Genomic DNA, 144,179 nt, shown 5'->3' on the forward strand with positions numbered 1-144,179 from the left:
CCGGGATTTACACTCCACTTGCATCATTTCCATTTTGTTTATCATGTTGTGTGTGACATATTGATATGGATTGTACATGGAAGGGGTCTTTGAGACCTTATCAGTGTGATTCCTAGTATTTGAAGGGATGGGAGATCCATCATATGGATGGCCGAACCCTTCAAGAAAGTTGGGCGAAATTTCCAAAATTTCTTTACTCCCATCTAGGAATCCTATTACCAATTTAGAAAACTGCATTTTCAATGTTCGTTTTTGTAACCAAATTGGACCAAATCTGAAACCAAATTAAGGGAGGGATATACATGAGACGGAATCCACGCAAGAATGTTCCTCCCAACATAGGTGTTCACGCCCAATGAGAGTACCAAATCCTCCCTCTATAGAAGATGACACAGCTTAGGGTGAGGCATGATCGGCAGGTAGTTCTTCACCAAGAACTAGTGATTCTTCAGTAAGAACCGAATGGGATAGTGAGCATAGCTTATAAATTGTTTCTTTTGGCAAGAAACAATATCAAGATCAAATCTTAATCCAATCCAAGAACTGGAGATTGAACAGTGTAGGGCAATAAGAGCAAGAAGAAAAAGAGCAGAAGGCAAGAGCAGTCTAACTATATTGTCTTCTCTCTGTATTCAATGAATGTGTATTTGGAGGTTTGCCCTTCTCTCATATTTATAGCCTTAAAGAGAAAATTTCCTAATCCCATTAGGAGTTTCCTAATCCAAATCTTTTATTTAGATCTTGACTCTTTAAGTGATAAGGATAATCTCTTATCTTATATATAGATAAAGATCAATATTCCTAATCGAATTAGGAGTTCCTTTGATCCTAGTCTTTATTTGGATATGTACTCTTTAAGTGGATAAGGATAATCCCTTATCTTCTCTACTGATCCAAATCTCATATTCGCCCCTATTTAATTAATCTAATTAACCCAGTTCGAAATGGGCTTTTAGGCCCATTAAGCTTTAAGGCTCACTTCCTATTTAATGATGGCTAGCTTGGCTCTCTTTGTATGGCGTGCGACCCAATCATTGATCTACACATCAGCCACATGGGTTCAGCCTAGCCTCTGTTACAAGGCATGGCTGAATTCATTGCTGCATAGAATGAACCCCTGAGTCCATCACTATGGGTTCTTAATGGGCCCAACATTTACACTAAATGGTCTTACACTTAACCTCTCAGCCCATAAAGATTAAACACTGCCTAACAAAAGAGGACATCTCTCTCGGCTGCAAGGTGTAGTGCTGCACTCTCTACTCACATGGATCCTATGAATTAAAACATTTTGCAAATATTTTGAAACCATAATATATATATATATATATATATATATATATATATATATATATATATATATATATATATTTATATAAATATATTTTGCAAAAACAAATTTCAACAGTTAAAATCAACTGCCAGTAGTTTAGATTTCTATTAGATAGTGCATCCCCGATCATTTACTTTGCTCGATAAAGGGGTTGATCTTGTCACTATGATCACCCATTCAGATGAATTCTCGGACTATCCCAACATACACAGGTTTTGACCCCCTCTAAGGATCTCACTGATTGGCATATCAAAGACAACACAATCCGACGCCTAGTGCAGTATCATAATCGAGTTTAGGGGTCAAGTGTAATATTCAAGTTTTGCCCATCTATCTCCAAGGTCCAGGGAAATACTGAAATTTTGGTCTGGTTCAGGGTTTCAAGAAAATCCACACTACATATACCTCAGGTTTCACCTTAGCAGCTGAGACAAACCACCCCAACCAACTTAGCAGTATACCAGTGTCAGCCTTGGCAGGATAAATCTCCCCAGGTCTATCCAACGGTTGTGAATGTTTTAAACTAACACGAGTCTCATATGTGTCAAGTTTAAGGGTATTACACAGAAATACACCATAATAACATGAATCAAATATGTACTTTATTCATTTATAATAAATGTCATAATGTACATCATGCTTATTGGAACTAAGGACATACACCGTCTAATAGTATTGAGACCTTATTGTAGATTTAGTAGATAAAGCCAGTAGAAGACAATGTTTGGTATCCTTATCAATGCTCGATATTATTATCAATGTTTTATAGGTCACCGATAGGTCATTATCAACTTCATTAGTGACTAATTTTATTCCTTGTTCAAGTGTAAATGTTGATTAAACAAAACAAGTTTTGTCAACTAGTGATGTCCTTCCTAATACTCTCCCTAGGTCCCTTTCCCTTTCCCTATAGGTCCTACCACTCGTTGACAAGAATCAAGGAAATGCAAAGAAATCCAATCTAATGCAAGCTAACACATTAGAAATATATGCCATTGCAACACGTCATATCCTTAATCCAATAAAGAGATAATCCAATCTATATCCAAAATATGTTACACCATAATAATTGTGTTCATCCCTCAGCATAGTGTACTTGTTTTGCACCCCCATTACAAGTATTTATATCATTAATCCAACCAAAAAAGACTGTACAGTACCATAAATTAAATAGCTTGCTCTTTGAGCAAGGAAAACCCACCAAAACTTCCTTAAAATCCTATAAAATTACTTCCTTTCCAACTTTACAAAAACCCAAAAGAATAACATGTATAATGTCCCCAAATGCATCACTGTTAACTAACGACCAAGTAGTGAGATATCATTTCCTCGAACTTGATTCACCATTCCATAACTCATTCCCGTGTCCTTATGATGTACCCTACACCAACCATAAAACAACAAAGGCTATTATTACTTTACAAATAGGAGGACTAAGAGTGAATGAGAGAGAGAGATAGAGGGGGGCTGAATTCAATATACCTATGATGGTGGAATCACCCTTCCCCTCTCCCTAACAAGCATCCTCATCATCCGTTCCTGGCTTGCCTACATCATACACAATACAACTGGGTTGTTAGATTCACCACCAAATGACAATTTCATTGTGTTATCTAACCAAGAATACTTGCGTGTTAATATTTGATGGCCTATATAGTGTAAATGAAGTTCTGCCCCCACTCAATCCATATTCATTGGTGTTTGACTGAGTTGCCTACATATAACAATACGAGTCACAATCTATTGAGTTAGTGCATCAAGATTGAAGACACACGTTTACTTGTGATTGATATTCTAAGAGAGGATGTTACCTATCCAAGTGTGTGTTGGTTTGGTGATGGCCCTGCTAGTGTCCCACCGTTACCTATTCCTCTTCCTCTATTATATGCATAATGCTATTGTATTTTGACCAACCTGATGTGCTCCACCACCTCTACCCATTCAGCCATTCCTATTCCTCTTCCATATGTACTTGTATTTTGACCTTGATCGATTAGATGTGTAAGCCTAACTATATCCATTTCTATTCCCCCACCATTCATACCTAGAGGTGTAAATCAGGCCATGTCACTCGTGGTCTGCTCCGATATAGTACGACGACATGTGAACTGTTCCAAGCCCAGCGCAATGGTCCAGGCCGTATTGGACCTAGGGTTCTAGGTCCATGGGCCAACACGACTCAGCCTGTGGCACGACCCGTGGGCCCATGGCGGGTTACACTCAACCTATTGGATGCCCCAATGACTAGTTTCAACTTTTTGGAGTTTTTCTACAGAAATACCCTTCAACAATTATAAACAACTATATAGGGGGTATTTGTATATTTTGGTTTTAGGGGGAGAAAGAATGACATAAATGCCCCCCAACAGCTATATAACAACTAGTTTGGGGGCATTTTGAGTAAAGAGATAAATAACTTTACAATGACCAAAATACCCCTTCCAACAACTAAAAATCGGCTAGTTTTTAAGGTATTTTGGGTAATTAAATTATTTTCAATTCCTATAAATAGCCTTATCCTCCACGATTCTCATCACACCAATTCAACAATTCTCTTAATCTCTTCTCTATTTATCATACTCTCTCAAATCTCAATCTCTCATACATTCTCTAATTCTCCAATTCTCAACTTTATTGAAATTTCAATAAAAAGAAGGCTTGCTCAACAACTCAAGTATCTCAACTCTCAAGTTAGCAATTTGGGAGGCTTGGACTCTTGGAGTTGAAAAGCTTCAACCATTGAAGTCGAGTTAGGTTCCTAACCAGCAATCTGGGTAAGTACAATTAAATTAATTTTTATTTTTTTTAGAATTTAAAAAAATGTCGGAACCTACCAAAACCAATTCTCCAACATGTTCAATGTTGACGATATTCAGTCACAACATGGTAGTATTAGCACCGATATGGATGCTATTGATATTGATGGAACTTCCACCCCTAGTACTAATACTAGGGGAAAGAAAAAGAATGCCACTAAGTTGATTAGCCCGGTTTGGAAAATATTTAAAATAGATGGGGTTTAGAGGAAGGGAAAAAGAGTTGTTTGCCAAAAATGTAGGAAAGACTTTATCTATTGTAGCAATGGTGGTACTGACCATTTGGGCAAACATTTTCTCACCCATGAGAAAGAAGAAGAAGAAGAAGAAGAAGAAGGGAGAGAAACAACACAAACACAAATTGGACCAGGGGGTTGGTACTTTTAAATATTCTCAAGAAAAAATGAGGCAAAAATTAGCAAAATACATTGTACATGCTAAACAACCATTTTTGTTAGCTGAAGATACTAAACTTGAAAAATGACTACACAATTTTATAAATCCACAATTTAAAAAAGTTTCTAGGAATACTATTAGATTAGATGCTTTAAAAATTTTTTATTCATATAAACAAAATTTAATTTATATGTTATCAAATCTTAATTCTAAAGTTGCAATTACTTCTTATATTTAGACTTCTACGTTTAACATGAGTTATATTTGTGTTACTAGTCATTTTATTGATGAAAATTGGCTTCTAAATAAAAGAATTGTAGGTTTACTAGGCTTAAATGACCACATACTGACTCAGTTATTGTTGCAAGTATTTTAAATACTTTACATGCTTATGGAATTGATAATAAATTATTTTCTGTTAGTTTAGATAATGCTAGTAATAATGATTCAGCAATAAATATTTTAAAATCTCAATTAAAAGCATGTTTAAATGGTAAATTATTTCATATCAGATGTGCATGCCACATCTTAAATTTATGTATTCGGGATGCTTTAAATATTATTTCTACTCATATTTCTAAAATTAGAAACTATATTATATTATATATATATATACATATATATGTATTAAAAGTTCTAGAGCAAGAAAACAAGAAGTTAAATATTTATGTCAAAATTATGGTTTAAAATATAAACATTTTATATTAGATGTTAAACATAGATGGAATTCAACCTATGCTATGTTAGAAAGTTGTATTTCTCACAAACAAATTCTTAGTGATTTTTATAATGCAAAAATGCCTATTGATATTATATTTGAGGATAACTAGGAAATGATAATTTGTACAAGAGATTTTTTAAAACATTTTTATGATGCAATTAATGAATTATCGGGTATTTATTATCCAACTAGTTGTAATTTAATTTATCAATTAATGATGATTAGTGATTGTTTTGCAAAATATAGAAAGAACCCACAATTTAAAAGTATTATTGAAGTAGTGGAAAAAAATTCAAAAAATATTAGCAAAATATTTCTCCTCTTTATTGCTTAGCTATAATATTAGATCCTAAGATTAGGAAAGATGGTTTAGATATTTTACTTGAAACATATTATGAAAATATGAATATTGAAATTGGAAATAAAAAAAGTAATTAATAGTTTATTATTTGAAATATATAATTTATATTAATTTGAAGTAACAGGGAATAATAAAAATTTTACAACTTGTACAACTACATCTTCCACTTTTGAACTTGAGCCCAGTAGTGGAAGAGAACAACTTTTTTATTTAATAAGTAAGAAGCAAAAATCCACTACCTCGACAACAAGTTCATTTACTGAACTTAATTTTTATTTATAAGAAACTTTTTCTACTTTAGGTAATTCTTCCTTTACCTCGGATGGAATAAATAATTTTGATATTTTAGCATGGTGGAGTGAACAAGCAAAAATTTATCCAAGTCTCACCGCCATAGCACGTGATCTATTAACCCCTTCGGTGTCTATAGTTCCATCGGAATCTTGTTTTAGTGCAAGTATTAGAGTGTTGGATGACAAGAGAAGTTGTATGAATAATGAAAGTCTAGAGACATGCATCTACTTTAAAAATTGGTTGGATGCTAAAGATAGATTACAAGACAATGAGGGCATGACACTACACCTGATGTTTCACCTAAAGCAGATGATCAAAGTCAAGAACAATAGGAGAAAATGATGAAGTCAATATTTTTTGTATACTCAATAGTTGTATAGCATTTTTTCAAATTATTGTAAATTTTGTTTTAATTTTATTTAATTTGTTTGATATTTTTTAATAACGTAATTTTTATTTTCCATTTGTAACTATATTTTAATTTTTATATTTTATTATTTTTTTCCATTTTCCAATTTTCATATTTCACTCATCCAACCATTGTATGCTTTGTATCATTCAAATTTAAATGAGATGAAAATCCTACTTTTCTTCTAATTTGTTATTCACCTTGAGTCTTTGTCTCTTTGGCTTCTTATTTGGTTAAGTAGTTTTTTTCATTTCTTTGTTAGATTTCTTATTTTTCAATTAGTTTCCAAAGGAAAGTTAAATATTTCAGTTTTACTTAACAAAGAAATAAAAAAATCAAAATTGTCATAAAAAAAACAATCTAGCCTGGTTTGGCCTATGCCCAAGACCCGGCTTGTGTTTCAGCCCGCCCGACCCAGGCCTGCGGCACAGTACGGCACGGACCCACACAGGCTTGGGCCATGGGCCGTGCTGAGCTGACCTCCAAATTATCCCTAGGGAGAGTGACACAATCGAGGACAACCTACAGGCCGATACGGCATAACCCACACTTTACGTAGACTGCAGGCGAGCACGTTTTACACCAGAATTCGTACCTACATTTTAACCAACTTGATGTGCTCGACCACCCCTAACCATACATCTTCTCCCACCCAATGTACTTGTATTATGAACAATCTAATGTGCACCACTCCTACCCCTACCCATCCCCACTCCATTTGTTGGGATATTTTGACTTGGCTATGCAAAATAAATATTGTTTAATTAGTGATTAAAACAATAATTGTAGTTGCATTCCCCTATCCATACGATGCCGTGATGAAACAGATTGACTAATTAACTTGTTCTAAGAAATTTGTGTAAGAACTTATTGTGCCCCACACCCATGCCCCTACCAAATGCTGGCACACCGTTACTTGACTGTCCGATCTATTCATACAAAGAAAAAAAAAAAAAACATTTCAACAAAACGTAAGACTTGATTGGAAAGTAGCTAAACAAATGAACTAAATAACTTAAGCTTATTGTATAGTTTACAAAACACAAAATAAAAAATATAAATCATACTGAAGGCAAGCAACTTCAACAAAACATAAAAATACCTATGAAATGGTTTACCTAGTGTTGATTATTATTGACCTGATTGCTACCTCTACCCTAACCCTTGCATCTTTTGTGGTTGTGCCCTTCAGCCCCACAAATTGTACACCTCTTCTTCCTAAACCTCCTAGACGCATGACCACCAGAAGTGAATTCATGTGGTCCCTTCCTCCTACCCTTCTTTGGCCTATCAAGTTGTTTTCGGAAAAGTGGTGGTTTGATTGGAATACCTTTTGTCATCGGCCATTGTGATTCATTGGGCACTGGCAACAAATAATGATTGTATGTCCTCAAGTATCTACCATTTTTGTACAATTGATCAACATAGTCATATATGCTGCCTTGTTGTGATTGAATGCATGCAATTGCATGACAGCATTTGCATCCCTGTTGGCCTACAAATTCACAACTCTTCTTCCTAAATGTTCAACTTCAAAATTCCCATTACCAGGATACACAGAGAAGCAATTCCAAGCCTATGCCTAAGCAATGCCCAATTTCTTCTGGACATTAGGACATACTAGCCCCTTGTCCTTCCTCAACTTATCCTGTCTTGTTTGCACTATTGTCATCATTTTCCTTCTAATGGTATTGACAAATGATTATAGGCTTGCCTCTGCAATCTAAAATCCACTTGTTGAAAGACTAAAAAATTGTTGCAGATATCATCACTCCTAGCATAGGTTCAAAAGCAAATCTAGACCATAGGTTAAAAGGCACGACCCTTAACCACTCATAAGCTTCATATCATTGTTCAAGCTTTTCAATTTATCCATATGCCACTAAAACTCGGGGTAATGTATGCCATTACAACACCCCAAAGACTATTCCTGAGGTGCTTTCCCTTTAACTGAGTATTGAAATTAGCATACATGTGTTTAACAAAGAACCTGCGATTAGCTCCTAAAATTAGAGTCTAAAAATACTCCACCAGCCCCTATAAGAAAAAGATTGTGGACATTTAGTATTTTTGATATGTTAATTAGTAACAAATGCATTGCAATATAAATATATAGATGTGGTATTGCATATACCTTTTGCAATCTCGCCCAATGAGTTAATGGAGGGGTATTTTGGTTAAATACCACCTTTTGTGATGTCTGTTGAGACAGAGGGGGCCTTTGTCTAACGACAAAAGTTCAGAGGGGTCTTTATCGCAAAAAAAAAATACAAAGAGAACTTTGTCACAAACCCATAGTAGGGGGGTCCGTGTAATCTTCTTCTTCTTCTTCTTCTTCTTATTATTATTATTATTATTATTATTATTATTATTATTATTATTATTATTATTGTTATTATTATTATTATTTTATTAAAATGAATAAAAATCAACCCGTGTATTAGAAGGTTTAGACCTATATGGCCCAAGTGGTTTTTTGAAAACAAGTTGTGTCTTCTTCACTTACATGTTAAGCAAGGCGGTCTTGAGCTCGGAGGTGTCTACAGGTCAGTTCGGCGAGTGTATCCCGAACTGTTACAAGGTGGGTCAGTTCGGCGAAATGTATCCCGAGCTGTTACAGGGTCAGTTCGGCGAAGTGTATCCCGAGCTGTTACAGGGTCAGTTCGGCGAAGTGTATCCCGAGTTGTTACAGAGTGGGTCAGTTCGGCGAAGTGTATCCCGAGTTGTTACAGAGTGGGTCAGTTCGGCGAAGTGTATCCCGAGCTGTCACAAGGTGGGTCAGTTCGGCGAAGTGTATCCCGAGCTGTTACAAGGTGGGTCAGTTCGGCGAAGTGTATCCCGAGCTGTTACAAGGGTCAGTTTGGCGAAGTGTGTCCCCTTGTTCCCGCCTAGGCTTGGCCCCTTTTGTCGAGCTGTTGTTTCTGCCACGTGTCACATAATAGAGAGGTCGGGCCAAATCTTCCTTCATCAATTGCCCCCCACTCCTTGCGTCAAGGGTCTTGCCATGGTGCGGGGAGTTTTCGCGAGGTAGCAGGTGGATTTGTCCCGTCCTTCGAACCTTCACTGCACAAGACGCTTTTGCTAGGGTTCTTTCGGTTTCCGAGAAGGCTGGAAACGTGCTTAAGAATGCTGGTGGTTGTGACAGCGCGCATTTTAAATTTCAAATCAATTCGCGCCACTAGGGAGTGACAGTAGGTCATTTCAAAAAGGCGCGCTACTGCTGTACGTGCGCGGGCGACTATCAGGGAGACGTGCGGCGCGTCAGTTTCGGAAAGACGCGTGTCGAAGCGACGTCAGTTTCAAAAAGACGTGCGCTGACGTTTCACTTTTTTCGGAAAGACGTGCGCCAATCACGTCTCGACCTTAGGGGTCGTGCGGTCAGTAGGAACGTGGGCCGTCGGATCGTCTTCGATATACACGGTCGATTCTTGGTTACTGTAGCTATAAATAGTGGGGGACCCCAGTCGGTTTGTCACTTCTGCGGTTTGTCTACTGAGTTCGCGTCCAACCTTTCAGCTCGCGTCAAGGCTGGTTATACAGTCTTCACGGTTCTTTGGCTTTGTTCTCAAACTTTCCGGTGAGTACTTTCTTGAATCCATCTTTTCCCCAATGTCTAGCTTTGATAGCTCAGATGATTCTTCGAGTAGGGCCGACGTAGGTTCCACCAACCGAGCCGTGTCCCCAGACTGCCTCAGTGATCCTGAGGTGGAGCTTGAGGACTATGAACCAATAGGCCGAGTTGCTTCGGGCAGTTTGGCGTCTACCTCCCGCGGAGGTCGGATGCAAGACAGGTTTTGTCCTTCGACCATGATGCTTGAGGGGCTTCAATCCATACTTCTGTCTTACAATCTTCCTGGGGGTACACATATTTTATTCCTTCGGGTAGCTTTCCTTGGGAACACGGTCCCGACGAGATCGTGATTTTTCGAGAGCAGCTCGTTGCAGGGTTGCGACTTCCTTTCCATCCCCTTCTCGTCGAAGTCATAAACCACTTTGGTGTTACCTTTGGCCAGTTTCATCCGACCTCTATTCGGAACCTGGTGGGGACAATTTCCCTTTTTTGCGAGCAGAACTTCCCCTTAGACTTAGAGATATTCTCCTCTATCTTGATGCTCAAGAGACAGGCGGGTTCTCTTCCTGGGGGGAGACGGGCGTATTACCTTTCTCCTCGCCAGGGTTTTAAGCTTCTGCACGATCTTCCTAATAAGGTCCCGGCTTGGAAGCGGGACTACTTCGGCGTGCGAAGTGCACAAGGATGGCCCTTTCAGACCGGGTGGGGTGAGGTCGCTCCCGATTTGGGCGTAACTCTTGATAAAGAGACGGTGAAGGGTCTCCGGCAATGGGCACGGCAAGGCTTAAAGTGCCACCACTACTTAACGGAGGCCAAGCTTATTGCAGCCGGCCTGAGTTCGGGTAGGTTTCTAGCTATGCGGTTTCTTGTTTGCTTTGTTCTTTCATTTTTTCAGATATCGAACTCGTTTCTGCAGGTGTGATGGACGCGGAGAGAACTCGTGGGGGGTGCTTGTTTCAAGGTATGAAGAGGAAGCGAGTCGCCAAACGAACTCGTACCGAGCTGCCCCTGGATGAGGAGCCCCAAGTTCCAAACCATACGCCAGAGGATCTACCCAGGGAGCCTGAAGTGACTCCACCAGTGCATGAGACTGCCGAGGCGCCTTACGCTGAAACCACTCATACGGGCGCTCCTGCGTACTCAAGTGCTCCAGCTCACTCCGGGTCTGCTCATACGTGGGCTGGGCCCTCAAGTTCGGGAACTCAAGGGGAGTTTAGGAGCGTGTTGACGCCGAACTACGCTCTTCAAAAGAGTAGGGACGCTACTTTTCCCGAGGAGGTCACGGTGTGGACCGATCTTCCCTTGAATCAGATCGCTTGCTGCGCCGTAACACATGCCATGGTGGTAAGTTAGATTCTGTCTTCCTTTTTTATTCTGTTGCTTCTACTGTCATTTGCTCACTTGTTTCTTTTGGTAGGTGAATTCTTCGATTCATGCCTTGGCGGCCCAAGTGGAGAGGAGCCCGCGACAGGCGCGAGCTGCTGAAGCTGCCGCTCATGCTGCTGAAGAAGCCTTCCGTGCTGTAGAGGCAAATACCCAGGCTGCTGAGGCGGCTGCTTATGCTGCTGAAGAGGCTGCTCGCGTCGCGATGGCCAGACAGGCGAGGTCTCAGCGTGACGCCGAGGCCATGGGGGTAGTTGTCAAGCATATGGCGGAATTGAAGTTGGATTTGCAGCATCAAGTCGAATATCTTCAGGAGGACATCAGGGAGAGAACACAGATTTTTTCCCAAGGCATTGAAGACGCCAAGAAGAAGGCAGTTGAAGACTACATTGCCTCTCCACGTTTTGACAATCTGATGGTGGACTCTTACAGGAGGGGGTTCAAGTTGAGCCGGTGGATGATCCGGAATACGTACCCCGACCTCGATGTAAGTGCCATAACCACTTCGCGTATAACTCAGGAGATGGCCAATGCTGCCGATGGCGAGCCGGACTCTGAAGGAGAGGCAGGGCCTTCGGGTGTTGTTGAAGTGCCTTTCGATGGCAAAGAAGTGGCTCCGGGCATGTAAAATTTTTTTTTTTCCAATGTACTGTTTCTTGCAGTGGAGTGTCTTTTTCCCCTTGCTCATCTTCCCCGAGCTGTTTCTTTGCCGGATTTTTAAATTTCTGCGGTTTTTTATGCCGCGAACTGATTTTTTGCCGAGCTGATAATGTGCTTTCTACGTCGAAGTTCCTCGGCTTGCCTTGTGACACATAGGGCCTGATTTCGTCCACTTCGCTAGGTGGTTTATAGGTAGTATCGCCTTAAGTTCACAATGTTCCATGTTCGAGGTACTCATTTGCCTTCCAAGGTTTCGAGTTCCTATGCGCCCCCGAGCGCTGTTTTTACTTTATAGGGCCCTTCCCAATTAGGTCCAAGCTTGTCGATGCCGGGTTTGGGCACCATAATCTTACGGAGGACCAGGTCGCCGACTCGGAAGCTTCGTTGCTTTACTCTGCTATTGTAGTAGCGAGCTACCTGCTGTTGGTATGCCGCTGTTCGGATGTGCGCGAGGTCCCTTACCTCGTCCAGTAGGTCGAGGTTGGTGCGTAACTCGTCTCCGTTCGTCCGATCGTCGTATGTTTCTAATCGCAACGTTGGTATTTTGATTTCCGCCGGGATCACTGCTTCAGTGCCGTAGGTGAGGTTGAAGGGGTTTCTCCCGTGGCTGCTTTTTCGGTCGTTCGGTGAGCCCATAAGACACTTGGTAGCTCTTCGGCCCACAATCCCTTAGCTCGATCCAGACGTGCTTTCAGTCCACGCAGGATGGCTCTGTTCATTACTTCCGTCTGACCGTTTCCCTGCGGGTACGCGACTGATGTGAAATTTTGTCGAATCCCCATGTTTTGGCACCACTCTTGGAACTTGATATCCTCGAACTGTTTGCCGTTGTCGGAGATTAGAAGCCGAGGTAACCCAAACCGACATACTATGTTCTTCCAAAAGAAGTTCTGTATGTTTCAAGCCGTAACAGTTGCCAGAGGTTCGGATTCCATCCACTTCGTAAAGTAATCTACTGCAACAACTAAGAATTTTCTTCCGCCTGTTGCTGGTGGGAATGGCCCTAGGAGGTCGATGCCCCATTGTGCAAAGGGCCATGGGCTGGCGAGGTATTTGAGGTCGGAGGCAGGTTGATGGTGGATATTAGCGTGCTTCTGACACTTATCGCATTTTCTGACGAGCTCGATAGCTTCTGCCTTCATCGTTGGCCAGTAGTATCCTTGTCGAAGTGCCTTTTGGGCGAGTGCTCTGCCCCCCAAGTGTCCGCCGCACAGGCCTTCATGAGTGTCGCGGAGTACGAACTCGGCTTCGGTAGGTCGCAGGCAACGCAAATAGGGGAGCGTGTACGACTGTCGGTATAACCGTTCGTCTATTATGACGTATTTGGCCGCCTGGCGTTGCACCCTCTTCGCCGCATTGCGTTCTACAGGGAGGGTTCCGTCTATCAGGAAGCTCGCGAGTGGATCGATCCAGCTCGGCTCTGCTTCTAAGACGGGAGCGACCTCCTCTGTCCCCCCGAGAATACTAGGCCGAGGTAAGTCCTCTATGTACACAGTTCTCATATTGTTGTGACTCATACTGGCTAACCGGGACAGGGCGTCGGCCTCAGCGTTTTCTGACCTCGGGATTTGCCTGATAATGTGTGACCGGAAGTTGAGCAAGGTTTCTTTTACTTTGGCCAAATATGCGATCATGGAGAGATCGCGTGCTTCGTATTCGCCGGTAACTTGGTTTACCACGAGCTGAGAATCGCTGCAGATGACCAAGTGTTTTGCCTTTAACTTTCGCGCTAGGTCTAGCCCGGTGATCAGCGCTTCGTACTCTACCTCGTTGTTGGATGCCGTGAACTCAAAGCGTAGTGCGTATTCTAATTTTGTGCCACCCGGGCCGCACAAGACTATTCCAGCTCCGCTGCCTTGCCGGTTCGAGGAGTCATCCACGTGAAGGATCCAGGGCTCCTCATCCCAGTTCACGCTTCGCCTGACCAGGAGAGATGCCACACTGGCTGCTACTTCACGGGGTTCGGACTCTATTGGCTCAGGGGCTCCGGGTTCGCCCGAACTGGGGACCTCGGGCTTGACCTATGGGGCTTCATGGCTGAAAGTGCACTCGGCGATAAAATCTGCCAAAGCTTGGGCCTTGATAGCGGTTCTTGGTTTGTACTGGAGGTCATACTTGCTGAGTTCGATGGCCCATTTCGTCAGTCGACCGGAGACTTCAGGTTTGAGTAAAACTTGTCTAAGAGGTAGGTCAATTAGGACGATGACGGTGTGAGCCTGGAAGTACGGGCGGAGTTTCCGAGCTGCTATTACTAGGGCATATGCTAGTTTTTCTATCTCCGGGTACCTTGCCTCTGCTCCCTGCAAGCTCGGTTCAGGTCGGTATAGTCGACGCACATGCGCCACTTGCCGCTTGCCTTTTTTACCAACACCGGGTTGGCCACCCAGCTCGGGTAATGGACTTCCCTTATGAAGTTTGCTGCGAGGAGCTTCTCGACCTCCACATCGACCGCTCTCCAGCGTTCTGGGGCTAAGTTGCGTTTCTTCTGTCTAACGGGTCTGACTACAGGGTCAGTATTAAGTTTGTGAGTTATCAGTCCGGGGCTAATGCCGGGCATGTCAGCCGCGGACCAGGCAAAAATATCTAAATTTTGAAGTAAAAAACTCACCAGTTCGGCTCGTAGGGGGTCTTCGATGGAAGCTCCGATGCTTAGTGCGCGAGCTGGGTCCGTAGCTGAAGCCGGGATTACGACTGTTTCCTCCGTGGGCGAAGCTTGCTCCTCACCTTGCTCCGCAGGCCGCTCCAGTTCGAGGTCATCGGCCACCTTGGTTTTTCCCTTCAGGGCGGCAACGTAGCACTTGCGGGACTCGAGCTGGTTGCCCCGTGCTACCTCTATACCAAAGTTCGTAGGGAACTTCATGGCCAAATAGTAGGTGGAGACCGCCGCCCGTAGGATATGCGTAATCGGCCACCCTATTATGGCATTGTATGGGGAGGGGGTCGCGACTACCAGGAAATCATGGTTGAGTCTGACTGCACAAGGCCATGTGCCGACTTCCACATGGACAGTTACTTTTCCGAGGGGCCTGACTTCCTCTCCGCTGAAACCTACCAGGGGAGTGTTCGCGGGCTTCAGCTCGCTCCTCTGTAACTGCAGCTGGTCAAATGCTGATTTGAAGAGGATGTCTGCTGAGCTGCCCAAATCTACGAGTACGCGCCTAACCACGAAGTTGTTGATCCTTAGCTTAATGACAAGCGCGTCATCATGGGGGTAGTGGACTCCTCGCGCATCGTCCTCCGTGAAAAAGATTGGTTCTTCGGTCTTTGGTCTCTTTGGGGGGTTCCGTTCTTCGAGGGCCGCTTCACGAACTGAAGTCCGGGCTGCTGCCGAGGTACACCCCGCTACCACCGAACCTCCCACTATTACATGGATGGTTCCCCGAACTGGCCTCTCTTCCGGAGGCTGCTTCTGCAATGGTTCGGCAGGTCTGTTGCTAGACTCGGGGGCATCCTTTTCGTGCTCCCCTTGCCGACCTGCTTTATTGTTATTGTTGTGTTGTACAAAGTTTCTCAAGTATCCGCGACGGATGAGCCCCTCTATCTCGTCCCGGAGGTTATTACACTGTTCGGTGCTATGGCCATGGTCTCTATGGAAACTACAATACAAATTCTTATTTCTCACGTTCGGATTTCCCTTTAGGCGAGGTGGCCACTTAACGTACGGAGCATCTTTGATCGTCATTAAGATCTCTGTCCGCCTCGTGTTTAATGGCGTGTAGTCCGTCCGAACTGCTGGGGGGGCCCAGAATGACTGGTTCGGCTTCGGCTCCCGGGTCGGGTTTTTCCTATTCACCGGGCTGGGGAGCTCGCCTTCTCTCTTTCTTTTCTCGTTCCCGCCTTCGGTTCGTTGGTTGATTTCTTCCTCTATCCTCATGAACTTATCTGCGAGTTTGAGGAATTCGGCCACGGTTGCGGGCTGGTTGGCCACCATTTGCCATTTGAATTCTTTGTGCGTCACCCCTCTTTTGGCCGCTGCGAGCTGCACTGCGGGGTCCAACCGCGGTATCTGCAAGCATGCTTCGTTGAATCGCTTGATGTAGCCCCGAATGGATTCTCCTTCTCTTTAGACTACTCCGAAGATGCTTTCCTCTGTTCTGGGGCACCGTTGGCTGGTGACGAAGTGTGTGGTGAAGATCTACACGAACTGGGCCCAGCACTTTATCGACCCGGGGGCTAGGTTCCTGTACCAAGTGCGGGCTACCCCCCTGAGGGTGGTGGTAAAGGCCACGCACATGCACGATTCGCTGGCCCTGGCGAGGTGCATTTGGGACTGAAAGGCGTCAACATTGTCGTTGGGGTCGAAGGACCCGTCGTACTTGTCCAGAGGTGGGAGTTTGAAGTCTTTGGGTAAGGGGACCGCTAGGAGTTCCGATGTGAGGGGGGAAGGAACCAAGAGAACCGGGGCAGCCCCTACCTCGTCCGAGCTCGTGTCTTTGCCTCTGAAATCCGACAAGGCGCTGGTGGCGGTTCGGCAACTTCGCCGGTGCCTTCGCCGTTGAGCGGGCCTTGTGCTGGCGCTACTGGCCTCCATGTTACCGAGCTCGATGGGCCCGGAATGCTGGTAGTCTGCCACCAGGGCATTGAATCGGTTTTCGGTGAGCGGGAGCTCGGGCTTGGAGCGTCGGGGTGCCGACCTCACAGGCGAGGTTCTCGACCCGCCTGCGGGTTGCGAGGCGGGGATGACACTTTTCTCTCTTCGGCCTGGGGACGAGGCCTGGCTATTGGGGTGGTTCTGGGGCCGGGAGGCCTTCGCCTGGCGAGGGTGCCCATCCTGCAGGGAGGCCTTGACCGGCCTCGGAGCGGGGTGGCGAGGCGGAAGTAGTGGTTGGTTCAATGGCAGTTGGGGGAACTGCTGTTGATAGTGATACTGGGAGATGTTGTGTAGCACTTGGTGCTGGTGAAGCTGGTGTTGCTGGAACTGTTGCATTTGGGCTTGCATTGCCCGCATGCACTGCATCAGGTCCTCCAACCGGTTTTGGCTAGCTGCCAGGGGGACGACAGTTGGTTCAGTGAAGGTTGTCTCAGTGGGGGGAGGAAAGGGGATGCTTGTGGTAGGAAGGTTTACGGGTGCCACTGCTTGTGGTGCGTTCAAGATGGGGATCCCATCCGCCGAAAGGGGGATGGTGAACTGTCCAACGCACACTACGGGGACCTGAAGTTGCTCCCCGGTGGCGTTTGTCTCCGTGCCACGTCCGGTGTTGCTGGAGGAGGCCATGAGTGTTGGGGTTTTTGAAGAAAAAGGGTTATCGAAGTTTGGAGGGAGGCTTTTTGAAGCAGTTTCCCACAGACGGCGCCAATTGATGGAGCACGATCCGGCTGGTCTTAGCTGTCTACTGCCTTGCTTCCGAACGGGGTAGCAGGGAACCTGAAATGGAGGAGATGGGAAAGATCCGGGGGGAACCCGGTGTAGAGGCTCTAAAGCTCAAGTTAGAATCCTTCAAAAGCAAGGTAATACCAAATAGCGCAAAGTTTGCATACCTCCGTTGTCGGGGGGCAGGTGGCTCTTATAGTCACTTCGTGCACTCGTCCCAGGGCCTTTGTCAGGTCAAGTGTGATTACCTTTGTGCTTGTCAATTCAGCCATCGTCCTTTCTGCTGAGATAGAACCGTCACTGCCTAACCGTCATCTAACTGGAGATGGCGGTGTCAGTGGTGGTGGCAGGTGGCCGTTTAGGGTGCTACCGCCAAACGTTGGATCCCAAGTCAGTCAGGCGCGGCGCCCTTGGGCACGAACTTCCTCAGTGTCAGGCGTGGTACGACTTGTTTGGTTTCGGTGCCAAGTGATGCAAAGTGCTGAGCGAGGCGGTCTTGAGCTCGGAGGTGTCTACAGGTCAGTTCGGCGAGTGTATCTCGAATTGTTACAAGGTGGGTCAGTTCGGCGAAGTGTATCCCGAGCTGTTACAGGGTCAGTTCGGCGAAGTGTATCCCGAGCTGGTACAAGGTGGGTCAGTTCGGCGAAGTGTATCCCGAGCTGGTACAAGGTGGGTCAGTTCGGCGAAGTGTATCCCGAGCTGTTACAAGGGTCAGTTCGGCGAAGTGTGTCCCCTTGTTCCCGCCTAGGCTTGGCCCCTTTTATCGAGTTGTTGTTCTGCCACGTGTCACATTAGAGAGGTCGGGCCAAATCTTCCTTCATCAATAGGTATTACGTGGGTTTAAAGAAAATAAAATCAAAATTCTAAGAAATTAGTAAAGCGATGGGAGAACAAGGAGAGATGTGCTAACATGGCACATCCTATATTATATATATAGATAGATAGATAGATAGATAGATGTGTGTGTAGATTATGAAAATGCTCATTTAAAACTTGTATTTTTTTTCGGTTTGACCGTGATGATGCCAAAAAATCATGATACTAGAAAAATTTATAACCAATCAACTTGCATCAAAATTCACAAGGGTTTTTAGTTGATCAAAGCCCTTTTCGTATCATGTCTTTTCGACATCATAGATTTCTCTCCTCTTTTCTTTGTTTACATTTTTTTTGCTATTTTTCTCTTTTTCTTTTTATATTTTCTGTGATTTTTTATATTTTTCTTATTCATTCTTTGTTGAAGTTCCTTTTTTTTTTTGCAATTTCCCAATTTTTTCTCTGTTTCTTATTTTTTGTATTTTATCAATATTTTACAAAAATAAAAAATTATGATACTATAAAGGATTTGACCAACCAAAACTCCTTGTGAAATTTGATGGAAAACCCACCCAATTGGTTTTCACCTTTATGATGCCTGTTTCTTTCTTTTTTTTTTTCTTTTTTTTAGTGTATGATGTCGATTGATTGGTTACTAAGTTTTTTTTCGTAGCATCAATGCATCATAGTCGAACTCTTTACAAAAAATGGTCTTAGAAAAAAATATTTAAACATGCACGTGACATTGACATGAGAATCTTTTTTAAATTAATTAACAGAGAATGTTAACGGTAGAGTCAAAGTGTTTGAATCTTCAGGGTGGATCATTTTCTCAAAGAACGTTTGGGGGATTAAATGTCACTAACCCAAAATTTAGTGCAGAATTGTGTAATTTGTCTTAATTTTTATTATTCTATAATTTCAAAAAGGAAACGAATGAAAGGCAAGAAGAAGAGACCATGCTAGCGATACGCAGAGAACGTGAGAGAATGCTGAATGCGAAGAATGCGAGGGGCTCAGAACACGCAGCGAGATATAAAACTAGAGAACCAAATTAGGGTTTCTTTCTCCGAATCTCCCTTCAACTTCACCAGGTTATTTCATTGGAAGAAAAAGAAAAACCTTTCAATTTGTACGCGTAATGGTTAATTATAGATCCCTCTGGTCGAGCTTGGTTTGTTTGATATTGTGTTGGTTGTGATCCGATTTGAGTCGTTGAAGTTTGAATTGTGTGGCGCAGTGGATGTTATTTTGAATTCTCTGTTATGTCTTTGGTTTCGTGTGTTATTGTTTGTTGTGAATTTCGTTTAGGTCTTGGTTGGGATTTCCTTTCTGTTTAGGAGTTTGCAATTGAAGCTTTTTGGCGTTCTGGTGCGAGAAATTGGCTCATTGGTTCGTTTCGGTTTTATTCGGCTCGCATCGAATTCATGTTTCTTTGTATGGCTTACGCGCAGATTTTTACCCGATCTGTGTAGTTCAGGTCCTCTTTTTTTTCGTCTATAGATTTATTCTAAATGGTTTTGCATTGGAGATCTGTATCAATTTCTGGAATTGTCAGATTATTGTGTTTTCCGATGCTTTCTTCCTGTAAGATTAGTTTTACATCGACTTTGCGATTTGCGGTGCAATAATTTTTTGTAGTTATTCTAAATGGTTTTGCATGGGATTTCTCGTTTGCCATTTTTCTATTATTTCAATTCCCAATTTGCTCTGTAGAAGCCTGTTTCCTTGTCATTTTGCTGTTCTCTCGGAATGGATATTTAGTTAGCAAAAAGTTTAGTTGTTTGCTTTGAGATCGCAACATGATAAATCGACGGATTTGAAAGAAAATGCTAGGTGATTAAAATCAAGTTATGAATTAAAAAAGAAAGAGTCTACATTGTCATGTCATATTGGTCTGCCAGCGGAGCTTCTTATATTTGAGTCAGACACCTTTGTCAGCTTCGTGTTATTTGCAATATCCAGCTGTTCCCATATTGACATAAGATCTCATGGTTCTGCTTCTTATCAATTTTGCTGCAGAACCTAGTAATGCCATGTGAATCCTACTCATTGAGTTTGACAAAACAAGGTCAAAAGTTATTAGATTTGGGAAGATCATTTTATTCAATAAAACAATTTGGACTCTATTTTAAGATATTTCCATTAGAAGCCATGTTTCTGCGGTGCTAATTCCATTCATTTTAAAGGTTATCTTCTGAGTTACACAAGAAAAGAGTGATAATGGTTGCAAACCTCAATGGTCTTTTCTCCTCTTACTTTTTTTTTTCATTCCTGGTATCTTCTGGTTTCTGATTTTTTCTTTTCTTTTTTATATTTCATTTTCTAGTGTTGTCTGTTCTTCTAATTTCATATTCCCAAGTGGTGATATTCTAAACACACGCTTTATTTTCTGGTTTTTGTTTTTTTATTTCATTTTCTAGTGCTGTATGTTTTTTTGGTTTCATATTCCTAAGTGGATATTTTCTAAACACACGCTTTGTGTTTTCAGGTATCCCTCTCAAAGTTTCTTTGATGCTGGACACTGTTGAATGAGTAGAAAAACTAAGCGGAGAAAAGTAAATTAGGTTGGCAATGATAGATTTGTGTTTTTCGTTCCTGAGGATCCTTACCAACCAAGATGGTCAAGGACGTTTTATTTTTGGATGGTTGGTAACTGGATCGTTCGGACTTCTTGCTCTTATATATGCATTCCTTAAGTGGCAGAAAAAATCCTCACAGAACTGGGTTAAAGCTGCAGCAAAGGCAAAGAAAAAAGTTTGGAAGAGATTAAAGGTTCCTCTATCGCATCATACATGGATAGAAGACCTTTCTTATGGGGAGCAGCCGTCCACATGCTGTGTGTGTTTAGCTTCCCTGGCGTCCTCACAAACTCTAGGTGTAAAAGTAGCACCGCACGTTCCTCTTCATAGGTGCTCTGTTTGTGGTGTAGCAGCACATTTCTATTGTTCCCAGTTTGCAGCAAAGGGTTGCAAGTGTGTGGCTCAAGCTGGCTCATCAAATCTGTTGCATCATTGGTCAGAACGATGGATTAATTTTGAGGAGAACTCTGAGATGTCTGCTTTCTGCTACTACTGTGATGAACCATGTTGTGTTCCTCTTCTGGATGCATCTCCTACCTGGCATTGCTTATGGTGTCAACGCTTTATACATGTTAAATGTCATCCCAAAATGGCAAAGGAATCAGGTAATATTTGTGATTTGGGTCCCTTTAGAAGGCTTATCCTTTCTCCACTCTCTGTGAAAGAAAATGATGAGGCAGCCACTACCAGTGGAACGCTGAATTCTCTCACTGAAGAAATTATAGCTTCACCCTATCATGGACAAATTAGGAGAAGGCGCCAACGAAACAAAAGTGGAAACACTCGTTCTGGTTTTTATGACTCCCCTAGCTTTAAAATCAAGGATGTCCCTGGTGAAAATATAGCTCCTGCATATGTCCTTAATGAGCTTCTTGATCTTGATAAGTCATCCAATGGAAAGAACAGTGACCACTTATTGAAGAAGAATGATAGAGAACCTAGTATTAAGGGTTCTCAAAATGGATTGCTGGATAGAAATGGGGTTAATAGTGCCTTTGGTCGTGTTAAGAGTTATAAACTGGTGGATTTGCCACAGGATGCAAGACCTCTTCTTGTTTACATCAATACAAAGAGTGGAGCTCAGTATGGGTCTTCTCTACGGAGGAGATTGAACATGCTATTAAATCCTGTCCAGGTGATTTTTTTTTTTTTTTGTTTAATCATATAGAATGTTCTTCATTATTGGATTGTTTACTGATGCTTTTATGATTTTATTATATGCTGCTTTCTCTGATATCCATTTCTAGAATGTTAAAATAACTTGCAAAAATCAAGGTAGGCATGTCATTTATGTATTTTGGTATTATTGAATGGGCGTTGTGCTGCTCGATGTGTTTGCATTAACCAACTTGGTAGTGTTGGCCTAGGAAATGACATTAAATTTTGAAGAAATTGAACTTTCATATCCAATTTTCTAAATTAAATTTACATGTTGAAATTGTACACTAAAACTTTAATACTCAAGATTTTGTGACAAGCTAGTCATTTTAGTTCCAAGTTTCAAACCTCATGCAAATATCCCTTTGGCATTTGACACTTGCAGCCAGCAGTTTGCATAGAAAATTTGGTGCGCTCAGTGACTTAACTTGATTTTAGTGAAGATAGGCTTGGTTGAACCTTTTCTAAAGCCTCCAAGACTTGGTCATGTCATACATAATTTAACCAAATCTGTGATGACTGATGAATCCCAATGTGCCATCTGAGCTTTCCTAATTGACTTGTGAAATGTAATGCTTTTTAAAGTGCATCTCACTATGAGAAAGAAAATCTTCTTAGTTGAAATTTAGAAATAGTTCTCCTTAAACTAATTCCCCCTTAGAAGGTTAGTTGGTTTAGTTTTGAGTTATAGGCATTCATTGAACAGGCTGAAGAATCCTTATATTAACTACAAGTTAGCATGAATTTATACATATGGTTATCTGCTCCTTGAATAGGATCCATCTTCTTGTAGATCCTAGATTTCATGCTTTAGTGGGTTGCCTGAGGTCCTTTCAGTGGCCTTACATTGAGATTATGATCTGTAGTAGTATAGTTGGGTTTTTTATGTATACAATAAACTGATCTGTCATTATTCTTCTTATAGAGGAGCATCAATGTATTTTCTCCTCATTTGTTTTAGACCTAGTAAGATTTTGGGATTGGGGGTTGTGCAACTTGATCAACCAACCAGTATTCTCTGTTTTACGTTGTCTTCTCCTCCTCTCTCTTCTCACTTGGTACACTCTCAAAGTTCACAGCTAGTAAAAATTTGTACTAGGTATGAGATTATTGACAAGTTGGGTATGAATTGATACTTTTGCACCAACTTGACAAGGAGTGGAGTTGTAGGTGTATATTTAGGTTTTTATGTATACAATTTAGTGATATGTCATTATTCTTCTTGTAGAAAGGTACTAATGTCTTTCCCCCTCATTTGTTTAGAACCAATGAAATATCTAGAGTGGGGGTAGCTTGACTTTGTCAACCAACCTATATTCTCTTCTTCTTCCTTGCTTTCTCTCACTTGCTACAATTAAACATCACAAAAACAAGTCATATCTCTAACAGAAAATCAACTCGTTCTGCTGAAGGGTACCTTTATTTTAGTTTTTGTTTTCTTAAATTTTAGGATGAGGGCTTCAACAGGTTTCATATTTTTTTGCAGGAGCTCTCTCATTATTTCTCTCCTGAAATACGTCCTTTTGGGGCAGAAAAGCCTCAATCAATTGTACTATTGTTCTACATGGATCTTTCTACAAGCAAAATAACTGTGAATCCTTATTGCTTCAGAAATTATACATTCACTTTGTATTCCTTGACCTTTGTCATACATTTTTTTTTTGTCGGAGTTAAGAGATTATTTGACTCGTGGATTCTGTTCAATGGACAGTTATAAAAGCAACAATTAAAATACACATGGTTTGTATGTTGATTCATTGATATCAGATCTTTTATAATTTGTAGTTAACAGCAATATATGAATTAAACATAATTTCTAGATAATATCATTTATCGTAATCTTGGTTTTGCCATAATCAACTGCAGATTTTTGAACTCAGTCCTTCCCAGGGGCCTGAGACTGGGTTGAAGTTGTTTGATGCCGTTCAGTATTTTAGGGTTCTGGTCTGTGGTGGAGATGGTACTGTAGCATGGGTTCTTGATGCCATTGAGAGGCACAACTTTGAATCTCCTCCACCTGTTGCCATACTTCCTCTGGGCACAGGAAATGACCTGTCTAGGGTTTTGAGATGGGGAGGAGGTTTGTCTTCTGTTGCAAGACTAGGTGGGGTAGCTACAGTTCTTGATGACATTAATCATGCAGCAGTGACAATGTTAGATCGCTGGAAGATTAATATCAAAGGAGGAAACCAAGAAAAGAGTCCTAAAAAAGCACAATCAAAGTTCATGATGAACTATTTGGGTATGCTTGCTGATGTTATTATTGTTATTTTTTGCTTGAATCTGTTTACCACTAATAGGAATTGTATTTTTTTTTTCATTTTTCTGCACAGGTATTGGGTGTGATGCAAAGCTTGCATATGAATTTCACTTAAATCGTGAAGAGAATCCTGATAAATTCTATAGCCAGGTACTGATATTTCTTTCTTGTATACTCCAATTACATGTTTTGCCATGTATTTGCAGATCTTTCTTCAAACACTGATATGTTTAAGTCTAACTTTGGATGGTATGGTATAGCTTTTCTGTGGCAGAAATCATTTTGACATTATAAATGATGAACTCGAGTATTAAATAGAATATTGCAATACAGTATCACTGATGCATTACAGTTCAAAGTTGTCTCTGACAATCTAAATGGTTGCCTTCCAAATGAAGGTCTAGCCGTTAGACCAAACTATATTGGTGACTGCTTGATGATCCAAACTGTAAACTTTTAATTCCAGCAGGATTCTCAAAATATTATCTAAGAGAATAGGTTATAAAACTTTAAGTGCATGCTGCTACCATGTTTTATTGGCTTAAGTGTCAATACGAATGTGTATGCCGAACCATTACTGTGGCTCCCCATATCCATGTCTCTGCTATTTAAAGTTGTATCTCTTTTCTATCTTGTAAACTAACCAATTTTTCACTTAGCAGTTTGTGAATAAATTACGTTATGCTAAAGAAGGTGCCAAGGATATAATGGATAGAACATGTGCAGATCTACCATGGGAAGTTTGTCTTGAAGTAGATGGAAAAGATGTTGATATCCCTAAGGTGAAGTCATAACTCCTATGATGTTTGATCCAAAACTTTGTTGCGAAAGGTATATGGTTTTTCTTCAGTTCCTCTCTTATCTCATCTCTTTTCTTTTTTTAATCTTTATTCAACAGGATGCTGAGGGAGTAATTGTGCTCAACATTGGCAGTTACATGGCTGGAGTAGATCTTTGGCAAAATGACTATGAACATGATGATGACTTCAATCTTCAGTGCATGCATGATAAGATGCTGGAGGTTGTTTCTGTCTGTGGAGCATGGCACCTGGGAAAACTTCGGGTATAACTTTGCTTCTAACTTTACCTTCACCTTTTATTTTCTGCCCCTGTTAATAAATAAGTAATAAACAGAAAAATGCAAAGTTGAAGGTGTGCTTCCAGTATTTTTAGAACACCAATGGTCATGAATGCCATTGCTTTAAAGAGTTCGTAGTTTTCTTTGTTTTTATAAAAGTTCTATTGAATTTTCTTAGCTCCCAAGGCCCAAGCTAATTTTAAATGCAATTTCTGTTTATTGATTCACGAGGTCTTTTATCTTCTGCAGGTTGGGCTTTCACAGGCTAGAAGGCTAGCCCAAGGAGAGGTTATAAGAATAAACACTTCCTGCCCCTTCCCTGTTCAGATAGATGGGGAGCCATTTATCCAACAACCTGGTTGTATAGAAATTACACATCATGGACAGGTATATTTTCTCAAATTTCGCACAGAGACATGTATTAGCACATGCACATGTGAACACATATGGAAGATGTGAAAATAATATAATATTTTCATGGAGTTGAGTTTGCTACTCAGGTGAGCCTTAAACACAAATGTCCAGAAATACAATCTGAATTTTGAAGTATCTATGTTACATACCTAGGTTATGTACAAAGATGAATCTTAAGATTAACAGCCAGAACAACCTTCTATGACTGTTACTCTCTCTTTTTTCTGGTAGAAAGGGAAAATGACTGTCTCCTTTACTAGAGAACTTTCAATGCTATGGCAAGTGGCATATGCTGTGAATTCAAAGCACTTGCCTCTCTGAATAAAAGACATTCAGGGTTCAAGTGGTTACCATTAGCAACATTTTCTGCACAATTACCTTCTGTTATAATGGGATAAATCATCAAGATATAGGCTTATATGCACAACCGTTAGAATAAAGGTTTACCTGGGAAACAACAGACCTGCTGTTTCAGTTGAGTTCTATTTATTTTGATTTAATCAACCATAACCTGCTTAAAATGCTAGTTCTAGCTTCATTTTTTTTATAGTTCATGTTAATCATAGCTTCATTAAAAATTAAGTGCATGTTCTTAGTTTTCAAGCGAGTCTGTATTTGTTTCACTTATCAGATGTTCATGTTAAGGAGGGCAACTGAGGAGGAACCCACAGGGCATGCTGCTGCAATAATGACAGAAGTTTTGGCAGATGCTGAATGCAGTGGTGTAATTAATGCAACTCAGAAGAAATTACTTCTACAGCAGATGGCCATTCAGCTATCTTGACCACGGCCTCTTCATTCTACTAATCTGTCATAGCTACATTTGGTTACCTAATCTTCTTCTTGATCCAGTGTTCTGGGACATTAGGTTTGTCTTTTTTTCCTACATGGAAGCAATTCTTGTAAATGCGTGCTTGTGTGTGGGAGAGAGTCCCAGAAGATTCAAGAATATAGGAGAAATTCACACTGTTGTAAAAATATAACCAATCCAAAGAAAAAGGGAATGCTTAGAATCAGCACTTGTTTTCCCTCTTGTTTCTGCTTGAATTTTGGAGCTGTTCAATGTCATATATATATATATATATCATGGTTTTAAAAAACAACCCGAAAATGGAACAATTCTGGCTACCAGTTTCCGGGTCGATGGTTTGACCATCCAATTCGAACAGGCGGCCTGTTCTGACAAAAATAAATAAAAATAAAAAAAACGGCTAAAAACCGTTGAACGGGTCAACAGTTTGACTGTCCGGGTCAATGGATCGTTGACTAATTCAACAGTTTATATATATATATATATATATATATATATATATATATATGAAATTGAAGACTGTAAACAAGTGGAATACATTTACTACAAGGGTTATAAAATGGCTTAACTTTCAAATTATCAAGTAGTCTTATAAAGCATTCGATACATAAATTAAATAAACCATCTAATGGTAGGGGTGTTCTTTGTTTGGTTCAAACCGCAAAATCAAATCGAAACAAACCAAATTTGCAGTTTGGTTTGGTTTATTGGACTTTATAAACCAAATCAAACCGTACACCGATATTATATATATACAGTATAATTATATAAATAAATGATGTATAAATATTTTATTTATATAATCTACCTAAATCGAATGTATAAAATTATAAATATATAATAAATTAACAAAATAAAAGTTCTAACTTCTAAGTTTTAATTTTTAGGGGTGCCATTTGGGCCTTTTAATTGTTCAAAGCCCAATAGAATCAAAGAATGGTCCAAAGTTCCCCAAACCATATTAGAAACTACACCATACCATAACAAAATGGTTTGGTTCCATGTCAAAATGAATTGTTTTGGTTTGGGAATTTCTCAAACCGTAATTTACTGGTTTGGCCTAAGATTCTCTAAACCACATCAAAGCAGACCATGAACACCCCCATCTAAGGATGTCTCAGTTGGTAATTTCTCTGGTTGGTTGTAATGGAGATAGGTGTAAAATGTGCTGGGCCATAAAATGGGTTGTACATGGTCCACATGCTACAGTACTGTGTCTGCACCCCCGGGCCGGGCTGGGCTTATTATTTTTCCAATTTTTCCTTAAACAATTAGGGTAAATTGCTAAAACCTCCCCTGAAGTTTCTGATCATTGCTGAAACCTCTCTTGAAGTTTGGTAATTGCAATCACCTACTGAACTTTTTAACACAGTTACAAGTAGACTCCCTCTATTAGAATCTTCTAACAAGAGGCATGAAAATGTCCAAAATACTTATTTTCCAAATTTTTTGTTCATATCAATCCCTTCCCCAGGCCCTTCCAATCTCTTTTACAAAATTGATTTAATTTCAAATTTACTCTTCATATCAATCATTCAAAGGTAAAATGCAACCTTGAATTCTCTTATTTTCTTTTGTCGTTCATAAAGTTTTTATTGTTTTTTTTCCTATTAAAATTAACCTCAATAGTAATTGCATAGGTATTTTGGACTTTTTTCATCCCTCTCCTCTTGTAAGAGGATTCTAACACAGGCGGTCTACTTGCATCTATGTCAGAAAGTTGAAGATCAGGGGAGATGATTATAATTACCAATCTCCAGGGGAGGTTTCAGCAACAATCAGAAATATCATAGGAGATTTTAGCAACAATCAAAAACTTCAGGGGATGTTTCAGCAATTTATCCAAAAAATTATGCCAATCTATAGGTTGGGCCCGTGCCTCCCTCCCCGCTCTGGCCTCTGGGGTGTTATGGGTATAGAGGACCGATTTGGGTGGCTTGTTGCCGTTGGTATGTTATCTGGTTCGCTCCAGCATTGATGTGGAACTGGATCCCGCAATCACCTATTTGGGGAAAATAGTGATGTGTCCCCCCCCCCCCCCCCCTTGGTCCAGGCTCGGGCCTTAAGCCCTAATTTTAGGGCTGGGCTGACCATAAATCCGGCCATTCCACCCGACTTGCACCCCTAACCAGCAAGCCCAGTTGTCTTGGGCCAAGAAACAACCAGACCCATTTCCATCATCACCAACCAAGTGAATGAGATGAGAGTTCCAAGTCCAGATCTGCTGACCACAAGATGCTGGCCACAATATATATCGGGAATATCTCTCCTATTTTAAGTTGTCATATATGTTCTCATATGTACGGCTGTAGTGTCTAATGGTCAGGATGGTGTTTGGATCCGCTGACCACAAAATGCCCACTATATCTTGTGAACAACACACTACAGCAGCACATTGGGAACATCTCCATGCTTTGTGGTCAGCATACGGGACATGAGAGATCCACCAATTGGGAGTTGAAGAGCACAGCATCCTCGATGGAAAATTTGTGGGTCCCACTATACCAGCCACGTCACGAAAGTTCTTCACTTCTTTTTTTCCTATGAAACTCTCTGCAAATCTGCTATCTCTTAGCTTATCTTTGGATTTTTTTTTTTGGGATTATTGCTGATAAATAACAATTTTTGAGTTTTATTATCAATAAAAATAATCTTTTTAATATAACTTATAGAATAAGATTATATCAAAAAATGGTAGAAATACTGTTCATCTCCTTCCTCCTTCCTACACCGAATAAATCTCCCTATACCAAATACAAGAATCGGCAGTTTAATTGATTTAAAAGTTTTTAAACACCAAAAACTGAAAAAAAACCTCAATACCAACTACTTTTACATAAGAGCATGCTTGAGAGTTGAGATTTTATATTGCATTGATGTGAAGACAATTGACAAATGGTCTAGAGATAACTCCTGAGCCACTATGTTTTCCATAGTACTTGCTTGAAGTTGAAGGGCCTTTTTTTTGTAGTTGGCCAATGGGATTTTGTTTCTATGTTCATGTTCTTTTTTTCAGATTTATGTGAGCTTTACAGAAAATTTATTTTTCCTGTACTCGGATAAGTGATACCCATCTCCCAAGTGGACTCACATAGGGGGAAAGTTGACAACACAAATGGGACAGAATTGTACCTTTTAATAATAGTTTTTTATTGATAAATTGATAATTTTCTTATTTACCTAAGAAATAAAAGAACATGGGTAAATGCACTTGACAGATAAGTATTTCTTAAGAAACACTTGCCTAGATAAATAACTTCCCAAAAAGCAAATGGGGACATAGAATCCATTAAAACATGCATATAGTGTTTTTATGTGTATCTTAATTTTTTCACCATTTCTAAAATGTGTCCCAATGTCTTTAAAAACTGACTTTCTGATATTCTTTGGGTTTTTAATATGTTCAATGATGCTGAAGGAATTGGATTATGGATGCAATATGGGTGGGTAAGTACAAATAGGTACAAAACAATACAAAATATAAGGTTTTGCACTCTACATATTTGTATTTATATTCTTTCCAAACTGAGCCTTAAGGATGCGCTCTCTTCTGTCTATACGTTGATTTTGATCTTCCATAGGATCTTATTGTTCTCCTTTGATAACTATTGCTTCTCTTCCTGCCATTGTTTCTCCTATACAACCCATGGTTCTTGGCTACTTCCTATCTGTCTTGTCAATTGCAGATTTTGAGTTTCCACAATTAGGGGGTGTTAGATGACATTGTTATTTTTGTTTTTAAAAATAAAAGCAACTGCCACGTCAGCAAAATTATATTGTTTTTGCCAATATGGCAATTGTTTTTATTTTAAAAAACAAAACCAATCATGTTGCCGACTACCCCTAGATGTCGAGTTGGATTCTAACTCATCGCGATTTCCTTCACATGCTTCGTCATCCTCTGTCATTCATGAAGCCAAAAGCTTGATTTGGTGTTTTCTTATGCAACACCAAGTTATTACTCCCATGCTTCCAAAGGTCCATTTCATGAAACTCAAGACAGATCAAGCACAAATTACCTTATGAGAAGGGACCTGAAACTTTCAAAGTTTTGCTGTCACTAGGATTTATTTAGAGCCTAAGTAGGTTCTCATTAGAACTGTCAATGGGTCAGGCCTGGTTTGTGACAGGTTTACCAGTCCCGAATCAATTATTAATCAGTTCCATAAGACAGACCCAAAACCGGAACCAATTATTAATCGAGATGATTGGGTCCGACCCGATTATACCTTTTTTTTATGAAAATAAAAATTACCATTCAACCACAAAAGAGACCCAACCAACAAGCCTCTTCAGCAAAATACTTACCCCGACAAGCTATTTCATGGGCTAAGAGATTCTTCGATCTTACACTTTAAAGCTACTAAAGAGTCTGAGAAGACAACAATATTGCCGGGCCAAGTCTGACCCGGTTATACTTGACATCTATAATACAACCTTAATAAAATTATTTGACAGTAAAATAAAACTGTTTATATTTTGATAAACAAGGGTTTTTAACCAAGAAAACTAGAAGACCTTATATACTATTGACTATATACTCGGTTCGGGTCTTAATCCGTTCAGAATGAAAAGAACCGGTCCGGGTCCTGACTCAATTATTAATGAGGACAAAACCACAGAAGCAGACGCAACATAATCATTTTAGTCGGTCCGGTTCTGTTGAGTAGACCCAACCCATTGACACCCCTAGTTCTCATGTATAACAAAACCCACTCATTCTCAACTCTCAACAACGTTATTCATTGAATGTGGGCCTGGTTAGAGCATCCTAGGCCCGTTCCCAGACCTTAGTAACTGGGACAAGCTCTGTACAAAAATGTACTGAGGGCAGGACACAGTGATGCACGAGAGCAACTGGGCCAGCCTGGGGCTACAGTAGATGTACATGGGCAGCATGACACACCCTAAGCCGAGCCTGGATCTTTCAGCAAAGAGTAGTCCAGAGCTGAACCTGTCACATGTTGCCAGAGGCTGAGACTGCCCTCCAGATACTGACCACCCTAAATCAAATCAACTATGGCTTGTTTGTTTCTTGTCACTTCACTTCAACTTAAGTGGGCCTCACTTTTATATTGGACTCCAAAAACAGAGCCCCATAACGGCCCATGGGCTCCTTCCCCCACATGAGCCAAATAAGACTTCCATGGCCTTATCCCTCAGTTGGTTTTTTTTTTTTTTTTGGTTCTTTAGTGACTTCAGCTGTCTTCCCACAAAAACAATTGTCAAATCCACACCAGAAAAGGCCCAATATTAGCACTTGGCTGCTCCTTCTCCTGGAATACCTGATCAGCTTTAAGTGGGTTGAGGCCCACACTTCTCAGGTGGGCCCTGTGGTACTGCAAATCGTGGGCTTCTTCTTTACTTCTTTCTCCCATGATAAAACAATCATACCCGAATGATTATGCCCGTCAGATTGGGAGACTCCTTTTGATATTATTTTAATTTAGGTGTGTTAATGGTGGGAGAATCCACCATTAATGCGACAGATCAGGTGGTTACCATCATTAAATAGAACCCAATTTTGGAATAAAAGATCGCCTTTTTAGATAGAGTATGAATGGTCCCACCCGACTGCTGTACTCCATCTATCCATGCAGAAATTGTGACCGTTTGCTGCAAGCTTTCAGCACTGGGACCCACATTTCGCCTACTCTTTCACTCTTTTAATTGTGAAAACCATCATGCAATAGATGATGGATCAGTGGAGTTGTCAATGGGTCGGATAGATCTGACCCGTTACCATCCCTAGTTCGGGGATCTATTATCTTCCACAGAACTTCTATACACGTGGCACCCACCAACTGGTGGCCACCTTTGGGAGTAGCTTTTGACCCGAACCGTATGCCCTCCAGATAGATACGGGTTATTTCTGTGCAGTTTGATTGGTAACTCTCGGTAGCCACCCGCCATGGCCTTACCATTTAATCTGGCTTTTGAAGTGACCCGACCCGAGTTGTTCTCAACCTTGCTTCGGTAACACGGTCCGAACCAAAATATCGCGCTCGCCGAGATAAGCGTGATATCTTTGCACCGGGGAGCCCGCCATTTCTCCCTCCCGCGCTTAATATCCCATCATCACCGTCATCATCATGATCGCATAATTGAAAGACGTGGTCCCACTAGAATTTATCCAATAAGATAAGAACACGTAGCAATCCTGTCAGCAGCCGAAGAAGTCCACGTGGGCCTGTCCCCTATGGATGGGACCCACACCAGTAACCTCGAAAAGGGTCCCTTCAGAAGGTCTGGGCCCCAGCGGAGGGAAAACGAGACCGTACGCCGAGCATTAAATTCGAGCACGTGGCGGTGCCTGCGGCGTACGATGAGCGGGCGATCGTAGCCGTCGATCTGGAGGAGTGTGAAGACCGATGCAGCGACGTGGTTTGACTCGCGACGCAGGGCTGTCAAATTAAATGGCAATCGAGGGGTTGGCAGCGGAGAGGGTTCGAAGCGTCGACGTCGCCGATTTAATCGTTCCCTCGTTACTCGGGCTCTCCTCGTTTCCCGATCCTCCGCTCCCGCTGACACCGACACTACCGGTCTCCGGGCCTCCTCATCTCACCGTCTATTTGTTATGCTTCAACGGCCCAGATCTGTCTATTCCTAAATCGCCGTCTTCTCCTAGACGTGTTTCACGGAAGACCCTGTTACCTCGATAGATCTCACCCAAACAAGAAAGCTTGCAACGAAAAGGAGGCGCGGGAGGATAAATAAAAAAAATAAGGATACTGAAATTTTAAATAAATACATGTTCCCTGTATTGCCCATAAATCAAGGATTGTCCAAACAAAGAATGGGCAGACACTATGATATTAGCTTTAGGGTTTTGAGTGGTGACCAATTCAAGAGTATAATCATAACTCTCCCCCAACATTTTTTTTTGGTGAAGCTCCCCCAACATTTAACATCTATACTATATAAAGCGAATCCTTGCAAGGTTCAAAAAGTCGATATGTATTGGCTCGTATCGGCTGATATGTATCATATCGGGAGCCTTCTAACAAATTCAGGGGGTGGAGGAGTCCTAAACCATCCCTAAACCGATTTTAAAAGAATAAATAAAAAGTAATATTGATACATCCCTATCGTCGTATCAGGCGTATTGATATTTAGAACCTTGAGTATTGGTTTTAGTGAAAGTCATAAAAATTAAATTTGATCATGTAATGTTTGTTTATATTTTACTTTTTATTCGTAGACATGCATAGCACATGCCTTTACACTATATTTAGAAAAAAAATAATGTCAATTCACAAGGAATTGATCGATCAACAAGTATGTTATATTAAAATAACTCATGAAACCTTACAAAATATTGCATTCATAATTTATTGGTTTGAAATTTTAGACAATAAGAGAAATTGTAAGTTTTTTGTTTTGATTTTTGAGCCAACAGGTGATTATACACAAGGGATTCTCATTGTTTCGATATGGTTAATTATCAACAAAAAAAAAGATATATGAAAATTTACTTGAGATCCTGATTATTTAAGAAAGGGAGAACAAATGTAAGGTTCATGTGAATTGGGTAATTGGTTAATTGGCCAATTTGGGGAGTGTTCGACAATATGGTTGGTTTTGCTCTTGAAAACAAAAACAACTGCCACATCAGAAAAATTATATTGATTTTGCTAAAGTAGAAGTTGATTTTGTTTTCAAAAATAAAACCAACCACAAACACCCCCTTAGATGTTCCCTTATCTAATGGTTACCCATGTTGGACCCTATCAACATTAATTTGCAATTAATGGCTAAAATAAAGTGGTTGTTCAATGAGGACATGTGGATTATTCTAAGGTGTAGAGCTTGAAGAATTTGAGGGATACAAAGCTTACATATCACTAAACATTAGGCATCATCTATTAGGACTGGAACTGCCCATGATGTGTGTAGGGAACCCTCTAGACTTGGCTGGATTTTCAATTGTCCAGTCCACATCAGCAATGTAACCCTCTTGTTTCAGCTCGTGGTTTCACCAACAAATATTCTCCGTTAAAAGTTTTAACTTTTCAATATAAAACTTGAGCCCACAAAAAGTGTTCAATTTGAACAAATGGCAAGAGCTTTTAGAAAAAAGTAAGCAGGCCATGAATATAGAGTGGAGAAGGAATAAATGAGTACTCTTGAGCTCCAAATTAATATGCCACATGGAAGATTCTTGGTTCATTTAAGGAAGCTCACTAAATGATCCAACCAACAGACCCCATGCAGATAAACCCCCATAGGGTGGGACACACAGTATTGCATTTGTTACCATTTGAGAGTGGAATCAGACATAAAGAGAGAATGGGAGAGAAATGGTGGTCTGTTGTAACTGTTTTACTGTTTTTCTTTTTCAAAGGTTTTAATTATTGTCCATTACATTTACAAAATTAGCCCTGTCTACCTAATCTTAGGCCCTCTTTAAGTATGGGTAATTAATGAAAAACAGAAGGCAAATATGAGGCAGACCTCACCAACATTCTAGGAGTGTCACTTCACTTATATAGTAATAATAGAAAAAGATATATGAATTTTATATTGTCACCAATTTCCATTAGCATTTTCAACTTGATATTTATTATTTTTCCAATTGTTATCTCTTCAAAGCCAATACTGTTAAAAAATGTTTTTTTTAGCTACAGTCAACATTTGTTGTTTTGTGCTTTGTTATCTAGATTTAGGAGATTTGTGACAATTAGACAGACACCAGCGCCTAATTGTATTAATTAGTTCAAGCAGCTAGCTAATATGAGCTGGACATGTGAATTCACATAATGTGATTGTCTTCATCTGTTAAGTACAGAGATCATGCCCCTAATTACATTATAGGATTAAGTGTTCAAGAAGGATGAGCTCTTAACTTGAAGACAGATAATATAGAAGCATCTGAGACCAAGGAACTAGTTATCTATCAAACCCATATACATCCCCACAAAACAAAAATGAAAAAACAAAAGAAAATTTTGGACCTAAAACCCAGCATTACAATTGAGATAAAAATGTGATATTCTCTATATAATTCCAATAAAAGCATCTTAGAGTACTAATTAAGCACAGAGTAATATTAATCTATCAAATCTATACATCCTACCAAAAGAAACAGAAAAGTTGGACCTAAAACCCAGTACAGTATTCCAATTGAAACTACAAGAAAAAAAAATGTGATAGGCCTATTAATTCTTCTCTCCGTCCTTCCAATTCTATGAGGTGTTTTGGAAAAACCTTCTGCTACAATAAAACAAAATGATCAAACCTAGACATATTATAATTAAAAAGAAAAAACTAGACCCTTGATATCCATATAGCTGGTTCCCATAATATTAATTAGGTTTTAAAGGTGAAAAAATAAAAATAAAGCAGGGAGGGAGAGGCTAAAAACCTTCAACTTTTTTTTTGGGGGGGGGGGGGGTGTGGGGGGAGGAGGTCACAACTTCACATTCACCGTGGTGAGACAGGGCTTGGTGGTCAACCGTACGAGGGAATTTAAAGCAGGGAGGGAGAGGCTAAAAATAATAAGGTAATGATGATAGAATCATAAAGATGGGTGGTGAGCTGTTCAAAAACTTTTGGATTTGTCATGTTGTGGTGAGCGTGTGAGAGATATTGTTAACGGGAGTAGCAGGTAAGAGGTCGGTGGTTGACCGGCAGCAACAGGTGTGAGTGGCTGTGAGGATCTGAGGATGAGTGGATGACGACCTGGGAAATGAAAGAAAACATTCAGATAGGGTTAGGAGCTGAGGGACTGCCTACTACTGTGCTTAGGGTTTAGGTTAGTTTTAGTAAGCTAATTTTAAGGGTCTAAATTCTGAAATGGAGAACACCCCCCTTCACTCAAATATTAAATCCCACTTACTGATTGTGTTGTGTGTGTGAGTGAGATGTCTTTCTTCAAAACGAGGTCTCAACCCTTCTACTCTCTCTCTCCCCTTGGAGAGTCTATAAAGCTTTCTGGGTTAGGGTTTTATAGAGGGAAAAAGGGTTGTTCTTGGTGTTGTTGCTGCTGTTGAGGGGAATGTTGGCTGGCTCGAGGCTTTCAGTTTCAGGGGTAGCTCTCTGAAGAGAGGTGAAGGCGTCGGACCAGGCTTCATTCCCCTCAACCATGATTATGTGTTGGTTCTGCTAGCTGTTACGCCCTCTTTAGCCTCTTCATGGTGTCTCTTTCTCTCTCTCTCTCACTCTCTCTCTCTCTCTTGTGCAGTAGAGATTAGAGATGTTTCGTTTAGGTTGGGTTGAGGGGAATGTTGTCTGGCTCGAGGTCACGTAGGTGATTTTGTAGATTTTCCTATAGTTTTTCTTTAGAGTTCTATGGAAAGTTTGGATTCAATCCCTAAGTGACCTCGGACCAGGCTTCATCCCCGTCAACCAACATATGCTATCTTCTCTTTTCCATCTCTCTCTGTCTCTCTCATGTTTTCTCTCAAGGTGAGAACACATCAAACTTGTAATCGCAAATTCTCTCTCTCTCTCTCTCTCTCTCTAAAGCTTTGAATTTACAGGAATTTTCTTTGATTATGAATTGTTGATTTGTTTGATTCTGGCTTGCAGTGAATACCATTAACAAGGTCACTAGTGCTCGTCATTGACTTTGTGTTCTTATTGCATATTTCAAAGTAAATCTTTCTTATGGTTGTCTTCATTATACCAACTGGACTACATGCATACAGCTCTCTCTCCCTCAAGGTAAGAAGTTGCAGAAATTATGATTTTTTATTCTAATTTGCTGTGAATACTACGAACAAGGTCACTAGTGCTCATTGACTTTGCTCTTGCATCTTTCTTTTTATTCTTTTTTTATGGGCTTGCTCGTTTTATCCACTGGAATACATGCACAATGATCTCTCTCTCTCTCTCTCTCTCTCTCTCTCTCAAGGTAAGAATTTTTGGAAATTTTCTTTGATTATGAATTGTTGATTTGTTTGATTCTGACTTGCTGTGAATACTATGAACAAGGTCATTAGTGCTCATTGACTTTGTGTTGTTGCATCTTTCTTATAAGTAAATCTTTTTTATGGGTTTATTCTATCAAATGGACTACATGCTTGCAGATCTCCTCTCTCTCTCTCTCCCCCAATCAGAGAAAGCAATTCTTCTTTCCTACTCGAATGTAAATTATGATTTTTCTTTTATTAGCTACCATGGCTTTCTCTTGATGACTTAAATATCCATTTATCTGGACAAGATGCACGGTTCAGTAAGACCTGATAGATTGAAACTCTCTAGCCTGCATGCTACTATAGGTTTGTAGGCTTCTAAGGCTTTACAACAGTGACGCTATTCTTCTAGCTAGCCTGTTGGGTATCAGCTTTTCATATTTACCCATTTATCACCACAAACTACACCCAGGTAAATACTAAGCTCTCTCTCTCTCTCTCTCTCTCTCTCTCTCTCTCTCTCTCTCTCTCTCTCATCTAGACACTCAACAAGCCACCAGTGGGAAGACACACGATCGACTTCTGATCTATGGAACCAGTCATTGGAAGAGAGGTCTGATCTGATGAATGAACATTAAACAGACAATACCAGCAGGCATGATGAAACCCTTGATCGGTAAACATTTATTTTCATTGAATATGGTATTTGGTGCATTTGATATCTTTACATATTTAGACTATTCTTGTCCTGATTTGCAAACTGTCATTGTTAAATTTGGACTCTACTTTCCATTCTGAGTTGTTAAACTTCCGATGAAGGTGCTGATGACCACGGGATATGGAAACTAAACTGTTGAATTTACTTGTTTTTTTTTTTTTGTTATGATATTGTGACTTGGGAGCATTTAAGTCCCCAAAGTCATGTGGAGTCAATGAATGAAAGAGATGCCATAGATAGATTTTAACGATAAAAGAAGCGAGTTTCGCGGTTACCAGATTTTGGGTCTTCCTCCTTTTCTACTTGCTGCATCTCATGACGAATCATCAGCCCGGCCATGACTCTGTCTGATGATGCCAACCCAAGTACCCAACCCAACAAGAGAGAAAGAGAGAGAGAGAGAATGGTGCATTAATGAGGATTGTAAGAGGTTGAAGCCTGTAGGCTTTAGTTTCCCAGTTTCCTTCCGTAGAAAAGCTCCTGATCAGCAATGGCAGTTCTCACAGTACTGATGTGGCCTTTGAAAAACCAACATCAATAGTTGAATACATCAGTTTTGAGAGAGAAAGAGAGAGAGAGAGAGAGAGAGTCTTGTCTTCTTGACTTGTGTTTATTATTATTTTTTTCTTTCTTTCCTTTGAATTAATAAATGACGAAGATCTGACGTTTCTTGGAAAATGAGACAGAAGTCACAGAACGCAAGACTGGGTATCGTCCATGACAACAATCTTCGAGAAGAAGACCATCACCTTTTCTCTGGACAACTTGGCCATCCATTTATTATATCAAACTCCATATAAAAATACATTTGAAATCTTATCTTCAAGCTCACCAATGAATTTAGTACATTTTTTACATCCTCCGTGACATGAAATGATCTTTGTTTGCATGTTTGCCGTACTCTCGAGTAGTTGTATTGTTTAAAAGATTAGAGGGAGAAGAGAGACAAACAGAGAGAGTCACGAGCATGTATTGCCTAAGGCAAGCAGCCTACGTGTGATAAACGTTAGATGCTTTGTACTCTTGTCTTATTCATTTGGGTTGAGACTGCTTCACTGTAACTTGTTCTTTCCAACTACTCTCGCTTACTGTGGCTGATACTTCATTCACTGTTCATGAGTTCATCATCTCTCCTGCTATCTGTATTTCTTCTTCCTTCCCTCTCCTTCTTCTTCTTCTTCTCCTCCTCCTATTATATGGATGAAACTGATGATGAAGTATGTAGGTACGAGTCAACAGATAATTGACTGCACGGTACGTTTATAAGTTACCCTAAATTTGGTGGAAAATGCCAAGAAATCGGACTACTCAAGCTGATGATTTAAGATCATCAATATTGGTAAAGTGGGTCCTACCCACATACTCTACTTACTATGCCAGTATGCCACACAGACCAACTCATTGATCCTGACCTTTCATCCGTTGCCTCTCCATGGGCCCACTGGGGTGCTGCAGCACTGCTTGGTCCCCACTCCCCCATCCCACCACTCGTACATATTTATCTTACTGTGTAAAAATAGAAACAACTTGAGATGCTTTCGGAAGTCTCAGTCGAAACTGGAAACAAGGAGAGAGCCAGAGAGGTGGGTTGATGATTACTAGGCTTATTGGGACTACGTGACGACTATTTCTTTTCATCTCTGTAAAGATTCGGTGCTATTTAGTGCACACACAGAAAAGCTTTTTGATATTCATCTCATCATCATTTCGCTTTTATCATCAGTGATCGAGAGATTTTATAATTTATACAGTAAGTAGACAAAAGAACTTCACTACTGAGCTAGTAGTGACGGAACTGACAACAAGAGAGACTACTGCATGATAGAATTAAGAATTCTTTGGCCCAGCTTTACTTGGGTGTGTCACCGTGTTATATATGGTACAGTCAGAAGCTTTATGTTAGGTTTTTGACTCAACGTTTTACTTATTGGCTTCAACTATAGTTCTTTTTTCTTTTTTTTTTTTTGTTTTTTTTTTTTACTTTACGCCAGCTTCATCTAGAGTTAACTTTCATTAATTTAGAAAATACCCATAATATAATGTAATTAAAATTTCAAATATTAAATTTATTTTGCATTTTACCTGTTTTTTCTGTCTAATTGAATCATCAGAGACCTTTTATTCAATACATGTGGTATATATATTAACAAATTTCCACTACTTTGGAGATAAAACAATACCAGAATACAAAGAGATCAAGCTATGTCTTTACTCAACTATATAAGAAGGTTTTGAATCATCAAGACCTAATTGTTTTATGGAAATGTGATTGTACAGGACCAATGGGACCACAGCAAGAATTTGAAAAATAGAAAAGAGAAAACTACAAACAGAACATAAAGATCATGTAGTTTATGGAAGACATGAAAAACAACATAAAGCACTAATGTCCATAGAGTATAATGAAAAATTCAAATCATTAAAAAATCCAAAGAAAACGTGTCTTCCCAAGGATAAGACTTTCTCAAAATCACTTTCTTAATTACCAAGAGAAACACTTTTTGATTCTTTCCATCTCATAGAAGGACCCCTATAGTAGTAGTACCAGAAAAAGCCATGAATTACAAACCTATGTAGAACCACTAACCCAATAATAATTATTGGCTCTTACCTGGTCTGAAGGAATTGTGTCCAACCAAGTGCATTTTTCAGTTAAAAGTTAGGGTTTAAAGATTTAGGGGTTTAGGGTTTGTGGTTTAAAATTTAAGGTTTTTATATAAAAATCAAGAGGTTATTGGGTGAAACTTGAAAGCATCCGACCATTTCTCCCCAATAACCAAGTAAAACATCAACAAAAAGACATCCAAAAGCATGTATTTATAGATGCAGAAGAAGTTTTCCATCCTATAAGAAAACTCCAACAAAAGGTGATAATAGTTTTCATAAATTGTCAAAAAAATTAAAGACTTATTGGGTTGTCTTGGAATTCAATGCACAAAATTCTAACGATTTTCACATTGAATTTCATCAAGTTACTAAAATAACTCCAATAAAATGTAATCTTAGACAGTTGCAGGGAAATCATAGCAATCTTCTTTTTCTTGGATCATTGATTATATTAATACCCCGCATAGACTTCAATGGACCACTGGATTTGATGAAACTATATTTTTTCTTAAACCAAAATAACTCTTTCATCAACTTCTCCAGCCCAAACCTGTTGGTAAATCTTTCGTATCACACCTAAACTCAAGATCTAAATTAGACCCTAAACCTATTAGTTTGAAGCCACTTGTGGAAAATATAATTATATATGATAGATGACACCACAAGAACAAATAGAAAAAGAAAATGACAACGAAAAACAAGAATTTACATGCTTTTTTCATGATTATGGTCAGAAACAAATAAAATAAATCACTAATATCCAAGGAGACTGTAATAAAAATCCAAACCTATAAAAGCCAAAGAAAACTCTCTTCCCAATAACAATGCATCCTTCTCAAAGCTACATATTATAACACTTATCTCATCTCACAAAAAGGAAATTACCCAAAGAAAAAAAAAATAAGAATCTAAAACACAGGATGCAACTTGTGTAGAATCCCTAATAATAAATGAAGAACCCTCAATGAGGAACTAAAGTCTCACACCAAAAAGATATCCCACAGCATGTATATATATTTATAAATGTACAAGGACCATTTTTCTTATACCAAACAAAATACCAAGAAAAAAATGGTATTAATTCCAAATAGGAAAACTACCCAAAAAGACTTAATGACTTTCATTGGAATTCAAATTACAAAATCCTAACAATAACTTCACTCTTTCATTCACAATCACAAAATCATTAGACTACAATATATTAAATGCACACAAGCAGCAGAAGTAATCTCAAAAAGTAAATCAGTTTCTCTATTTAATACCCAATATCAAGAATATATTCATTTGTAAATTCCTTCTAAACTAATAACTCAGAATCTTTCAATAAACACAAAGCTCTTTCAAATTTTATTTTTATTGCAAAGAGTAATTACACAATAAATTTATTTATATAAAAATAGATGGCAGGTAACTATGATCCTGGAAAGACTAAAAACAAGCACAACATTAAACAAAAATAGAGATGAGCTTCAGTCAGTGCAAGACCCATTCGAACACCGTTCAAATTAACAGTCTTTAATTATAGCCTTACATTGAGAATATCTCCGTACTAATGTGCTTTATTTCATGGGGAGATATTCCCAATGCAAGGCTACAAAAGCTGCTTGAACGGGCCTTTGCACTGACTGAATCCAGTTTCACAAAAATATGCTTCAAGTGATCATAAGGTTTTAAAAGTTAAAATCGTGATGAGTTAGATGGCATAGAAGATGATATGGCAAATTTGATTACTGATAGTTACATGCATTTTACTGATATAATTTCTTTTTTTTTTTTAAGAAAAGGATAAATTTCACTCTCCCCTATGTTTTCAGAAAACTTTCAACCATGCACTTCCTTTATTTCTCAAAAAAAAAAAAAAAGATGTTCTTCACCTCCTATGTCCCATGAAAGGAAAGTGCTCAAATAGAAATACCTTAAACTCAGTTGGCAAAAAAAAAAAAAAAGATCACTATAAATGCCATTTTTATAGTTGAGTCAATACAGCACAACTTGTATTGTGATAAAAACTAAATCAATGAAATCACAATGCACTCATCACAATAAAAAAAAAAAATCAATTGGTTCAAAGTTGATTTAGTTTGAATTTTAGGTAGTTTTTCAATAGTATAAGCACTTTGGAGTCATTTTCATCATTATGATAAGCCCAAACAATACTTGGTTCATGCAAAATTGATACATTAAATTGCTCTATACTGTTTATGTCCATGACTAATTTCAGTGCTCTCTCTAGATTCAAATCAATGGGTGTCAATGGATGCATTATTGTTTGGGTGGCATATGTATTTGACTTTGGTATATATGAAGAAGAAATTGAGCAGAGCTACTAAAGTGCAATTTATCCTAAATACTTATTTTGTACAGCTATTGAAAGGTATCTGTCACGTTTGGTCTTAGGGAAATATTTAAACAGTTTATAGTAATAAATTATGGTTATAATCAGGATCTTGTACATGCATATTTTCCCTGCAATCAATATTTAATAAATAAAGAACTATAATCTATTAAAATTTTCAGAAACCACCTTGGTTTCATGGTTTATATATGACTACTGAGAAGGCATGATATCAGAAAAACTTGTAACCAATCAACCCGTATCATAAAAATGGTAACCAACCATGGTATTTATCAAAATTCACCAAGGGGTGGGATTGGTTAATCAAAGCTTTTCCAGTATTATCTCTTTCTAGCAGCATAGATTTTCCATTAATATCTACTAAATAATAATTTTATTTAATTTTGTGTTGCAAGTTGAAGGACCTAGAAGGGATGGGGGTAAATCAAAAAGGACATGGGTTGAAGTAGTAAGAAATGAATTAAGTGTCCATAATTAACAAAGGATAGGGCATTCAACAGAACGAAACGGCAAAACAAGATTCATGTATGATGTAACTGACCCCAAATAGTTGGTATAAGGCTTGGATGATGGTGGTGAGTCAATTATGTGTGTAGCATTATATATAATAAATCAACCATTAAAATAAGGACCATTGTAATTTAACCTTCAGAGTTGTGAACCTCTATGGTTGCTAGATGTTTATTTCTGCTCGATCCATTTGAAACCCTAAAAATAATAATAATAAAAAAAATAAAAACAGAAAACTTTTCAATCTGAATGAATATTTTAGCTATATATATTCCTGCGTCTTTTATGGAGAAAACAAACTCTGCCCCCAGCTTTACATGGAAACATAGAGTTGAGACTTAAAGATATCAAAGATAACATAATTAACATCTTTGGATTGAGGAGATGGAAAGATATTCTAACAATCAAACGAATATAATAAAAGGGTCCCCATAGCCTGAGTACTTCATGTTTTATCCATCAAGAGTCAAGACCCTCTTACTAATATGATCCATTTGGAAGATTATATTTTGGAACATAGTGAAGCTAAATAAATGTAATAATTTATTGAAACTTTCCTTTTTATTCATTTACTTTTTATCTTTAACTTCTAAAATAAAGTGAAAACTTTAATGCTTTCCCATTTCAGAGGGTCAAGATGTACCTGACAGGACTTTGATAATTTCATTTTCTCTTTTTTCTTTTTTTTTTATACAAACTGATAATAATTTGATTGATGAAATCCAAAATCCCCACGTACCATATTTGGACTCTAATCAGATCGACAAGACAAGAACCTGATATGGGATCAAGTTATGAGTAATATCACCACCAATCGATTTGACAAGATAAGTCATACATATTACAAAGGAAATTGATTCAGTGAGCCTTTTTGCTGGTTTGGATGAAATTTGAATAAAAAGTAGTTAAACATTTTTTTTTAATTAATAACCTCTTAGGTGGGACCCATCTCCCGGTGCTCATACAACAAAGCAAAATCAACAATATTTAGGTCTAAAGGCGACCTATGACTATGAGGCTAACAGTACTACCATCATTTAGGTCAACCTTATTTCAATAATTTTCACCAAATAAAAACCTTTTTGCAGTAATTAATCTCCCTTTTGGATGATGTGTGGGTTCATTTAATATCGACTCTAGCATTTTATCAAACGGTTATGATAGTGTTTTAAGATCCATTTATTGGTCAGGTCTGGTCCTCCTGTCCTACAACGACAGCTTTAATTTGGTTAGAGAAACCTTGGGCACAGGGGAATGTCCGAAGGTAAGTATTGAGAGCTTGAGCATCTTGAGCACACAGGCATGAACAAATGATGTGCAGTGCAATGCATGCGCCAGCATTGTCATGATAAACTATTGATCACTTAAATCTAGGTATGCCGTCTATTGATTAATTAATTACTTGTTTGGTAAAAGGAATTAATGTTGATGCTTCAAGCTTTTAAAGCCTACTGTTACAGGATTTTCAGCATTTAAGGGCTAAAATTAATGGCAGATAGATTATAGACCATCAGTCTGATGGGGTTTCTGTCTATATATGTAAGTTGTTCTATGGTTTCCTTGCTTAACATCATGAGCACTATATACCGCATTTGAATTATATTGCATCTTTTTCTTCCTCCCTTTTTTATCTCAATCCTTCAAAACTGTAATGGCTAGACCTGATGTGGAAACAAACATGGACACCCATTTTAATCTGTCACTAACTGCCACTTGTATCTGCTGCATCCTTCATATATAGCAAACTCTTTTTAAATTTTGATTTAGCATATTAATTAGTTTCATTTTTACTTGTTATAATCAATGTTTTGTTAACATAAATCAAAAGAATATTAAAAACCCATCATTAATTAAATACTCTAAAGTAAACAGGAGGATCATATATACTCACTTTGATTGCTGTGAACCCTCATCATGAAACAATCAAAATTTTTGTACCACTGCCATTGATTGCTTTAGTGAATTGGGAATTGGGTGATCTTTTTAATTAATTAGTGTCTACTGTCGCCTCTTAATGTCCTTTCTATCTGAGACCATCATTTTTTGAACAGTTAGAGAGCTGAGTGAGTTGTATCAAATATCTTCATTTTTAAAGTTGGTGTTCACCATTAATTATTATGTCTATCATCATGTACAACCTTATGAGTTTGATCTGATATCAATTTATAGAAGAGTAATGTTAGCCAGTTCTGGGGTCCATGTTAAGCCCAATTGCATCACCATGTGATGGATGTGCAACTCAATGAACCACAAACTGGTAAACAAATAGGATTAAAGAGCTTGGTGGTTATTTTCTTGCTCTCCTTATATTGCTCTTAGATTATATTCTTAACTTAGTCCATATATAAGAAGTGCAAATATCTATAGCCATACCAGTTGGGTAAGTGTGAAATCTATATATACCCCGTGATCGATCAGCAAGCAATAGAAGACAACCCACAAAGCAAATAGAAGTGATTCACCAAATTAAAGTTGATATCAAGGAGATAGAGAGCAAACTTATCGCAGAACCAATCAACCAATAAAGGTTCTAAAAACTTTAAATGGATCAAAGTAATTGTTTACTTTTTAAAGCGCTCTCCAAATATTGCAAAAGATTATTAGTTCTCATTCGACTAGTCCAAAACCAAAATAAAAAAGTCTTTTCTGGCATTATGTATAGTAGTCTTCTTAAATGTAACTAAAGAACTTTACCAAAAAAAAAAGTGAAGAAACTATGTGAAGATCAAAATATATCTTAAGGAGAAGCACATAAAATTCTTTTCTTTAACAAATTTGATCATAAAAAACAACAATTAATCGTTGTTGAAAAAGGGTGCAATGGCTGCCTTCTGGATGTTTTGGTCAAAAGGATTAGGCATTGATTTACTAATTCGTTTTCTTATTTATAACATCAAAGGCTCTCTGTATTAAGCTTTGAATGATTTACAGCCCACCCCCTGAAAAACAATTAGCAAATAAGATGGCTTTCTCGTAGCTAGAGTACTGAATAAAACTCGGAAACAGTCTTTCCAAAAAACCCCCAAAGAAACAACTTTCTCAGGACCTAATTAAATAAGTTCCTTACTAGAATAATCCGTGTTGACAGGCTTAATTAAGTCGTTACCCTTATTTATTGCAATCACATCCATATCCTCCCAAAGTGCTTTCTGTCCTATGATCCTTAATGCATGCCTTCAAAATTAAAAGGAGGATCAAGTCTGATTGACTAATTAGTATTTAATTGGACGAGAGAAACCACATTTGTTAAGACTGAAATTGCCTATTATAAGGTTTACTGGGTGCTTTAAATTCCGGCCAGTGAAAGATGGATGATAGCTAGGCTTGTACTGCTGAAACTTGTTTTTACATCCACCTAGCTACCAAATAATCGCCAACTGTAGTTCTGTGGGCTACAATATAAAGCCCTAGACAAATCAATCAAGTGTTCTCTCACTGAGATTCCTTAACTCATAATAAACTACTAGTGTCTAGATGGGGACCAACCATGCATTTCTGATCAATGGAAGCTTGAAAACAATGTTACCTTAATAATTAAGCTTTGCTAGCTATTATGCTTTTGGATGTACATGCCCACAGCAAGCTCATAAAGATTACTATATTCATATAGCTTCTTTTTTTTTTTTTGTAAACTATATCTATATTCATATAGCTTCTAGTTAAGAGGTTTGTTTATTTTGGAGCTCCTCTCTGGATGAACTTGCTGTCTCTCCATTTCTTTTGTTGAAATGAGGGAAAGTAACCTTGACACTTATTATTGAACAAAGAAAACTTTGGCAAATATTGGTTTCCAATGCATATGAACCAATATGAAGAAAAAAACCTTCCAAAGAAAATGCAAATGCATGGTAATTAAGTCAAGAGGGAGGAAGGCAAGTCACAGAGCAAGTGAGACCACCTAGCTACCTAACCTACTAGACTGTGTCAATTTTGATGGTTCTCATCTAATAATGCGCATGGTTTATCTGATATGGTAGTCTAAGAAAATAAGTTATGTACTGTAGACTGTAGAACACATAGTACTGAAATTAGAGAGAGAGAGAGAGAGAGAGAGAGAGAGAGAGAGAGAGAGAAGCAAGAGTATACCAGCAGCAGCAGCTAGATGCAGACCCTCATCAACGTATTGCATGGGTTTCATTTCATGAAGCTACGATGGCAGCTTATAAGGCGGATTGTTTCAGACTACCTGATTGTAAATGCAGCCATATATCCATGTGGGTTTGCAAAGAATTGTTGATCATGCACCCGTTTAAAGTTTAGACCACCTTTGTCGTCCTTCTGATGCTTGGCTTACGAAGGCAGGCCAGATGAAAACCGGTGTGGTGTAGTCTTGTAGCAATTGGCCCTCTCTGCGTCAGCATTATTGCTGTAGAGATTGCCTTTAGGCCATTCTTTAGCCAGCCTGCGCTCTTAATTAGAACGATAGGTCATGCATGTTCACCAAGAATGATCTCAAATTTGATCTTGTTCTTTTGAGATTGGTCCTTTTAATGACATTTGAGGATGACTTCCAGAGCATTTGCATTGGAGATTAAAGAGGAAAATATCAGAATTCGTTAACTGGCCTAAGAAGATACGGGTGTCAACTAGATTTCAATCTCTCTCTCTCCCTCTCTCTGTTTTCAAAAACAAAAAATCAATCTCATTTCTCTCTTTTTTTTTAATTATTAGATCCCAATCTTATGACTCAAAATTGCCTCTTATCTGAAAAGCCTTCACTGAATCAAACTCCCACTTGAACACACTAGGCAGGATTTTTAACTTTTTCCCCTTTTTCTTTCCCTTCGGGTCATTTAGCCGGTTGGGACTTGAGCCTCCCTTGGTTGGGTGCTGTAGAAAACTAGGAATTTCAGGAAATAGGAAAGCTATACCAAAACCTACTGAGTACTGACTCCCTCTCTTCTGGGTCATACAGCTCCATGTATTGACCAAAAATCTCAGAAGGAGAGGAAGCTACTGGCTAGTAGTGACTTCATTTCATCAAGTCCGCTTTAGAGACTGTAATGGAGGGTGCATCCTCTTGCCCGTTTGTTAAAGGCATGTAACTCTGACATGACTAAAGCTAGAGAAGGCTCTCCTCGGTGCCTACACATCTTGACTATTTTCAATCATTTCTTAGGTGATAAGCCATTTATAAGGGAAAAAGCAATTTCTGAGTTGTCATAACATATGATACAGGTAATTATAGATTAGAAGACACAACACTGAATGAAAGATCTTTATGAATAAATATTAAATAAATAAAGCAAACGGAAACCACAAATGCAGAACAGTGAAGTAGCAGAATCCTCATCTTGACTTCTTGAGCTCCAAGCAAGCCCACCATGCATGGACATAATGTCAGATTGGTAGTTTGGTACCTCTCTCTCTCTCTCTCTCTCTCTCTCTCTCTCTCTCTCTTCTTTCTTGTTTAATATATCTTTAGTGCATACTTAATACTTAGAATACAAGGCATCTAACACAATAATGTATTCACGCGTCTAATCATCATCATCATCTGAAAAGATATACACATGGGTCCTAGAGGGACTGCGAGTAGGATGTCTATCAACAGATACCAAGTACTCCACCTCAGAGTTATGTGGAAAGCTATCCATTTAATGATCAATTGATAGTAATGGGATGTTAGATCTCTGGGTATTTAGAATTATGATGATCATCAGTTGTTAATGGAGAGCAAGAGGGTCTTTGGTTACCATCTGCAACTACTTCTTTCAGAAAGGGATATAGAGCAGAAGGGTATTGACTATTGGGGATCGTATATAATCCCTCCACTCTTTCATTGGAAATGAATGCCTTGTCTCCTTTAAACAGGTGAAGGGAGCACCCGAAGTAGCACTGGCAAGCCTGGGGACTAGACAGACCTGCTCCTGTTTCCTTCTGTAAGCAAATTATATGGAGGCCTGCCATCATCTCCTATGGAAGATGAATTATTCAATCCCATGTAAATTTCCTTCTTACTACTGTTGTCTGGTGAAAATGATGCAATTATACTACTTGAATATTATGATTTTTTTTGTTTTATTTAAAACATGCTTATATAGTACCACAATATGATAACAAAAGCTATATAAAATAAAATTAATCAATTTTAGAAAGAATACATTGTTCACGATTGGCTAAAGATAAATGGTATGATCTTTTTTTTCCCTTGATATTTTTTCTGGAAAGACTACTGAATTCATTATTCATTGTTCATGAGACCATATGGTGGAAATTCGACCCTGTAAATAAAGTGATGGAGATTAGATTGGAAGGAAAAGGATCAACATCAATATTTCATGGCTAGAATGCCTGGTTGTTGCAATCGAACATATCCAGTCGAAAAAGAAAATACAGATAAATGATTAACAATCGAACATATCCACTGATGATCTCGAACTCGAACCTCTACTCTTTTCTAGTCTAGCAATACCTTGGTGTAGATTGTTTGTTTAGATGTTGATGGTTTTCCCCCCTTCAACCAAGATGAACTGTTAACGGCGTCTACAAGTTTTGGACAACATTACAACTAAATCACAAAAGGACAAAAATATGCATACATCACACCCCTTAACTTTCCATATTTACTCAAAATCCCTATTGTCCCTTGCAATTCGATCCACCCATGACCCATATACAAGACCAATGAATTGTTCCTTTTTTTTATTTCAAATTCACTGTTACTTGTTTTTTCTCTACCACTTCTGTTATAGCGAAATCCTTGTTCACCTTTTCAGGTAAATTGTCCTCGCAAAAACCAAAAGAAAAATGTAGACATGTTTCTTCTGCTTCTAACATTTTAGCTCCTAGATAATTTAAACAGTCTACCAAACAAAAAAGATGACTTAAATGCAACTTCTTGGAACTTGTCACAGGCCATTTGGTCTTCATGCTACATGACTGTAACTCTTAAGGCAACTACCCGACATGTTATTTCTGAGATAATTTAAACATTTACAAACCTTGTTGATTTGTTATAGACCATCTGGTCCCCTTTTTCATATGCTACATGTACGTTTGCTCATATAAAACCTCTTTGTTTAAAGAAGGGGAAGTGATAGAACTGCGTATAGTCCATATTAAAGAAACATTAATTGTCTTGACATCAATAAATAATACCTCTGGAAAACATTAAAAAACAATAATGATACTCGTGATTACATTGGAATGGAGGGCCAAACCAAATAACTGCCCAAGAAATTTGTTCATTCAATATCTTAACAGCAATATATATACAAAAGCTTTTCTTGGAGAGGGTTAAAGGAAAATTACATCCATGGATGGGAAGGTACCATTCCCAGTACCTCTTTTCTTCAGTCCTGGCATCTGGGATTTTAGGATCTACCCATAACAGGGTCAATGACCAAAGTTCACTAAGTTTATTCCAGCATCCTTCATTTCTCCAAACAGGAGTTATTGTTAGCTGACCTCCATGTCCAGTGTTGCTTTGCCATAGTGGCCATATTGAGCCAACAATGACAAATCTTCAGGAGATAATGTGAAATCACCAGTACTCAAGTAGTGCCGAGCAGCCCGGGCCCTGTGAATAAAGATGAGTCAGCATCCAACGATGTTTCGGCATGTAAGATTTTGTTTAACAAGGACATACCTGCGGCTTTTTGTCCTATTGTTTTGTGATGAACGAGAAGCTCCTAACCTCGAAATCTGACCCAGGGAAGACATGTACTCATGGAGCGCATCACTTTTCAGAACCGAGTAAGATTTTGGAGGAATCATTGATTGAATTGTATTATGGAGATGCAACATTATTTTGCTGCATTACAGATGCAGACAAAAAGGTAAACTACTGGATGACAATAAATCACACATTCAAAACAAAACCCCCATGTAAGAAGAGCAGATGCTGAGAAAAAATTATGCCCATTTGTAGAGCTCCCATGCACCACAACAGTGCTAAACAAACACTTGATCATTGGATATGGCGTTTTTATCTGGAGATCATCTCATTAATAGGAACATCTCTATGATTGATGGCCATCCATGTCAACCTTTTCTATGCTTTCTTGTTGTCAGGAAGGGTAGCAGAGCATAGTTATGGATCACAACTAGATCTTTCTAAACTCAAAAAGATTAGCTCTTTACCTTGTCGCATAAACTTTACTTGGTCGCCCAAGTTCCCAAAGCCGCCTGCTACATGAAGTCTGATTTGTGCTTATATCCTGTCTGACCAGCTTACCCAAAGCCATTGTGTTAGTTGCACATGTTAACATCTCCCAGGACAAATCCAATCTGTGCTCAGAACCCAAATTAGATTCCACAGCAGCATTTTCCTTCTCAAAAAAGCAAAGGCCATGTTCTGCAATTGTTGATGTCATATCCAGTTGGTCATGGCACCAGCAGAATGCATCAGGTTCCACACAAGGCACCATTGGTGGAGCCAAAGAATCCTGCAGAAATGGCTCATTAGCAGGGTGACCGAAAGTCAACACTACTTAGAAAAGTCCACCACCACCACTGAAAAAAAAAAATTAAGTTATCCTAACACAAAATTTTGAGAAGCTAAAGATCCCTTACACTAATAAGCAGTAGGCAGTGACGAAGCAGTATGTCAGCTTCAGAAAATAGATTGGTCAATCCAGATGCAAGTTTTACAATCTGATATACATGATTATGTTCTGATGTAACATAGGGTTTCAGCTCTTCACGACAGCTACGTAATTTTTTCCATGCCTCCTTGACTGGATCAGATGCAAACCTAAAACTTTTTATGAATGTGGTACCCTTATAGAAATCCATTCGGCTACACTCATCCATGACTTGATATCCTCTGCTTACAGTTGCCACATCTTCATTTTGAGAATCCCCTATCTCCTCATCTCCTTGAACAGACACTGCATCTACATCAGAGATATTTCTCAATAGGGTTTCTACATTCTTATCTAATTTAGCTGTAGTATCTTCTATGTTTTCAACACCCATCAAGGACATGCTTTGAATTGACCTGGCATTACTTGTAGAATCTGCTTCTGCCATTACAGTAACATTACCACAAGATACCGTCCCAAACAATAATCCCCCTCCACTGATTTCTGTTTCAGGAACAAATGAAGATTCCGGTACACATGAAACATCAATTGATTTGCATGTATCTTGTTGATCACTTATTTCTAAACATTTATGGAGATTTTGTTCTGATATTTCCCCTTCAGAATGATGTAATTGACAAGTGGTAGATGGGTCTAAGTAATTATGAGTTGCTGCTACATGAAAAGGGGACCTAGCAAAGCTACCTGGTAAGACTTCAACTTTTGGATCTTCTGACACCTCTGGAAATTCCCCATCCAAGCACTCATCTCCAGATGGGGAAGACATTATTGCATTGTGTCCCTGCCTCACAATTCGCCGAGTGAACGCAACTGGGGAGCCAGATGAATCAGAGTCACAAATCCCATTGAATTGAGTCATAAATATATTTTCATCACGAATGGAGCAATTTCTGAGCATCACTTCCTTCTTTGCCTTGATACTGTCTATTTCGTTGTTGCCAACCCCAAAGGCATCCTCAACTTCCTTGAGTGCTTCTTCCTCCACATCCATTAAGCCTTCATTTTCCTTCATCATGGACAATGACTTGGTGATCTCATTCTCCACTAGCTTTGATAGTTGAGAAGGAAATTGCCAAGGGATTATCTTTGGCAAAATCCAATGCCCAGCCTCAAGATCAAATGGCAGTTCTCCATATGCACAGTGCACTTTATTGCCTGAACAGTTCAAAAGACTAAATTACAAATCTCAGCAGTGAAATATAAATAGCAAAAGGAATGAAATTTTAATCAAAGAAATGACTGAATGTACATTCATATGTGATTAGATGCCCATAGTCTATCCATAAAAAGATCATCGCCAAATAAATCCACCCAACCATCTTTCAGTTTGTACTTTTGGGTTTACTAATATAAGGAAAGAATTTCTGTATTCTTTATGGTCTTAGGCTCTTAGTAACAGCAATAGATCTTCCATTTTCCACCCTACATAAATAAACACCAACGTTTTAAAACATTGAGGCATGATGCGAGGCGTTCCACTACCTAGAGGCGTGAGGCGTAGTTCAGAACACAAGAGGCATAAGCCTCCCGAACACAAGGAGGCATAAGCCTCCTTAAGAGGGAGGGGGGTTAGGAGGAGGATGAAGAGGACAAGACACCCCCCACCCCCACCCCCCCTAACTCAAAATAAAATAAAAATAAAAAAATAAAAAAAAATAATAAAAAAAAACAAATTGAGCTGCATCGAAAAGGGGGAGGGGGGTAGCCCCCCAGCCGAAGGGGCAGGTGGCAAACCACTTTATTTCCCCTTATCTTTTCTTCCCTTCCCTTTCCTTTCCTTTTCTCTTTTTTTCTTCTCTTTCTTTTTCTTTCCCTTCCCTTTCTTTTCCTTTCTATTCCTTTCCTTTCCTTTCCTTTTTTTTTTTTTGTCTTTTTATATCAGATGTCCAAGAGGCGTACGCCTCAGAGGTGTCAGCTCCTCTGCCATACGCCTCAGGGCGTTTTGGGAGCACCTCCATGCAAAACGCCCTGAGGCATATGGCAGAGGAGCTGACACCTCTGAGGCGTACGCCTCCCACGCCTTTTAAAACACTGATAAACACAAAGTGCTTGCTACTTTGCTTCAATCAAAATCAACATGACATTTTCCCAAATCCAAAGTCTGTTCACTCAATATTTATAATAGTAAAGCCTGTTACTTTGCATCACAAACCCAAAAATACTGAGGCATATATTCTTTGTTAAATCTGATTAAACATTTCAAGAGAAAAATGCAAAATGACTCCATATTTTGTATGTCTCAGTAACAGGAATCCCATGATTGTGATCAGCAAGGAAAAATATTCTAATTATGAAACTAATAGTTAAAACATTTTCATGTGCATGACTGGCAAAGTAGAGGGGCAAAAAGATGACAATAGTTGAGCTTCTATAGGTTTTTAAAGTAACATGTATTTATTTCTCTCTAGTCATTAACCTTGTTGATGTCTTTTTCCCTGGCACCAGAACTGGAGCAGCAGCATGGTTTTCCGAATATCACCTTGGCAGCATTCAATAAACCTCTCTATTAGTTGTGGTTGAACATCAGCTTTTTCTGCAGTACAAACCTACAGAGCATTTAAAAGATATGAATCCCAAAAACAGGGTGGAGAATTCCATATGAAAGATGCTGAGAAAAAGCATAGAAAGCACTGAAAGTTTTTACCATGTATATGTGAGAAAACAGTTCCTTCGGTGATGGAATTGTAAAAGACACCTCTAGTCTATCCAAATGATCTGGCAGGAGAGGATCCTCACCTGCAATTGACCAAATTAGCATTCTGAATAACAAAAGGTAGAAATCTAGAATGTGACTCAATCTTAAAGTTCCTAATTGGCCAGAACTCTTACAATTGCTTGTTAGTATAATTGGACGCCTTGCTTTTTCAGCAAATTGTTGTATTGCAGAAACAAAACCACGATCTTCATCAAAAACGATATCTACATCCTCAAAAAGGACCAATGTCTTTCTTCCACCATGAGTAGATGCAGTCCCATTCTCCTTATAACCATTTGTGTTATTTGCAGACTCAATCATTGTATTCTCTGTTTCTTCCTCATCTGTTGAGTTCAGTTCAATTACCTCACTGTCAAGCTCTTGGGATGCTCTGCTATGTAGTGGAGCTGAGGAAAGTCCCAAGATAGGATTCTTCAATGAGCCCATAGAATTCTTTGTTGACCTGAAGAAATGTGAGTCATTTCATCAACAAAGAAGAGAACAAAGTTTCTTCAGGAATTAAGTATATATTCTGTAATGTTTCACAACTTACTCAGGTCACATAACACTACAATTTGAACTCAGAATAGGAGCCCAAAAATATATGGCAGGCAAGATAATATTTGTCTTTACATCTCAACAAATATGTGCCTCCCTGCTTCTTCTATCTTCTGTTTTTTATGTCTTCTGTATTTTTTTACTATTCAACCAAAACCATTACATCTGAATCCCCCCATCAATCTTCCCACAAATCCTTCCCAAATAGAGCAGACTTCAAGCTATATATCTCTTCAGTCAAGCCAGTGATTTAAGAGCACAAGACACACACAAAAAAAAAAGCACAAAGGGCATTTGCACCCAAGGCACGAGGCAAAAGGCAAGGGCACAAAGTAAAAAAAAAAAAAAAAAAAGATCAAAAGTTGCAAAAAAAAATGTAAAATTAAAAATAAATTATGAAAATGTTAAAATAGGCATTAATTAGAAATGCAAACTTTAATTTTAAACTAAATATTTAAAAAAAAATGTATTAGCTCAAAATAAAATACATAACCATAACATATAAAAAATGTTCAAAGTAAAAATGCAAATAATAAAATCAAATATAGCATATAAAACATATTCACGTATGTCAAACTTTCAAATAGGCAATATGATCTTAAACATATCTCATTCCTAATTCTACAAGCTTCTTTTGTACCAAGCCCCTTAGAGGCAAGCCCAAACAAATCGATGTTATGGTCTAATTTCTTAATCCCTACAAAAAAATGGTTTTATAATTTTTATTATCTTTTACTAGGAAGAATGAATGAATAACATTAGCAAGTTCGGATAGAAATAAAGAGTGTCATTGTTAAAACAAAACAAACAGATGTGTCTGAATGTATTTATAGTTTTCATAGTGTCATTAGCAAGTTGAATTCATAGTTTTCATTAAAACAAATGAACAAACAAATTCAACAGATGTGTCTGAATGTATTTATGCATGTGTTGAGATAGTACCATATACCTTGTCATTGTTATGTAGCTATTTATTATGCAGCTCGAAAAATAAAGAGTCCCATGTCCCATAATATTCACCTTAATAAAAACACATATAGCATTACCGTTTTTTCAGGAAAAAATTGTTCAATACCCAAAAGCATTCATAAGTAAATATTCGATCTGATCAAGTGGTCAGAAGTGTTCAAGCTGGTTGACAAAAGGTTCAATTGGACATTTTGACAGTCTATACCACTTCAAACATAGGTAAGAGGAAAAGGTTTTAGAGCTGAAAAGCATGTAAACAACTTAAGTACAGCCAATAAGAAATCATTAGCCCAAGAGAGTACATTGCAAGCTTTAGAACACACATTCATTATGGAATGTTTTGCTATACCATTTAAATCTATGGGATTCTACTGCCTCTTTGAACTTTTCCTTCATAAGAGCTCCATTTCGCCAATCAGATGCACTGACCTAGCAAAGCAACAGGTATCATTTTTCATCAATACTATACTTATTAAATTATGGTTAAACTGTTAAATCTTTAAAATATTCAAGTTTGAATTATCAAAAACTGAAAAAATCACATCACAGATGAAGTAATGTCATTATGAACAATTCAATTAGTATCTAAGGTCCAGGAATCAGGCCCTAAAATAATTTAAAACAAAAAACAATGCATCTCAGCTAAATGTCTAACATCATAAATGGTAACAAGACTGCTAGATAGAAATAGAATCTCAATTCTAGTTAGAATAGGTAACTCAACCACGGCTAAGCTAATATCTCTTATATGGAGGTCCCAAAATCCAGTATCTATGGTTTATAGGACACTTAAAATTTAGGAGGAATTCATCCACAAGAAATCATCTACCAAATCAGAGTTTAGGTTTTCAGCATCCAGAGGAAACTCCTTGTTCCATTGGATTCCTAGGTGAGCCAATTCCATTTTCTTTCAAGGTTTTGAGGATTAAGCTATATTGGGGCTTTTCATTACTGAAATAAGGGTTTTTGTACATATTCTTAAGTGACCCAATTGAAGGTACAAGTATTTTTGGGTTTTATTGTACTGAATGTTGGGAACTGGAACTTTGAACTTGCATATACCCACCATTTTCTATACCAGTGTAATAATACTTTCACTGTTATTATTATTAATTGGGGGGACAGAGGGATTTGGTGAATCTAGTTACATTGGTATTCCAGTTAATTAGAAAGAACCAGAAGAATGAAAACAAAGATAAAAGACATGGTGCAACACTGGGTGGCCTCATCTGTGATCTGACACCATAATAAAGGTACAATTGGATTCGTAGTACAAGGATAGGTAGTAAAGAGGTAAATTTGACAGGCATTCTAAAACCAAGTTATTTTCCCATCCTTGAAAAGTTGGTATTTCTCCTGCTTTGATAACTTCCAAACCTCCCCCTCAAGCTTTTTTAACAGGAAGTGTCTGAAGCAACATTTGTTAGGCTCAGAGAAAATAATCTTTTGAGAAACAAACCCTGAATCTACTCCACCTTAGGAGAAAGCCATCTTATGGATCAAGTAGTCAACAAACTCCCATGATAAATGATTGTAGAATTTGAAAAGAAAAATCTATCTTGCACATAGTGATATGAAATTTGATCAATGTCATGAGGGAAGATAGGGCAGGGTTAATAATGGACTTGAGGGTAGGGAGGAGGAAGTGGCAACTCATTTGCTGTTTGAGAATGATATCCTTCTTTTTTGCAAAGATGATCAAATGCTTTGAAAGAATTTCAGGAGGAAAAATCCTTTGATAAGAGTTAATATTGATAGGGTTAATGTAGAGGAAGGGTTAATGGGGAGATATGCAAGGCTTATAGGTAGGCTGTACGGTATCTAAATGGCCAATGAAATATTTAGGCTCCTTTGAGTGGGAACCTTAGGACCACCAATTTTTGAAATCCAGTGGTTAACAGGATAACCAAGAAATTAGATTCATGGAAGAAAAACTATATTTCCCTAAGGGGCATCATTGTTCTTATTAAATCCACGCTGGCAAACCTCCCCATCTATTTCTTCTCAGTATTTAAAACTCCAATATCAGTGGCAAAGAAATTAAAAAAGTTAAATGAGAGATTTCCTCAAGGAACCTGAGGATACCAAGAGGGACCGTCTCGTCAAATAGGACCTAATCTGCAAAAATAAGAGAAAGGGGGTTGGGAATTGATAGATTCGTGCATAAAAATTCAGCTCTCCTTAGTAAATGACTTTGAGATTCCCACTCAAGCAAGACAACCTAATGGTACAAAATAACTGGCACTATTCATGGCCAGATTGTTAGTGGCTGGGATGACAAGGCAACCGTTGACCTATAGAGCAACCCATGCTTCTCCTTGGAAAGACATCCCTTTGATGTATCCTTCATTCCTTCAGCATGTTCACTATGACTTTTCCAATGGCAACAAAGTGAAATTCTAGGAAGACCTTTGATGAGGAGACAAACCTTTGAGAAAGCTTTCACCTACTATCTATGCCCTATCCTCGTTCAAGAATAAACCCATTTCCCACTGTGCCCCCTTTCCTAGATTGGATCTTTCTTGGAACTTGGGTCATAGGAGGCGCTTTAGGCACTTTGAAGAGTTATTGACTTCACTACTCATTTAGAGGGAGTTCACTTTGATCTCTCAAAACCCAATTCCAGAATTTGGACTCTTTCTACCTTGACTTCCTACCATTGCTCCTCTAGTTTTTTGGTCTTGCAACCACCCCTCTTGCATGCTTTTCCAGATAGGTCCATTTGGCTTGGACCATCTACTAACCTCCTTCCCTTTACTTCTAAAATATGGGAGAGGTTGTTTGCTCTTTTCAGTTGTAGGTGGTCTCATCCAGGTGATGATTAAAGCCACTTCAGGACATCTTTCTTCAACCCATCCAAGAAAAGAGAAAAGATTATGTGGAGATGCACTAGGGGAGCAATCCTTTGGTCTGTATGAGAGGCAAGAATGTGAGAGCTTTCAAAGATTTAAAGTCAATTTTAGGGCCAACCATGGAAAATATCTCTATAAAAGTGGTCAATTAGATAAAACATTGGACCTGTTTGCAGCTTTCACCAAGGATGGCATCCTTAGAGAATGGCAGATGGTGGCTAATTCTTCTTCCTACATTGAGGCTGATTTGGACTGCCTAATATTATACCAAGTCAAGCTTAATTTTGATGGCTGTAGCATGAAGAACCCAAGAAATTCAGATATAGGAGCTTTTAGAGATAGTCAAGGAACTTTTTAGCCCTCTATTCTGGACCTGTTGGCATTGGAAATTCCACCAGGGCTGAACTGCTTTCCCTGTTGCAAGGGCTTAGGCTAGGCTACCAAAAAAGAAGATTAAACTTGAGTAACTTGATAATTAAAGGGGTTCCTAAGGTAGTAATTGGATGGTTGAGAAATGACAGGCAGAGAACATGGCATCACCAGCACGATTTGAAAGAAATCAAGTGCCTAGGAAGGGAAATGGTTATCTCCATTCTATGGGTACATTAATCTGCAAACAGCATAGACGATTCACCGGAAAAACAGAGTATTAAGGGGGAACAGCTTTTTTGGGGGGCGACTTAGTTTTACTAGAACAACACTTTGGGATAGGTGACATATGCAAGCCTATAAAAACACCAACTAATATCATTCTACATATTATTCTTTTATCACAATTAATAATGTTCAAGTTACCAATCCAAAAAAAATGGTCAACATCATGAATCAATGGATTCATTGGCAAAAAAAGTACTCCAAGAATATGCCACCCCTCCAATATGTAACATGATCTCCTCCATACCACCCTTGATATGACAGTAATAAATTTGGTGTTGATACGCCACCAAAGAAATGCATCTCTTCAGAAATCCTATACTGCTTCCATGAAAAACTTCCTACAATGGGTGCTCTTATTTAACCCATCATGAAGTCATCCTTCTCCAGGATTTTATAACCCCGCATATGACTAACAAGCCTGGAAGGCAATAGGCTACTCAACCCAATTGCAATCCACATCTGGAACTCAATTAAAGCAGATGGCCAAACGTTTACTATGGTCAGAAGATTAGTTTAGGTTACTTAATAGAGAAATTGGATTATCTTCAATTTTTTCAATCCCTTATGCTATATTTGGTTTGAAGGAAAAAGTAGGGAAAGGAAGGGAAATGTAGGGAAACCTATACATGATTTGTAAAGGTTTCCCTACTTTTTCCTTTAAACCAAACACAGCCTTAATGCATGAATATGGAATGTCACCACAAAATTTGTCTATGAATCAGATCCTTCCATAAGTTCTTCAGTACAAATAACCACAGACCTGTAAGAAATGCAAGACTAAGGAGAATTTGTGTCATCAAGCAATTCCATGGGTCTTTACTACAGATTTAGGAAAGTATAACAAGCCTTCTAAGTCTGACTTCTATGATTTATGGTCACATAGCAGATCTGGGTATTATAACATATTTTGGAGTTATCAATATGAGAAGTTGAAGAAAGAAGCTTCAGTACAAGTGTTGAAGTTTTCAATGGTGACTGGATCTTCGAGGAAGCTCTTCTATTAATTTAGGGTCATTAACTAAGATCCTAGAAGTAGTAGCAGCCTTTTAATTAATTTGAGTCCTAATATAATTAAGATTGCTTGTAGGTTATTTTAGTTGTTATTTGTCATTTATTTTGTTTTATAATTATATTGTAGTTAGGAGTCCAAAATTAGAGTTAAAATTGCTATACATGTCAGATTGAGATTATAATAGATGCATAGGTAGATCTTATGTGTTGTTTTTTTTTTTTGGCTCTGAGTTGTGTAATTGGACTTTTTTTTAATTAATAAAGAGAAGAGTTCTCTTTTCAGATAGAGTTCTGATCTCAAAACTCACACATTTTTCCCCTTCATATTATTTTATTTATTGCTCCACAGTGATGTAAACAGTACACATGAACAGCATCATGTTCAATAATACTTGATTCAGCTTCAATTTTCTTCCATGTTTAATTTTCAGTAGCTCTTACATTTTATCTTCATTACTAAAAATATCCAGATGAATTAAACTACAATGTATCTAACAAACGTAAGCTTGGCCTCAAACAACCCAAACGTAAGCTTGGCCTCAAACAACCCAGTGAGGCAATGGTCAGCCCTCCAAAGGTCCAAGGCAATGGCAGTGTGAGATCATGAAAAAGATGAGAGAAGGGAAATTGGAAGAGTAGCAGGAGAATGAGGAGAGGAGGAAAGAAGGAATATGGGTTCTCCCCTCCTAATGGGTCTGATGGGTGTTTTATTAATGGATCACCCTATTTGGATATGGGGACCCAATTTATAATATTTTGGGTCTCATATTGTAGAATTCTCCTACATTTTGTCTTTTTTCCATTTTACCCTTTAATTACTATTCTGGAATGTTCTAACACTTAGCTAATGCAAATGGCCCTCAATTAGATAAATAATTGGTCTAAAACAGTCCGCTCTGACCCAGGTTCAACACTGGGTCAGCCAGGTCAACGTACTTTTGTAACCCCATTGTCTTACACCATGATATATATATATATATATATATATATATATATATATATAAACAAAAACTGGTCTTTTACTCAAATTGCTGAGTGATTAATTGATTCAATCATCTGATCAGTTTTGTGGTCAACCACTGTAAACCTACTTGGCCCCATTTTTGCATCACGCATCAGTGCTATGTCCTTATCTGAAGAAAACTGTTTATTTCTATCTTCAATCCCCAACATACCATCACCCAAGGAGAAAAATCATAAAACCAGTTACCAAAGTATGAAGATTACCAAGACCTCCCTCTAAGCCACCTCATTCAATAGAGATCCTCTCCACTGGCCAAAAAAATAAATAAATAAATAAATACTTCAAGGATTATGTTTCTCCAAGTGCAAACAATAAAAAAAGTATAGGTGGGAGACAGCTTCAAATTAAATGGTAGATTTGGTGGCAAATGAAATCTCGGTATACTTCAAGGAAAGCCTGACATTTGAGTCTCCCAAACAGATAATTCAAGGATGATGCCATGGTATAACATTAAACAGGAAAATGCATGTATATTGGCATGGGAATAGCTTCTTGGCTTCTACAGTGTACTCAAGGATGGCATGGTGAAATGATATTTAGTACTAAACATTTAACTGATGCATAATCATGATTGTCCAAATACATGCATGTAAACAGGTGTACACAGACATATATGCTTATATATGTGTGACAATGTTTAAATGCATCTTAAAGTATTTGAAATAAATCAAATAATAAATGACCTAAAATCCCAACAATAAACTTAAGTTGTACCAACAATAGTATGTGTTGCTTTAAGTTTCAAAACTACCTCAATTACTTGAAACCCTTGTTCTTCAGCACAGGCATAGATAGCAGCAGATTTCCCACACTGCAGAAACAAAAAGTGATAAAACATAAAACAAACAACCAATACAAACCAGTAACATTAAAGGATGAATTGATAGTGTCTCAATTGCAGTACAATAAATACAACAACGAAAAGACAAGCAACAACTACATAACTTTTACACGGTGCAATGTTTCTTTTGAACTAGCAGCAGCTTTAATGTTGAGATGAGGCAAAGCTAGAGGCTGATTTATGCAAGCTAGGTATGATTGACATCTTTACCCAGCTTGATGGGGAATGTTGAGATGATTTGTTTTGTTTTATTCTTGCTTACTTATTGATTGTTGTTTTTATTTTTAATTCTTTATGTATTGGCAGCAAATGGTCTTTATTATGATTTTTTAATGTAATTGGATAGAAACATTGCTAGCAAAATGACTTATTGGGTGAAATCCCTGAAGGCCTTTAAGGACTTCTCGGTTGACAACATCATGAGAAATTAGAAACTTGTAGCCAGCTCTTCCAGAATAAGGAACACTATTAGCATACTGCATACCATGGTCTCCTCCAGCCCCCAATTCCATCAAATTAAACTTTGATTATTGCAGTTCGGGAAACTTGGGAGCCTCTAGAATTTGGGGAGTTTTCACAGATGCTAATAACAGCATACTTGCCCAGTTTTTAGGACCTGTAGAGCATGGTGACTATTATACTCAGACTGAACTCATAGCAGTCAGCCAAGGGATAAGACAACCCTTAACAAATCTTGTGGTGGAAGGAGACATGAATGTAATTGTGGGGTAGCTATGTTGAGAATATGCATTTGGCCAGGGGCATTATTGTCTTTGCATCCTATTTGTATTTGGGTGCCCATATAAGGGCACAAATATAATTGTTCTTCTTTGATATAAAAAGAACTTTTGGGTGTGAACAGTAACACACCCTCTTCTCCCATAACTCTCTTATTCCTCTTCTCTTCTCTATTCCTCTTCTTCTGTTTCTCTCTTCCTCCCTTACTCTTACAACTTGGTATCAGAGCGGGAAGGAATCTTGGAAGAGCCTTTTTTGTCAACACTCGAACTCAGGAAGACCTGGCTGATGTTAGACTGCCGCTGGATGACATCAGCAGTCCGTACAGGCTCTGACAGCAACTCTTGAAACCGGCTCAGTTTGCAGTGCCCTGATTTTAGGGATTTTTTTGGTATGGTAATCATCTTCATTTGATGCTCCTATGATTTTTCCCAGATTTTACAATCAAAAATTACAGAAAAATACTGGTTTGATGTTTGGATTTTTTTCCCCTCCATTTGAGGTTGGTGTTTGCTTGAAACCTGTTGTTCTTGGGTCATTTGACCCTTTTAAAGGTATAGGAAGTGATTCCACATTTTTCTGAGCCCTACTTTTTTGGGAGACTTTATTCTCCTCATATATTGCCGTCAATTCAATTTTCGGCCTCCTATTGGACTCCAACCAAGTGTTGCCCTGTTTTAGTGGGTCTAGTGTGTGTTAGTTTGTTGTTGCCTTGTTGGAGTTTTGTAGAGCTGTCAAGAAACCTATCCAAGTCAAATGGAATTGCCTAAGAGAGTAAAGATTGTTTCCAAGTGCTCTCGGGCAATGCTGAATGATAACCACAGTGAAACTTGGTGGAACCAACTTCCTAGAGTGGTCTCAATCAACCAAGCTCAATATCGAAGGTACGGGTAAGCTAGGATTCATTATTGGCAAGGAGGGGAAGCAGAAACCTGATGACCCCAAGTTTGCCAAATGGGAACAGGATAATTCTTTGGTTATGTCATGGCTGGTGTGTTTGATGCAGCCTTATATTGCCCATAGCTACATGTTCCTCTCCACTACCAAGGATGTTTAGGATCGTGTTACAGTCATGTACTCCTAGGCAAAAAATGCAGCTTGAGACTACCAACTCTAGAGAGAAGCCTATAATATGCGTTAGGGGAGAGGATTGTAGCCATGTAATTCTCTTCCTTGCAATCTCAATGGGAAGAAATGGACCATTTGAAAGCCTTGGAATGGACGAATCCCAAGGATGGTGAACAATACCGAAAGCATGTTGTAAAGAACCGAGTGTTTGATTTCCTGGCAGAGTTGAATGCTGAGTATGATTTTACCTGACAGCATATCTTAAGTGCAAATATCGTTTCTCTTGCTATGCATAATCTTTGGTACAAATAGAGGAGAGTAGAAGGGGTGCAATGGTGCAAACTTAAGTGGTGGACCATTTTGCTTACATGTCCTCCAAACCCAAGCAAAGTGTAAGAAAACAGGGTGTTAATGAGTAAGCCTGATGAAGTGGTATGTGAATATTGCAAGAAGCCAAAACACACCAACGACAAGTTTTGGAAACTAAACCCACATTTGAAGCCTGAAAATTTTTAAACAACAAAGAAGGGAAATGCTCATCTAGCTACTGTTGGAGTTGATTGTCTTCCTAGTGTACAGGCTCCTACACATGATCCCTCTGATGTGATGGAGAAGATCAAGATCCTATTGACTCAACTTAAGAAGTTTGGGTCCTCTATTGATTCTAGTAATCCTTCCGATGCTTTTGTGAAAACAGGTACTGCACTTGCTTGTCAATCTTCTTCGTCTAGCTCCTGGATTGTGGACTCTAGAGCTAGTGCACATATGACTAGTATGCCTTCCCACTTCACCTCTTATAACTTGGCCCTAGGGGAAGGCAAAATCATTGTAGTTGATGGATCTCAGACTCCAATTTCTAGTCTGGGTGTGAAGTCAAGCTTACTCATGATCTTTCCCTAAGCTCTATTCCTCATGTTCCTAAATTGTACAAAAAACCTTTTATCTATTAACTCTCTTACCAAATCTCATAATTGTTAAGTGGCCTTTTTTCCCTTCTCACTATGTTTTTCAAGACTTGAAAATGGGCAGGGTAATTAGAATTGGACATGAAGCCAATGGAGTTTACCTTTTTAATCAAGTCTCTAAGCAAAGATTACTATGCTAGACCAAGTCATGTCAAAAGGAAAATCTAAATCTTTTGAAGTTGTGACACTGTCACCTCGGTTATGTCTTTTAAGTCCATTAAATTTTTGTTTTCAAACTTGTGTCATTATATATTCAATTTAAGTAATAAATGTGAATGAAGTCTATCATCTCTCAAAACAATGTAGAACTACATATCTTGCAAGTAATAGAAAGAATGATGTTGCTTTCAGCTTAATGCGCACTAATGTTTGGGCCCATACTCCATTCCTTGTATGGATGGCTATAAATATTTTATATTGTTCATTGATGATTACTCTAAATATACTTGGCTATACCTAATGAAGAGTAGAGATGAAGTTCCTTGCATTGTTCAAAACTTCTTTAAAATATGGAAAAGCAAATTGAGATGAACATCAAGATGATAAGGTCTAACAATGCTAAGGAGTATTTTGAAAAGCATCTATGTTTCTTACTTAAAGAAAAGGGGGCAATTCATCAAAGCTCATGCTCCCATACTCTACAGCAAAATGGTGTAGTTGTGATAAAAAACAGACATGTTGAAGCTACCAAAGGGCTACTCTTCCATATGCATGTGCTAACCCGCTTCTAGGAGATGCAATTGAAGCAACTGTGTATTTCATTAGCATACTTCCTTCACGAACACTTCGCCTTCAATCTCCTCATCAACTTCTTTTCCTTAAAGATCCCATTTTTCGTCTACCTTGTTTATGACATGAGTCCTCATCTCAAACTTGACTATAAATCTATCAAGTGCATTTTTTTTGGGCTACACTCCAATCCAAAAGGGGTACAAATGCTTCGATCTCCCACTCTAGTTGACGGTATGTATCTAAGGATGTTATGTTCCTTGAGTCTACTCCATATTTCTAGCTCACTCGTCCTCTTAAAGGAGATAGTGTTAGTGAAGATTAGAATCCCCTTTTGTTTTCCCGTTCCTACCTCTATGAATATTCCTGGTCCATCTTCCTCCCTTCCCACTTTAAGTAACAGCATTCCTACTCCTATTCCTCCACAGCGGTCCTAGCAACAATAGTTCATAAGGCGTAAAAGGAATGATACTCCTAGGGTTTAATGTCCACAACAATCTAATCACCCACCTCCAGGTAATTCTAAAAACAACCCTTAACTTCTTATTCCTACTGTTATTGAGCTTGATATCTCATAGTCTAACCTTGACCTTCCCATTACAATTCAAAAAGGAAAAAAAAAAGCACTACTTACCCCATCACTATGTTTCTTATGATGCTACAAGTGAGTGTATACTGTTAAACATCAAGCTAATGGATCAATTAAAAGATACAAAGCTATGTTGGTGGCAAAAGGGTACACCCAAACATATAGGATTAACTATCAAGAGACTTTTGCTCCTGTAGCCAAAATGTATTCTATTTGAGTCATTATGTCTCTTGTTGCACATTATCCATGGCCTCTATACCAAATGGATGTGAAGAATGCCTTCCTCAATGGAGATGAGGATGTCTATATGGATCTTCCCCTAGGGGTAAGCTTCAAGAGGATGTCTATATGCCTTCCTTTTGCAGTCTCCTAGAGCTTGGTTTGACAGATTCAGAAAAGTTGTTCTTAGAATCAGGTTCACTCAATCACAAGCAAATCATACTCTGTTCATAAGAAGGGCTAATGGCCTAGTAACTCTACTTATAGTGTACATTGATGATATTTTTGTCACTGGAGATGATTACTCTGGGATAGACCAACTAAAGTCAATTCTTGCTTCTAAATTTGAGATCAAAGATCTCGGGAATCTTAGATACTTTCTTGGAATCGAAATGGCAAGGTCAAAGGGAGGGATCTTCACTTCACAAAGAAAGTATGCCCTCAATCTCCTTCATGAGATCGAGAAATTGGGGTGCAGCTCGTTAAAATACCCATTGACCCCAATCATAAACTGAGTGTTGATGATGGAGATATTCTTCCAATCAAGGGTGTCTACTAGAGACTTGTTGGTTGGCTTCCTTACTTGTGTTTGGCCCAGCCTAATACATCCTATGTTGTAAGCAAGGTGAGCTAGTATATGCATAACCATAGAACTTCACATATGCAAGTTGTCAACAAGATTCTTGCTTACCTAAAGGGATGCCCAGGCAAAGGAATGTTGTACTCCAACTAGGGACATCTCAAAGTCTAGGCTTATACTATTGCTGATTGGGCATGTTCTATGGGTGATAGAAAATCCACCTTTGGTTACTGTGCTTTGGTGGAGGTAATGTTGTATCTTGGAGAAATAAAAAACAATTTGTTATTGCTTGATCTAATGCTAAAGTTGAATATAGAGCTATGGCTCATGGTGTACCAAAATTACTATGGCTGAAGACCTTGTTATCTAAGATTGGGATCCAAGTTGAAGCCCCAATGAGACTATATAGTGATAACTAAGCTACTATAAACATTGCTCATAATGTTGTCCAACATTACCACACAAAGCACATTGAGATATACACTTCATTAGAGAAAAGATAACCAATAGAGAAATATGTGTGCCTTTTGTCAAGTCAAAATATCAACTTGTTAATTGTCTACCAAGGGTCTCCACAAGCTGAAACATGATAGAAGCCTAAGCAAGTTGGGCATGATAGATATCTATGCTCAGCTTGAGGGGGAGTGTCAAGAATATGCATTTGGCCAAGGGCATTAGTGTCTTTCCATCCTATTTGTATTTGGGTGCCCATATAGGGGAACAAATTTAATATTTCTTCTTTGATAGAAAAAGACCTTTTGGATGTGAACAGTGACACACCCTCTTCACCCTTAACTCTCTTCTTCTCCCCTCTTCTTCCTCTTCTTCTCTTCCTCCCACATTCTTACAACTTGTATCAAAGCGGGAAGGAATCTTGGAAGAAACAGTCAGCTGATTGAAGAGTTGCAAGTGGTTTATAGGTGGACCCCAAGGTTACCCAATTCTGATGGGCTGGCAAAAGGGGGAGCAACTAGAAGTCACTCATTTTGGGGATTGATATGCCTAAGAAGCGGTATTTTAATTGTATTTATTGTAATTGTGTACAGATAGGGCCATCTGAGGCTAGTGGTTAAAAAGGGTGATGAGCATACTTATTTTATTGCATTCTTTCTAAAAAAGGTTATAACAAGGTACTTTGCTAGTTGTCAATCAGAAAAAAAAAACAGAAAAAAGAAAGAAATGGTTAGTGAACCTAAGAATGAAATAAGATACTTGGAGTTGTTTTGTTTATATTATCCTCTTATCTTGTTTAATTTGAATTGAACTTTGTCCATCTTTTTGTTTAATGTAATATTATTTGTTCAACAAAAATAAATAAAATTCAAGGAACAGAATCCAGTCTATATAGAATTCATTGGTGAAGGCAATTAAAACCAGAACACATTTATCAATTTTAAATAGGTATCATTGAAAATGCAGTAACTCTAATTTTCTTCAAATAGAAGTACACAACTAAAAACATTACCCCAACTGGTCCCAGAACTAAAAGAACATTTTTGAGAGCATCGCCTTCTTCCATGGATTCAGTATCCAAATCATCTACAAACCAGCCATGATCACTGTCTTCACTAGAACATTCATCTTGACTAGTAGAAGTTTTATTGGTTTGAAGATCTCTTTCATGCCACGAATGCAGCCATTCACTAAGAAACTTTACAGATTCACTATTTCCACATACCTGTTTGACCAAAAGAGGAAAAAACTATCATAATGTTACATTTTGCTATATGCTTAAACACAATAAACAAAAGAAAAAGTAAATCTAGGATCTGATGTTACCTCAGCAGCCTTTCTTGGCTGGTACTTAGTTGTCCATAAATTACCATCAGGCAGTTTGCCACAATCCAGGTAGTATGATGCCATCCTGTGTATGCAACAATATAACAAAAAAAAAAAACAATTGTAAAATTAGAATGGAAACAGCTTCTTGTTCAAGAATAACAACTGGTACAACCTTTAAAAATGACTATGTAGAACAGAAAGAAGTAGATAAAGTATGACAGACACCTAATTAAGTAAAGGAAAAAATGGAACAGCACACCCAATAAATGTGTGATAGAGATGAGAACTGACAGGAGAGGTTGGGTATGCAAATTAGATGTGGAGAAGGCATGTGATCATGTGGGCCAGTCATACCTAGATGACATATTGGAGAGATGTGGGTTTGGGGTAAGATAGTGAAAATGAATTAAAGGATGTACACAAACGATTCCTTTTTTTTGGTAGAGAGTACACAAGCAATTCACTACTCTATCGTGGTGAGAAGTTGATAAACATTCAACTCATTCCATAGAATTTCCAATGTAGCATAATACTCCTCTACACTCTTATTACCTTGTTGAAGATGTAGAGAACATTGATGTGGGCCCCACAGCTGTGGTTCCACTCTGTCCGTAGGGTAGAATGTATCTAGTCACAGCTGTGGTTATTTTACTATTCTGTTATTTCTAGTTTCAGTTCTATATTGTTTGTTATTTGTTAGCAGTTATGATGTAAACATCAAGGGCAGATATGTCCTTTCATGTAACTAGCATAACCTATACATATTAACTTAAAGTGGCGGCGGCAGAATAATTGACATTCTGTTCTTCTCAAAAACTGTGTTCTATTGCTCTTTCACCACTCTTTCTTCTACTTCTTCACTTTCTCTTCTCATCTAACCTGAAATCTCTTAGTGGTCAAGACTGTAGCAGTCTTGAAAACCTACATATTATCAGAGCCAAGTTAGGGTTTTTCATGTGAGTCTAATACCAGCCAACCACATGAGAATCTCCTTGGACTGAAAGCTGAAAAGGAGGAGTTCGCAGACTGATTCTTGGAGATCGCCAGAGGTGCTAGCAGCTGTTGGAAACTTGCTAGGGTTGCAGAGTGTTGGTGGTCAGGAAGGATCAGAGAAGACTAGGGTTCAAGTAACCATAAAGGCAGCGAACTATTTTTCCTTGTAAGTTGTTTACCTTTTAAGAGAAGTTCTTTCAGAGAAGATAGGTTGGACCTATCTGGAGGGGAAGGCCGAACCATTCTAGCTCTTTCTCTCTTCAATTCACTAGGGTTTTACAGCAAACCCTGGACCGAACTGTGTTTCTCTCTATTCTAGGGTTTGAAAGTGATCTGCGCCAAGCCCTAGTGTTTGACTGAACCCTATGATCTACCTAGAGCTACTCGTAAGTTGATTGGTAGGTCCAATCAGATTCTAGGGTTTCTTATTAACCCAACCGCAAGCTCATCTATACAGTTTGGACTGTGCGACTGAATTGCTTCCTTTCAGGACTGATTAAAACCCTACTGCAAGCTCATCTATATAGCTTGGACTGTGCAACTGAACTGCTTCTTTTCAGGACTGATTAAAACCCTAACTTTCCCTAGCATATCAGTTTTTAAAAGCTGTTCTCATAGTTCTAAGGGGGTTAGAGATCTACTGACAGCTACTGCTGTGTTGGCTAGTTGGTTTCAGATCAGAATTATTTCGGTTTTGTGCACATACACTGAGAATACAGATTAGGCCTATACTGTTTTGATTGTGATTGGTGCTTCAAGTGCTATTTTGAGACTTGACAGAAATGGAGTCTAAAATTCAGGCAAAAGGCAGTCTTGGGAACATCAGTTATGGTGGTATTTCTGAGATGGGTGGTCAGATTACGACCGTAAAGTTTGATGGATCAAACTATTTGGAATGGGCCCAATCAGCCATGATGGCTATTGGTGGAAGAGGTAAATTAGGGTACCTCCTGGGAGATATGAAAGAACCATCCAAGGGAGACCCGACATATACCAAGTGGTTGCAAGAAAACTACTTGGTTATGACATGACTGTGTAATTCTATGCAGCTTCATATTAGCCGGAATTATTTGTGGGCAAAGACAGCTAAGGAGATATGGGGTGTTATGAAGGAAACTTACTCCCAACCCCTGAATGTTGCCAGAGCATATGAATTGAAATGTGAAATGAACACCCTTAAACAAGGAGAGAAACCGGTGTCGGTCTACTTCTCTACCTTGAAGTCCCTGTGGCATGAGATTGATCACTTAGAGACTCTTGAGTGGGAGAGTCCCAAAGATGCCCAGACCCATAGAAAGCACATCGAGACAAACAGAGTGTTTGAGTTCCTGGCGAGACTGAACTCAGAATATGGTATTGTGAGGCAGCAGATTTTGACTAGAGACTGTGTGACTCTCTCTCAGGCTTACTCATTTGTACACAGTGAAGAGACCAGAAGGAAGGTTATGATGCAACCAACATCAGCCTTTGTAGCGGCTACACCCAAATCAGGGGGTGCGTCAGAGAAGGATGGGAGGAAGGAAGACAAGAAGGATGTAGTATGTGAACATTGTAAGAAACCCAAACATACAAAAGAGACATGTTGGAAACTGCATCCCCACTTGGTTCCTACGAAGTTAAGAAACAAGAAGGGCACTGCTCATGTAGCCATGAACACTGATTCAGCATCCTCATCTGGCACAAAAGGAACATCTTTGGAGACCTTAGCTGCAGTTCGGGCTGCCCTAATACAGCTAGAAAAGGAGGTTGGAAATTCAGCTCAGCCACCGCAGCCTCCATCAACCCCTATCACATCTGCCTTCGCCCATTCAGGTACTCAAGCTTCAGCCTATCATGCCTCAGCTCCAGGTACTACTGAACCTTGTTGGGTAATAGACTCAGGTGCATCTGATCACATGACTAGCTTGCCTTCATTGTTTACTACTTACCATTTGTCTTCTGGTAGGATAAGGTATCTATTGTTGATGGCTCCCTGGTTCTTATTTCTGGGAAGGGTGACATCAAGCTTTCAGATACTATCTCCCTATCATCTGTTTTGCATGTTCCTAAGCTTGATACTAACCTTCTTTCAGTCAGTAGTACTACCAAGCATATGAACTGCTCAGTAACCTTCTTCCCTGACCGATGTGTTTTTCAGGACTTGGAGACGCAGAAGGTGATTGGGACTGGCCGTGAGACGAATGGGATCTATCTGCTCGGAGAGCGGTTCCGTCAGGGAGAGTCAATAGAGAAGTTGTCTTTTGTTTCTCAGAGTGAGTCCGGTTATGCTTTGGCATAACCGATTAGGTCATTTGTCTTTTCGATCATTACAGAGTCTGTTTCCTACTTTATTTGAGTCTATTGAGTTGTCTCAACTACAGTGTGAAAATTGTGAGTTTGCTAAGCATTGTAGAAAGCCTTATTTATTGAGTAATAAAAGGAGTGATAATTCTTTTGATATTGTACATACTGACGTTTGGAGGCCTTATCATATCCCTTCCATGGGTGGGTACAGATACTTTTTGTTATTTGTTGATGACCATACCCATTTTTCTTGGGTTTATCTCATGCGCTCACGAGATGAGGTACCTTCCTTGACCAAAAATTTTCACCAAATGACCCAGTTTGATGCGAAGATCAAAGTTCTCTGATCTGATAACGCAAAGAAATACTTTGCTAAATCATTGACATCTTATCTTCTTCATCATGGGGTTATCCACCAGAGCTCTTGCCCTCATACACCTCAGCAAAATGGAGTTGTCGAGAGAAAGAATAGGCACATTTTGGAAGTGGCTAGAAGCCTCATGTTTACTTCCAATGTCCCTATTCGCTTCTGGGGGGATGCTATCCTCACGGAAGTATACCTTATTAATCGGGTCCCTTCCAGGGTCCTTGATATGTGATCTCCTTTTTCGCTTCTACACCCACATGAGGACTTGTTTTCTATTCCCCTTAAGACATTCGGTTGCACTTGCTTTGTTCAGCTTCTCGGACCCCATCCCTGCAAGTTCGAACCCAAAGCCTCCAAATGCATATTCCTTGGTTATGCACAAACTCAAAAGGGTTATTGCTGTTATGATCATGTCTCCGAGAAGAAGTTTGTCTCCATGGATGTCACTTTCTTTGAGGGGAGACCCTATTATCCTCGGGTTGCCCCTCAGGGGGAGAGTAGTGAGAGTGGGGGTTTGAGTTCTTGTCTTCAAGGAGAGAGCAGTGAGAGTGAGGCAGTTCCTTTACCTATTCCATTGGGTGATGAGAGCTGCAATGGTGAGGGTGATCAGAGGGATCAGGAGTTGAGGGAAAGCTGCAATGGTGAGGGTGGTCAGAGGGATCAGAAGTTGAGGGTTTATCACAAGCGGTGCAGGCAGGTTGATCCTGATCATCAGCAGTCCAGACCAACTCCAATCTTATCTACAGCTCCAGGTCCAGATACTTCAGTCCCAGAGCCCACAAAGACTTCCCCTACAGATGATCTTGACCTTCCAATTGCAGTCCGTAAAGGGAAACGACATTGTACCACATCCACAGCCCACTGTATTTCCCATTTTTTATCCTATGATCGTCTATATCCTACCTATAGGTCCTACCTTAGCTCCATTTCCAATGTCCCTATTCCAAGAACAGTGCAAGAAGCCCTATCTGTCCCTGAATGGAAAGATGCAATGCAAGTTGAGATGGATGCTCTGTTGAAGAACAAAACCTGGGAGGTAGTTGATTTTCCAAAAGGAAAGAAACTAGTTGGATGCAGATGGGTATTTACGGTGAAGCATAATGCAGATGGATCTATTGAGATGTATAAAGCTCGGTTAGTTGCAAGAGGGTTTACACAGACTTATGGCATAGATTACTTGGAGACATTTGCACCGGTAGCCAAGATGACTACTATTCGAGTTCTATTGTCCCTTGCAACAAGTCACACTTGGCCTTTATACCAAATGGACGTGAAAAATGCCTTTCTGAATGGAGATCTGCAGGAAGAAGTTTACATGCGTTTGCCTCCTGGATCCTATGATGCAAAAGTAGGTAAGAAGGTATGCCGACTCAACAAGGCTTTGTACGGTTTGAAACAGTCACCTAGGGCTTGGTTCAATAGATTCAGACTAGCACTTGTGAAGTTTGGATATGTACAGACCCAGTCAGATCATACCCTATTCATTAAGAGGGTGGAATCCTCTTTGACACTATTGGCAGTATATGTTGATGATATTGTGGTCACAGGGAATGATAGCCATGAGATTGAGTCTCTTAAATAGCTTCTTCACCAAGAATTTGAGGTGAAGGACCTTGGTGTACTCCGGTATTTTTTGGGTATTGAGGTTGCTAGACCCAAACAGGGGATCTTTATATCTCAGAGGAAATATGTCCTACACCTGTTGGCAGAAACTAGAAAGTTGGGTGTCAAGCCTGCAGATACACCAATTGAACAGAATCATAGGATTAGTGCCGAGAGTGGGGAGCTTCTTAAAGACAAAGCTATGTTCCAGCAACTGGTAGGAAAGCTCCTATATCTCTGCCTCACTCGGCCAGATATTACTTATGTTGTTAGTGTTGTCAGCCAGTACATGCATTCTCCTAGAACCACACATCTTCTTGCGGCAGAAAGAATCTTAGCCTACTTGAAGAGATGCCCAGGTAGGGGTATATTTTTCAATAACAACAATCACATGAAGGTGGAGGTCTATACTAATGCAGATTGGGCTGGGAGTGTTGATGACAAAATGTCTACTTCAGGATATTGTGCTCTTGTGGGAGGAAACCTTGTCTCCCGGAGAAGTAAGAAACAAAGTGTTGTCTCCCGGTCAAGTGCTGAAGCAGAATACAGGTCCATGGCCAATGGAGTGGCTGAAATCCTATGGCTAAGATCTCTACTTGAGGAGTTGGGTATTGAGTATGAGAAGCCCCTGATGTTGTACTGTGATAATCAAGCCGCCATTAATATAGCACATAATCTAGTACAGCATGACAGAACCAGACACATTGAAGTTGACCGCCATTTTGTGCGAGAGAGGGTCTCATCTCAAGAAGTATGCCTCCCTTACATCACATCCAGTATGCAACTAGCAGACATCCTCACTAAAGCCGTATCAAGAAAGAAGCTAGAGGCGGATCTATCCAAGTTGGGAATGATGATCATATACTCCCAACTTGAGGGGGAGTGTAGAGAACATTGATGTGGGCCCCACAGCTGTGGTCCCACTCTGTCCGTAGGGTGGAATGTATCTAGTCACAGCTGTGGTTATTTTACTATTCTGTTATTTCTAGTTTCAGTTCTATATTGTTTGTTATTTGTTAGCAGTTATGATGTAAACACCAAGGGCAGATATGTCCTTTCATGTAACTAGCATAACCTATATATATTAACTTAAAGTGGCGGCGGCAGAATAATTGACATTCTGTTCTCCTCAAAAACGGTGTTCTATTGCTCTTTCACCACTCTTTCTTCTACTTCTTCTTCACTTTCTCTTCTCATCGAACCTGAAATCTCTTAGTGGTCAAGACTGAATAGCAGTCTTGAAAACCTACAGAAGAGAAAAATGATCTTGATATAGTTGGTAGATCCTCGCCACATTGTCTTGCCCAGTATACAGCTATCAGGCATGTTCCCAAATTTCTTTTGTGATGTCCAGAAACATGAGAATGAGATTAACACCAATGTTGTTTTCCATACTATTCCATAAGGCAGTCATAATCTGAGAATTTTTCTATACCCATTCACTGTACCCCTCATACCCACTCTTGGGATGGTCTTCCTTAACATATTTCAACTATCCTCTTGGAATTAAGGAATTTTCCACAAATTTGGCCCATGGTACATACTTAGTACCATTGATCTTAATAGTAGTTAAATAAGTGTTGATAAAATCAGATTGCACTACTACAGAAGACTAGGAGCTACTACTAGAGGTAGCCATAAGGAGGATAAGACAACAATCAGCAAGAAGCAACAACTATGATCACCAACAACAAGAGGAAACAGGCACTACAACAACGTTAAGCACAAAAAGGTTATTACCGTACCTTGCTACAGTGGTTTGTAGCCCTAGAGACCAAGAAAAAATCTCAGATTAGCACTTGTAGGATATCAAACACTTCACGCACCATAGGAAATAAGTTCCCAAACCACAACACACCAAACTAAACACCACACACTATCAAAAAATAACTACACTCAATACACATACTTGTACTTACGTCTAGGGCAGTAGCAAAGAAGGGCTTAGTAAACCATCAAAAGCACCTTAAACCAACCAACTCATGGCACTAAAACCTCTTTACCTAAGGGACGACCAGTCTTTTTAAGTCCCTTTCTGTTGTTTGTCTCAAAAAGAAAGAGTTCTCAACTCCTAAAGCGCAAAAAGGACGTGTGAGCAGTGACAGTTGAGTTCACTTCTTTGATACCATCTTACAACTTGAGAATAAAGGTGGAAAAGAGAAGAAAAAGAAAGGTAAAAGATAGAGAAGGCCGTCTTCTACATAAGAGAACAAGAAGAAAGTAAAAAAGGGTCTCCAGGTGCAGTGTTTTAAAAGCGCATGGTGCAAATAAAAAGTGTGAGGGGCAATTTCAGGCACAAGGCGCACACCTTTTTGAAGCAAAGCGTAAAAATACAAAAAATGCCAAATTTTTCAAAAAAAAATCAAACAATATTAAATAAAAAATATAAACATAAGCTTTAATATAAATGTTTTAAAAAACCTATTATCTAAAATTAAAATACATAAACATAACATGTAAAGCATATCCAAATGAAATATTAAAGATAAAATCAAACATAAAATACATTTTCAAGCATTTAAATTCACACTCTCTTTTTTTCTTCAATTGCATTACTTCAAATAGCTAATGTGATATAAAACATCTTGCCCCTGACTCTATGAGCCACCTTTTTTCTTTATCAGTAACAAGAAACTTTATTAATGATGTGAAACTATATGAAACTTTAAGTACAACAAGAGTGGGGAGGTAAAATGTCTTAACTCCCCACCAACAGAATACGTTGGAAGAAAGTTAAAAATTAACCCAAAATATAGATTCCCTATTCACCCCTTGCTTGGCTAACCCATCAGCAACTGAGTTAGCAGTTTTTCACAAAGCTGTATTGCATTACCAAACCCCTACTCAGCCATTTGAATTTTTTCCTCTCATTGTTATACCTCCACAGACCACTGTCTTCTTCTTTTAGCCACCTAATCACCACCTCCGAGTCACCTTCAAGGACCAAACATCTGATGTTCAAATCTTTCACTCTTTAGATACCTTCCAGGGCTGCAAGAATCTCAGACCCTAAGAGAGTCTCCCTTCTCCAATTGGGCCTGAGAACATGGCAGTAATAACCCCATCCTCATTCCTGAACACTCCCCCAATCCCAGAAGGCCCTGAATTCCTTAAGCAACTACCATTTTTTATGAGTAAAGAGATAAAATTCATTAATAGAGAATTAATGCAATTACAAGCTTCCCATGGAGAGGCACGAGCTGTGTCCTCTCCTAATAGCAGGAAGAAAGACAAAAGAAAACAGATAACAGAAAACAGATACCAGAAAACAGAAAACAGAAACCAGAAAACAGGAAACAGATTAAATCTACAATTGAGCCCAATATAAGCTTTCCCTGTTTACCCCTTGCTTTGCAAGACCATCACCATAGAGTTTGCAGATCTCCCCACCCATTGTATTCTCACTGTCAAGCTCCTTGTCAAGCAGTTGAATTTTTTAATTTCATTCTTAAAACACCACACTATAGAGTCCAGTTTCCTTAAGCAACTACCATCAATATTCAGTTTTATGAACCCAGAGGGAGGAGGGGTCCAAGAAGGGCTACAAGTCCTCTTACATAGGGCAGAGGTGGCTATCTCTTTCCAATTGCTTACCAAATCAGACTCAATGAGCCACCTTTGTACGAAGCCCCTCGAAGCAAGCCCAAACAAGTCCATGTTACGGTCTTAAATTCTTAATCCTCACACAAAAAATAATGATTTTATAATTTTAATTGCTTTTTAAGAAGATACTTTATTAGGATTCATAGTTGTCAAGGCAACAAGGCACCTTTGGAGGCTTGCCTCGCCTAATCGCCAAGTAATTTTGTATGTTGTGTTATAAAATATTTTTATATTCTTAATTTTTTAAGATTATAATTATAAAATAGACATTTTTTATAAATGAATTATGAAATAGACATTATTAAACTAAAATATTCATTTTGTCTGTTTATATATTAATTCCTTTTTATTATTTTCTTATTTGTTAGGGTTTAATCAACATAAAGATTGCTAATCAAAGACTTCAAAACCTGAACCAATAAGGAATAACCTAAAATTTTGTCTAATCAACACATCTTTCATCTTTTCTTTTCTATTTTTCTATAATAAAAATAGGGGTTCAGCCCTATATTTTTTGAATTTTCTTTTCTTCTTTTTCTTCTCATGAATATGTTGATTTTCTATACTTTAACATGAAGTGTATACTTTTCTTATGAAAATCATGGATAATTATTAAGGAAATACAGTTATGGAACCTACCCTAGGATTTACTAAAAAAAAATCCATTAGGTAGGCACCTAGGCAACTAGGCAACAAGCCACCCCCTATTACCTACCCTCGTGTTGGCGCCATGAAAACTATGTTACGATTAATGAATGAACAACATTAGCTGATTTGCAATATGGATTCCTTGTAGTGCAGCAAGCAGTTCAGTCCTTGTAGAATCTCCTTCCCCCACCAGTCCCAAGAAAAGTGCCAAAATAATACCATCCTTGCCTCTCACCACCCCTCCTACTCCAGAGGGGCCTGGGTTGCCTTGACTATTGCCATCAAAACTCAATTTGAAAAAAGTTTCCAGAGGTAGTGCCCAAGTTAAACTTGCCCTATCCTTCTTGGAGCTGCCACTGGCCACCATAGCCCAGTTTCTCCAAATATCATTAAAAGAAAACTGATGAAAGCAATCCACTGGTTTTAGAATTTAAGAGACTGGTTTTAGCATTATTACTTATACGAGAACAAAGTTATGGTGCTTTAGGAGTACTATACTTATACTACACTTGGAAAACCCAACATTGTTAATACATATATTCATGGCCGCATACAAACATGCATTCATACATACATATGAAAACATGTCTGCTCAGGTCAGGTCATGTGCTCATGTTGGAGTAAGCCTAACTCAAACTTCAACCAACATAACCGTACCCAACAGACTAACCCAAGACAAGTTGCACCCCTACTTGAAGCTAGTAGAATATATACCCCATGTACCCTTGACCATTACCCACGATGCTGGTCACTTTCAAAAAGTTCTCTGGGAAGATATACCAATTCAGGAAGGGTATGTCAGGTTGGTGGTAATGTATTTTTTACCTTTCTTTTTTTCTGTTTTTTTTCACTTATTTCCAGTGTGGGGAGCAGTGTTCAGAGAACTAGACCGAACCAGCCAGTGCGACCCAGAAAAGCATGAACCAGTCCATCGACCAGTTCATTCAGGCCTTACGAACTGGGGGTGATAAGAACCAGCCAAACACCCATTCCAACCAGTGAACTGGTCCTGGATTGATAAAACCAGCTGGTTGTTCTTCATTTTTTAGCATCTATCCTAACTTCCAGAGGCCATAATTTTGCATTCAATAGCCTCAATCATCCAATTGGGGTGATCTTTTCTTTTGATGTTGGGTAACTTTTAGTGATCTATGCATCCCAAGGACTGAAGGTGCCTTGCCCTATATTTTTGCCAAAAAATGCCTTTTTGGCCTCAAATCTTAATTTTAATTTTTAGTATTAAAACAAAGGATTGACCAATTCGATCCAGCCAGTTGAACCAGTGACCCATGACCAATAGACTTCTAAAACAACACAAAGTTCAAATCCTAATGTCAATCAAAAGGAAACACAATTTTTCGGAAGAAAAAACATGTTTTGCTCTGAAAGGCTAGACACTGAGCGTATTTAAACCAAATAAGACACAATGTAGGTTTTAGATTTTAAATATGACAAAAGAATGCAACCATTTAAGAAAGAGGTTTTGGAAACATTTTATTGAGAACAAAAAATAGAACTTGTAGAAACACAAATGTTAAAATAGCCATAGGACAGGGAAACTAAAGCATATCTGAACACCATGAACTAGTTCAGGAGACTACTAACCTCCCCTGAAGGGACTTGTTCTGCAGTTCCATATCTGAGTTACTGAGACAACCATTATTTGCAGTGGAGAACCCAATATCATCCTTTCCATAAGCCTGCAGATATGCATGTTGGAGGACTAAATGTTGTTATCCAAGGACACAATCACACACAAAGGTTTACATGATCATAGTAAATTCTTAAGAGAGAGAGAGAGAGAAAATGATAAATAAGTAAGTAAAATCATGCATATACTGCTAATACAGATAAAACACACCAACAAGTATACCACTTCCAAGTACTTTGACAGTTCATAATGTGCCACTTTCCCATTAACAGATATAGAAGTTGTCACTGACATCGCAGACATATTTTTTTCTTGATTAATAGATTTATCCAATTGTAGCTCATTCTGAAGAAATGATGTTCCAGCATAATCCGAAATAGGAAGAAAATTATCAAACTTTAATGGCTTGATAGAGCCTTCAAACACCGATGAGCATTCATGTTCAGGAGAACAACTGCTACAGGGCTCACAAAATGTCCAATTTTTCCAATCAAGTAAAACTTGATCATCCTGTACAAAAACACATTTAGAAAGAAAAGAATATTAGCCATACATGGAAGATGAATCAACATATTAATTTTTGAGTTCACCATATAATGAAAACTACATAAGGTTATAGGTCATAGTAATCAGATTATAATAATATCATTATATATAGGTAACACAAAATGCTGTACCTGAAGCATGTCAAACACATGAATAGGACCACAAGTAATGCTTTCATCATTTTGCAGAATGCAACACCCCTTACTCTCCACAACTGATGTATCCACATTTTCCTGAAATTTTTTACCTGCTTTCCATGATGAGAAAAATGGATGTATTTGCTTTCCAGCAAATAACTGTGCATTTTCCTAAGAAAAGAGTAACAAAAGAAGGAATAAATAAGTAAATAAATAAAAACAAATAAATAAATATGTGGTGACAAGACCAATTATCAATATATATATATATATATATATATATATATATATATATATATATATTTGGTGACAAGACAAAAGTTAACAAAAGGATGGTAAAAATATTCCCCTGCAAAATAAAGTAAATATATAATAGAACATGACCAATAAGTCTGTCTTTAGTATACCAGTTAGGAAGCTAGGAAGCTGGAGAAGTTGATGAGAGACTTCTTATGGGAACCGGGACAAGAGAGAAAGGATCATTTGGTCAATTGGGAAATTGTTTGCAGAAGTAAAGAAGAGGGGGGTTTGGGAATTGGGAGGGTAACCAGAAAGAATCAAGCTCTATTAGGGAAATGGATGTGGAGATGGCCTTTGGAAAGAGAGAGATTGTGGCATGAGGTGGTGAGAAGCATTCATGGGAGGTCAGAGAATGAATGGGATGTTGGTGTATCGAGGCAAGCTAACCTAGCAGCACCTTGGAAGGCTATTCACAACACCCTTCCTCAATTCCTCAATTTTATCAGATATGAAGTTTGTTCTAGCAACTCTATCCTTTTTTGGGAGGATATTTGGGTAGGAGACTCACCGTTAAAGGATTTGTTCCCTTCGCTTTTTTCTATTTCTTTGTACAAAAAAGATGAGGACTCAAAATTTGTCTCACCTTTGGGAACACCCTTAGATCATACTTGGGATTTTGGGTTTCGTAGAGGACTTAGGGATGCTGAAATTGAGTATCTTAATCAGGTTTGTTTGGATCCCTCCAAGCCAGATAAGAGGGGTTGGACTCCTAGACCCAATGGAACCTTCACTTGTGCTTTTTTCAAGCCCATCTCTCAACTTCCTACTCACCAACCCTTTCCGTCAAAAGAAATTTGGTGTAAGCTAGTTCCCCCAAAAAGTATGGCTTTTTGTTGGGAAGTTTTCCATGGAAAAGTAAACACTTTAGACAACCTACAAAAGAGAAGACCTTTTCTTTGTATTTCTCCTAATTGGTGTATCCTCTATAGAGCTCACGGTGAAGATTGTTACCATCTATTAGTATCTTGTCCCTTTTCTACAGACCTTTGGGCTTGGCTACTTTCGTTGTTTGGGGGTAGTTGGAGTCTACCAACAGAAGTTCACATGCTCTTCAACCATTCTACCTTTTATTGGCCTACAAAAATAGGGAGAATTATGTGGAGATGTGTTCGTGCTACCTTGACTTTGACTCTTTGGGAAGAAAGGAATCTCAGAATTTTTCAAGATAAGGAAAGGAACAGCCAAGATTTGAAAGACTATGTGTTAAACAGGACAATACATTGGCTAAAGACCTTGGAAATCTTTCATCAATTCTCCTTTAATGACATTTGGAGAAATTGGTCAACAATAGCAAGGTGTTCATCTTTAAAGGCCAAATCAACTACAAGCTGGTCTCCTCCACCCGAAGGCTCGATTAAGTTGAACTTTGACGGAAGCAGCATGGGTAATCCAGGATTATCCGGAGTGGGGGTGCTTTGAGAAATGAGAAGGGAGAGATTTTGTTGCTCTACTCAGGTCCTTTGGGAATTGGGAATTCCATCAGGGCAGAACTTTTAGCTGTTGTACAAGGGGTCCAATTTGCAAACCAGCTGAGGGTACAACACCTAATAATCGAGGGGGATTCCAAAGTGGTGGTGGGTTGGTTGAAAAATTCTGAAGAGGCTATGTGGCGATACAAGAATGAAATGAAGAAATTTAGTTGGTTGATAAGGAATATGTTGGTCACTGTACAGTGGGTGGGGAGATCAACAAATACCTTGTTAGATGTGTTAGCTAAGCAAGGAGTAAATAGGGAAGAATTATTTTGGGCTCAGTTGTGATTCTTGTTTTTCTTTCCTAGTTTACTTGTAAGTTTCAAGGAGGGGCTGCAGCTCGCGCCTCTCGTTGGGAGGATGTATGGACCCACTCTAATTTGCTTATGAATTAATAAACTTATTCTTATTCATCAAAAAAATAGAACATGACCAATAAATACCAATATGTCGAGGATGGTTACACCTCCATAAAATGGAAAAAAAAAAAGAAAAAAGAAAAACTCACTATGGTCATTTAAAAGGGAAAAGGGAGTGGATAATCAACTTCTATTTCTTTTTTGATAGGTAATGATCATATTTTTATTATTATTCATGAGAAAGGAGAAAGAACCCCCAAAAGATGCAAAAATACATGGTTAATGAAAGGGAACCACGTAAAGACATAGCAATGCAAATTAAAGTTCCACATGTCAAAAGAAGCATAAATATCATTTGTTCCCAGTGACTCCTTAAATGATCGAAATCCAGTCCCTCAAAGTCTTTCAAGACTAAGGCCAAGAAAATAACAGGTATTCAATCTTCCAATAACTGATTCAAATGGGAAATCCTTCCAATCAAAACTCTGACAGCTTTTTTCCTTTCAAAGGCACCAACATACTGAAAATGAAAATAGGTTCCACAAGATCCCTCCGTGAGAACAAAATCCCCTAAGAGATCATCTAGGCACCAACATTTGAAGATCTTTGGGAATGACCAACATCCAATTGAAGAGGCTTCTAAAGATCTTCCACATATTATAAGAGAATTTTCAATGCAGCATCAGGTATGGGTTCAATTACTTTGAGGATTCAATGACCCGCATAGGACTCAATTACTATCAAGTATCAAGAACTTGGATGCTAAAATAAGGTGGTGCCAAGATTTTGTAAAGATTAGCTATCCAGAAAGGATACTTTGAATGGCACATTTGCTTCTTGTATCCACTTCCAAGAGAAAGCAATTTCCCACCAGGCCAATGAGAGAGCAATGGACTAACCTAGAAGAGGCCCTACAAGTTCGAAACCCTAGCATCCTCCATGCTGGCCCTTAAACAGTTATATGGAAAGTGGCACGGGAACCTGAATCAGACACACGGGGAGATGGCACAGAAAGAAGAAAAGACAGTGATTCCAGCACTTTTATAGAAAAGTATAAATTGTTAAAATAGTTTGTATGACTGTATCTTTTGAATTCTAACAATATATACCTACAGAAAAATGTCTGGAAGTTTATATTTGTTACTTAATAACATTTTATATGAAAAATTGCATTAATTGTGTACATTAGCCATTCATTTATGTCAAATAAGCAAGGAAGGGAAAAATGTGAGATGGAAGTATCCCTATAGAAGCCATGAAAAGTTGGGAATTGTCTGACATGAACACTCCATCTGTCTAGGAGAGTCAATGCAGCACTCCTTAAAGGTGTTTGGTTAAGTCAAGCAATCCCAGACATTATATATCACATGATTAAAAAGTACAAAGGCATACATGCTCCAAAGTTAAAAAGTCCAAGGGCTACACAACTCACAAATCTCATAAACAAACTATACAGGGAAAAAAGGAAAGAAAGAGAAAAGAGTAAGAACAAACCTAAATATGGCAGTGATGATAAATATAAACAATGAAGATGAGAGAGTTTGGGACCCAATTCTAGGGTTCTTTCCACTCAAAAGTCAAATTTTGACTCTTATTGGAGGCAAGAATATGTGCTTTCAATAGCATTTAATTACATCACTTAACACATTGTCCAAGCACACTTTTTTTTCTCATGTGGATCAAATGTGGATAAGACTTTTACACAAATCATATAATTCAAGGGGAAGTGATACAGAAAACCACCCGTGCTTCTTATGCAACACTAAATGGGTGCTGTTGTCTCACCTACTTCAACATTGTGATGCTCAAAGAATTAGTCACATTTTGTTAAACATTTTAGATTAAAATGGATTACTCCTTGTAAAATCCTCTCTTATTGATGCTTAGCCAATAAATTACATAGTAATAAGGGCCATGCCTTAGGATTCATCTCTGCCAATCAAAGTGGAACAAATGGTCTTCTTATGATCAATATTGATTAGGTTCCAGGGTTTGATTTTCAACTACTTCTACAACGACTGGAATCACTTTATTTTTGAAGTTTCAAATTGTGCATAGTTGTATATGGTGTTAATGAAATCATTTTGAACAGACCATTTGATCTTTCTGTAATCTGTACAGTGTTTTGTCCCTTCTGATACTTTTTACCATCAATATGACCATAATCTATCCTTAGCTATCAAAGTGGTAATACTAAGTTGGAAGGTTGAATACATCTGGTATTGATCAAACAGTAGGTTGAATGCATCTGGTCCCTTCATCAAAATCTTCAATCACCTTGTTTTTTCAATGAACATAGCTTTGCAATCAAGGCCATCCGTATTAAACATGTTTATTTACCCAAAATGAATCGATAAACTTGTACCACTTATTTAGAAACCTCTTAATTGAACAAGAGTGTATTTGAATTGGGGCATTAGTGGAAATGGATGGTGGAAAAGGATTTTCTTAGATCCTTCCCACCACTATTCAACTCCAAAAATAGAGGTGAGAGATGAACAGAAAACAGTGGATTTTTAGCCATGTTTACATCGGATTGATGGAAAATGGTAATAACAAGGGGGCTAGTAATTCCCATTATCCATGAATTGGAATTTCTGCGGTATGTTTCCACAACCTGAAATCCAAATACTACCCAAAGATATTCTTTTCTTCCTATGAAATACCCATTAATTCTGCACATCCATCACACAGTACATCTAATCTATATTCGTGTTCATAGATACTTAAATTATACCTGATCAATATTGAAAGCTATTATTCAAAACATGGTGTTTATTGGAAATAAGTTGGCTTTTGCAAAGTAACTTGTGTTACATATTGAGTTTTTCTTGTGTATATGAAGTAAGGGATTTTGCTTAACTATAAACGAAAAAGGCATATAAAAAGTATATCTATTTCAAAAATTCCGTTAACTTCCAAAAGAGGCCTGTAAAAATACAAATCATAGATGAATTGATAAAACTTTATCCATTTTGGTCAAACATTTTTCATTCCCCACTTGTATTTTGACAGTAGGATTTCCTATCATATAGCATATTGAGGCACATATAGTTATGACTTTCTTTCTCACGCCATCAACAAATTCAAGAATTGCCTAGCACCCTAGTTTGTAGCATGAAAAATAACTTCCAGAAGAAAATGAGACTATGTAGTCCACTGGTTTCTAGTCCTTCAACTCAACTCGAACATGCTACAATATTCCAGCTTTTTAAGAATGATAAAGTAAACCTCCCAAACTAAAATTAGTAGTAGTACTAGCAGAAATACACTAATGCAATGACTTGTTAGCTTCAGATTCACAAGACACCCACAAAAGATGGGAAGAATACTCCTGTAGTGATAAACAAAAAAAATCATCGAAAAAAGTCATGTTACATCAAATAGCTGTTAGCATAACAGCTTGCACATACATCAAATCCATGTATGGTATATATATATGGTATATATACTTAAATTTTATAAATTTGCATATGGTATATATATATATATATATATATATATATATATATATATACACACACACACACACACACACACATATATATATCTTAAATTTCTATAAATTATTAATTAATATTTTAATTTGCATTAAAGAACAACGTATTTATTATTTACAAAAATAAAAGTATTGCTTACAAAGTATTTGAAAATATAATATAAATTGAATCTATCAAATCCATTAATCTACATTTTATATAAAAAAATAGTTTTTAACTTCAAAATTTTATAAAAATAAAATATTAAAAAAGGAATAATTATTTTAGTAATTAAAATTTATGAATTTTCATATGATATGCATTTTCAAAATTTTAATAAATTTGATATATTTTAAGTTAACATCATATATTTTTACAAATTATTAATTGATATTTTAATTTAAATTTTATAATAACATATTTATTGTTTACAAAAATATAAATATTATTTATCAAACATTTAAGAATTAATTTTTTAGTTGAATTTTTTGTTAATGTTAAAAAATAAAAATAGAAAAATAGAAAAAATGATATAATAATTCAAATATAATAGTTGCATATGCTTTATGCCTTACACTTTAATAGATAATAAAATAATATTGACTTTTGCATGTATTAATTTGTAAAAATTTATATAATATTTGCCTTGGACTCTTGATTGAAGCATTATTATTAAAATTGTATAATATCTACATGTCCTATTATATTAATTATAATATATTTCTTCATATATATATATATATCATTTAAATATACAATTCCTATATATTTATATATTATTTATAGTTATTTTGACATTAAACTTAATGCTATTAATATATTTATGGAATTTGTGTGCATTTTCTTAGCGTATCCAAGTGTTTCCATGTTTTTCCATTTGTATCCATGTGTTTCCCAAGTGTATCTATATCTGTATCCGTATCCAAATTGTCCGATACCGATACTTTAATCCTTGGGAGAACATTGAGCTTATATTATTAGAGAATTTTTTAAGATCAAAGGGAGAAAATTAGGGATACCATATTCTACAGGGAGAAGAAACGACATTGAAGGAGGATCACAAATAAGGTAGAAAATATTCAAGATTTTTCTGCCATGAACCATGCAATAATGGACAACTCCAAAAGTAGCATGCAAAATTATCCTCTGAGGCAGAAATGAAGTATAAAGTTTTCAAAGTGAAAGGTGAGAAGAATGCATTAGAATGACTAGTACAAATGCGGAATGAGTAAAGTAAGAAACATGGAATGTAATTGCATCTAACAAAATGCACAGTGCTGCTGGTTTCTCAAAATTGTATATGGTGTCAAAGGCAACCAACCTCGGCTGTTATTTTTGCCTCCAATCGCAGATCAATTACTGGTTGTGGTGTATGTGGACTCTGTATATCTCTATCCTCTGCACCATCAGACTTGTGATTTATTGGTAGCTGTCCCCTCGAGTGACCAGGTGATAGGCCTTCACAGGGTATGCTATTCCTCTGCTGCTGCTGCTGCTGCTTCTTCAACTGCCTAGGGCTTCTCTTACCTTTTAAAAAGATATAGAGATCAAAATTCAAACATCATTTTTCTCTCAAGAAATAAGAGGAAATGAAACCAGTATAAAAGTAGAAGGAACCCGAAGAAAAAAGAGACAGTTCAATGATTTGGATATGCACAATATAGAAAAGAAGTTCAGGTTTCATAATATTCTTATGGCAAGTTATACTAATCATCATTCATCAAGCAAGGTGCCAACCAGCTGGTTGGTAAGGTCTCCGGCTGTGTAGCCCTTCAGAAGATATCAAAAAAAAATCATCATTCATCAAGTATAATAAATTATTCCAATTAGGTTTTCTGCACATCCATGTGTTTGGTTCTCATTTCTGAGATTTTAGGGCTAGGTATCATTTAAGACATCTTAAATTTAAGTTTTAGCTAAAGAGCTCAAATTTCAGGTTCATTCTAAATTGGAAAACTTATTTTGACAATAGCTAACCAGTAAGAGTGATCATGAGCTGAGCTTAGGGGTAATCATTTCTAGCCCTGCCCAGAAATTTCTGAGCCAGCCTGGGCCAAATACTTTAGGTCCAATCAGCAACATGTATTATATATAGCATATATTTACACATATATGTGTCTGTTATTTTATAATATATTTTATTATATATAAATGTTATACATATGATATATGTTATATAAGATAAGATAATATATAATATTTAATACATAAAGGCATAGGCCCAAAGCCAAAGTTCAGGTCTTACCCGAACTGAACTTCAGGCCTACATGGGCCGGGGCTGGACGAAGATTATGGGCCTAAACCTTAAATGTATTATATATATATATATATATGATACTAGTCGGGTAGTGTGATGCACAGGTGTTGTTGACAAAATTGTCACAAGAGCCTTATGACAATATCAAATGGAGCGACCGGATTCTCTGCAAGCAAAAACTCTGCACACATTGTGAAAGGATGGGAATCCAGCCACACATTGGGAACACCTCCCAATGAGTTTAACATACACGTACAGAAGATGTTCCCAACGTGCGGCTAGATATTATGTGAGCAGAGTTTTTGCTTGTAGGAGATTCAGACTCTCAACCAGGCCAAGTGGTACCAAGTCCAACCCAAATTATTATTGGGATGCATGCCATTAGATAAATTTGTGTTAACTTCTATTATTTATCTTAATTTTTACAGATTCTATTACATTTTATTAGTTTTATTACTCTTGAATGTGATGCATAGGCTTTGTTAAGTGACATTTAGACAAGAGTCTTAGGACATTCACAATTGGCCCAAGCTGAACCTTATCCATTTTAGCGTTATTCTTGGGTTATGTATTGTCTAATAAATTTTAATAAAAACATAAATCTAGAAGGTATTAAGGAAGGGGAGAGTTTTTTATTATATTAATTTAAAAATATTTTTATTTTAATTAAATTATGTTTTGATTAGTTTGTACCAATTTTAACTAATAAAATATTTTTTCCTAAGTCTATTGATGAATTTTTATTGTTTTTATTAATGATTTAAAATTTATTTTTTATAATTTTTTATAAAATTAATTTTACTAATTGTAGAGTAAGTTTTTTTTTTATGAATGATAATAAATTTATTAATTCAAAAGCAGATTTAGAGTGTGTTCATACAACATCCCAGGGAGAGGCGCGAGCTGCAGCCCCTCCTTGAATCTTACAAGTAGGAAAGATTAGCAAGAATCACAATTGAGCCCAAAACAATTCTTCCCTACTTACCCCTTGCTTAGCTAACACATCTGACAAAGTATTTGCTAATCTCCCCGCCCATTGTACAGTGACCAACATATTCCTTGGCAACCAACTAAATTTCTTCATTTCATTCTTGTAACACCACATAGCCTCGTCAGGATTTTTCAACCAACCCACCACCACTTTGGAATCCCCCTCGATTGTTAGGTGTTGTACCCCCAGCTGGTTTGCAAATTGCACCCCTTGTACAACAGCTAAAAGTTCTACCATGATGGAGTCCCCAATTCCCAAGTGACTTGAGTGGAGCAACAAAATCTCTCCCTTTTCATTTCTCAAAGCACCCCCCATTCCGGATAATCCTAGATTACCCATGCTACTTCCATCAAAGTTCAACTTCAGTGAGCCTTCAGATGAAGGAGACCAGCTTGTAATTGTTTTGTCCTTCAGAGATGAACACCTCGCTATTGCTGACCAATTTCTCCAAAGGTCATTAAAGGAGAATTGATGAAAGATTTCCAAGGTCTTCAGCAAAGGTATTGCCCTATTTAACACACAGTCTTTCAATTCCTGACTGATCTTTTCCTTTTCTTGAAAAATTCTAATATTCCTTTCTTCCCAAAGAGTCCAAATCAAGGCAGCACGAGCACATCTCCACATAATTCTCCCTATTGTTGTAAGCCAATAAAAGGTAGAATGGTTGAAGAGCATGTGAACTTCTGGTAGACTCCAACTAATTGTAGAGTAAGTTAATAAAACCAATTAGTTAATTTATTTTAATTAATAAGTTAATAAGTTAATCATGTAAAGTAACTTGTTGATTTTTAATTTTCCCTTATATTTATTTTTCTATGACTTTCCAATTTTTAATATTTTCTCAATAAATATTGCTTTTCATATGTTAAAAAATTTCTATTATTTTTAGTGAAAATTTATCTTATTTTATCAATTAATTAAAAAAATTAAGTTTCTAATTTTTTATTTTCTGAATTTTTTTGTCTATTAACAAAATTGTTAATAATTTCTCTATTATCTTCTCTTTTTTTCTGATTCTTCTGTTATTTTCTAATTAACAAAATTATTCTTTTAGTGAAATTTTCCCTTATTTGCTCTTCTCAAAATTGCATAATCGGGTCAAACCAATCAAGCCAGATTGGTCTAGTTCAGTATGAACCGGTAATTGAAGCTAGTCGGTGGACAGTTAATAGGGCCGAATTGAGCAAACCAAATTGGTCTAGTTCGATATGAATTGGTAATTGAAGCTAGCAGGTTGGATGGTTTTGGGGCATTCAAATAACCCGACCCATGAACCTCATCTTCTTGATGCGTAGCGCTTTTAGGCCCTTAGTCCATTTCTTATTCTGCTTTCTTCCTCTCTTGGAAAACTAACAAAGCTGGGGAAACAACCTAATCAATTTTATCTACCACTCAATGCTTCAAAAAATTAAGTTCATTGTAATGAAGTTATAAGTCAAAGGAGACAATTCATGTTCAAGAAAATACTTTTAGAAAATTAGCAATGGAATTTTCACATAATTTATATAAAATTTTTTAGCAAATTTTTAACAAAAAATTCTGAAAATATAATAGAAAAATATTTTATTGAAAATTTAATTCATAGTGAAATTATATGTAAATCAGTCCTCAGTCCTCAAATATTAAGTGTAAATTTGAAGATTAGAGGGAAAAAAGGAAGAAGATAAGTAAGAGCAACAGTACAAGAGAAAAAGATAGCGAAAAGAGAAGAAGAAGATGATTCGAAATTATCTTCCCTTTCTCCTCTAATCCTTTTTATTAAGAATTAATGTTAGAGTAATGACAAGTATGCCCATAAGTAGGTGGCCAGCTAGGCAGTAACATAAAGATGTTAAACAAAAAGAAATAACAGGCCCATTAAGAGAGGCCCATTAGCCAACAAGAAAATAAAAGATATTACAAGAGAAAATACTAGGACCCATTCGGCCTAGTCTCTTTACACTCCCCCTCAAGCTGAGCATAGATGTCAATCATGCCAAGGTTGCTTATATAGTGTGTCATTTTCCCTCTTGGAACTCCCTTGGTCGAGATATCAGCCAATTGTTCGTCTAATGTGATGAATGGCAAACAAACTTCTCTTGAGGAAACTCTTTCCCTTATAAAATGTCTATCAACCTCAATGTGCTTAGTTTTGTCATACTAAACAGGATTATGTGCAATGTTGATAGCTGCTTGGTTGTCACAGTAGAGCATCATTGGCTTCTCGTAGTCAACCCCCAATTCTTCTAAAAGGGATCGTAGCCACAGTAATTCCGATACACCATGTGCCATTGCCCTGTATTCTGCTTCAGCTAAGGATCTAGCAACTACAAACTGTTTCTTACTCCTCCATGACACAATGTTCCCAGCGACTAGAGCACAATAACCTGAGGTGGATCTCCTATCATTAATACACCCTGCCCAATCAGCATCAGTAAAAGCTTCCAACTTCATGTGTCCATGTTTGGCAAATAGAATACCTTTCCTTGGATTACCTTTCAAGTAACACAGAACCCTTTTTACGGCAACTAAATGAGTATCTCTAGGAGAATGCATAAATTGACTAATAACACTTGCTGCATAGGAAATATCTGGCCAAGTCATGCAAAGATAATAACAACTTACTAAGCAGTCTCTGAAACACCCCCTTATCAGATAAAAGCTCACCATTTGTAGCAAAAAGCTTATGATTGGGATCAATAAAAGTGGAGATTGGTTTAGCTCCAAGTTTACCAGTCTCAACAAGGAGGTCAAGGACATATTTACGCTGAGAAATGAAGATACCATCCTTAGACCTAGCAACTTCAATGCCTAAAAAATACCGAAGATCTCCCAAATCCTTGATCTCAAATTCAGAGTTGAGAAATCGTTTTAGTTTATTGACCTCTTGGGTGTCATTACCCGTGACCACAATATCATCAACATAAACTATCTAGAAGGTCACCAGAGAGCCATTTCTCTTCAAAAACAGGGTATGATCAAATTGAGTTTGTGTGTAGGCAAAAGAGACAAGAGCAGCCCTGAACCTCTCAAACCAAGCCCGATGAGAATATTTGAGACCATAAATAGATTTCTGCAGTTTACACACCTTGCCTTGCATTCCCTTCCCATACACCCCTAGAGGCAAAGACATATAGACCTCTTCATGTAGGTCTCCATTCAAGAAGGCATTTTAACATCAAACTGGTATAGGGGCCAATCAAAAATAGCGGCTAGAGATAACAAAACCCTAACTGAGGTCATCTTAGCTTCAGGAGCAAATGTCTTGAAATAGTCAATACCATACATTTGAGTGTAGCCCTTAGCAACCAGCATAGCATTAAACCTCTCAATGGATCCACCAGAGTGATATTTAATGGTAAACACCCATTTACAACCCATTGGTTCCTTCCCTTCAGGCAAGTTAACAATATCCCAGGTATGGTTCTTATGCAAAGCATCCAGTTCAGCCATCATAGCATCCCTCCATTCAGGTTTAATAAGGCTTCCGGTACGGACCTGGGTATCACATGGGAAGGAACAGAAGCAAGAAAAAAGTAGTAGGAAGGAGAGAAAAAGTTGTAAGATAGGTGTTTGGAGATAAATTGGGTTGTACACTTCCGCTTGCCCTTGCGGAGAGCAATAGGAAGGTCAAGGTCTGGGAAAGATGTAGATGGATCAGAAGAAAGCCGACATGTTACCTCAATAATGATGGAAGGGGCAAGAGGCTCTTCTGTAGGAGTGGAAACAACTTGCCCATGTCTGAATCTATGCCTTTGATACCACCTTTGGAGAACAGGATGAGGAGGAATTATAGGAGAATTAGGTGAAGGAGGAATAAGAATATCGGAAGTAGGTCCAGTGGGAGAAATAGACACCTCATGATAGGACTCAAGAGGAATGGGAGAGGAACAATTGGAGACATAGTAAAGGGCTCTTCAAATTTCTCCCCCTCAGGAGAAATGCTAAAGAAAGGAATCAACACAGCAAAGGTGACATCCCGAGATACAAAGCAGGTGCCACTAACTGGATCAAAACAGCGATATCCCTTCTGTGTGGAAACATATCTTAGAAAAACACATTTGTGAGCCTTAGGTTCAATGTGCCTTTGATGACTGTGAATATGCACATAGCAAATGCACTCAAAAACACGGAGAGGAAGAGAAAAAATATCATCATCCGAGAAGAGAAGGCAAAAGGGGGTTTTGAAGTTAAGGACCCGGGTGGGCATACGGTTGATCAAAAAAGTAGCAGTAAGAACAGCATCTCCCCAAAATTTTATAGGAACATGGGATGCAAACAAGAGGGATCTGGCAACTTCAACCACATGTTTGTTCTTCCTTTCCGCCACCCCATTTTGTTGTGGAGTGTCGGAACAAGAACTTTGACGAATAACCCCAAAAGTTTCAAGATAAGCGGAGAGGGTTCTCTCAAAATACTCCTTAGCATTATCAGAACGGAATATTATGATACGAGTGTTAAACTAGGTGAGGATGAGTTCATGAAGTTTTTGCACAATAACTGGTACTTCATCCCTGGATTTCATGAGATCAATCTAAGTGCAACGAGAATAGTCATCAATAAAAAGGATAAAGTACCTGTAACCCCCCATAGTTGGCAAATGATATGGCCCCCACACGTCAGAGTGAACAATATGAAAAGGAGAAAAAGATCTTTTATTGCTTACTGAATAAGAATGTCTACAATGCTTTGCCAGTTCACACGATTCAAAATGAAGACTCGATAAAGACACTCCCTTAAACATATCTGGAAACAAATGACTCAAAGCAGAAAAATGACAAATGACCAAATCAAAAGTGACATAACAAGACTTTATTAACAGACTCTAACAAAACTTCCTATACATTTCGGCATCATTCTTACTCTCCCATAAAACTGTCTCCATAACATTAATTTCTTGCCATAGAGATTTCAGTATAGAGTAATAGATTGCTACACTCTTCTCCCCTTGTCTTAGGTTCTTCACATCACTGTTCAACTTATAGACCGGCTACATTCAACTTCTGTGAATAGGTCTCAGTAACACTGACCCATATCTCCTTAGCCGAAGACATCCAAATATAATGCCGACTTATATGAGGCTGCATAGAATTGACCAACCATCCTATGACAGTACAGTTCTCTTGCATCCATCTCTCAAATTCAGGGTTTGTCTCTTCGAGTTTCACTTTACTATTTGTGAGATACCCGAGTTTTCCTCTACTACAGACATAAATTCTTATAGACTGTGCCCAAGCAAGATAATTTGTCCCATCTAGCTTGATTGTGGTCACACCAGTCAAAACGGAATCTACCAAGCCAAGGCCGGAAACCGGCACTTTCTTGAACTCACTTCCGTATGGTTCCATTAATCAAACAAAAATCAAAGAACCAGAAATTTTGTCTATATAAACTTACTTGAAGTCAAATGATAACCCAGATGCTTGAAAACTAGGGTTTTACTTCGTCCAGTTGTTGGGGAGGAAGAGAGAAGATGTAGCCACTCCTACCAGAGCTTCCCAATCTCTTCCAAACCTGAACCGCCCTCCTTTAGGAGTCAAAAGACACCTCCCAAGCTCAGAGTGCCACACCCAAAGCTTCACCTTTACCTGTACCTTCGAAAATATCTAATCGGCTAGGGTTTTGGGCAACAACAGAACAGCACCACTTCTTGGCAATATCCAGCCATATTTAAACTCTCTAAACCCTCTACCAACTAGGCCAGAGATCCTCTGAACTATAGAGAACCTATCTCTCCATACATTCTCTTAATCTAAGGGTGTATGGGAAAAGAAGAAGAAGAAAAAAAAGGAAGAAATAGACCTGCTCTGATACCAAGATGTAAATCAGTCCTCAAATATTAAGTGTAAATTTGAAGATTAAAGGGAAAAAAATGAAGAAGAGAAGTAAGAGCAATAGTACAAGAGAAGAAGATAGCGAAAAAAGAAGGAAGAAGAAGAATATTCGAAATTATCTTCCCTTTCTCCTCTAATCCTTTTTATTAAGAATTAATGTTAGGGTAATGACAAGTATGCCCTTAAGTGGGCGGCCAGCTAGGCAGTAACATAAAGAGATTAAACAAAAGGAAATAACAAGCTCATTAGCCAACAAGAAAAGAAAAGATATTACAAGAGAAGATACTAGAACCCATTCGGCCCCGTCTCTTTACAAAATTAATGTTTTAACAAAAACATGTTAATTAATAGTGTTTCTAATATTTATTTTCAAGAGATATTTGTAGTAAAAACTTATATAACAAATTTGACAAACCAAACCAAATCAATCAAGATCTTTTTGAATCGATAACTAAATAAACTAGGGTAATCTTCTGGAGTTACGTAATGATCCAATCCATGAGTCATCTTAACCCATCTTGTCACTGTGTTCACCAAGCGAACATTGTAGTGTTTCAACTTCAATACAAATAGTGAATGTGTGGGCCCCACAATGTCCCAGGTAGATATATATTATAATAATATTAAAATATTATTTATAATTGTAATAAGATTTTTAATTAATTATTAAATTTTATTACTTTATTTTATTGTCTTATTTTATTATTTTTTTTTTTCATATTTTGAATATTTGTTACTCATTAAGTTTTAACTTAAACATTAATATTTTAATACATTGATGAAACTTAAATGCATGGATAAGGAAGGTGGAGAGCAATAGAAATAGAAATAGATAGATAGAAAGAAAGGGGGAAGGGAAAGAGACGTTAGAATTAGATGGTTTATTGTTCATGTGATATAGATTAGAAGGTGTTTTGGGTAGGGGAGATAGCTTTTTTTAAATTATTGGCGCAATGGCGCTTAAATCAATTTTAACTACTTCTACCCGTATCCTTTCTTGCCTACCCCTAGCCCTTCTAGCCCCGTCAATTCACAACAAATAACTTCTTACAAGTGCTGTTGATGATCTTCTGCACACATGGCCAAACCATCTTAGTCTATGTTCTCTCATTTTATCACCTATAGGAGTTACTCCTAGGTGATGCCATATATAATATAGACATTTTTATATGTATATAAATATATATGATCAATAATATATTAGCAGATTCAGGGCCAGGCCTAGAGTATGGGGCCCAGGGTGGGGCTAAACACAAAATCTAAGCCAAGAATTATCAAAAAAAAATATCTAGGTCCAAGCCTAGAAATTTGTAGGGTAGGCAGGGCTGGGCTAGAAATAACAGAAATGAACACCCCTAGAAATCAGATGAAATTATGCCAAGAAAAGGGTAGAAGTTTAAAAGCACTTCCCATGCACAAAGAAAGACCTAGTGTATGTTGGCACTCCTATAGGAATGGTTTTAAAGATCTCTAAATTTGTCACAAAAACAAATTTACTGCAACTTGTAAAAGAAAAATGAATATGATTCTAAACCACTCTCCATATCCTCACATGATCCTCTTTTTTCTTTTCCTTCTTTCACCAGGAAAGTTAAGCTAGATTGATGTGCTACGGGACCTTTAAGAAGAGCCATCACCTCAATTTAATTGGCTTCCATGATGCCTATTAGGCTGAAGAAATATTGGCTCTTCCATCAAAGTTTTCTCCAAAAATGCCACCTTAATTTTGTCAAGCAGGAATAAGCAAGGAACAATCATTAAACTTAAGCCCAGGGAACCCCTCCTTGGATTCATGGGTACTTATTTGGGAACCCCAAGATGATGGAGCTTTTAGGGGAATAGAACTGGAGGAAGTCTCACAATTTGTCATTGGATGGATGCAGAAGTTCTGATGACCCCTGGTGTCTAACATAGGAAAGAACCATGCTCCTAAATGCCATATTTTTTAAATAAATCAATATGCATAAGGAGAAATTGACTCACTCGAATTGCCTCCTTCTAGAAAATCATTTTCGTCTTGCTCTTTTTGTTGTCTCTGCTTAAGTCTCCTCTCTGAAGCTTTCAGGAAGAAATCAGATCCTACACAAAAAAAGAAAAGAAGAAAGAAAATGCAATATAATGCATGTGTTGTTAATCTAAATCTTAACCATTCAGTGCTACCATGTCCACAACCTCAAAACCAATCCAACCCCTTGAAAAAGATGTATTCTAAACATGATGTGCACATACCAGAAGTATGCAGGGATTGTCTATTTCCTGTCCTCTGGCTCAAAGACTCTTTGCCCGTAACAGGAGCCTGTGAATCAAGTTTGAGAGAGATCAACGCATAGCTGCAGGTAGACATCTATGATTCAGATAAATGATCAACATACACACAAAAGGAACCATGGATTGAAATACATTTTAAGTGCAGTCTTTCACATGCTTGGGAGTCAAACCAAATGAAACAAAACAAATGTAGATGCATACAAAGTTGCAACCATTGCAAGGAAGTTACTACGATACCTTTTTCTTTCATAAAGACACCTTAAATTAGAGGAAATAGGAACAAGATGAGGACAAGCATTACACTAAAGAGTGTTTTTAGTGTAAAAATGGTAAAAAAACAGGGAAAATATCAGAACTTGTGGGGAAATAGCATCATCATTGAAAATTTTAAGTTTCCAACATCTTGGGTTTATATATTAACAAATTAAGGATATTACAACCAAGTCAAACTCAACCTGAATTGGACAGAGTCTTAGCTGATTTTTTATCCTCCTAATTAACCATAACTCTTGACCAGGTTGGCAATGTTTTTTTTAATCAATTCAGCAAGTCACCCAAGTTGACACCTGGTTTTCCAATAGGGTACTAACTAATAAATAATAGATGGGCCAAACTCTGTAGTCCTAAGACTTAATTCATAACATATGTATGATATGCAGTAATATAAACTATAGGTACTAAATGGGCAACTTCAACCGTAAAGAATAAAAAGGGCCATTTTTTACCCTAGACTTTGATAAAAGGGCCATTTGTAGGCAAAAACAAACGGCTTTGACAGATCCATTAGACAACATTATGTGGCACTACTAAAGTTTGAAAAAGGCCACTTTCGACCCTAAAGTTTGAAAAAGGCCACTTTCGACCCTAAAGTTTGAAAAGGGCCACTCTGATAAAGTTAATTAAGTTACAGGGTCTAATTAAATGACCCTAAAGTATTTAATTTACTTTTTTTTATAAATAAAGAATTTATTAGAGAAAGAAAATAGAAGCAACTTTTACAGGAGACAGTTGGAGAGACACGAGATGCAACCTCTCCAACCCTACAAACACTTAAAATAGATTACAACTGAGCACAACACAAATGTTCCCTCGCTGCCCCTTGCTTTGCTAAATAGTCAACCATAGCATTAGCAGATCTCCCTACCCATTGTATTCTAACATACAAGTTTCTTGTCAAGCATTTGAATCTTTTAAGTTCATTTCTGAAGCACCAAGCTACAGTCTTTGAATTCTATAACCACCCCACGAACACCTTAGAATTACCTTCTATTAGTAACTACTTCACTCCTATCTGTACAGAAAACTGTACCCCTTGTAGTGCAGCTAAAAGTTCTGCCCTCAGGGAGTCCCCCTCACCTGAAGGACCTGAAAAAAGAAGAGCCACAGAACTATTTCCATTCTGTGATAGAACAAGAATCGGAAGAAATTGATGTCCCTTTCAACTGCGAAAATAGTACATATATATACAGCCTTGTAGATACTAAAATAAGAAGAAAATCAACTACCTCCTCCAAGAATAATTCCTATAATCAAGCTAATCCTAATTGGGCTAATACTCCATAATTACAGCCTATAATTACAATGTATAATCTCGTAACACTCCCCCTCAAGATGGAACATAAATGTCAATCATGCCCAGCTTGTTACAAATATAAGAAACCTGAGCTCCATTAAGAGCTTTTGTAAAGATATCTCCTAACTGCTCTCCAGTCTTCACATAAGCTGTAGAGATCAAGTTTTGTTGAATTTTCTCACGAAAGAAATGACAGTCTATCTCAATATGTTTAGTTCGTTCATGGAAAACTAGATCCGAAGCAATATGAATCGCAGCTTGATTACCGCACCATAGCTTCGCTGGAACTGAGACTTTAAGACCGACCTCAGTTAAGAGTTGAGAAACCCACATAACTTCACACGAAGCTTGTGCCATTGCTCTATAATCAGATTCTGCACTAGATCGCAACACCACATTTTGCTTCTTACTCTTCCACGAAACCAGATTACCACCAACAAAAACACAATAGCCAGTAGTGGACAAGATTCCGATACAGTATCCCCCGTCCAGAAGCTCCTTTCAAGTAACACAAGATTTGTTCTAAGGCTGCCCAATGATGCACTGCAAAAGAGGACATAAATTGACTTACAATACTAACTGAGTAAGCAATGTCAGGACGAGTCACTATGAGATAGTTCAACTTTCCAACTAATCTTCTATATCGTTCAGGAACATCAAAAGCATCTCCATCCTTTGTGAATTGTTGGTTAGGAAGCATTGGAGTACCGCATGGTTTGACTCCCAGTTTCCCAGTTTCTGTCAACAGGTCCAACGCATACTTCCTCTGAGACAGAAAAATGCTTCTTTTATTCCTTGCCACCTCAATCCCCAAGAAGTACTTTATGTGCCCCAAATCTTTAGTATTGAACTAGCTCTGCAAGAATGATTTCAATGATGAGATTCCATGCATGTCACTCCCTGTGATAACAATATCATCTACATATACAACAAGTAGAATGATGTCAAATGTGGACTACTTATAGAAAACGGTATAGTCAGATATGCTCTTCCTCATCCCAAACCACTCTACTGCCTGACTAAATTTTCCAAACCAAGCTCGAGGACTCTGTTTTAGTCCATACAGCAATTTTTGAAGACGACAAACTTTTCCAAACTCCCCCTAAGCAACAAACCCAGGTGGTTGCTCCATATAAACCTCCTCTTGAAGATCTCCATGTAGGAAAGCATTTTTAATATCAAGTTGGTAAAGTGGCCAATCATATGTAGCTGTCAGGGAAATAAATAATCGAACTGAAGTCAATTTTGCCATAGGGGAGAAAGTATCAGAATAATCCACTCCATATGTCTGTGCATAGCCTTTGGCCACCAGGCGAGCCTTTAGGCGAGCCACTGATCCATCAGAATTAAATTTGACTACAAATACCCACTTGCATCCAAATGCTTTCTTACCAGCAAGTAAATCGACCAGATCCCAAGTACCATTCTCAGTCAAGGCATTCATTTCCTCAAGCATGGCATCATGCCACCCAAGATGGGATAAGGCCTGCTGAACAGATTTGGGAATCCCTATAGAATCAAGAGAGGCAACAAACGAACAAGAAGTAGAGGACAAACGATCATAGGTAAGATAAGAGGAAATTGGATAAGTACACTGACGTTTACCTTTCCGAAGAGCAATAGGTAGATCAATGTCACTAGGCATTGGATCTGATGACAAAGAAGAGACCGGTGTCGGACTTGTCACAAGAGGATTAGGTCGTCGATAATAGACTTGAGTAATAGGTAGTTTTGGTTGAGAAGGTGGTGGTGGTGGTATTGAAACAACACTAGAGTCTGGACTGGTGACATGATACACTAATAGATCACCATCCTCTTGTGGACACACAAGTGTAGATGGAGTGGTAAAGAAAGGAAGATGTTCATAGAATGTAACATCAGCTGACACAAGATACATGTTTAAGAGAGGAGAAAAACACATATACCCTTTTTGGAGACGAGAGTATCACAGGAAGACACATTTTAATGACTTGGGGTCCAATTTGGAAACCTGTGGACGAACATCACGAACAAAACAAGAACATCCAAAGATACGAGGTTCAACAGGAAACACAGATTTATTAGAAAACAAAATCTTATAAAGAATTTGATCATTTAGAACAATGGAGGGCATGTGATTAATCAAAAAACACACTGTAGAAACAGCATCAGCCCAACACTGTTTAGGAACATGTGTTTGAAATAAAAGAGCCCTGGCAGTTTCAAGAAGATGTCTACTTTTCCTCTCAGCCACTCCATTTTGAGATGGAGTATCAGCACAAGATGATTAATGGAGTATTCCATTCTGAGCCATGTAAGTCTAAAAGGAATAGAGAAATATTCTTTGGCATTATCACTTCGCAATGTTTGTATAGACACATCAAACTGGGTTTTTATTTCAGCACAAAAGGTTTTAAAATGTGAAAGCAACTAAGAACGAGATTTCATTAAATAAAGCCAAGTCATACGAGAAAAGCATCCACAAAAGTGACAAAATATCGAAATCCAGTCTTAGACATAATGGGACAAGGCCCTCAAACATCTGAATGTACTAACTCAAAAGCATGACTAACCCTTTTATTAACTCGAGAAACAGATGATAGACGATGATGTTTTGCAAACTGACGAGACTCACAATCTAAAAAAGATACATCATGAAACTGAGGACATAACTTCTTTAACAGAGATAAAGATGGATGCCCCAACCGACAATGAGTTTCAAAAGGGGATAAAGTACTGGAACAGGCAATGGTCCGGGGTTCCTGGGTATCCAAAATGTACAGACCTCCTGATTTTCGTCCTTTACCAATAATCCTCTTCGTCATAAGATCCTGAAACAGACATTGATTATGAAAGAATGAGACACAATAGTTAAGAGTACAAGTGAGTTTGCTAACAGATACCAAATTAAAAGAAAATTTTGGTAAACTCAATACGGATGACAAAGAAAGTGTTGGTGTGGGAATGATAATGCCAGAACCAAGGACAGAAGAAATAGAACCATCTGCTAAGGTGACTAAAGAAGGAAAAGTGTGGGATTGGAAAGTGGAAAAGAGACTAGGATTACTTGTCATATGATATGTTGCATCAGAATCAATGACCCACTGAGAGGAAGAAGAAAGAAGACGTGTATTGGTTTTACCTGACTCAGCAAGGGCAATGATGGACTGAGATGAGTTCTTTAATGCCTCTTGATACTAGGTAAATTTCGCATACTCATCTGCAAAAATTGTCATGGTCTGATCTGACGATGGATGAGGAGTATCACTCGTAGTTACAACATGAGCTCACTGAGACCCAAGAGACTTCTGGTTTTTCTTTAGCAATTTCTGGCAAGTCTTTTTAGGATGACCTAGTTCATGATAATAGTAGCAAACTACTCCCCCTGTGTCCTAAGTTCCAGCATTCCGACCACTATTACTGCCACCTCTGCTACTATTCTGAGAATGAGACCGGCCAGTTGATCCACTATTTTGACTGACCAGTGCACTAGGTTGTTGTACAAGTGAGGTATGGGAACAAGTATCTGTACGAAAGACCCTAGTAAAGACTTCCTTTAAAGAGGTAATCTCAGGATTAGATAGAATCTGTGACTTAGCACCATCAAATTGAGGATTAAAGCCAGCCAGAAAACTCATGATAGCCATCTGTTCACGTTGAGTCTGCTAAACTTTGATATCAGTACTGAAAGGTAACAAGGCGTTCAATTCCTCATAAGTGCGTTTGAAATTCATGAAATAGATCTAAAGAGACTGATCCTATTGTTCAGCCCAATAGAATGCCTTGCAAACATCAAAAATACGGGAAATATTTTCTTTACTAGAGAACAAAAAAGCCAAATATTCCATTAGTTCTTTTACAAACTCACAGTGAGAGACATGACCGACGTACTCATTCTCAATATAGAATTACAGATTTGAAAAAAAATTGAGCGTCAACCCTTAGCCATTCAGTACAAATCTCATCAATAGGAGGGTCCTTAGTTAAATAGTTGTCCTTAGAGATACTTCGTACATACAAACGAACAGTCTTACTCCAGTCTAAATAATTAGTTTCTTTTAGTTTTTATTCAGTGATTTTAGACAAAATGGGGATAACACTAGGCATAGCCCAGTTCTTCTGTTCAACCGCCATCATAAACACAAGAAAATAGACTTTTGACAACCAGGAAAGCCAATAAAACACACTTAAACAGAATCGGCAGCAAATGCAACACCCAAACAGCAAGAAATCACAACTGGCAGCACCGAAATATCAATTGTATAAAAAAGAACAGAGAAGAAAGACTTTCCTGAAGGGGAAACAAACACCACAGAAGTAACACCGAGGCTGCGGCGATCGTCGGAAAAGAGACCGGTGAAGGTGGGTCCGTCACACGCGCCTCCACGCTCCGGCGCATGATAGAGGGGCAGAAACTGGTGGCGGCGCGTGTGGCTCACTCGCTGGGTTTCCGACGATGCGACTTGGTGGGTAGGCCAATCTGGAGATTCCGCTTCCACTGGTAGGGGCGGTGAGATGCAGATGTCACTCGGAATGGATGACCTAGAGATCGCAGCTACTGCTCACTTGGGCAAAGCTGCTCACTTTAGCAACAACGGGAAGAAAACCAAAAATTAATTTCAGACTAGGATTGGTGTCTCCAGCTCTGATACCATGTGATAGAACAAGAATCGGAAGAAATTGATGTCCCTTTCAACTGAGAAAATAACACATATATATACAGCCTTGTAGATACTAAAATAGGAAGAAAATCAACTACCTCCTCCAAGAATAATTCCTATAATCAAGTTATTCCTAATTGGGCTAATACTCCATAATTACAACCTATAATCTCGTAACACGTTCCTTATAACCCATCCCATCCCAGAAGGGCTTGGGTTGCCCAAGCTACTCCCATCAAAATTTAATTTCAAGAAGCCTTCAGGTGGGGTGGGGTGGCGGTGGAGGGGTACCCATGTGCAACATTGTCTTCAATGAGGAACTGCTTGCCACTTTTGCCCAATGCCTCTACAGGTCATTAAAAGAAAACTGCTGAAATAACTCTGAAGATTTTAGACACACTATAGCCCTATACAAGATATAGTCCTTCAAACCTTGTTGGCTTCGCGCCTTCTCTTGGAATATCCAAGCATTCCTTTCTTCCCACACTGTCCAAAGCATTGCTGCTCTTGCAACCCTCCACATTATTCTTCTTCTTCAATCGCGCAAAGCAAAAGCAGAAGGGTCAAAAGGTAAGCTCACATCTGTTGGCCTATTCCACCTGCATCCAAAAATCAAAGAGAACCAATCCCACAAATCTGCTGTAGCAGTACAAGAAATTAGCAAATGGTTGCAATCCTCACCATGGGATCTACAAAGGGTACACCAATTGGGTGAAATGCAGAGATAGGATCTTCTCCTTTGTAGATTATCCAAGGTGTTTAGTTTCCCATAAAACACTTCCCAACAGAAAGCCAAGACCTTAGGGGGAACAGATTTGCACCAAACCTCCTTAAAAAGGAAAGGAGGAGCAGACACTGAACGACAAAGGGCTTTGAAGAAGGAGGCACAAGAAAAACTACTTGAGGACACAAGAGTCCAAAGCCTTTTATCTGATTCCATGGGGTCCAAACAAACCTTTTCAAGGGCACTCAATAGGCAAGTAACACTCACAATCTCCTCATCCTTTAGACCTCGTCGGAACCCAAAGTCCCAAACTGGAGTCAATGGAGAATCCAAAGGGGAGCAAAAAGAAGAAACGGGCTCGTTCTTGTACCAGGAGAGTGTATAAAGATGGAAAGAGGTTCTTCAAAGGAGCCTCTTCAACCCAAATATCTTCCCGAAAGAGAACTAAATTACCAGTACACACATCATACCTGAGAAAATTGTTGAGTTGAGGGAGAACAATATGAATTGCCATCCGAGGTGTTACCAAAGTTGCCCTCCAAGAGACCCCAACATCCCATCTGCTCTCCGTGTAGCCATGAATACTTCCTATCACTTCAACCCACAATCTTTCTCTCTAATGGCCATCTCAATAGCCATTTTCCCAACAAAGCCGTATTTTTTTGCATCACATTCCCTATTCTTAGACCTCCCTCTTCTTTACTCCTGCATACCACCTCCCATTTCACTAGATTATCCTTCTTACTTTCCCCTGATTCCCAAAGGAAGTCCCTCATCAACTTTTCTATCTTCTTAGCTTCTCTAGAAGGAATCCTAAAGACTAACAAGAAATAAGTTGGTAGGTTGGATAGGGTGGCTCTAATTAGGGTAATCCTATCCCCCAAAGAGATAAAATTCTTTTTCCAAGAAACCAATCTCTTCTTAAACTTCTCCAAAACTGAGCACCAAAAGCTGCTCTCCCTAGGGTTTGCCCCTAAATGAAGCCTAGGTAGGTCATGGGCCAAGTGGCTACAGAACACTCTAAGCACCCTGCAATAGCTTCCACCTCTCTATTATCCAAATTTATCCCTGCCGCACTATTCTTTTCTAGATTGACTCTCAGATTGGACATACTTTCAAAGCTTTGCACCAACAGCTTTAGATTCCTTGACATCTCCAAGTCCCTTCCTTCACCAAAGACTATTATATCATCTGTAAATTGAAGAAGGGTAACTGACACTCCAAACCTACCTACTTTCCAACCATTTATTAAATTATCCCTATCATCCTTTGAGATCATTCTACTTGGCACATCAGCTAACAAGGTGAAAAGGAAGGGCAAGAGAGGGTCTCCTTGCCTTAGTCCCCTACATGCTGGGAAAAAATCCTTTACCACTCCATTAATCATGATAGAGACGTGACTAGAGCTCACACAGCCAAAAATCCACTGACACCACCTTTCTCCAAAACCACACTTCCTCATAACTTGTAAAAGGAATTACCAATCCACTAAATAGGCCTTTTCTAGATCAAGCTTACAAACAAATCCCTTCTTTTTGGATCTTCTCATTTCTTCCAGGCATTCATTAGCTACTAAGATTTGGTCTATAATTTGGCACCCTTAAACAAAAGCCCCTTGGTATTTGCTGATTAGGGAAGGAAGAACCTCTTTAATCCTCAAATGACAACACCTTAGCTAAGATTTTGTAGATACTAGTCACCAGGCTTATTGGTCTAAAATCATTTGGGAGGAAAGAACCAATCTTCTTAGGGACTAAGGCCAAGAAAGTAACATCAACACCTGGGCTTACTATAAAGTTGTCTGCAAACTCTCTAAACACCTCACAAAGATCTCCTTTCAAAATCACCCAATAATCTTGATAAAAGGCCATTGTTAATTAAAAAATTACACTAATTAAGATAATTAAGAAATTAAGTAAGTAAATTAAATTAGTTAATGAAGAAAAGTTAATTAATTAAATTTAATAAGCTTATCGATCTAAATAAGTAAATTAAGCCAATGAAGCAAAGTTCTAAAAACCAACCAAAAATGGAACCACTTTGATCATCGGTTTCAAGGTCAACAATTCGATTGTTTGGTCCGAATATATTAACCATGATGCTTTGAAAAATAAAAATAAAAATGACCCAAAAACCATGTAATGGGTCGAACAATTTAGCGATTACACCGTTTGGGTCAACAGTTTGTTGACCAAGTTAACAGTCAAACTATTCGACCCAAGAATTGGTTAATTATCTAGTTTCATTTTATACCCAAGCAATTAAACCATTCAACCTAGGAACCAGTCAATTGCCCAATTCCATTTTATACTTGGCCTAGAATTTTTCAAAAAAGCATTGACTTTGTTAACAAACCATTGTTCGGGACGATTAAACTGCTAAATGTTTGGTCTAATAAATGGTTTTAGAGACTTTTTTATTTTAATTATATTTTACTTTTTTTTAATGCCATGGGTTGATCCATTCGGACCAATTGACCAAAATGTTGACCTAGAAACTAGTGGTCAAAGTGCTTTCATTTTGGGCCAGTTTTAAACTACATTGCTTAATTGGTTTGATTTACTTATTTAGATTGATTAGCTTTGTTTATTTAATTTAATTTACTTAACTTTGTTTCCTTAATTAATTTAATTTATTGATTTAATTAGTTAATTTACTTAATTATCTTAGTTAGTATAATTTATTTAATTTAATTAATTAACTTAATTAAATAAATTAAATGATTTAGGGTCATTTAACTAATTAATTAATTAATTAAGTAAATTAAAACTTAATTATACTTTAGGGTCATTTAATTAGACCCTGAGGTAATTTACTTAATTAATTTTATTAAAGTGGCCCATTTTTAAACTTTAGAGCCAAAAGTTGTCGTTTTCAAAACTTTCATGGTGTCACATAATGTTGTCTAATAGATCTATCAACATCGTTTCAAATGTTTGTTTTTGCTGACAAATGGCCTTTTTTATCAAAGTCTAGAATCGAAATTAGCCTTTTTGCAAAATTCAAGGGTTGTCAAAGCCAAAAATCCCGTAAATATATAAGGGTCACTACCCAATGATAGCCCTGGCCATCTAGGGTTTGGAAGGGGTAGACTGGATATGAACCTAACCTGTGGTATGTTTTGCAGCACAACATTACATGGCTGCTCTCGGACTTAAATTCACTTTCTCCTGCTTATCAGCCCTAGATTTGAATATAAGGCCCATTGAAAGAAAAGAAGATTCAAGTTCTTTTAGCATTTAATTACAACTTTAATTTCATCCAAGTTCAACATGAGACCTAGAGTATTACCTCCAACCAAGCTCAGGCTCAGCACCTTGCTCTAAGTATGGAGATTAAACCGAAGCCTAAAGCCCAAGTTTGGCTTGTTCCAAACTAAACTTAGCTAGTAAGACTTGGCCCAATGCTCATCCCCATCTTCCACAAACAACTTTTTGAGGATTGCATTTTTAGTGTCCTAATTGAGAATATACTAGGAAAAAAGAGAATTACAAGGGCATTATTACATTAAAACCTTTGTTAACTATGACTTATCTCTTCTTTTTTCCAGTAACCAAGACTAAGCTATTGTAACCATAAGGAAAATAAAACAAATGGAAATAGTAATTGTGTTGATTTATTGGCACTCACTAGCCAGAACTCCCTCAAGTTTGTCCAACTTATGAAGTAGAGGTTTCATGGTATTGCTAATCAAATAAACTTCATGAGACAATTTACAAATTATCAATTCAGCATCCAAGCTAAAAACCATGGCTTGGTGATTCTCTACCAAATGCTCCTATGGGTTTCAAAGTTTTAAGCATCTTTTTCTAATATCCATCTTTTGTAACTTTTATCCTAGGATCCTAGCTTCAATAAATGCTCTATATATGGTCTTAAACATGTTTACGGATTCCATTCTCTGTTTCTCAAATCCCGAAGGCATAATCAATTTTCAATAGCTTCAAGTGCATATTCTTTTGGCGCTTTCGAGGTATGTGATGTAGGACAGTAGTCCAAAGGGAGCGAGTCACCGAAAATTTAAAGTAATGACTCAATAGGGTAAATTGCAGCCTTGTGGGAAGTTTATTGGAGCCATCTAAAGGTTTCTAGGTCAAATTGAACAATTAATCAATTTCTCCTTGGATCAATAGAATTTGTTAGAATACCAACTAATGGGAATAGGGACCTGCTACCAACAGTGTCCCAATAGGCCACTGCAATTGTACACTGGGAACATCTCCCCCGTCATTCGTGGGGAGACGTTCCCAATATGCAAATGCAATTGCCAATTGGGACATGTTGGCAACATATTGTTGGTAGCATATCCAAACTCAACAAATGATGGAGCAATTGGTGAGATCTCTACCTGGTCGAAGCAGAAATTTGGGATCAAATCCCATCGCCACCTGGGTTGGGGGTTTATGGGTATGGGGATGGACTACCCCCCATTTTGTATAGCCAAATGAGGTCATCGGGCCATGAGTACAAAAAAAAAATGAAGCAATAAAAAGTGGAATTTGCAAGAACCAAGAAAGTATATTTATTAATGTAATTTAGGTAATTTAATTTGAAAGTTATGGGTAGTTTGGGCACAAAAGGCCAACATCCTTCGTCATGAAAGAAAACCCAAATTTTCTAAAAATTAAGGTTTTAGTTGGGACTTTGGATAGAAACTTTGTAGGATGAACTATAATGGAGAAAAATGAAGAGCAACTAAACTTGAGAGAGATTTGGACTAATTTTATACACAAAGACCAAGGAACGTTTTATTTTGGGCTATAATGTAATTCACTTGGGGAGGAGCTAAGAGAGTTTATCCCTTCCCCTCTCACTCTATTCTTGTACTTAATATTTGTTTTAATAATATTTTGCCTTCGTTATTGATCAAAAAAAGACCAAAATTCCAAGGAGAAAAGGAGTAGAAAATGTTAAAAGTATGGAAATTAAAAAAGAAAAGGAGAAACTTAGGCCGTAGGGAGAGGAGTGATATTAAGCCTTGTTTAGAGCTAAAAGAGATGTTAACAAGAACACTTTAATTGAACTTCTAATAGAGAATTGGAAGAGAAGAAGAAAGAATATATAAAAAGAAAAAGGGAGAAAAGATGGAAAAACTCTTCAATTCATTCTCTCCTTCAAACACGGCTTATAATACATATAAATATAATTATATAGAGATATAGGGCTCCGCTCACTGTTCAACAGAGTTGCCACTAGCAAGTTTCAGCCCGAAGAAAACATCATAATTCCTATTCTACTTATATACAACCACTAATAATACCAGCACGGCAAGGAGTTGTGCAACTCAAAAATCCTGTACATCAATTTGTTCTTTGGTAGTTAGAAATGAGTATCATAAGCAAAAACAGAACTATAGCACATGCTTCCAAAAATATCTATGTACTGCTACCCAATAGTTGATTCTACCCCATAGAGCCTTTACCCATTAGTCGTTTTAGTTTTTCTTTCCAAACACAGTCCACACTATGGCTAAAGGCACAATTCCCCAAATTACCTTTCCTTTCCTACTCGGCCAGAGAGGTGCCAGCTTCTTAAGGCATCCACCACATTCTCTGGAAAATGCCATTGAACCCCAAAAATGTCAAGCAACCTTGCCCACAACCTTCTAACAAAACTGCAGTGCAGAAAAATGAGATTCACTGTTCCCAGGTCCTCGTCACAAAAATTACAAATAGCATTATCTACAACACAGCCCCTCTCCATCAAATTATCAGCAGTCGTATACTTGTTAAGAGTAACAGTCTGTTGCAGAAAAGCAACCTTAGCAAGAGCAACCGTACTCCAAATCCTATCCCAAGGAAAATTACTCTCCCTGGGTACACACAATCATCTTGTTATAGAAAGATTTAACTGAAAAGACCCCATCTTCACTCCAACGCCGAACCCTTTTATCACTACCTTATCTGTAATTCCTATTATACTTATCCTATGACTATGAAACTTTATACAAAACATAAATGAGACTCAAATAATATAACTATCAGACTAGATCACTGACATTAAGTAGATTTACCAAAATACCACTGAACCAGAAAATTACTCAAAAATCAATAATGCTCTTAAAGTTGATTTGAAGACCACCTTGATGCCCACAATCCACATCAATATGCTTAATCTATTTACCAAAGTATGGGCTTAATAGTAGATAATGTAACTCTCATACATTTTAGGATGGTAATATGCAATCAAGATACTATTATTTAGTTGTCTTGTGATTTTTTATAGGTCATAGTTGTCTCATGACTAGATAGGAGATTCCAAACGATATCAAAAAAGAAAAGAAACTACAGAAGTTACATTCCAACTTTAACTGAAATTGTACCAAACTCTTTTTATCGTCATGGAAAATTTAGAAAGAAAGCAAAGACAGAAATACTAAATAAAAGAAACCAGTTTTATTGAACTTATTAGAGTGCTAAGGAAATTGATCTAGTGCTACTCCTGTGAACCTTTGCATCAATACATCTGCAAAAAGGATAATACACCAATGCTACTTCTGTAAATTAAAGGGCCTAGTCTTTTATTCTTTTTCTTTTCTGTAGGCCATTACTTGACTTGAATTCAAGTTCACCTAAACAATTCATACATGACCCTTTATTTTGACAGCTAACATTCCAAGCATTAATTAAAGTAACCATCTTGTGAAAATGCAGGTCATAACTGATGGTACAAAGCCAACAGTAAGGCTGTTTCTGGATTTTTTTTTTATCAATGGCTGTTTCTGGATTAGGGTATAAGGATTCTGGAACTTGCTACTTTCAGTGTTCGTTGTATGGTTCTTACAAGCAACCCCTGCAGAATATGTGAAGGCAAGGTATTTTTACCACTTTACTGTAACTTCAATGGGTAATTGAATGCCAAGGAGGGACCCAGCCAGCCATTCAATTATCCACCAAATTTGTCCCGCTTTTCTACTTCCACTATAAATGTTTTATTGAAGCTCTTTTCTGGGACCTGCGTTTACCAGTTACTAGCCATCCAAAGCATTCTACATACACATCACTAAATGTAAACTATACCTCCACATTCCACCATGATCCTTAAGGCAATAAACAAGATGTGATGAGTGGTCGATACTTGATGAGGGCGGATTTGGCCCTCCAATGACATTATGACACATGGCACCTCATGACAAGTAGGTGCAGCCCGGCACTTCACAGGCAACTCGGCAGCTCACCACCAAGCAGCCCGGCACTCCACAGGCAGCTCAGCACCTCACAAGCAGCTCGCCACCAAGCAGCTCGCCACCAAGCAGCCCGGCACTTCACAAGCAGCTCGCCACCATGCAGCCTGGCACCTTACGGGCAGCTCGCCTCCTAGTCAGACCAGCCACCGCATGATAATTCCAAGGATCTCACCATCGTACCCCACGTCTTACGGAATCGTACCTTGTAACGGCTATATTAACTCACCCACTCCCTGATGCAGGCGGGAATGGGCAACCTTATCGGTCGGTGCCGTTATCCCCACCTAACACGGAAACGGATCCCATCACAGCGGAGATCCAGAAACTATTTCACCAAACCAGCGAGAACTCCGGTATATAAAGGCCTCACCCCAGGGGCGAAGGTAAGAAAAAAGAGGTGTAATCTCTGCTCTCTAGCTCTCTCATAATCTGATATCATCTTCAAGCTCACAACTAAATGCTAACTTAACCATCGTGACCTCGACGGGTAAGCCACCCCGGGTTCTCTGAATCATCTCTTGCAGGTTCCTCAGTTCCCGTCGTTGCTAGTAGCCAGATCATCTCTGGCAAGCAGGATTGCACTACATCAATACTCATTACTCTATTGTGAGAAGTCTCTTCGCTCCAAGCCTGGTTACGACACCATGGGCGCCCCAATGCTTACCAATTCGATCCCTAATTCGATCCCTATCTTGAAGGTATAACCGTATAAGTATAAACTATACCCCCACCTACCTCTCCCCCCAGAACTTGTTACTCTCGGTTGAGAAACACAATATTTACCTTAGAAATTATACCCAAAAGAACCATTATAAGCAAATCTGGAGGGTGCATTAAAGGAATTCTTAAGTATATCAAAAATATTGACAAATTTAAGCATAACTATGATAAAAATAACCTAACTTTCACCTTATTAGCAGCTCTATGTTGACCCGTTGCGTTCCTCTTCCTCTTACTCTTACCCTTTCTCGACCTCCCACAGTATTCCTCGTCTTCATCTCCCTCTTCATCATCTTCCACTTCTACTGATTGTATCTCCTCCTCTTCCACTTTGTTAGGTTGAGGCCGGTGCCCGAACAGTGTTGACTGAATTAGTCGACGACGAACAGGTCTTTTCTCAGAATGCTGGAGATTTGCCCCTTCGCCGTCGGCATCGACGACGGCAACTTCCTCGACTGGTTTCTCCATTGGAAACGCAAGAATAAAGCCACGCAAGAGAGAGAGGGGGTTAATTTCTGCAATGGTTGCTAGGGTTTTGAGAGAAATTGGGGATTTCAGCAAAGGGCTTCGTAGGAAAAACGTGATCACGGGGGGAGAGAGAGAGAGAGAGAGAGAGAAATGGAGGGAATGACGGACGTTGTTCCCGCCTTTGAGAAGGCTTCTGGTTGGTACATACGACTTAATAAGAGAACCTTCAGATAAAAATGAACTTTTTGCCATTGGATTCGTTCCTGTATAGTGTATGTGCGTACAATAGATTCCAATCTGACGGAAAAAGAATAATCTTATGTGAAGAGCCACTAAGTACAAAATATGAATATTGCAAGAAATATTAAAAAAAATAGCTTAACTATGAATCAACGTTCATAAGAAGCGGGTATGTTTCCGCCTTTCTGGTCTGCTTCTTTCTAATTTTCCCGCGGAAATAGCTGATATGACTTATGAGCGATGGTTGCTTTTAAAGTTTAAACTACGCCGTTGCAAACGGATTGAATCGAATCGGAGATTGGTGAATCCAATTTTTTATTTGTTTTTAGATCTGAACTCGAATCGGATCTATCCATCGGATTGCAATCGGGTATTAAATAGTTTGATTTTCCTTTATTGGCATTTTGTAATAAATGTCACCCAGTATATTAGTGTGTTAGTTACGGATCGATGTGTCGAAGTTTAGTTTTGTCCCCCAATCTCTTCCCTCATTCTTTAACTGCTTCATACGTAGGATTCTTTGGAGAGATTTCCTCTAAACTGAAATCCAATTTTTGTGAAATCTATCTTCTACCCTTAGATTTCCTCAAACATTTTTAGGATTTCTAAGGCACTCTTGGCTTGGCTGATGTCAGCCTTGCATACTAGCAGACAATGGTATGCAAATAGCATATAAGAGATGGGGGTGCCCCTTTTACATAATTGGATTCCTTTGATATTCCCTTTCTACTCCTGTTCATTTATGAGGTATGATAGAATATGCATATTTATGATGAATAGATAAGGAGATAATGGATCTCCTTGTCTAACCCCATTTTTTAGGGGAAAAAACTCTTTCTCGTTCCCATCTTATATATATATATATATATATATATATATATATATATATATATATATATATATATATATATATATATATATATATATATATATATATTTATTTATTTATTTATTTATTTATTTCCCTTTTCGTTAGATAGAATCTTCTTGTAAGTGAGCATGTGTTATATGTGATGTCTTTCAAATAATATAATTTCTCTCCCTAATTCAGAAGACGGAACAGAAAGTGTTTGATGTACTACGGGAGATAGTTGGAAACACCATGTAATGCGGGAGATAGTTGAAAAATGTGACATCCTAATTCAAAAAGTAGCATCAACAAAAAAATGTAACAGACCTATTGACTAAGCCTCTAGCAAAGAAAGTGCTTGAAAAATACGTAGAAAGTATGGGACTTTATCTTGTACCCGATTGGACCTAAGTGAAGGTGGGAACTGTTAGACAATGTATGGTATGCCCTTAGCTCCATTCAAATTGATGTACATTATGTCATTTATTGTAAATGAATAAAGTACATAATTGATTCATGTCGTTGTATTGTGTTTCTGTGTAATACCCTTAAATTGGACACTTATGAGACTCGTGTTAGTTTAGAAATTTCACAGCCATTGGATAAATCTAGGGAGATTTATCCTACTAATGTTGATACTAATGTACCACCAAATGGTTGGGGTGGCTTGTCCTAACTGTTAGGGTGACACCTAAGGTACATGTAGTGTGAGTTTTCTTGAAACCCTGAACTGAACCAAAATTTCAGTAATGCCCTGAACCTTTGAGATAGATGGACAAAACTATAATATTACACCTGACCCCTAGACTCGATAATAGTACTGCACTAGGTGTCGGATTGGGTTATCTTTGATGTGGCAATCAGTGAGGTCCTTAGAGAGAGTCAAAACCTGGGTATGCTAAGATAGTCTGAGAATTTATCTCAGTGACTGATCATAGTGACAGGATTGGCTCATTTGTTGAACAAAGTGAATGATTGGGGATGCACTATCTCTGATGGAAACCTAAACTGTCAATAATTGATTTTAACCGTTGAAATTTGTTTTTGCAAAATATATTCATATATATATATGGTTTCAAAAGGTTTTGCAAAAGGTTTTAATTCCCGGGATCCATGTGAATAGAGAGTGCATTACTGTTCCTTGCAGTCAAGGGAGGGGTCCTCTCTTGTCGGATAATCTTGCATGTAAATAGAAGACAATGTTTAATCATTATGGGCTGAGAGGTTATGTGTAAGACCATTGAGGGGAATACCTGGTGGGATAATCTTGCATCTGCCCATAGTTCTTGGGTTTCATAAGGTGGTTGAGCCCAATGATCATTTAGTGTAAATGTTGGGCCTATTAAGATTCTATAATGATGGGCTCAGGGGTTCACTGTCTCCTACAATGAATTCAACCAGGCCTTGTAACAAAGGTTGGGCTGAACCCATGTGGTTGATGTGTAGATCAATGTTTGGGACACACCATACAAAGAGAGCCAACTGGGCAGCAGGTTAAGGGGTTAAGTGAGCACATAAACTTATTGGGCCTAAACCCCAATTCGAATTGGGTTAATTAGATTAATTAAATAGGGGCAGATCTATGTTTTGGATCAGCATATAAGGATAAGATGAAAAATCTTATCCACTTAAAGAGTTCAGATCCAAATAAATATTTGGATCTGGAAATTCCTAATTTGATTAGGATTAAGTTGATCTTAAACTGCAAATAAGATAAGGGATTTTCCTTATCACTTAAAGAGTCCATATCCAAATAAAGATTTGGATTAAGAAACTCTTAATCAGATTATGAGGTTGTCTCTTTAAGGCTATAAATAAGAAAGCAGAACAGACATGCAAAAGAACCTAGAAAAGACACAATAAATAGCAGAGTTCTTCCTTGTTCTTGCCCCCCCAACCCAATTCGATATCCACTTATGGGAGTGATCAAGAGTTGTTATTGATATTGCTTCTTGGTGGAAGAAGCAATCTGAATCCGTGCTCACCAGCCCTCTACTCCATTATCGTTGAAGAATTTGGTTCTTGCTGAAGAGTCGTCCTGTTGATCCTGTTTCACCTCACACTGTGTCATATTCAGTGGAAGCGGGTTTTGGTTTTTTCCTTGAACATGAACACCTTCATTAGAAGTTACTACCACTCCGTATCTGGTATATCCCTCACTTCCCTTTTGGTTCCAGATCTGGTCTGGTTTGGTTCAAGATTAATCTTTGAAAATGCAGTTTTCTAAAATATGGATGTGATTCCCATATGGGAGAGAGAAATTTTTTAAATTCCACCCAACCTTCTTGTAGGGTTCGACCATCCATATGATGGATCTCTCATCCTTTCAATTCCCCCCCTCCCATTCTCACAAATTTTTATATTTAGAGTAGTATACAACCATTTTTAGTCATATGAAGATTAATCAAATCTCAATTCAAAATCCTTAGAGACGTCTTTTTTAAGTTTCAAACCTTTCCCAAAGAGGAAACAAACATTGTAGCTTAAATGATCGAAAAAGAAATCATGTGAAAGACTTATATGTGAAGTAGTTGATTGTTAAGCTCCAATAGTCAATTGATTACCTTAACGTTGTTGTTATTGCTAGTTGACTATTATCTCATGGATAATTAGCTATTGGATAGTGCATGAGAGTCAACCTTAGGCCTATAAACTTCAAATTTTCACAATTAAGTTAAATGTTGAATTCATAAAAAATAAAAATAAAAAAAAAACCTAAGAACTTATGTTTATAATTGAGATAGGTTTGAGTTAACCTCATTGTAATACATATTGCAACTAATTACATCAAGTCAAGAAGAAATAAGACAAGTATTTGGAGCTTGGTGTTTCCTTCTTCTTCTTCTTCTTGTACATGGTAATAATTCTTTTTGCTTTGAGAGTATTCAATCCATTATTTGATATGACTTTCTTTGTGTCTTAGATCAGTATTGATTTCATCACATCTTTTAGATTCAACCAAGAAAACATCTAATAAAACTTCACACTTGTCTTTCAAATTGTTAGTACTTCAAAAAGTTTGTTGTCATCAAAACACAAGGTCATAAATTTATCGAGAAAATTTCTTAAACTACCCTTACGGTTTAGCTAATTGACTAACTCTACCGTTATAATTTGCATATTATCCTATAGTACCCCTAAGTTTGTTGGCAATTATCTAAAACCTCCCATGCCATTAACTTGTTGTCACACTCAGTCACATATGGCATCACATGACCAATACTTTTTTAAAAATAATTCAAAAAATGCTATTTGGAATTAGTGGGTCTTCTCTATCCTCTCCCTCCCTTCACCTCCTTTGCACATAATGGACTGTCAACAAAGTCGTTGTTGCCGCCGTTGTAACCTTTGCAAGCGAAGGTTCTTCTCCTTTATCTCACACTCTCCCCTCACCTCCATGACCTTTCCATCGCTCATGATTCCCCCTATCTCCACCTCCTTTTTCACCTGAAGAGAGAGGCATTTGAATGAAGGTTTATGATCTTCAAAGTTTGCTGAGTTGTCAGCTGAGAAGATCTTATTCCAGAAGAAGGCTTGGCAGCTATGAAAGTGGACAAGGGACAAGAGAGCAAAACAGAGGGAGGATTTGAGGAGGGAATAAATGTGCCTTGCTTCGATGCAAAGAATGGAAAAACACCATGGTTCATCTCTATATATTTTTCATCTTCTTCGTTCATAGTCATCTTCCTCTTATTGACTTGCATCACCATTTAACTAGAGAAACAGAGAATTCTTTCTCTCCCTCTCTCTATCTATCTATCTATTTATCTCTCTCTCTCTCATTGATGCCAGTTAAAAGTTCAGTCGTTGAAAGATGGCAGGGTGGTGGTAATCCAAGTTCAACATGCTTTGGTAAATTACATGGTAAAGAGATGTTATAAGTTGAATGATGATTGATTATAGAGGGAAAAAGAAAAAGCCTTTTTCTTTTATTCTTTTTAGGTTGTGAGGTGCAAAAAGAGAGGAAAAAAAATAAAATGAAGGACATGAAATAAAGGCCACACTCGGAGCAAATGGTATTGCCAGTTGAATGGTCGAAAACCACCTCGATGTGTCGCTTGCAATCAGAGTAGTATGTGGACATGTTGAGTCACCTGCAATTGCGGCATCACTTGATGTCGATGTCTCATCTCTTACTGCCCCATGACACAACTCTAGTCATAATATTGAAGCCCCCTTTGTAGATTAAATGACACATGCTCCTAGTCCAATTATGACTATTGCCATGTAGGGGCGGTGGTCACGAGCTGAGCTTCTTATGAGCTATTCGAGCTCGGCTTGGCTTGGTTTAAACCGAGGTTTGAGTTGAGCTCGAGCGTGATATATAGGCTCGTTTGCTAACCAACCTGATATTGAGCCCAATGAAGCTCAGATTGTAAGGTTCACGAGCCTAGTATAATAAATAAATATTTTTTATTATATACATACTTAAATACATACATACATATACATATGCATATACATATGCATATACATATACATATACATATACATATATATAATAAATCATTTTTATTTTATACAATAATACTTTATATATAGTATTTTTAGTTTTTATGTATAATAGTAAATAATTTTTATAATTCTTAGTTTTTTATATGTAAAATAAAGGGATTTTTAGATTGCACTCCACCTTAAAATTCTGATTTGAACTGCATACCTACAACAATTCAAAATTATAAACAGCTCCATCTATAACACCCATACCCGCCCGTGAATTAGCATCAATTCCGAGCTAGCACCTACCCCACCTATATGGCGGATCTAAGAATTCAAGGGTGGACTAAACAATAAAATCCCTAAAATACAAACATTTTTATATGTATGTGTTTTGTTTTCTAGAAAAAAAAAACTTGGCTTACAATCAAGCTTGAGCAGAGCCAAGCTTGAACTTGCGAGCTTTGAACTGAGCTAGGCTCGAGCTTGAGATCGAGGCTGACACAGTTTCAGCGAGCAAAGCTTGAATAGCCAAGTATTCGGCTTGGCTCGACTCGAATCCACTCCTACTGCCATGGGACCTGCACTTGAACCTACATTTGATGAGGGTGAAACAACGAGTCATCTAAATTGGGCATCTCATTCACTATTTATTGGGGTTGTTGCTCTTGTTGGTTTCTTCTACTATTGAAGTGCACGCTGAGATGGCATATATGGTCAGAATCTTAACAGAGTTGGGCATGTGGTTAAATGTTTGTCAATCCGTTCAGATTCAGGGATGCAATTCCGTTCTCTGATCGATGAACATAGTCGGCAACAACTGCAGAGACGATTCCGTCAATAGATGTTGTCAAACCACAAAGGTTTAAATCAATTTACATTAATGTTTCATTTTAAAAATTTGAAGGCTAACAGTGGGTAAAATATTAATTTTCATCATTTCGTTAATGGACGCTAATGGCAACGAAGATTTAGGCCATGTTTGGGAGTGCTTATTGAAAAAGTGCTAAAAAACAAGTGATTATTCGAATAAACACTTATTTGCATTTGGCACCCAACTTTTTCAAATGCGTTTGGTAGTATTTTTCTCCAATAAGCATTTGTAACTATTTTTGTCTTTCATTTTCTTTCAAATTTTACAAAAGCACGTTTATGAAATTACTTTTACAAAATTCAACTAGGGATAATTTTGGAAGAAAATTTGAATAAGTGCTATAAGCACTTAAAAAGAGTTGGAAATTTGGGCTTAAAAAAAAGCCATTATTTTGAGTTTTTCTCAAGCATCAATAAGTGCTTAGTGGTGTGGTCTTGACCCAAATAAGCACTTATTTTTAGGCACTCTCAAACATGACCTTAGTCAATTGTTAGAAAACTTAGGGGTACTCTAAGACAAAATGTAAATAGTAAGGGTAGAGTTAGTCAATTAGCTAAACCATAAGGATAGTTTAAGAAATTTGGCCAAACTTACCCGATTTGCCAATCCAATATCCCAGTTTGATTTCAATTGGTGAAGCTTCTAAGTCTCTCAAATTGCTAACTTTAGACAATTAAGCAAGTCTCCTCTTATATTTTGGAATCAATTCTTAAATTTTTAATTTCAAGCATAGGAGGCCCATCACTCCCATGTTCTTAATTGGGTGGTGGCTCCCCGATTTTTAGTAATGAAGTGAGACCTCAATTCTTTTGGATTGTTCATAATCACTCACATGTGATAATCTAGATGAAGAGCACACATCTTGTGTGGATGGGTTAGGAACTTATTTGACTATATGAAGCAACTGGCCTCTACTTGCACCACCCCTCATTGGATAAGAACCCTACCTCTACTTATACCCCAATCCCACTCCCCCCTTTTTAGACAATGAGTTGATTTAGATGAAGAACCCACTTCATGTTGTTATTGGGCTAAGAGCCAACCTAGAAGAAGAACCCACATTCAATGTGCATTAGTTGATAATATGATGAAGCTTAGTGCTTGGAGTTGCACCACCCTCCTTGGATCTAGTACCTTTTGTCCAACCATGTGACCTAATGGAGAATGATCGGGTTCAAGCCCCTCCAACATACAATTTAGAAATAAAATGCTTAGTTGTAAGTTTCATTCATGGATCAAATTTATGAGAGTATAATTGTATTAGTTGTACATAGGGGTGTTCATTATACGGTTCAAATCGTAAACCCAAACTGAACCAAACCGAATTTGCAGTTTGGTTTGGTCTAAATTTATAATGGTTTGGTTGATTCCATGATTTTAAAATATACGATTTATTAAATTTTATGAACCAAACCAAACGGTATTAAAATAAATATATATATAGTATGTATCAAAATTGTTAATAATATATAAATTAATTTTTAATTTTCCACTTCCTCTATTCTCTTTGATAACCCAGCCCTTTGCCCTTTTCCCTATTGGTTTTCAGGTTTCCTTCTCAGAGAAGAGAACACCTAATGATTGAACGATAGTCAAGACTCAATAGACAACCTCAGCCCTCCCTTCCTCTGTTCCTCAAACCTAGAGAACATTGACAATTTAGTTTTGTTGGCTTGCCACTGCCGCTGATTTGGTTCGGCTTGCCGCTTTCCGCTTCATCAGAGAACGTCGACAATTTATTTTTTGTGGTAAATACTCTCTTTTTCTCTCTGTTTCTTATTCTCATTATCTAATACAATGAAACCCTAACCATTCTCTCCAACCCACTATTTTCACCGACTCACCAACCACCACCGGTCATCTCTCTTATAACGAAACCCTCTTCCTCTGTTCAATTGAACCCTTCAGAAGTTGAGAGAACCTAATAAGCTCCTAATGGTTATAAAAAAGGCATTTGTTTTTTTATATTCCAAGCGTAATTTCTATAAACAGAACATTCATATTCTTCACAACCCTTATCCTTCTCAGCATTTCGATGACACAATGTGAGCAAAGCAACACAAATCTTATACTTTTAATACCTTAGTAGATAAATAAAGTTTCTCTAAATAAATCCTATTTTGCTTCAAATAGGTAATGTTCTTTTTTCTTTTTCTTTTCCTCTTTTTTTAGGTGAGAACAATAAGTGTTGTGTAGTACCATGGGGTCCCTTGAACCTAACTTGTTGGTTTTTTCCCATCCCTGCAACCTTAAAGAAAAAGTTTCGGTTGCAATTAATGGAATCCGTTTTTATTTGATTGTGTATTGGCATCTCTCTCTTTTCCCCCTTCTCCCTTTCTCTCAATATATATACATACACACATTCATGCATACATATATACATACATATATATCTTAACAAAATATTTTTTTCCCTCTTATCTCCCTCTAATTTTAAATGACTTCACATATGCATTTTCATTGATGGAGAGTTTGTTTAAGTCTTAGTAATTTTAGTTTTTATTGATTATTATTTTGTTAGCTTGCAAATGATTTGTAGGGACAATCGCTTTGACCTGCTTATTATGGACATGTTTTTTGTAGTGACACACATTTGAAATGTGGATCCCACAAAAAATACCAGTTCCTATGTGTGGGTCCACAAATTTAAAATGTGGATCCCACAAAAAAATGATGTGTAGGCCCCATTCATGAAAAAACACGCAGGACTCATACGATATTATTCATAATTATGGCACATTAAGGATAAGTGTATGTGGGGACAATTGATGGCAATTATAGGTGGAACCCATAAGCACCTGATGCACTACCATGTATGTGAATGGAACCCACCCCTGTTAGGTCAAGTATCAAATATGCACTGACAGACCCATGTCAGCAATATGCTTTTCCCGACACTGCCAAATGGTCTTTGAGCTATCGTGGATTATGGTCTTTTAACAAATATATGAATAATGACTACAACCAAATGATCTTTGGGCTACGAAGATCTTTATGTAAAAGTTTACAATGTCTGGTGGTTGTTAGATATTTTGGAAGATCTTTCAAAAAATATATGCCAAACGACACCTAAGTATTGGCACTACTCTTTTTCTCTTTCTTTCTCTCTCTCTCTCTCCCTCTTAATCGAATCAATATCAGTTGGTCATCATTTTTTCCCCTCTTATCTCCACTTCTTTTTTTCTTCTTCAAAAGCATAAAATAGGATTTTTAAAATTTTAAATGACTTCACATGTGACTTTTCATCGATGGAGGATATGTTTAATTCCATCGGGGTTATTCCACAAGGTATATTTAAGCCTTTTTGAAAAACTCAATATACACTTAAGTCAGTTTATGAAAAACTAGAGTATATTTAAGACTTTTACCCTCACTTTTTTTTGGTAAGAAATAAGTTGTTATTATCATATCTAATTGCAGATATCAAGCATAATCAGGTCTAATTACGTTAGACCTGATTATTCCGATTAATGATTGGTTTGCCTCTAAGTTTTTGACTATTGAGCCAATTAATATTTAGTTCGGGACTGATCCACCTTGTCCCAAATTCAGACCCATAAACATATTTAATTAAGATGCATTTTGATGTGGACAATCTCTAAGGGTGCAATCCAAGCCTAGACTAACCCAACCTGCATTATATGGTTTGGGCTTGGATCAAAAAGTTAGGGCTTTTTTTATTTTTTTGGGCTGGTCCTAGTCCTTGCGTAGTTCAAACTTGTTTAATTCGTAAGCATACCTGAATGTATATATATATATATATATTTTAAACTATACATACATATTTACATTTTGACACAAGCGCATGTGGTTGCGCCCAATGGCAGGCCGAGACGTGTTAGGTGGCAGCGTTAGAGCAGACCCAATTAGGGCGCGCACGAAAAAGAGCTCAGCGTGCATTCCGGAACCAATGGCATGGCATCACTTGGAGACCTCGAACAATCGTACTTCTTGTGTACGGACCGCATCCAGACCGTTCAAGCTCACCAACCTCCTGGCAACCTCAAGTATAAATAGTAGGTAACATCTAAAGGTAAAGGATTGGAACTTAGACTCTCTAACTAGCACTTGAGAACTCTTGTGGCCATGTCTCAGTGCTTACACCTCATACCCTTCATACTAACTTGAACATCGGAGTCTCCACCTTAAGCACCAACTTGAGGCCTCTGATGCCCTCCTTCATTCACTCCTTGCAGGACCGACCTACTAGTCCTTGGCCACCTCGAACCTCGAACACCTCGGCTTAGGAGTGAATTGACAATGTTGTCCTCGACCCATTCATAGTATCAACAACTGGCGTTGTCTGTGGGAATGTCACTAAGACTTCCCTCAACTAAACTCCTATAAATCTAAGAGAATCACCTCTTAAGACTAAGCTTTAGCCGACATGGCAAGAAACACCAGGAATGCCCCAAACCTGGTCACGATGGACCAGTTTCAAGCGGTCCTCGAAAGGCTCAACAACCTCATGCAAAGGCTAGACGAAGCGGGGCACCCGGTAGGAGGTTTCCCTCAAGGCAGCCGCCCCATCGGAAGCTTGGGGCACCATGGCGAATGTGTGTCTCCTGACCGCTTAGCCATCATCCCAGTTGGACCCAACAGGGCCAACCCCTCAAAGTCCGATAGTAGCTGGTGCTCTAGTCAGCCGCCAAGGACCTCGCGACCCGCTAGCCGAAGAGGGGAATAATCAACACAGTCTCGCGATCACTGCCGAGATCTAGAAAGACATCACCACCATCAAAGAGCGAACTCCTAGGATGAAGGCAAGCGGTCCAGGCATCATAGCCCCTTATTGAGGTCCATGGGCCAATGCCGTGCCTCTCCCTCACGTGTCTCAAACCTCCAAGACCTCCTAAATGACAGGCAGGCTAGAAGGAACGGACATGGGCCCGCATCAAAATAATCGGGGGTATGGGCCAACCGCTATCGAGTCCGAGAGGACCAAGTCGGGGCCCAGGTCACCCTCAACCAACGAATTGTTGACCTCTAAGCACAGCTCAGAGCTATCAAGGACAAGTTCTGCCAAGTCAGAGAGAGCTGAGTAGAGGCCTTAGCCAACTAAAGCCATCTGTCTGGGAGGATGGATGCCCTGACATGCTAGACTTTCCAGACGACCTTCAAAGAGGCAATCCGTCGATGGTTTTCTGGGCCCCCTCATTGCTTTGCGGATTTGTTGGAGCAATTCGCCAGCCTCTTCCTCACTCACTTCATCAGTAGCAAGTGATTCCAAAAGAGTGTCATTTCCTTGATGGCCGTTTGACAGATGCACGACAAGAGTCTGTGGTCCTACATTGACCACTTCAAGAAAGAGGAGCACGAGGTCCGAGACCTTGACCCCGTAGTCTCCATGTACGCCGCTATTAACAGCTTCCTACCCGGCTCGGTAGCCAAGACCCCGCCGAGGAGGCAACGAGCGGCAATCGTCAAGAAGGAGAGGCCGACCACCACCAGGAAGGCCCGAAGAAGAAGAGAAAGAATGGAGACAACCGCAACAAAAATAAGGAGCACAAAAAGCTACCAGCCTCAACCCTGGCTTACAACTAGTATACGCTGCTTAAACCACCTGAATGCAGATCCACATGCAGGTCGGGAAAGAGGAGTACGTGAAGTGGCCCGAGAAGATGAAGAGGAACCCCAGGAGGGAAACCCGAATAAGTACTAGAAGTACCACCGTGGCACCGACCACGACAACGGGGACTGCTACAAGTTGAAAAGCCAGATAGTTTCTCATTCGGCACAACCACCTCAAACAGTATGTCAGGGGCGAGGCTTAAGTCTCATCCTCCCAGTAGCAGCAACACCAACAACTTGCCGAAGTCATAAATGCCATCACCAGGGGCACGACCTCAAGCAGAACCTTGGCCTCGCCTTGCAAGGCCTATGCCTAGAAGTTGTGCATCCAGGGGCCGACCCCCAAGAAGCCGAAGCAATAAGAAGCCCTCACATTCACAAAAGAGGACTTGAAGGGGGTCACAGTCCCCCTTGATGACGCGCTCGTGATCTCGGTCGTCGTAGCAAACTTCATGGTGAAGAGGATTCTGGTAGCAAACTTCATGAGGATCTTGCAATTAACCATCAACTCCTGGACCCATATATGAAAAATTAGGGCTGAGAACAACCCCCATCGAACCACAGATTCGGCCCAACTAGTTTGGTGCAATTTGGTTCGAATGTATCTAAGGTTTGATTTTAATTCAAAATTTAATTCAAAAAAGATGATATGAAATTAAATAACTGATACAAGACAATCAAGAATCAATATGAGGGTTGTTTGTAGGAATGCTACCCTGCAAAACAAAAATTGGATCGCAACATGTAGTTTCCGAAACTGCAAATTGTAGTTGGCTGAACCCATATCTGCGAAAACTTCTCCACTGCGCAATCTGTTTCAACTTTGAATGGAATAAAATAGAAAACCTATTTTCTATTAATATTACATCATAATTGAATTCCTATAGATTATGTCTAAAAATTAAAAGTAATTAATTACATACCAAGAATGAAAAATTACAGCAGGTGCGCAAATTTCTTGCACCATTAAAGAATTCGATCTCCACCATACGAATAACCCAAAATCAAGAAAAATATGTAGAACAATTCTAAATATTGTTACACAGTTTTGTATGCCCTTAGCTTCAATCCGATTTGATGTACTTTTGATATTCAGTGTAAATAAATAAAGTGCATGTTTGATTCATGTTATTTGGTATAATTCTGTGTAAGACCCTAAAACTAGACACTTATTGAGACTCGTGTTAATTTTAAATGTTCACAGCCATTGGATAAGTCTAGGGAGATTTATCCTGCCAAGGCTAATACTAGTGTGCCACCAAGTGTCGGGATGGCCTGTTTCGGCCACCAGGGTAAGATCCAAGGCACATGCAGTATGAGATTACTCGAATCCTTGAACCGGACTAGATTTCAAGTATTGCTCTGGACCTTGGAGACAGATGGGCAAAATTGGAAAGTTACACCAGACCCCTAGACTCGATTATGACACTTCACTAGGTGTCAGATCGGGTTGTCTTTGATATGCCAATCAGTGAGATCCATAGCAATGATCAAAACCTGGGCATGTTGGGGCAGTCTGAAAATTCATATGAGTGGGTGGTCATAGTGATATGATCAACCCCTTTGTCGGACAAAGGTAATGATCGGGAATGCACTCTCTCTGATGGAAACCAAACTGCCGGCAGTTGATTTCAATCGCTAGAATTTTGTTTTGCAAAATTTATATATGATATATATATATACGGTTTCGAAATGTTTGCAAATGGTTTTAATTCCCGGGATCCATGTGAGTAAAGAGTGCGACACTGTTCCTTGCAGCCGAGGGAGAGGTCTTCTCTTGTCGGGCAGTGTTTGATCATTAAGGGCTAAGAGGTTAAGTGTAAGACCATTTATGATAGTACCTGATGGGCTAATCTTGCACCTGTCCACAGTCCCTGGGTTTTTATAAGATGGCTTGGTCCAGGGACCAATTAATGTAAGTGTTGGGCCCATAGGGTCCATGTGATGGGCTCAGGGGTTCATTGAGCTTTTTAGTGAATTCGGTTGGGCCTTGTAATAAAGGCTGGGCCGAACCCATGTGACTGATGTGTAGATCAATGCTTGGGTCCCACGCCCTACAAAGAAGCCTAACTAGGCAGCAGATTGGAAACTAGTTAAGCACTGGGCACTTAATGGGCCAAAAGCCCATTTCAAGCTGGGCTGATGTGATCACCCATCTATGGGGTGGATCTGGGATTAAAGTTAGCAAAAGGATTGGGCCTTTAACCTTATCCACTCATGGAGACCAAATTCAAATCAAATTTGAATCTGCTAACCTCCTATATGATTAAGATCATCCCCTATCCAAATATTGATTTGGATTGGAATAACTCCTAATTAGGAGGTTTCTTAATCAAGAAGAAAAGAAGAGAAATCCTAAGAGATCATAATCAAATTTCGAACCTAGGGTTTTCACAAGAAAAAAATCCTGTGAATTGAGATTGGATCTCATACACACTTCAAAGAGAAGAGAACCAATTACAACCATCTTCACTTCAGGAGTTCTCCTCCAGTCGCAACCATTCTTTTTTACAAGATTCGATCTTTGAAGAAGAAAGAAAACAAGAAATTGGTTTTTGACATCAGTTTTGCAGAAAAGACTGAAAAGATTTGGTGCTTAGAGTTTCTAGTGGATTCTTGCGAAAGATTCAGTGTGTAGGACGCACTCTGCTGGTTCCATTCCACATACAGCTGTGTCATCTTCAGCAGGAGTGGACCTTGGTGTCCTCTTTGGGCATGAACACCAACTTTGGGAGATACTGTTTCTCTGGATCAGGTATAATTCCTCCCTTCCCTTTTGGTTCAGATCTGGTTCGATTATGGTACAACTGGATCATTGATTATTGTATTCTAAGTTTAGGGAATACGATTCGCAATTGGGAGAATGTAGGAAAATTTTAGGGAATACCATTCTTTCAAATATAAATCAGATTTATAAATATTTAATTTCAGATAATCGCCCAAAAACTGGGAACCAATTTCCTAGAAAACACTAACTGCGCAAATAAGGTAAAACGCCTTCTGCTCATTTGTGTAGATCCAGATCTAGTTTAATTTTGGTTCAAGATTTGAACCTAGCTCTGATACCACTTAAGGGATGAGAGATCCATCAAATGGATAGCCGGACCGTGTAAGAAGGTTGGGGGAAATTTAAAAAATTTCTCTCTCTCCCCTTTGAGAATCGCATTCCCTATTTTAGAAAATCGCATTTTCAATGATTAATTTTGAAACCAAATTGGACCAGATCTGTAACCAAAAGGGAGGAGAGGGATATACCTGATATGGAGTGATGGTAAACCCCCAATGAAGGTGTTCACACCCAAGGAGAAATCCAAAGACTGATTCCACCGAAGATGACACGGTGCAGGATGAAGCAGAATCAATAGGACGACTCTTCAGCAAGAATGTGATGGAAGGCTGGTGACCATGACTTCAAATTACTTTTGCTTCCCAAAGGTAATATCAAGATCATTTTTTGATCACTCCCACAGGTGGAGGTCGAACTGATAGGGATGGCAAAAGCAGGGAAGAGCAGGAGATAGGAACAGTCAAATTGCAGATTCTTCTCTCTGTGTTTTTGGAGGTTCGCTCTACTCCTCTATTCATTTACAATAAATGCCATAATGTACATCATATTGATTGGAGTTAAGGGCATACATTATCTAACAACACCCACTTGATTGGATTTTGGTCCATTTTTCTCCCTCTTGCAGTTCCAAATATGATGTTGAATTGCAGGGATTAATTCGGCCCACCTGTAAAGCCCAGTTTTAAAAGCCCACTCTTTGAGAAATGCTATATGGGCCGAATTGCTAACTGCGATTCAGCCCATATACATAGTCGACTTTAATTGTTAATGTTGTGGATTTTAAATGGGTTGTTCAATGGAATTTACAACAGTTAATTGATTGAATCAATTCTTCCTTTACATGATGTTTGGATGTTTGATGTGCTACAACCATGGGCTATAAGCACTTGGCCCATGATGACTCGATACCACACTCAATGGGCTTTTTGTCCTCCGAAGGCATTCCAGTATGTTTTTCACAGTTGTCTAGTGTTCCTGTCTTGGGCTAGATTGGTATCTATTTACCACACTCATTGCCTGAGCAATGTCAAGACGAATGGACAACATGGCATACATGATGCTCCTTAAGGCTGAGGCATAGGGAATTTCTTTCATGCCCTCAATATCCTCAGGCATCTTGGGAGACATACCCTTAGAGAGAGTGACTTTGTGTTGGATTGGACTGTCTTTCATATGCCAATTAGTGAAATCCTTAGAGGGGGTCAAAACCTAGGTATGTTGGGACAATCCGAGAATTCATCTGAGTGGGTGATCATAGTGATAGGATCAACCCCTTTGTTGGACAAAGTGAATGATTGGGGATGCACTCTCTTTGATGGAAACCTAAACTGCCGGTAGTTGATTTCAACCATTGAAATATGTTTTACAATATATATATATATATATATATATATTATCATTTTAAATTGTTTGCAAAATGTTTTAATTCCCGGGATCCATGTGAGTAGAGAGTGCAATACTGTACTTTGCAACCGAGGAAGAGGTCCTCTCTTGTCGGGCAGTGTTTGATCATTATGGGCCGAGATGTTAAGTGTAAGACCATTGAGGGAAATACCTGATGGGCTAATCTTGCATCCGTTCACAATCATTGGGTTTTTATAAGGTGGTTGGACCCAATGACCATTTAGTGTAAGTGTTGGGCCCATTAAGAACCCATGGTGATGGACTCAGGGGTTCACTATCTTCTACAGTGAATTCGGCCAAACCTTGTAACAAAGGCTGAGCTGAACTCATGTGGCTGATGTGTAGATCAATGTTTGGGTCCCATGCCATACAAAGATAGCCAAATTGTCAACAGGTTAGGAGGTTAATGAACAAATAAACATATTAGGCCTAAAGCCCAATTCGAACTAGGTTAATTAAATTAATTAAATAGGGGCAAATTTGGGTTTTGGATCAGTAGATAAGGATGAGAGGATAAGTCTTATCCACTTAAGGAGTCTAGATTCAAATAAAGATTTGGATTAGGAATCTCCTAATTTGATTAGGATTAAGCTGATCTTAATATGCAAATAAGATAAGAGATTTTCCTTATCACTTAAAGAGTCCAGATCCAAATAAAGATTTGGATAAGGAAACTCCTAATGGGATTAAGATTAGGAAACTCGTAATGGATTATCCAACGACTATGAAGATTCTAAACTAACATGAGTCTCGTATGTGTCCAGGACCCCTTAGACATACGACCGACCGACATGTATAGCCTCCCCCCAAGGCCCCATGCTCTGATTGAATTGTGGTCGGGACATGGATCTTTACAAATTGAATGTTCACCTAGATTTCACGCTAAGGCAAAGAGTAACAAGGGCCTTGGTTGCAAGCATCGACTAGTATCCTCAGCCTATAACAAACAAACTAAATACCTTGCCAAGCATGAAAAGATAAGCCAAATCGGCCAAGGTATTACACCCCTTGCCAAGATATTCGACGACAACAGGCCACCTTGGCTTCACAATACTTAGCGCAACAAAGGTCAGGTGGGACACAACCCCCAACACCTTGGTGGTTCACCTCGACCTTGCACAACCAACCCTTAAGGGGACAAGGAGCCTCGGTGGCACAACTCAACCTCAATCAATGTCCTTTAACTTCCAAAAGTGAGCGACTAAGTAATAGGCCACTTTGGATAACGACTTTTACTACTTGTGACCTCTCGGAGGGGGGCAAAGACCCCTCAGCAGAGAGAGAGAGAGAGAGAGAGAGAGAGAAGAGGCAAAAAACCACAAAGGCACAAGATATGTAAAAGGGTATTCCATTAAATATTCACTTCTTAGCACTTACAAAAGTTTTGGCCTCAAACGGGAAGGTCGAGCCCATTTACAAAAAAGATGAACAAAAATGCAAAAAAGTGAGTCGCCTGAGTCCTCGGCAGCAGTAGTGTCAACGGGGGCCTCAGAAGGAACCTTGGAGGGAAGGGTATCGCCGTCTAAGAGCACCTTCAACTCGTCTACCTGGAAGTCTAGCATCAACCTTAGCAACTCCTTTTTTTGTATGTTCAATCCCTTCCAGGTAGGCTTCAGCCATGTAGTCGGTGAGGCATTTTTTGTACTCCATCGTCATCTTCTAGATAAGGACGATGTGTCTAAAGTTTGCCTTGGCCTCTGCCACCTGCAGCTCAGCCTCAGTTGACAGTGCCTCAGCATCCATAGCCCACTTCTAGGCCTCCAATGCGACCCCATCGTGACGAGCACGCTCGAGCTTGGACTTCTTTAGTTGCTCCCAAAGCGTAGTGGTTCGAGCCTTCTACATCTTCAGCTCCCAAAGCGTAGTGGTCTGGCAGACTAGTTCTCCTTTCCCAGAGCCAAGAGGGTCTCATCCCGGCTACTCTCAACCGAAGCCACCTGCATAGCGAGCTGCTCATTCTTCTTCACAGCCTGATCCAAGCGATCGAGGAGGAACCCAACTCGGTCTCCCAGGCCGAAGTAATGCTGACGGACCTGCAACAAGTGTATTCCCATCAGCGAAGTTAACCAATAAAGCAAGAAGGTAAACATGAGCAAAAGTTATCCACAACTCACCTTGATTAGAAAGTCCAACCCCTATTCTCGAATGACGATGGGGTCCACGTTCATCATATCGAGACGATCCCCTAGGGGATCATCCCATTAATTAAAACTCTACCAACCCCCTCGGCATCAATAGAGTCCCCTTCCCGGACATTCCATTTAGGGCGGAACACTCGTGTGAGGACTTCCCCCCTCTTCGGCAGGCTTCGATCAAGATGGTGGGGTGGACAAAAGCCCGATTGTGGGCCCCTCGGAGCAACAAGGGCCTCATTCCTTCACTCACCTCTCTCGGTCAGGCAATCTTTGTGCGTTAACCTCTTTCCTAGAGGGGATGAGGTGCCTCGGCCGGCCTCTTCTGATCGGTCTCCCTCTGACGACCCCCTTCGGCCGGTCTGATAGATACATATTTCCCCCTCCTCTGGCGTCCTTGGCTGATCACTGGTGTTAGGAACCTTAATCTGTAAGACTGGGGAATGTAATATCTCCTAGCCAATAGACCTGTTCATGGACAGACTCGGGCTTGGCTTTTGCCAAATTTTGAATGGGGCTCGGCCCAAAGCCCGAGCCTGACATAGTGTAAGTCAAGCCCAAAGCCCGGCCCGTGAACAGGTCTAGTAGCCAAGGATTTCACATGTTTCAAGTCAAGAGTACTGTTGTACTCTGAGCGTGGCAGATGACATATCATCACCAATTGGGTAGCATACTCAACCACTATTCTCTGGCTGGGCTCAGGAACCTCTTTCCCCTCTACCACTAGGGGGGACCCCTCGACCTCCCTCGACGTCGCAAATGCAGTGCTCTCACGAGGAGCGTCATCACCCCGTTGGTCACACTCGGCAGCTTTGGGGGCAGTCCTCTCCCTCAACACATCAACCTCATGCCTCAGAGCTAGGACCTCGGCTACCGAAGAGCTTTGGTCTGAATTGGCGTGTGAGGGGGTCCGATAAGAGCCTGCTCTCGAGAGGTCATGAAGCTCATAGCATTTGGGGCCTGAATAAGAATAAGACATGATGAAGTGTTTACCTAGGTGAGGACAAAGGTTGGGAAGTTCTAAGGAAAGCGAGTAAGTTGAGGGCTCTAGGAAGCAAAGGTCTCTTGAAGGCAAGGGTACTCGAAAGCAAATGGCGAGAAAAAACGCAACTAAGCCCCCTATTTAAAGGAAAATGGATGGCCCAGATGACACCCAATCCAACGACTGTGCAGCAACTGCCTCTATGGTCCTATTCGCTGACCGACAAGCGTCGCTCGTCTGGGGAAGACGAAACGACGCTGAGCAAACCGATCAGTTCTCTCACCGCAACTCGCTGGTTCGCCCAACCATGCTGACCTAGTAAACGTATGACCTTGCTCGCCTCTATCCCGTCTCCCCTACAGGTGTGACACCATAACCCGTCACGGACACAACCCTAATTCGTCAGTTCGAAGACCCGTTTCCTCAACAGATCGTGGGCTGATGATGACGAGTTCCACCCCGTAGGCAGTTAAGTCACCTGCTTGAGCACCTAAGTGCCCTGCCCTTGGCTCCCACGGCCGAAGCCGAGGCCTCCACGGACTTGTGTCTACACCAACACGGAAACATGGTAGGGGGTAAGGTTTCCTCTCGTCCACCTACAGCAATGGCCTCGAAGTCAAGGCCAAAGCCTCCCAACAGAAGGAGCCTCTACGACATCCCTTAGAGAAGGGAAGGAAGATCAAGCCGACGCCATCGCAAGCCATGCCATTCTCCTCCTCGGCAAACTAAGGTCGAGAACCTTACCCTAAAGGACCAACGGTGCATCCCACCGCACAACTGGCACGCTCCCTTTGGCCGAAGCCGAGGCCCTCAGCTCAGACATCCACCACGACCTCAAGAGTGGGGGCAAATGATGCAGGCGCGTGTGGTCGTGCCCAATGGCAGGGCGACACATGTTAGGCGGTAGCCTTAGAACGGACCCAATCAGGGCACGCACGGAACAAAGCTCGGCATGCATTGTAGAACCAATAGCGCAACATCATTTGGTGACCTCGGATAACTACACTCCTTGTGTAGGGACCGCACCCGGACCGTCCGAGCTCACGAACCTTCTGGATGGCTCAAGTATAAATAGAAGGTAACCCCCTATAGGTAAAGGATTGGAGCTTGGATTCTCTAAGTAGCACTTGAGAACTCTTTTGGCCTCGTTTGAGTACTTACACCTCAGACCTCGTCCACCTCATACCCTTCATAATGATGCCCTCCTTCATTCACTCATTGTAGGACCGACCTACTAGTCCTCGGACACCTTGATCACACCTCGGATTAGGAGCGAATTGACTTGTCCTCGATCCATTCCGAGCAATAGCATTCATTTTAGCGTGGACTGATTGACCAACCTGAACCCGGCACCAAGTCCAAGTCCAATCAGACAGTTCAGACTTGAACTCGAGCTCCAGCCAGGCTCACTTTACTCCCAATTCTTAAGATTGGGCCCGTTGAACTTAATCCCGACCCAGCCCGCCCAATTTGCGTCCGTAAGAAATTAATAATCTCCTTTGGGGGCCATTTTGAGGATTTTGCGCTATTGCCTATTAGTGTTCAGAATTCAGAAACTCAGAATGGCAGTTCAATGCATCACAGATTCACAGTCAACAAACTGCACACGTCAATAATCAGACCTGCTGAGTCCCTGACATGTCCCACCAACAGTTTGGCTAATCCGTGATCTTCTCCAACCCTTTCCAAACTGCGCCTTCCCGCTCTATTCATACAATTTTTATTCACGGTTCAGCTCCTAGCTCCTGTGCAGCTCTACTCCTGCGCCAAATTTCCATCGTCCATGGGTCGTGCAATTCAAGTCTGAAACGTAAGGCTGTGTTTGGTTCGAAGGACAAGCCGAAAAGGTTGAGATTGAAGGAAAAACTACAAGAAAAGGTTATGTATATATCACCATGGGCCCACAAGCCACAAATCCATCGTCTGATGACACTGGATGATTGGGCCCAAGGAATGGCGTGTCCATTTGGTCTACCGTCAAAGGCATCTCTCCAAACAAACCAACCATAACTTCTCAAAGCAACAAAGCATCGTCACATTTCAAAAATTCCAGGTTTGGCCAACTGGAGGCAATATTGCGAAAAAACAAGAAAAGAAGAAGGAATCGTAAAGTAGGCTTTACTTTGGGGTTGGGGTGGTAACTGGTACCCCACTACAACCATTGGATCTTTGGCACCTTTCACATAGATGTGAATTGAAGTGGGGCCTACACCAGGACTTTTTTTCGGCCGGTGGGGCCCATTGGCATTTACTCCCTATCACCAATTCAAACTTATCTGAGGCATTTTGAACAATTCGGTGGTTTCTAATCTATTATTATCCCATAAAAGGTATATTAAATTGATGGTCATGATCAACTCATTGTCCTCATCTAGGGATTCCCATGTCAACTGTTTTGGTGGAAAAATGAAAAACTGTTTTTCTTATTTGTCATAAAATTTGAATTAAGGGTAATTTGGTCCACCAGAAAGATATTCAGGGCTCCATGCGACTTGTCGATCGAGAATTCAGCTCTTGTCTGTACACAAATTAGCAATTTCTGCTCCTCACAAATGAGCGCTTCACATGCACATCCACCGTGCATCGATAATATCTCTAGTGAATAATAACGGGAGATGTTTTCAATATGCGTGTGAGGCGCCAGGTGTAAGTATCAAAATCGATTTCCCTTTTCCCGTGCCTTTAGCTTCTCTCGCTCTTCCTGAATTTCCCTCTCCTCTTCTACTTTACTGTTCTCCGCCTCTTAAGACCTGTGACCTGTGAGAGAGCAGGCGAAGCAAGCAAAACCAGTAAAACCCAGAACCTCAAACCCTTGAAAACCCCATTCAAATGCCGAAACAGACAAACCCATTTACCTTCTTCAGCTTCTTCTTCTTGGTTCTGACGTCGCATGTGGCTGTTGTTACCTCCAAATCAACAATCGAGCCATGCTCCAACTCGAATTCCTGCAACGCCCTCGTGGGGTACACCCTCTACACTGACCTCAAGGTCTCCGAGGTCGCCACTCTTTTCCAGGTCGACCCAATCGCTCTCCTGCTCGCCAATGCTATCGACATCTCCTACCCGGACGTCGAGAACCACATTCTTCCGGCTCGGCTCTTCCTCAAAGTGCCGGTGATTTGCTCTTGCGTCGATGGTATCCGGAAATCCATGGCAACCCGTTACAAGACTCGGCCTTCCGACACCCTTGCCAACATTGCTGACAACATCTACTCTGGCCTCGTCTCTGCCGATCAGCTCAGAGATGCTAATTCGATAGCCGATCCGTCGGTGCTTGATGTTGGACTATCTCTTGCTGTTCCCCTTCCTTGTACTTGCTTCAATGGGACGGATAACTCTCTTCCTGCGGTTTTTCTTTCTTACGTTGTGGGGCCTCTGGATACATTGGCGGGAATAGCTGCAAGTTATTCGACGACGATGACGGATATCATGAATGTGAATGCTATGGGCAATCCATCAATAAAAGCTGGTGATATTATTTCCGTTCCATTGCCCGGTAACTTCATATTTCCCTTTTTCACAGTTTTAATGGTGCTCACAAGTTGGTTCTTTTGAAACCGTCTCACATAAAGCTATGCCTTTTTAGTGTGTTTCTTCTTAATGGGTTTTGCTTAAAAGCATTGCAACAGTCGTAGTTAACCACTTATGAGGTAAATGTGTGTTTTTCTGTGTTTCCTTGTTTTGGATGTCTGAGTGTTCATTAACAGGAGAAAATGTTGGTTTATGACTAATTTTGTTTGTGTAATTGGTATTTTTCTAATTTGTGGATAAGTTTATTTACAGATTGGTCTTTGGCCTCCCTGTTTCCTGTGTTTCTTCTATTGCAGCATGTGCTTCCAATTTCCCAAGATATTCGACGGATTTTGGGTTGATTGTTCCAAATGGGAGTTATGCCATCACTGCAAGTCACTGCGTACAATGCAGTTGTGGACCAGGGAATCTCAAGTAATCCAACAATTTTATACATTCTGATAGTGTTCTTGTATTCTCAGTTGTTCATATGATGTATATTTTATATTTATTAAAAAACGGTAGTCTGTAATTCTGTATGTTAATCTGTTTGGCTGTGGGTTTCCTTCAGTTTATACTGCACACCGGCTTCTTTGGCGGTTTCTTGTTCGAGCATGCAATGCAGAAACAGTAACCTCATGCTCGGGAACGTGACTGTGCAGTCCAGCAGTGCAGGTTGCAATGTTACTTCTTGTAGTTATGGTGGTTTTGTAAATGACACCATTGTCACAACGTAAGCTTGCTATGGGCTCATGCTGTTTTCTCTTCTGCTTTTTCCTTTTGACCGAATGCCCCCATCTATTTATAGATGCGAATTTTTTTTTTTCCATATAAGGTGGAGTTATGCTGGTTGTTGAATGATTCAGTTCTATCTTTTTTTACTTTTGCAGGTTGTCAGTGTCTCTTCAACCTCGATGCCCAGGTGGATGTTGATCTCTTGATTGAAATGATTGCTTTGTTTATTTGTAATTATGGATGCTTTGTTTTTTTATACTTGATTTCTATGAATTATGCAGGGGTTCATCAATTTCCTCCACTGGTAGCTCCACCTACCTCTGCGATTGGTGGTTCCTTATTTGCTCCAGCATCTGCACCTGCACCTACTGAAGCAGGTGGTGTGGGGCCAACTACACCTAAGACTTCTGTGCTACCAGGAGTTCGCTCCCTTCCTGGCTTTCCTCCAGCAAATGCCCCTGCTGGAAGTACTTCAGATGCACCTCTGTTGATAAGACCATTATCAAGTTTTACTACATCAACTGTTCTATATATATTAATGAGCCTGATTTTGTTGGTTGTCTTGTAATTTGTGCCCTCATCAGCTGGCTACTGGCACATGGGTTTTGTTCCAGCCTCAGTTGCTTTGTTTTTAGCCAGGTCGACTGTTGTATTTTACTGTTCAATTTTTTGCCTTGATAGACTGATTTCTGGACGTTTGAACAGGAATTTTGTAGTTATTTTCCTTGATATTTTATCAAATTTGGGCATTTTCCAATATGTAATTTATTTTCATGAATCATTCAGAGTTTCAAAGCAGTCTTCATTCTATTCCCTTGAGAAACTTGTGTGGTTGCAGGTATTACATCCAACATTCTCTTTTATTATTGCTTCCTTCTTAGTTATGTTTCCTGTGGGCTGTGTTTTTATATCATCCCCTTTTGTCTATTAGAATTTTTTTTTGAATGATAACGATCAAAATTTTATTAAGAATTGTAAAGAATGAAAGTGTGCATAGACAAAGTATTTTGTGCCTGAACTGCCCTGTATATGAATTTTACATTAAGTTCCCCATTTGAACCCCCCTCCCCCAAATAGATGATCCCTTAGAGCTCCTTGCCTGGACAAAGCATCAGCCAACCCATTGGCATTTGGCACTTCTAGCTTTCGAACTAAATGTTGCATTTAGTTCAGTCACCAGTTTTCTAATTTTTTTAATGAGCAACAAAGAGAACAATTCTATTAATAAAACCGAATATTACATCTTATGGTTACAAAGCTGAGAGCACAGCTATGCTGTCAGCTGTCCCCCTTCCCAAAATAAAGAATTTCTATTCACCCCTTGTTTCCTCTAACTTCCCTTAACAAATACCTGTATCTCCATGTTCCTACTTGCTGTTGTTGTTAGAAAACTAACCAACCATGACTTTAGAATCTCCTAGCATCACCATGCTTTTTATAATTGTGATTTGCCCCATCCTTAACCCTTGTAAAACTGCAACAGTTCTGCCCTTGTAGCATCCCCATATCCAATAAGGACCAAGTGAAGAGCCATTATGGTGCCATTCTAGCTTCTAATGACTCCCCAATTCCTGAAATTCCTGGATTGCCAAGGGTACATCCATCAAGATTCTTCTTGATGAGAGGGTGTGGAGGAATCCAATGAATTTTTTGTTATGTTTAATTAGCAATTTAGTATTAGAGGCTTCTCAATATAACCAGTGCATGACAGAGGGCTCCCTTAAAACCAGGTAGGCCCGCTTGCGCTTCCTTTGCCTTGAATCTCTCAACTGCTGCAGTGGCAGCTATCCTTTCATCAGTCTCATCAGGATCCTCGGCAGGGCCACCCTCTTTCCCTTGCCCAGATCAGAAGCAGGAGCTTAGTCACATTGGTCACAATTGATCCCTTTCTTCCCAAAAGGAGAAATGGTGCCTTCAGCCTACTTACTAAGCTGACAGTTATTCAGTGTTTCTCTCTTATCTTTGGGGTTGGTTATTTAATTATAATCCTGAGCACCCTTCCTATGGTAGCACAGCTTATTTACAATAATTTCATATAAGAGTTTGCCTGTCCCTACGCTCTTTTTCTTTGATGTACTAGTTGTCAAGCAGAAATAACCTTACAATTTACAATATGATTCGATTCATCCCTATGATTTATGATACAATTATGACTGTTAGAACATTCGTAACTTCATGCAAACCAAGTTTTGTTTATGGTAGCATGAAGATCACTTCAGGTAATCAGGTTGTTGCCAAATATTGATGGGTTGCATGCCTAATGCACTCAAAGCATAATGACACTGAACAGAGTGACTTTTGAGTAATATGCTTGAATCAATATATCTTGATGGCATGTGGTAGTATTTATTGTGCCTTCTCCATCATAGAAAGGGAACAATGAGGGTATACCATTGTTGATCATAGCGACTGCTAAAGCTCAAGGTGATTCTTGTAGGGTTTGCAAGTCTGTACACTTGTGGCAGTGCATTCTTGATTCCTTTGGTTTTAGAGACATATGGTTATACATTTAATTTCTGATAGAAAGCGAGAGCGTTCATGGTGATTCTTCATCTAGGGAAGTTTAGAAGTTCTTTTTTGGAATTTGGTGATGCACCCGAATCCTCCATAGGGGCCATTTGAGTAGTGCAGCACCACAAATAACCCCCCTCCCCAAATTTTGGTGGTAGCAGGATTCCAATTCTGGTCTCTGCTGGAACAATCCAGCTAATGTATCAACTGAAGCGTTTAAAAGTTTGATCATGGCCTACATTATTGGTCATATTGAGTATGTCAAGTTCCTATTGGAAGTTTGATGGTATGGGATGATTGTATTAACCATTTCCCTTTTTTCACCATATTTTGTTTATTCTGATTTTCTCCAATCTTGTGTTCTATCTTTTGGGATTCTCAGTATTTTTAGTCTCTCAGTCATGTTGTCTATATCTGTGGTTCTTATGGCATTCAATCTTCAATGTCCTGATACATGTAGTTTTGTCAAGGTTTGCTGGTTAAAATTCTACATAGTACATACTATTTATATTGCTTCTGACCAATTTTGGTTGAATATCCATATAACACTGTCCAACGTAATTTTCTTATTTAGCGTGCCAATCTGATCTCAGTTCATCAGATATTTAAATTGAGCTCCAATTTTTGACCACTCTTATATCATTGTGACTTGATATGTATTTTAGACATGTGATGATAGAAACCAAGCTTGCCAAGTTCTCTAGACGTCTAGTTAAAGCTGAAGAAGGAACTTGCTTTCCCCTTCCACTCAGACTCATTATCTTTAACTTTGATCCCTTCTCTCTATCAACAACATCCTCATGTATGTACTGTTCCATTTGTGCAGATCTTTTTGTTTTAGCAATTTGCTTTTAGCAAGTTTACACATATCCCTTCGTAAAAGTTGGGCTCTGATAAAGTTATCATATGGTGTGGTCGTCAACAGTTGGTTATTTGTCTTTTGAACCTTGGCATTGGGTGGTTGAAGGATTCTTGTCTTTTTGCTTCAAGATGTTTTACATCTTTGTTGTGGCCTGAATGTAAAGTTTCTTTTTCTGCCAAGAGTGGGTAATGCTGCAGCCCAAGCTGCTGCAAGTGGCATTTATGTGGAGGGAGTGCTTCTTTACTCCAAGCTTGGCTGTTGGAGATCAGTCTGCAAGACTGGTTAACTTGTCTTTTGGTGTTAGAGCTTTTTACAGTATTGGTCTTTGTAGGCTCAGATAGTTGTAGGTGTGTCATTATTGTGGTTGTATTGGTTTATCTCTTGTGTTTTCTGTTTGTTCTGTTGTTTTAATGAAATCTCTCTCTCTCTCTCTCTCTCTCTCTCTCTCTCTCTCTCTACAATAAAAGGCTCACAATTGTAGGTTCAGTTGTACAACTTGCTTGTGTGCGGACTCTAGAGTAGATTTGGTGGTAACTCCGAAAGTAGAATGATCATACAGCTTTTGTTAAAGTTAGCAACTTGTTTTTCTTTTTGGTAATAACGTGAACTTGTTGAGTTCTAGCTATATTGTGAATTGAGTTGTTATTTATATATACTTCTTATGGGAGTGAATATCAGTCCATGTTCTTTTTAAACCTGAGCTTTTGGGTCTAGCGGAATTGATGTTAGGGAGGTAATCTGGTATAAGGTTGGTGGCTTTGTTTATAGAATTATTATTATTATTATTATTTTTTGTGGAAGGATCCATAATAGTGTGTGAATTGGGCAAAAATTGGAATCATTTATGAACGATGAAGATGGAGTATGCAAAAGTAAGCTTCTGCAGCTCTACTTTAGAATGGAATTCTTCAGTGGTGTTTGCCCAAAGATTATTTCTTTTAAATGTAATGCAGGAACCAGCAGTACCAAGTTACCAATCCACCTGGTTGTGCAAGGATTTTTGGATAATTGTGTAGTTAGAAACAACAAACATAATTAAATTTCCAAATTCGGACGGGGTATTGTCTATATGTTCTTAAAATCCCACTGAATCCGTTTCTATCATTTGCGGAAGCTACGGGTATATTTGATGAACATTGCCAATTGAACCAGACCTTGCCAGAGATCCTCAGCTGCCATCCTGTTTTGTCTTAGGGTCATTTTCTTCTGTTGTACTCAAATTTTCAAGTCATCTCTCGTAATGCTTCGGAGAAAATTAAAAGACCTTGGCAAGCGCTTATGAAAGCTCTTTTTCTTAAGAGAGAGAGAGGAAATCAGAAATCTAATCAGGTGTCCAGGCCAGGCGTATATCAGCTTTTTAAGCCTTTTACGGCCAATGGTTTAATGCCGTTTGGGAGGGATTAATTGCAGTGGCTTCTGGCTTTCCCAGGTGGGCCTCACATCGACAGCCTATACGCTATGTTGGTGAAAATCCGGGAACCCAAATCATCTGCTATCTACTCATGTCAGTTGTTTGAAGGGCTGTCTGTTTTAGTCTCTTTGTTTAGCTTTCGAGAGTGCTTCAAAGCAGTTGAATCAGCAGTCAACTTAGCCGAATCTTCAGCTCAGCACTCCCAAGCATTTGCTGGCTTTCTGGGGCAGGCCTAACATGGACAGTCTATAAACTATGGTGAAAAATCTGGAGGGCCCAATTGACCAAATTAAGTCATTTGAAGAGGCAAGTACTGTCAGCATCAGCTTTTTTTAAATAGTTTATTCAGAGTGCTTCAAAGCGGCTTAACGAGCTTAGCTGAATCTTCAGCTCACCCCTTTGGTTTCCTTTTGTTAGGGCTGTTCACGGGTCGGGTTGGGTTGGTTTATTAACATTTTTTCAACTAATCCGACCTGATTGGTTTACCTAGAAATGAAACCGAAACCGACCCAGTACTAAGTAAAACCAATCTGGTTGGTTTGAATCGGGTTGGATCGGTTTTGTGCATGATTCTTTCGGTGTGAACGGTAAAGGAGATTCAAGTCTAAGAAAGCAAAGGCTGGATGCTTGAAAATTAAAAATGATTTGATGGATTAAAAACGATATTTTATATATCAGAAATTTTATATATAATATGTATATTTATGAAATAAAGCTGAAATATATTATATATAATATATATCTAAGTCAGTTTGGGTTGGTTTGGTTTCGGTTTTCACACATGAAAACCAAAGCCGAACCGAACCATCGGTTTATGTTTTTTTGTAACCCGAAATCGATCGATACTGAAGAAAAACCGGCCAAATTGAATTGGATCGGACCTGATTAATCGATTTGATTGGTTTGGGTCTTGTTATGAACAGCCCTACCCTTTGTACTGCATGGACGGTGTTAACTCATTTTGAGGTTGCATCACATATCCCACTCCCAAGAAATTCATTCTATATCACATATTTTCTTTCACTTCATTTTGGTTGTTCTCTAGTTTCATAGTTTCTATTATGATACCGAAAAAATTTGTAAATTGTAATCAATCATCTAAGTGACTAGTATCATAAATGTGGTAACTTGAATTTGTCAAAATTCATGGGGTTTTGATTGGTCAAAATTTTATAATGTCTTTCTGGTATCATAGGTTTTGTTAATAAAAGTTATGGGTAAGCCTATCAATGGTTTGGATTGGACCCATCGAATCCAAATCCAATAATGATCCGATCCAAAATGTTCCAATCCAAGATAGGTGTTTATCCAAATGATTATAATCCAACTGATCTAATAATAAGTAATAGTACCTTTTGGTTTGAACCCAAAAGGTATAGTCTGACAGAATCGTATTCTGAAGTTGATGACCGCTAGATGCTGTTGTCTGTGCCTTTTTCTTTTAAAATAAACTGTTCCTATATTCTTAGAGAAGTATTTTGGAGCTGAATATATTTCTATTCAGAAATAATTAGCAAATTACAATACTTCTTCCCTGCTCGTCTTCTATTTGATGATATGTAATCGTTTCTCTTTGAGAAAAAGTAAAATATACTGTATTGATTGTATAAATTGGATGATTGTACTTGGGCTGTAACTTTCATCATAATAACCTAAGCCATGTCCCAATAATTTGATATGTGAATATTACTCAATCTAAATGGAAACTTTTATGAAATGATTGTAAAGTGGATAATATGTTACATGAAACAATGTTGGGGAGTCAAGAAGCAATGTATCTAAAATCTGAGTGTGAAACACATATACCGATGAGGATAGATGGAGAAAGTAGAAATGAACATACTTGAACAAACTTATGGTTTCAGCCTGGGTCTGGGCCTATATCAGGCCCAAAATTTTCAGAGTCGGGTCTGAATCCAACATATGTATGTATGTATGTATGTATGTTATTTTATGGGAAAAATGTATACTAAAAAATGTTCATGGGAAAAATCTATTCTGCTAGAAAGACATGATAGTAGAAGGGCTTTGACCAATCAAAACCCCATGTGAATTTGATACCTATCCCAGGCCTGGTCCCAGCTCGGGCCATGATCATCCCTATCAACAGGCTGTGAAACCAATAATAACATGACACCAGTCATAAAATACATGAGGCCTATAATCACTCAACCTCTCAGTATGGACCCCATGTATTTTATCACTGGTGTGAAGTATTATCATTGGTTTGCAGCCTGCTATACAGTTAAATCGTTCAACTAATCGA

At 38.7% G+C, this 144,179-nt stretch overlaps 3 protein-coding genes and 1 long non-coding RNA gene across 13 annotated transcripts; 3 read left to right on the forward strand and 1 right to left on the reverse strand.

Moving 5' to 3' along the window:
- Window positions 1-18,951: 18,951 nt before the first annotated feature.
- On the forward strand, window positions 18,952-26,591 carry LOC148874013 (diacylglycerol kinase 2-like). Of its 3 annotated transcripts, none has more exons than XM_088966334.1 (8): window positions 18,952-19,165; window positions 20,563-21,788; window positions 23,678-24,053; window positions 24,145-24,221; window positions 24,734-24,853; window positions 24,970-25,134; window positions 25,399-25,536; window positions 26,195-26,591. In XM_088966334.1, exons 2-8 carry the CDS (start codon window positions 20,646-20,648, stop codon window positions 26,345-26,347), a joined length of 2,172 nt encoding a protein of 723 aa, XP_088822460.1. In that variant the 5' UTR covers window positions 18,952-19,165; window positions 20,563-20,645; the 3' UTR covers window positions 26,348-26,591. The 3 variants fall into 3 exon arrangements, with proteins under 3 accessions (XP_088822460.1, XP_088822463.1, XP_088822462.1); XM_088966337.1 differs by having other exon boundaries at window positions 19,006-19,165; window positions 26,209-26,591; XM_088966336.1 differs by having other exon boundaries at window positions 19,060-19,551.
- A 9,497-nt stretch (window positions 26,592-36,088) lies between these two features.
- LOC148874014 (uncharacterized) lies at window positions 36,089-39,057 on the forward strand. Of its 3 annotated transcripts, XR_016104956.1 has the most exons (4): window positions 36,189-36,781; window positions 36,905-37,039; window positions 37,772-37,906; window positions 38,635-39,057. It is a non-coding gene; the product is annotated as an uncharacterized LOC148874014 (long non-coding RNA). The 3 variants fall into 3 exon arrangements; XR_016104957.1 differs by lacking the exon at window positions 37,772-37,906 and having other exon boundaries at window positions 36,089-36,781; XR_016104955.1 differs by lacking the exon at window positions 38,635-39,057 and having other exon boundaries at window positions 36,220-36,781; window positions 37,772-38,092.
- Window positions 39,058-50,458: 11,401 nt separating this feature from the next.
- LOC148874015 (P-loop containing nucleoside triphosphate hydrolases superfamily protein) lies at window positions 50,459-113,622 on the reverse strand. 6 transcript variants are annotated; one of them, XM_088964387.1, is made up of 18 exons: window positions 113,049-113,622; window positions 97,978-98,078; window positions 97,732-97,827; window positions 88,009-88,214; window positions 81,072-81,248; window positions 80,617-80,904; window positions 80,349-80,443; window positions 69,245-69,329; window positions 68,931-69,143; window positions 62,488-62,547; window positions 56,542-56,621; window positions 54,800-55,128; window positions 54,615-54,706; window positions 54,387-54,516; window positions 51,939-53,125; window positions 51,507-51,811; window positions 51,013-51,177; window positions 50,459-50,943 (listed from the first exon to the last, which is right to left on the reverse strand). In XM_088964387.1, the coding sequence occupies exons 1-18, from the start codon at window positions 113,150-113,152 to the stop codon at window positions 50,823-50,825; spliced, it is 3,834 nt and encodes a 1,277-aa protein (XP_088820513.1). In that variant the 5' UTR covers window positions 113,153-113,622; the 3' UTR covers window positions 50,459-50,822. The 6 variants fall into 6 exon arrangements, with proteins under 6 accessions (XP_088820513.1, XP_088820511.1, XP_088820510.1 ...); XM_088964385.1 differs by having other exon boundaries at window positions 80,605-80,904; window positions 97,732-97,800; window positions 97,978-98,044; window positions 113,049-113,573; XM_088964384.1 differs by having other exon boundaries at window positions 97,978-98,044; window positions 113,049-113,571.
- Window positions 113,623-135,378: 21,756 nt separating this feature from the next.
- Window positions 135,379-137,924, forward strand: LOC148874016 (lysM domain-containing GPI-anchored protein 1-like). The gene is made up of 5 exons (XM_088963581.1): window positions 135,379-136,380; window positions 136,712-136,829; window positions 136,966-137,127; window positions 137,285-137,316; window positions 137,411-137,924. Exons 1-5 carry the CDS (start codon window positions 135,714-135,716, stop codon window positions 137,695-137,697), a joined length of 1,266 nt encoding a protein of 421 aa, XP_088819707.1. The 5' UTR covers window positions 135,379-135,713; the 3' UTR covers window positions 137,698-137,924.
- Window positions 137,925-144,179: the final 6,255 nt, after the last annotated feature.

Source organism: Nelumbo lutea, chromosome 1 (assembly GCF_056320005.1).
Source record: "Nelumbo lutea isolate HS-2025 chromosome 1, American lotus-T2T, whole genome shotgun sequence".
Taxonomy (NCBI): domain Eukaryota; kingdom Viridiplantae; phylum Streptophyta; class Magnoliopsida; order Proteales; family Nelumbonaceae; genus Nelumbo; species Nelumbo lutea.

Coding starts and splice junctions, on each gene's coding strand:
- LOC148874016 (XM_088963581.1), top strand. CDS start 135,714: ATGCCGAAACAGACAAACCCATTTACCTTCTTCAGCTTCTTCTTCTTG. Junction 136,830..136,965: donor TGTGGACCAGGGAATCTCAA/GTAATCCAACAA, acceptor GGTTTCCTTCAG/TTTATACTGCACACCGGCTT. Junction 137,317..137,410: donor TCTTCAACCTCGATGCCCAG/GTGGATGTTGAT, acceptor TGAATTATGCAG/GGGTTCATCAATTTCCTCCA.
- LOC148874015 (XM_088964383.1), bottom strand. CDS start 113,327: ATGGAGAAACCAGTCGAGGAAGTTGCCGTCGTCGATGCCGACGGCGAA. Junction 80,444..80,604: donor TGGAAGTGGTATACTTGTTG/GTGTGTTTTATC, acceptor GCATATCTGCAG/GCTTATGGAAAGGATGATAT. Junction 54,707..54,799: donor AATTATACTAACAAGCAATT/GTAAGAGTTCTG, acceptor GGTCAATTGCAG/GTGAGGATCCTCTCCTGCCA.
- LOC148874013 (XM_088966334.1), top strand. CDS start 20,646: ATGATAGATTTGTGTTTTTCGTTCCTGAGGATCCTTACCAACCAAGAT. Junction 24,222..24,733: donor CTGATAAATTCTATAGCCAG/GTACTGATATTT, acceptor TTCACTTAGCAG/TTTGTGAATAAATTACGTTA. Junction 25,537..26,194: donor AAATTACACATCATGGACAG/GTATATTTTCTC, acceptor TTCACTTATCAG/ATGTTCATGTTAAGGAGGGC.